This window comes from Dermacentor albipictus, chromosome 1 (genome assembly GCF_038994185.2).
Source record: "Dermacentor albipictus isolate Rhodes 1998 colony chromosome 1, USDA_Dalb.pri_finalv2, whole genome shotgun sequence".
In the NCBI taxonomy this organism is placed as follows: Eukaryota; Metazoa; Arthropoda; class Arachnida; order Ixodida; family Ixodidae; genus Dermacentor; species Dermacentor albipictus.
This window is the reverse complement of record NC_091821.1, coordinates 338564992-338691525: the sequence shown is the minus strand read 5'-3', so window position 1 is coordinate 338691525 and position 126534 is coordinate 338564992. Positions and strand designations below refer to the sequence as shown.

Below are 126534 nucleotides of genomic sequence, written 5' to 3'. Positions count from 1 at the left end.
TGTATGTTTTCAATCCGAACAAAAACAATGTTAATAATACTGGGTATCTTGCAGTACCCACCATAGCACACCACTTGGCTCGGAACGTCACGCTCCACTGTCATATAAACGTCGTAGTTTCTTTTCCTGCTTAGGAGAAGCAACCTGCGAACTCGCGACCTGTTGCTATAGCAACAGGTCGCGAATTACGATTTTTTCGCTGCAGCGTCCGGACTTGTAAGAACGCTCAGGTACCGAACATTTAGTGCTCGTTAAAAATCCCTAGTAGGTGACTGAAATTAACCCCGATACCCTTCACTGTGTCTTTCAACGTGAAGGGATTAGCATTAGCTCGTTGTATCATGCTTATATTATTAGTCATTTATTATGCTGTTCATCTTCATGGGGTAATACATTTGCCATTCACCTCGAACCACTTGAACGTCCTCAAAACCAGGCAATAAAATTAATTAATTTTAACTCATTCCATTGCCCTTCTTTACCTATCTATCAACATCGTCGCACCTTACCCATTCGACAGCTGTTCTGTCACAAGTTGTCTCTCATTACATTTCGTGTCTTTCATCGTGAAATATCATTAGACAGCCTTGCTTTGGTAACCGCATAAACAAAAGTAATATTAGGTTTTCAGAGCGTAATAACCTAAAATCAGATATAACCTCTTACCTAAAATGAGATCTAGCTGTAGAAAATTTACGCTTCGCTCCTATGATATTGCACTTTGGAATCGAATCCCTGTTAATATCACGTCATCTCTTTCATTGCAGTTTTTTAAACGCAGCATGAAAAAAAAATGCTGTCAGCAGAACCATCTTTCCATCTGTCATAAATACATTTTCATAATTATTACATTTTCTTTACATTGCATTTATTACTGTATTGTTAGGCTTCATATTTCTTGTAAAAGAAGTTCTATTCTTCATGGTTAGTAATCTGTAAAAAAGTGAAACTTTTCCCGCACATTATAGTATATTCTTCTTTATGAGTATTTATTATGGTATTACTTTAAACCACTATTTTAATGCCTTATCAGGCACGTACCCAGGATTTCTTTTCGGGGGGCGGGGGGGCAACCCAAGGTAACTTCTATGAAAATGAGGGGGCGGGAGTACTTTTACTAGTACAAATGTGAATAACGTCCACCATTCGGCATAAAAACGCGTAAACTCACAAAAGAGAAATGAAATAAAGTGTATTTTACAGGTACATTTGTGCGATACACCTCTCCTCTACTTGGCAAACAAGGAACTACGCCAAATGGATATGCGCAGGAAAGAAGCGCAGGAAGAACACTACCAAGAACAAGAAGCCAAAAGTGTAAAATAAAGATTACTTTAGTAGAATACAACTTAAAAAAAAAAACAGTTAGCAACCAAGGCACACAACCCGCGCAGAGTTGTGTTACTGCGCCAGCAAATCACAGACGCAAACAAATTCGTCGTCATGAGGCCTTTTCGAAATGGCGTCGTACTTGACACCTTTGCAGCGTCTGCTGTTCTTGAAGAGTCTTTTCATCTGCGGACGCAATGAGGTGTCCAACAGGCATGGACAAAGTGTATGGAGTCTGAGCATTTCCCTCTTCAAAAGTCTGCGGTGCCGTTCATTTCACTTCTGTAGCCGTTTTACTCATGAAACTTCAGTGCGAACTGAAGTGAAACTTGACAATAAATAGTAGCAGCAAAGCAAGCATGTTATTTCAGTTCAATAAAGAATTAGGCTTTGGCCATTCCATTATAATAGGCGAGGGAAAAGGAATAAAATTACGCAATAATAATTGTATTTTTGTGGTTACCGCCTTATTTGGGTAACAGGAAAAGTTTGAAGTACGAATTATTTGCAGCCTCGCGGAGGAACAGTGGCTGGCGGTTATGAGGGCGTGGGCGGGGCTTCACTGCAGACTTGATTTGTATCCTATTATAGTAACGTTTTTTTTAATTAGCTGTGGAAGAATTATGCAGGAATATACATTTGTGGAACAATCAGAGTTCTTTTGCATCCCTCGTTTATGCTCTACCAAGTGCCACAACTGACTCGTATTATTATTACGGAAGTTACGAAACGATACGTGGCTGCCAGTACCACACAACCGCGTAGGGCTCAGGACGCTGCGATTCTAGACGTACTGCGCCCAGCGCAGAAGTTTAGCAAAACACCTACATAAGCACAGCAGAGAAGTGGCTGCGTCAGACGGCTCGAATGATAACTGTAGAAGCGCCATTCAAAACGCACGGAATTGTTCTCCATTTCCTATTTCTGTTCTACTTCCTTTTCAACTAAAAAGATGTTGATCCATAAATATTTTCATAAACAACGGTTAAATTTGATATTTTTCGCTTTTCCTTCCTGTTTGGTTGTTGCCTTGGCTCTCTCCCTTAGTAGTTCGCCTAATTTCTCAACTCCTTGCGACTCTTGTTTCAAGTTGGCAATTTTGCACGAGAAGAGCTCTACAATTAGGGGAAAACCAGACGAGTCAAGGGGTGACAGTCATATTGCCTATGAGTTTAAGGGTTATTGCAGGGTTTGATGATGGATGCTGTCTCGCATTATTTTATTTTCCACCTTATCTAACCCATGTCATGGGTAATGGTTGCACTCGTGGAAATAATGAAGCAAAAGGAAAAGTTAAACGCAATTGGCGTTTTCTCTGGCCGCAACTCGTTCCACGTGCACACAGACCAGCTGACCACGAACCGAATACCTTTCCTGCTCCCTGGGTCAGTCTAAACAAACAAGGTTGAACTAACAAAGCAACAGTTGTGCGCGTGACCCTCGAAAAAACAATGACAACTGAATCCCTCTCGAGTTAATCGCGCGGGCACAGAATCTATGAGAAAACTGGCCTTCACACCCCAGGAGATGCCGATACAGCTATCGCCATCCAAAAGGAGTGAAAAAGGCAACAAAGTGTTGACCGCCGAATGGCTGTCCAGTTTCAACATTGATTTGGCGACGCTTTAGGAATGTGCGTGAGAAGTGGTGGCGTGGGCGGAGAGGGGGGTGGGGTGCGTCTTAATTTCGGGAGGGGGGGGAGCGCCCCCCCCCCCCTGGGTGCGTGCCCGTGCCTTATCTAATTGCTTTCTATTTATTATAACTTGTTCCCTACGGATTGTATTTCTTGACGCTTTCTTTTTTCACTCTGTTCTTGATGCTCTAATACTCTTATGTACCCACTAATAAGGGGAGGTCCCCATGACAGTTTTTCACTCTGGGACCTCCTCATGCTGTATATAATATGTAAGCCAGTTTTTTGTACATGCAATAACAAACAATAAACTTAAACTTGAACTTAACTTCAACTGTGCTGCCTCAGGACGAACGCGATCACGATCGGTCGATAAGCATCGTTAGTCAGGAACTCTCGTTACGCTTAGTGATTTGCTTGATTTCTTAGCGCTCTTACGCGGAAATACATATCGTATTCGCGCAAATATATCGCGAGCTCTTTTTTATCTCCTTTTTTTAGTTTCCGGTCTCACAACGTGCCTCAAGTTACGTTCGAGTTCATTACATGAATATAACTCGATTACTTTTTTTCTTGGGGGGGGGGGGGGGGGGGGCTTCAAACTGCAGAGAGCTACACCCCTAAGCAACACCACGATTGCTACCACGTAGGGAGCCATGTTCAAACTAACAAACATAATCGAACGCTGATTAGCGTGATTGAGTGTGCGTGTTCGATTGTGAAGTGATTTCCAGGCATGCCGGTCCATTAGCCTTAGTGGAATGGAAGGCGGAGTCCTTCATGCAAAGAGTGCCAAATATTATCCGCAGTGACAAACGAGTAAATTGTGCAGGCACTCGTTCTCTCACTGTATTTTGCGACGGCAAAAAACAGCAACGATGAACAAAGCGCCCTGCGGGCATCCACTTGTGTGCGTCGTTTCCAGGCAGCATCACTTTGCATTATAATACTTTCTTCTCTTTTTTTTTTTCTGGGAAGCCGAAAGTCTCGCCTCGCGTTATATTCGTGATTGCGTTACTTAAGTACAAATAAGGTAACTGAAGACCACAAATGCGTCGACAAGCTTTGAGGTTTATATTTCCGATTGGTTAGGCTTACAAATATAGCGGCGTGCGAATAGTGATTTTTGAGACTGAATTGAATAAGAATCGAATAGTAGCAGAAGCGAATCGAATCGAATGTGGAATAGGTTTCGAAGAGTTTTCGAATAATGGACAGCCGTTATCACAGTAATTATTAAACGTTGTTCACAGCCTAGAATTCTTAATGTTAGCAAGTTTACGTCATTACATAGTAGGTGATGAAGCATTGTTTATTAAAAATGATACAGGAGTTCTGAGAATTGTCTACAAATGCGAAAGCCTTCTTTGGATCGGTTGTTACTTTTTGATTTTGTTTCCCAAATTTTGTGGCCCACCCCCAAATGTAAGTTGAAAATTGAAAGTTGGCTCACCCACAAATATAAGCTGGCCCACTCCAAACTTTAGGGTTCGCCCACTCCCAAATTTCAAGTTGGCCCACCCCGAATTTCATTTGGCCAACCCTCCAAATGTAAGTTGGCCTACCCTGAAAGTTCAAGTTGGCCCACGCCCAACTTAAAAGTTAGCCCACCTCCAAATTCCAGTTGGCCCAACCCCAAATTTGAAGTTGGTCCAGCCCCAAATTTCAAGTCGGGCCGCCCCCTAAAAAGTTGGCCCACGCATAAACTGGGAAGTTTGGACGGGGACCCACCCCCAAATTCCAAGTTGGTCCAGCCCCAAATTTCAACTTTTCCTACCCCCAAATTTCAAGTTGGCCCAAACTCCCATAGGCTACTCCATGCATTTTCTATGGAGCCCTATATATCCCTATGGGTAAGGTGTCACGCTTTTCGCGTAACGGATGCGATTTTGCGAACAAAATTCTCTCTGATCAATTCTTTTTTTTTTCAATTGTTTCTTATAGCTTATAAAGCTACCAATTATCTACATCTACGCCATCATAACAATTAAATGTCCTAACTTCGCAAATTACGGATTCTTGTGCAGATACAAGGAATTGCACTTTTCGCGTGACAGACAGATTTTGCTGGGGTACTCGCCAAAAAGTGATTACGCATTAAAATGCAAATGGAGGATTAGGAGCAAACAAGTAGTTTCTTCGCGTGCACGTTACTCTTCAGAATGTGCGAATGATCGCTGTATGGCCTTTAACGTATGGCTACCCAAGAAACGTAGCCAGCCCCGCTACACAAGGTTTCATATGTTTAACGTCTATACTATCCCCGCGCGGGTGAAAATTTACCGTATGCTCCAATTTTATGTGTAAGTGGGCGCAGTGGACGTTTTGAAATATTCTAAAGATATTGGGAAAATATTTGCATTCACGAATAGTGCCCATTCAATTGATGGAATCGAATAGTGACTATTCCCTACGTTATTCGAAAGTTTCTAATGTTCGCACACCCCTACATATAACTAAAATGTTTGAGCGTTTTACGTCTTAGCTCGCGGTGCCATGCGCCTCTAGGTGGACAGTTACTCGCGACGTCCAATAGTAAGGATACAGGGTTTCCCGTTAAAGCAGCCTGCGCCCAACTGCACGCCTGCCGCGTGCACGCCTTCCGTTTTATAGGGACATCGATAGCGACAAATCTTGCGCTGACATGTCGTCAGTGGTAACTTGTCCTCTTTATTATAACCATACCATAGGTCCATCGCGCTATTCTTCTCTCTTAAAGTTGATAAAACACAGGTTAAACACTAAGTTATGTCAGCCCGTTACACGTTAGCAACGCAGTGGGAAACGAATATCTTAAGGTTCCTCGCAAACTTCGTTGTCCAGATTCACGGGTAACCTGTGCCGCATGAATAACATAACTCTGAGTAAACGAGTCAATAACTGACTCTGATACGCGACTGCAGGTGGGGCTAACCTCGCGTGATGACGCAGCTAAGCGTCGCTTAGCTGCGTCATCCGCGTCGATACTATCGTGATATTGCCTGTCTTCGGCGCGGCATCTTTCCTTAAGCATGTATTTCTCGTTTGTCCCGTTTACCCTGGCGGACGTATTCATCCTTATTGCACAAGATTATGTCTTCATAACCATTAGACACAGCGCGCACTAAAGAACACGGACGATGAATACACAAACACGAGCGCGAGGTTATGTCACCTGTATGGGGCAAATCGCCACAAGCAACCCGCAAAGTTATAACGTAGCTATTTTCACAGAACTGTCAGACCAAGAAAAGTTCTTCAGCGGGACTGTTGCTCGAAGCGCAGATGACTTTAGCTTTGCTCCAAATGTCATTGCCAGGCGAATTGGGAACGTGAATTCTTGAAGGGCTATAAGGCCAGATTAAATCGCCTAAACACGTTGGCTTTATTACCAATGACTGCGATAACAGCTCATTAGCAAAAATTTTCACTCTCTTTCAGAAGCCGTGGCCTTAGACGCCCATTGCAGTCATAAACAAAACAAACAAAAAAGAAGCTCGGGACTAACGGTTCGACGTGACGCGATTGTTCTGCTATGCCGCCTGCATTACGTAAGGCCCTACGACCGGCGGCGAAATCCGATTTCGTGTTTCGAAACGCTTTCTGTGGCGCCGCTCGTCCGATGTCGAGAGAAAACCGATTAAAATGTCATCTTCTCCAATTCAACGAGGCAAACAGTGAGGATTTTCCCTCAAATGACGTAACTCTGCCACGCGTGAAATCTAGCAATCGGCTTCCGTCGCTCTTGGTAGTCTGTTTGCTCTTAAGAGGCGTCACAGTGTTGTCTGAATCGGTGTTAGCATAACTATGGTACAACGACCCCAAGTGCTTTCTCCTCTTCTGCTTCGTCGGTTGTGAGAGTGTCGAAATTCGTGATTGACATGCGACTTCTAGAAACTTCAGACGCTGTGTGCTGAGTTCGAAATGTGAGCATTAAAAGTATTTATGTCGCCAGCGGGAAAAATTGCAGCTTTGTGGGCATTGACGTGGAAGATAATGCGAATTATGTCGCGGGCGGTTAACCGCGCTTCTTTCGTCATTGCATAACAGAAATGTACTATAGGCCCACGGTTAAATAAGTACGGGGCGTGTCCAATGCTCTCTTCTCGCCATTAATCCTCAGAGGAGAATGCCGAACTGCCCGTGTTCTCGGAGAGCCAGTGCAATGCGCTTGGACATGTTACATATCTAAACATCCCTTTTGAAATGCGAGACTTTCTTATAAGCGGTCTGGCGACAAACGTAACAGTTTTCTGAGCTATGGGAGGCTCACTCACCTTTAGTATCCTCTTGAATTAGTAACTCAACTGTACGACACACATTGGCAAACAAATATGCTAAAGGCTTTCTTTCTTTTCACTGCTTTGGAGAGCGGCGATAGTTCTCTCGTATTATAACTCACGATGCCAACAGTCCGTTCTAGAGAAGTGAACAACCAGGGCGCGCCAGTGCTAGGCCTGAGAGGCCTTGGTGTTTTTCGACTCGCATATAAGGTGCGATTAAGAGAGAGAATCGAAGTCAGACTTGTTTTCCTTATAAATGGAAGTTAGGCAGCTCAGATGTTAAAGTGGACTTCTATGTCGGTAACGCAAACAAAACAAAAAAAACACGTCGAACCTATAGACGCGATCGCTAAACAATATAATAAAGATACACCGACAAAGTGTTTGGACAAACACGTGAAAACGTCAGACATGCACGGGAGTCAGTGGGTATACATGCGTGTTTTATGATATGATCCCCTCGATTCAAACGTTTCGTACACGTCTCGCTGTTTTCCTTTTACTGGCATTGTGATTGTACACATACACGTGTTCACTTCCTTAGAGTCATTGTTCTCGACGATTTTCTCGTATATCGGGGGCGTAACAAACTGGACGTTCCACACAACGGGGCACTGTACACGGAGCACAACACGCAGCGATCGACGTCCACCATAACCACAACCGCGCCGACTGAGGCGCAGCTCCGGCAACAAATAAGTTCTGAGACAACTCGCCACCGGAATTCGGCGGATGTCCTTTGAATCAGTCCAGCCGGTAGAACCTGGCAGAACTTGTCGACAGAACTCGACTCCGACGCTTTGGTCTGTATCCGACATTGGCCGAGGTTCTTCGCTGCACCTTCGACCAATGCGGCAAACGGAAGTCGCTGGCCGAAGCTTGATGCCCGCTCCTTCTACCATTGTCGGTGACAGAAGTCAGTGACCTCAGCCTCGGCCACCCTTGCCGATGAAAATGGTTGGCTGAGCTCTCAGGTGATGTGCCTCAGGGCTGAGGCGAGTGCTTTGAAGGGTTAGCCAGACTTTCTGGAACAGCCTCCTCAATAAACTTATTAGAATTTGCTTGCCGAACTTAGCCCGGCTCATGAGCTCGGCGGTAGGAATGGTCGAGCCATAGCGTTGGCTGGCAGAACTCACTTGGTCCATCTTGCTACATATCGGGCCACAGGTTTTGGCCAACAGAGTAGGTGGAGCTTGCTGGCTGAATTCGCTTGGCTTTTACGTCAACACAGAGCCCGAGTCGTGAAGCGTAGCGTCAACCAAACCTGCTGGTAGAAGTTGTTTGTCTCAGCTTGGCGACCAAACGAAACATAAGCGTTGCGCCGTCGGGCTAGTGAAACTTGCCGACCGCGCTCATTTGACTTTTCGTTCGGCCAGACTCAATGGCAGAAATAGCCAAGTGAAGCTTCTGCCAACTTATAAAGCTTTGTTGGTCCAGCTTGCTAGCGAACAGGGCCGCCAACTACTAAGTTCAAATAAGCAGGTGATGATTGCTGGCAGAGCGCAGATGGCTTCACGTCCAGCTAAATACGGTGGCAGTAATTGCTCGCTGCAGCCTCGTTTAATTTCGGATGTCGGTACGTCTTGCTTGTCCCTGCTTGCTGACGAATCCAGCCACCAACTTTGGCAACCTCGCTGGTAAAACTTGCTAGCCAAGCCTAGGTGGCCTGGCTCTCGGTCGAGACTGTTGGTTGTTCCCGAGCGGCTGCCTGCTCGTCGGCGAACCGTGCGTTGGAAAAAAACCCGTCCACGACTAGCGGTTTCGTAAGGGCCACGCGTCAGATTGTGAATGAAACGCGCCAGATGGTACAAAGTGGGCAGACGGTGGGCGCTTAATCCTCCGCGATTTGATATTTCCCGTGAGCACACAACTTGGTGAAAACTGTCCAGGACGAGTCGCTCTGGCAGTGTTCTCTCACTCTAACGTGGCAGAATGTAAAATCGTGACACACGTTCAATGCAAAGCAAAAGAAATAAAAGATTTGGCCTCGTGGTAGGCTTGCGCGCGAGTAGCCCGCTATCGCGCTATATAACGTGCTGAACGATGAGATATGTGCGCAAAGGCGCTGGTGTCTACGACACTTCGGCCAGCAGTCTGCGTCTTCGCCGAACAGGTCGATGGAAAACATGGTCGCCGGACAAAGTACAACGCATGAATTATACAGTCGCCTTCGTTCACAGAGGTCCCACCTCAACCTGACATTTTGCGCGCGAAGGAGGCTACCCGCCGATAGCCACAGTCTTTCAAGCACTCACAGACCACTGCAGCGTGACAAGTTGCTGCGGACGCGAACGAAATTTCCGCAACCCAGACACCGGGGCGAAATTCCCAGCTCGCTTGTGTTTGATCTTCGCGGCGATTATGGCCATTGTGTCCCAGCACAGAATGTCTCAAGTACAGCGGCGTTGGACACAGCAAACACGTCCGCTCCCGCGCATGCACAAGCAGGACGACACAGCGCCCGGCGCCGAAGAAGCGTTCCCGCGCTGTACACCGTACCCTCCCGCACTCTCCGCACTCCGGCCCTGCACCAGCACGGCAGTGTTCAGCCCGACGTAGCAGTGCGACACGCACACCGAGCAGCACACGTGGGCGATGACTTGGCACATCTCAGCTGAAGGCCGTGCTGCGGTACCTGTGAGGGAAACAGTCATGATCAACTTCGTGCTATAGAGGAACGTTAACGGTTTAGCCCGACCGTTGCCAGCCTCATCTTTCTCAAAGTAAGAAAATTCCTCTTTCACGCATGATCAAGAGCTCGAGAACAAGGAAGCCTCAGCCGGAACCGTATAGCTGTCGGAAGCTCCGGGATGAGGCTTCGCGCGTTTATGGTCCACTGTTCAAGTGTACATCCATCTTACTGTAAGGATTACGAAGTGTGCCCAAATTGTTTGAACAGCATCAGCGAACGGCACATGAAAGTTGTATAGGCTATTTCAACTAATAACACGCTGTGCTTGCTTCTAAATAAGGAAGTCCCGTATATATGCGTGCACTAGGCTGTCCAACGCGCTCGCAATGTCTACGCAAGACTTGCGAACACCGATAGAGCGACCATCTCCTCTGGAACATCGCAATGAGTCAACAGTCACAGCTGGATAAATATTAAACATTGGATGAACAAAAATAAAAAAAAAATTGTCTCCAATCCACTCTGTGAAGGTGGCTCGACAGCGAAGCTGCAAGCGACATCTTGAACGAGTACTCATGGCGACGTAGGTTGAAATTATTCACGTGGCGACACTCACATGTAATTTACCTAATTATTAGCTTAAGACGTTTCGGGGGTCTGGGAGTTGGCTTGCGCCACTACTTCGTGCACGTATACTAAGAGTGGAACAGGGAGGAGGAAAAATCTCCGCGCCTCGTACGCACGCTGCTCTTCGGCAGTCCTCACTACAGGTGGCCTTCCCGTAGCACTATCACAACACAAACCTGTAGTTCGGCCAGTTCTTCTTTTACGTACGAAAGTGTAGTGACGTCACTCCCTGCTTCGTGTGCTATAGTCAAGCTGCCGTCGCCACGGCAGCTTGCGCAACAGTAGTTTTTACCGGGAAACGTATGCGGAGAACGCTACGCGCTTCGCATTGCATGTAGGCGCAGGAGCGCCTTGTCACCTATCATGTGATTCGGATGCTTGTTGTGAGCTTGTTCTTTATTGAAACGTATGCTGTTCTGTAGGTTGCATGCGTGATTCCAAAGAATGCATGCACCGTTCGCTTCACTTTGCTGAGTGCTTGTAGTCTCTGCCTTAAGGGGGTAGGGGCCATTGCATATGAGGGTATGAGCCACTGGTGATGACACTGTTCTGTCGATGTTGCGCCGCGAAGAAATTACGGCACCCTAGACACAGACAGCTTCGCTGTATAACAATTGGATTACCAGCACAGCGTTCGGGCGTATATCAGCACAGGCAATGCTACCAGTGAAATAAACGTACCGACAAGATACCAAGCTGGTCTCAGCCCTCAACAGCCGGTGCAGTCGAGGCCCGCATCTCGTCGGGCTCGCCGGAGAGTGCCGGAGGTGGGCGTCTGCTATCCGGAGCCTGCGTCGTTTTGCCAGCAGCGGTACAGCGATGCGTGCTTTACTCGGCGCTGCATATTTTAATCTCCAGCGGCGCATTCACGTAAAGGTCTTTAGAGAAGCAGGTGACACAAACACAGGAAAAAGCAGCACTACAAAGGCATTTAATTCTTCAACTGAAATGAAATTAACAAGTTGTTGGCACCCTGACACAGTCATACACCGCCGGCTATTTCTTTGTGTCAGTGTTTTCATTCGTACTGTCTGTTAAGCAGCAGCGTCGTTCTGTGCGGACTAATCGTGGTCTCCTCGTTTCCCTCAAAAACGGCTCTATTCTCAACACACATGGCGGCTGCGCAGCCGCCATTAACCGCCATGTTAACTCTCTGATTAGCTGCTGAGAGCTCACGTGCCTTGCAATTTGTGCCGGGAAACAAAAGTTTTGCAAAATGCAATTCTGCGTTTTCATCATGATGGCGAAACGTGACGTGAGCTGCAAATTTTATCAACTAATAAATTTTTCTGGTGCTTGGCATCTATATGGAGACGTCAGCGCTTCAAAAAGAAAGTGAGCGGCAGCGTGCGGAAGCCTGTGCAATGCATTTGTAATTTCGCGAATATGCGGTGGCGATCCAAGATAGCTGCCATGTCAGATTGCTGATTGGCTGAAGGAATATGCCGTGGGGACATTCACAGGAAGGGCCGTTTCGTAAACGTCAATTTGACGTTGCATGACGTTGCGCTGCAGGCCGCCATTGCAGATTTTCCGCGATAATTTATGGTGCGACGAGCCGCGCGCATTATGCTAATTAGCAGCCATACTATAGTGCCTAGAATATACTGGCTAGTGTGCCGTCCACCAGCTCTTTTCAATGGGCGAGCGTGGCGCCGCTTGCAATGAATGCCCACGATGGCCGGCAGAGGTCGCTGCCACACGGGTGGGTGCAGACTGCGTGTGTCGTCTGCTTCGCATATCAGTTTCGCAGCTGTTGCGTCGGTTTCTGTGTTTGCGTTTTCAGTGTTATAGCAGCGTTACGTGTTTGTCCTTGGTGTTGTCAAAGAGTGAGTCCGTGGCTGTTATGTTCGTGTGCCTGTCATTGCGAGATCTATGCGGCGGTGGTGAAAAAATGCCGAAGCTATAGAAACAGTGCGAGAAGAGGACCTGCTTTGTGCCGTTGCGTAGAAGCAGTTACCGCTCGAACAAAGGGCGTGTATCCTTGTTCACTCTACCATCTGATATGAAGCGGCAGCAGAATGGGCAAGAATGATCAGGAGAACGGACAGAAGGCCGGCACCAACTGCTGCGATTTGTGAAAAACATTTCGAAAACAGCATAGCACAAACAGCTCTATCACCGTGAATGACGTTGTCCACGAGATTCCCCGCGATAACACACGCCCACGGTGGAAGTATTCTTCCATCGTATGCTAAGCATTATGCTAAGCATTCAGCTTACTTTTCCTGAGTACCAGGGGAAAAAACAAGGAAAAAATGAGCAGTAGTGCTTTGATCTACTATACTGCAGGTTATGTTGCACGAAAGATCACTGCCCAAAATTCTTGACCACATCGTGCAGGCTTATTTTACGTAAGAAAAGCTGAAGCTAGTAACGACGCTGCTTCATTATTGTACTTCCCAAATTGACAATGGAGGCCTTGCTTGTCTATCTTAGCCAGACGTTGTCAACCGCTGTGAAGGCCGTGGAAGATGCTTTTAGTGTGTTCTTCAGCAAAAACAAGTTACCAGTAGCGAGTCTAGCTGATTTTTCAGGTCAGCTGCAGACAGCTGGCATTTTCCTAACTAGGGTGACCATCCAGAGCGTGAAAAACCAGCTTTGACAGCACTTGCAAAGTTCTTTATTTTCTTGAGGTTTTGGTTTTTTTTTTTGTAAAAGGCATCAACAAAGAGAGGGAAGCGCAAAGGCAACGGCAGAAGCTCCTTAAACTACGTCACTGCGCGATCTATTATCTTCATGTATGTGTACATTATTTCATCTAGGGCTGTTTTATATGCCTCCGTTTGACTGTTCTTACGCATGAATAAAATCTTTGATACGCTTAAATGAAAGATCTGTTTTCTATTTTTGTTCACGTATATCAAACATAAAAATAAATCTGCACGTATTTATTAGGTATTAAAAAATGTATAGTACACAGAACACCACGTGCAGTCCATTTTACAGGCATTTTTTTTTTGCTTGTTATCCTATCCTCAGGGTCCAATGGGAATTATGAGGAGATGGGTACATGGTTTACAAACAATCAAACAACATTCAAACCTATGAGGACAACAATAATAGGCAGAAATAGCAGCAAATAAAATAAAAAGAAAGAACAGACAAATTCAAGTCATTTCAAAAGATGATCGGTTACAGCGGTTTTGAATGGTTATGCATTATTATAACATCAATAGAACAGTAACGTAATCTTAGAATTCCTTTACTTTATTAGAATGAAAAATGTTACCTAAAACTTACCCTTAAAAATTAGGCTGCCATCATCGCTAGAATAAAAAAACAAGTGTCCTTAGCTATCGCCGAAGAGACATACGTACGAAGGCGATCGCTGTGTAAAGCCTACTCTCACCCTAATCCTCCTTCATCCACCTTAATTCTCCTTAATTAATACAGCTTAATCCCTCTAATTCAGCCTAATCCCTATTAATGCAATCACTATTATCAATAATTAAATTTGCTAATCATTTAGCATCTCTTATATACGGCTGGACATGCTTTGGTTCGTTTCTGGCCTTCCTTGGATCGTGTGATATGTTCTATACCTCGCAACATGGCCTTGGAAAATGGAGATCAATGCATTTGCCTTATAAATTACGTTTTCCAGCATAGAAACACATCAGGTTCCCACCTCGAAGCCCAGCTGAGCACACGCTTTTCATGCAAGCGACAAGCGCTAGAGAAGCCTGTTGTAATCAAAACAGGCACGTACCCAGGATTGTTTTTCGGGGGGGGGGGGGGGCCACCACCTCCATCATCATCATCATCATCGTCATCATCATGCCCAGCTACATTTTTTCCTCTTGGTGTCAATTAGAATATCGTCTATACCCGTTCGCTCTCTGATCCAAACCGCTCTTACTCTCTCTTACCGTTATGCCTAGCAATCTTCGTTCGATCGCTCTTTGCGCGGTCCTTAACTTGCTCTCAACTCTCTGCCCCATATGTCAGCACTGTCAAAATGCACTGATTGCACACCTTACTTTTCAATAATAATGGTAAGCTTCCAGTCAGGAGCTGGCAATATCTGCCGTATGCAATCCAACCTATTTTTATTCTTCTGTGAATTTCCTTCTCATGATCAGGGTTGCCTGTGATTAATTTGCCTAGGTAAACGTGCTCCTTCACAGTCTCTAGTGGCCGACTGACGATCCTGGTCTCTTGTTCCTTTGTTGTTGTTGTTGTTGTAGCCTTTGGCACGTGTGGCTCCTACCTACGATAGGGGATTGGCCAAGAAATGGGTGGATTATTCCAAAATAATATAGAGCATAAATTTCCTAATATATATGCGAATAGCATTGAATAGGGTTGAATTACCGGCTAAAATAATATCAGGAAGCTGCTGTTGAATGAGGAATAATTCATTTAAAGGTAATAAAAAATAGAACTTAGCAGGGCATTCGTTTAGATTCTGTAAGGAATGTTTGGACAGCGAAGCATGCATCCCTGTGGCTGAATCCCAAAGTGGACGCCCCGAACAAAAGAATTGCAGGTTCTGTCAAGTCCAGGCCAATTCTTCGAAAAGGTATCTCCAACAATCTTTTTCTTAACGCAGCAAAGCGGCGGCAAGATAGAAGACAGTGCTGTATCGTCTCCTCTTTCTCACGAAGAGAACAAAGGGGAGAGGGAACCAAACCCGACCTGTATAAATTGAAATTGAGGGAGGGAATGCGGCAGCGTAATTTGGTGAGGCATACCTCAAGCATCTTTGTGTAAGAAGATTCGCTATGCCAGGGAAATGCCAGGTGTTTATACTCTGGAGAAGCTGTCAAATGTGGGTTTCTGGGTTTCTGTGGGTTTCAAATGTGGTTTCTGTGAAATAGGAGTTTCTGTATCCTGTTCATTACTGTTTCTAAGTGAGGTATCGTGACTCCTCTTGGTACTGTATACAGGTCAGCTTAGAATTTTTCGGCTGCTTTTACTATATCTTCCAGATTGCTGATGATATTCCCATTTTTATCTTGTAGTGCATACATCATGGTTTGTCCTACGCCAGGTTTCTTTTTTACTGATTTCAGGCTGCGTTCATTTTTTACGGCTTCTTCAGTGTTTCTCATGTTATAGTTTCGAATATCAGTTATTTTCGCCTTGTTGATCAGTTTTGACAGTTCCGCGAATTGCGTAACGCTGTGCGGCCGCCAGTCCCATACAACCGCCTAGAGCGCAGGACTCTGCGATTCTACGTACTGCGCTCACCGCGAAAGGTTAGAAAAAGACCCACATAAGCACAGCAGAGAAGTGGCTACGTGAGGCGGTTCGACCGATAACTGTAGAAGCGTCATTAAAAACAAGTAATTGTTCTCCACTTCCGGCGGCGTTTTCTCTACTTTCTTTTTCAATAAAAAGATGTTGATCCATAAATAGTCTCATAAACAACGCTCAACTTTTTTATTATTCGCTTTTGCTTGCAGTTTGGTTGGTTGTTGCCTTGGCTCTCTCCCTTAGTATATCGCTTAATTTCTCAACTCCTTGCGATTTTTGTTTCCAGTTGCCAATGTTGCACGAAAGGTGCTATACAGTTAGGGAAAAACAGACGAGGTAACGGGCGGCAGTCATCTTGCTTATGGGTTTAAGGGTTATTGCAGGGTTTCATGATGGACGCTCTTTCACGTTATTTTATTTCCCACCTTATCTAACCCATATCACGTGTATATGGTTCCGGGCATCTGCCAGCGTCGCGGCCAGCCGTAACTCAAGAACATAATGAAGTAAAGGGAAAAGTTAAACGCAATTGGCGTTTTCTACGGCCGCAACTCGTTCCATGAGAGTACAGACCAGCTGAGTAACAGCCGCATCCCTCTCCTGGTCCCAGGATCAGCCTAAACAAAGAAGGTTGAACTAACAAAAGCAACAGCTATGCGCGTGACGGTTGAATAGATGGTGACAACTGAACGCATCGCGAGTTAATCGCGGGGGTGCGGAATCTATGAGAAAGCTGTCCTTCACATTACAAGAGGTGCCGATAACTACCGCCGTCTAAAAGGAGTGAAAAAGGCAGCATAATGCTGACCGATGAACAGCTGTCAAGTCTCAATATTGATCTGGTGGCGCTTTAGGAATGTGTGAGGAGTGGTGGCGTGGGTGGGGAGGGGGGGGGGGGGGGGTATGCCACTTGATATCGGGGGGGGCCCGGGCCCCCCCGGGCCCCCCCCTGGGTACGTGCCTGAATCAAAACAAACCCTGATTTATAAATCAGCTGCCCACATTTGAACTGTGCTGCTGCTACAGCTTAATAAAAACAAAAAGCGCAGCAGCCCGCTTGCCGATGCTGCGGAAACACGGCGGGCTACGAAGACCGGATTGTGCCGCGGCACCCACCTGCACTGCAGCGCCCCTAGCGGCAGCCGCCGGCATTCATTGCATTTGGTGCCACCCGGGAGGCCGCGGACGGCACACTAGCCAGTATATTCTAGGCACTATAGCCATACGCAATGGAGGCCGAGAGGAATGCGCATCGCCACAGTTTCCCCGTCGTTTGGCGCCAGGAAAATATTTTCTTCATAACGCGTGCTCATAGTATTTGCATCGCTCTCAGGTGGTGTTGGCATTTGTGTTTTGGGCCATCAATTTTTGAAAGAACGCACTTATGAGAAATAAAATTGGTTGAACGTAGCAAACGTCCTGCAACGTTGTCTACTTTTCACTGCTGCGTTTGTATTCTAATCAAGAATAATGGCTTCTTACACAACCAGAAGTTATGACAACGGCGTATTTTTAATTTATAAAAGTGAATGTACGTAAGGCGGCGCCTTGAAGTTTCCTCACGCGCTGCCAGTAACCGGCGAACTGAACAAGAGATGGCAGCGCCGACGCTTGCGTCGCGCAAGCGGATACCTCTGAAGCGCGCAACGCTATCGGTGATATTCGGCCGTTTCTCAGCTAGCAGAGTCGGGCTGAGTCACTTGCGTTTCGCGAGATAGCGATAACGTGGCCTAGAATGTGCGCTCATCATCACTACTAGGTCACGCATGTTGTCTCAAGGTAGAAAACAAGCGCGTTGGCGCCAACATACGATGACTCAGTCCGTTTACCGGGTACACGCATCCTAGCTTACGAAGCAGACGACGGCTTGTACGCAGCAGACGACGGAAGCGAGAAACGTTTTCGACGGAGTAATGGTAAGTTTTCAGCTAGCTTCTCTATTTTTTAAGGAGGAAGAAATCTGTTTTGCTTTACCAAGTACGTTAGGTTCGGTGTATTCATTTCATTTTCTTAGGCAAAACGTCATGTTTGTGTCACGTTACGAAAGCAAAACGGGGCCATCAGCGCCATTTTGCACATGTCGTGTCTACGTCAGGCATCGGAGAAAATGGCAGAATGTCCATAATAGAGCCTCAACAATAGGTGCAACTAATGTCATGTGTAATACTTTCTAGCCACAATCAATCTTCACGGTCTTACGGATAGTGCCAAGGAAAGCGAAAGGACAAAGCACGCATGTCTGAAATTTTAGAAAGATATTATTTCCAAATACATTATTTGGCAAAAATGTCGCCAAAAACGGCAGCGACATGGCCAGCTAGCGCATGCGCGATATGGTAGCTAAACTGGAAATCACGAATCTGAACATTGTGCGCATTTCTGAGAACTGTTTCTGAGGTGATGCCTTTCCGTTCATCTTACGCCAGCGCTGAGTAGAATTGACGCGCGAAGATCTCAACAATGAAAAGACACCCACAGATTAAGCAATATTGTGTCCCATGGGTCAACTTGCTGTCTAAGCTCATCTCGGACGACTCAGTTGCGGATATCAATTCTTTGGCAAAATTTGGGCGTGTCAGTTTTTTGCGTCAGCATTCGTGAATCTGTGTCCTGAATAAAATGGTTGAAGTTACGGCCCTTGTCATCCTTATGTTCCTATGCCCATGTGTTTGCCTTTTAGAGAGGTGAACATTTTCTTTAAAAAATTCCATGTAGGCCGATAACGATTTCTCGTAAAGTAAGGCATGCTAGTTACCAGGGGCTCCGGAGGGGGGCAGGCAGCCAGGCTTCCTCCACTGCATCACACACACGTTCTCTTGAGGCTCTCTAAGAAGGCATACGAAAAAGGGGGAAAATGAGAGAGGGAGGATAAACGGAATCAGTGCCCAAAGCATGCTACATTTTTTTTTTTCTGACGTAACTTGCCTCAACGTTCTTTTATTCGACTAAAACAAAATGACACCGACGCACGTCGTGCCACCGCCACATTGCGGTGTGATGCGCGCCGCCAGGACAGTCTTTCCATATCTATATATTTTTTACGTTAGCTGCTTTGTTATTCTGGTGTATCTTGACGTCTATTTTCTTGGCTGTAGCTTCGTTTTCATGGCAGTATCTCCTAGTGTAGTCCTTCAATCTTTCTTTCTCTTCACTTCTTTGGCCGCGGGAAGTTCGGCTGTCCACGACAGGTGAGCCAATTACGAAGACCGAGGCATATCCTCCTTCCTTTCTTCCCTTTATACAACAACGACATCATCATTTATTTACTCAGGGCCGCGGCACCCTGTAGTTAATCGAGTCGCATCGCGTATAGGATCAACCGACCAACCAACTCGGAGATAATTTGATGTAAACTCAAATTGCCGTCACAGATGCGATTAAGGGACAATCAAACTCCGGACGACCACGCGCACTGAGAAAGCTCGCCTATCACACATCCGAGTAAGCACAACTCTCAGACAAACCTGCCTCGGTGGCTTACTGGCTGTGACGTCCTGCCTCCGGGTGCGAGGTTATGGGCTCGATTCCTAGCACGCGTCCCGACAGAGGCGGAACACCACGCCAATGCGCGGGATTCACGTGCACGTTAAAGAAACCCAAGTGGTCACAGTTGCTCCAGAGTCATTCGGCACCATGGTTTCGTTTTACAACGCAAAGGCAGACACACAAAACAGACGGTACACGCCTATATTAATCCTGTGAGCCCCTTCGGGACGTAAAATCCTATCGGTCAAGATCGCCCGCAGATAAGCCGCATAACGTGACGACACCGAGATGCGGCGGGCCCAGCCGTTATATTTAGTGCAGGCAAGAGAGATTTAGGACCGGCTCTAATGGCACGCGGTCTTTCTCTGAAGACAAGGCTAGTACTGTAGGGGTTGGAGGACGGGACTTCGGGATGTAAGCCCACAAACTTGGGAGGGATTTATTCTACATTATGTACAAGGAGGTGAGCGTCAGGTAACAGACGTACTGTCATTACGGGCCGGCAGCAACTCGGACGCTGCGGCCCGCGGCAAGAAGTTCGAGAGAGGTGAATCAGGGAATCAGGGCATGTCCCAGCATGCTCAGGTCTCTCTGGAAGGCTTCTTATAAACCCTTCGAGCACTGCAAGTCACGTCAGGTTTGACCAATGGGAGAGTCCACTCCGATGACGCCACTTTCAGCCAATGGTAGGCGCCCGTGTCGTGGTGTCACACCTGGCGGCTTGCTGCAGTCTTGCCTCGCAGACTGGCAATGCACCTCGAACAATGAGAAGGGGAGGGCTGCACCTGCTTCATTGTTGGATGCCCACCTGCTAATCCCGGCGGCGCACGAACTTGTTGGCACGTAAACTTGTTGCCTTGAACTTGTTTGCTCGGCCGCTTCTCTGGAATGCGCTTTCCTGCTTTTGCATTCCTCAATTAGCTGTGCTGCAATCCGATGTGGTCTGGGGAACTCAAAGTGATCGCAGGCACCAGCTCCATATCTAACAGCTCGTCCTCGCCCCGGTTGTTCTGAATGGCCGGTGAAATCAATTCGCTGGCCATGAGGAACGCTGATAGAAGCTGCAGGGTACTGGGGTCGAGCCACGTTTGACGAACTTCGGGATCCTTGGCCCTGGAGAACAAACGTCAAACAAACAAAACAACACAGCGCTGCCCCACGTGTAAGCGCAGGCTCTTCGCCCCTGACTCGCCAGGCTATTACTGCGTCAAAATGAACCCTGATCTTTTAGTTCCCCAATTTTGACAACAGTTCCAACCACCCTTCCAAACAGCTATCCATTTCTCCTCGAATGCCGACAAGACCAGAGTACTATTGTTGTTGCAAAACAAAAGGGTCGTCGACGATGCAAACAACAAATGAAAACAGCCGAACATAACTTAAGTGGCCTAACTACACGAACAGCATGTTTCCAATCTATCGCAGTGGCGTACTTATCGCACGTAATGGTGCCACTGAACAATCTGGTCAACTTCACAAGTACGTAATCACAAGTGCACCAGCCTTGTGGTCACTAAACAGAACGCGTACTTGCATTGTAGGCAAACTTTTCATTCACGCTTACTCACGTTTCTTCCCTGAAAGTCCTACAGGACACGTGACATAAACGAACAGTTAAACTTGCGGGACTTACACACTCCGCAGAACTCTTAAAATAATGCGTCTTCTACTAACTCTTTCCACGCACGCTCACTAAAGAAGTCAGAATACGGCTGCCCTCCACACACACTAGCAACCCAGTCATAAAGTCTGCTTCCTTCCGTCCACACAGGACACGCGCTAATGGAACTAAGAACGCTTCTCCGTGCAAATCATGCACTCACTGAAAATCTACGCGCTTAACCTTACAAAATTCAAAAACACTTAAAAAGAAAGAAGGTTAAATAACACACACGCGCGTTACGATAGGCCTCTGAACGATAACCTTGACCTTCAGGTTACTCACACATAAAAAAAGCCTATCTACTTATTAATGAGCATCGAACGAAACACAAACAAAGCTCATACCTTACACCTTGAAAGAAATCTTAGTCTCAAATCGCGAAAACTTTCCGATGCTCAAAAATAAAAAACAACACACTTCATTTCTACGGAAGGGCTCTTGGCCTCCCTTTCCAAACGCTTACGTCTGACTCATACTCTGAGCCTAACCCGGGGTGGACGTGGTCTGAAAGCTACTCTGGCTGCCGAGAGACAACAAAAGGGCTGATTCACTATCAGCTCCCCCAAGACGTTACGGTCTCATGCCAATTTGCGTCCTCGCGCCCCGCTTTCAACACAAACTCGATTGACCGCGTCGCCACTCCCCACCTGGTCTCGTCCTGCCACCTTGCGTTTCTTCGAACTGCACGCTGAGCTATAAAAAGAACTACGGAACGACGAGGAGCTTAACTGCCCCGTGCCCTTTGTCCGCGTCCGCGCAGAACATTCTTCGCGGTCCCCCTTTGACCGGTGGCTCGACCATTTTGGATGCGTCAACGTCGTCCTTGACGACCGCACCTTTTTCCTCGCGCCCTGCCCTTTTGGGTTTCTCGCCATTTTTGGCGGCGCTACATTAATTACCGACTTTCGGTCTCTACCGCGCTTCTTTTTAAGGCGCTTTCTCTTTGCACTAGCCTTCATGTCGCCTTCTCGTGCCTCGTGCTGGCCGGTACACATTTCGTCGGCCCGGATCGGCCTCTTACCCGCATTGTCTGAGTGATTTACATTTAAATCTACTCTCTCTCTGCCTCGACTGGCGGACAGCTCAACCGACTCTGGCACAATGCAGCAGGCTTCACTCGAGTAAGACAACTCGCACTCTTGCGAACTGCCCTCTACTACATTGCCCAGCGCACGCTGTGAATCGGCACACAGCCCGTCGGTATCGATCGCTGTCTCACGCGCACAGTCCGAATGATTAACTGAATCATCCCTATCTAGGCCATCTAGACTGGCGGAGAGCCGCACCGATCCCTGAACAATGCAGTTGTTCTCTCGTGAGCTACGGAGCTCGCCACCCCGAGAACTATTCTCAACTGCATCATCCAGCTCGCACTTCACTTCTGCACGCACATCTGGCTTGACATGGGTGCACGCTTCTGTCTGGTCAGCAGTACCCCTTTCTTCGCTAGCAACCTCGCTAACCTTACCAGCGACGCACACGCTCGGTAACTGTGCCAATTTGTTCGCAGCTGGCCTAGCTGTCTCCACAGTCATCTGTTGGCACAGCACCTCGTCGCTCCCACTCTGGCCTTTAACGGCCTCTATTGCCACTAAGGCATCGTTAGCTGCTAGCCGTTTCCCTTCACTTATGAATCTACAGCCAATCTCACAGGCACTACTCTTTTCGTCGGCTTCTGGCGAAAATCTGCTAGATGCTTCTTCATTCTTTCGCTCTGTACTACCTACAGAATTCTCAGACAGCCGTTGTCTCTGTGCCAATAACTGATCACAATGCTGTATCTCTTTGATCAGTGCTGCCTTCTCTCTCTCATACTTTTCCTCTCGCTCACGTTCGCGTTCATTCTCACGTCCGTGACGCTGACACCTAAGAGTAAGTTCTTGAAGCTCCTGCTTCCGTTCATTCTCGCGTTCTTCACGCTGACGCTCACTCCTAAGCTCACGACGCTCTCGCAAACGTACACGACGCACACGCTCCCGTGGCTCCTGTATCACCTCCCAAGCAAGCTCAATGCTTTTCTCATCGTTGCCACTATCGTTAATCGCCTTTATGATAGCTGGCGTTTTCATCCGTTCGTCCGCCTCAACTCCCAAATCGTCGCACACCAACAACAAGTCTAACCTCGTCAACCTTCTAAGATCCATGGCAGCTGCCCCGTCAGGTGGTTAAAACTGTTTTCCTTAATTAATTTGTGCAAACACACAATGCAACAAACTGCCGATTCCCAGAACTATCAAAATTGAACACACAACCTTTGAGTCTGGTGAATCATAAGGAAAAAAACCACGCGCTCACTTACGGTTGCAGCACCCTGCCATCCGGTTCGTTCGTCCGCTGTTGCCGGTTCCTTCCGGACTCCCTGGGTCGAAGGCTCGCTCCTTCTTCGATACTCCCAGTCTCTTCGGACCTCTTTCGACGAAGGCTCTCTCTTCTTCGCTCTTCCCGGTTCTTTACGATCTCTCTCGACGAAGGTTGATTCGTAGCGCTGCCACCAGCTGAAGCGTTCGGAGGCGATCCCACCGCTGCCAACCAGATGTAGGGGTTGAAGGACGGACGTCGGGATGTAAGCCCACAAACTTGGGAGGGATTTATTCTACATTATGTACAAGGAGGTGAGCGTCAGGTAACAGACGTACTGTCATTACGGGCCGGCAGCAACTCGGACGCTGCGGCCCGCGGCAAGAAGTTCGAGAGAGGTGAATCAGGGAATCAGGGCATGTCCCAGCATGCTCAGGTCTCTCTGGAAGGCTTCTTATAAACCCTTCGAGCACTGCAAGTCACGTCAGGTTTGACCAATGGGAGAGTCCACTCCGATGACGCCACTTTCAGCCAATGGTAGGCGCCCGTGTCGTGGTGTCACACCTGGCGGCTTGCTGCAGTCTTGCCTCGCAGACTGGCAATGCACCTCGAACAATGAGAAGGGGAGGGCTGCACCTGCTTCATTGTTGGATGCCCACCTGCTAATCCCGGCGGCGCACGAACTTGTTGGCACGTAAACTTGTTGCCTTGAACTTGTTTGCTCGGCCGCTTCTCTGGAATGCGCTTTCCTGCTTTTGCATTCCTCAATTAGCTGTGCTGCAATCCGATGTGGTCTGGGGAACTCAAAGTGATCGCAGGCACCAGCTCCATATCTAACAGTACCTAGAGCCGATGCTTTCAAAAGCTCGTTAGCGAAGGCTACCGTTCAAAGAGGGCGAGTAGCGAGGAAGAAGCGGAGTGCTAATGTACTCGTCGAATCTTTTTTTTTTTTTGTCCCACTGTCGCTCTTTGGTCGTCGTAGCTCTTGCGCCATAATACTCTATTAATAAATACGTAATAAAATTTTTGTCTCGATGTACTCTGCGTCGCCACGCCGTCTGCAGTTAGGGACATTTATGTAAAAAGTTCGATGGCCTGCGCCATGTTCGCTGCTGGGCCGGTATTTTGCAGCGATGCCTTTTCCGATTCTATTCTTTTTCAGACTTTTCGCGCTTGGCCAGTGGTCAGAGTGACGGTCTGCCCACATTATCAACGGGATCGGGCGGCCGTGTGTGGTGGATGATAAGAATAGCATAGAATGAGGCATAAGGCATCGCTACAAAATAGCGGCCCTGGTCTGCTGCGCGGTCAAACTAGCGAGCTTGTGGAAGTAAATTCATAACGTGGTAGAGCACACAAAGCTGCATATAGTCGTCTCCGTTTCTGCGAGGGCGAGCAAAAATTTAATCGCACTTCGGTTCTCTGGTTGTCCGAAGCTTCCAGACTGGTAATTGTTCTCTTTATCACTCTGTCTCTCTCTCCTGTCACGGCTATTCGATTTCAAACACGCTAAGCCATCGTTAAGCATGCATCCACCTGGAGAAAAAAAAATCGGCACGCGATACCAGTCTGTAGAATTCTGCCATCAGCCATGTGATGCTTGAATACACCGGTTCTCGTCATGTCAGCGAAATAAGTGCGCAGCATTTGGCTTGGTCAGTGCCTGAAAGGCCAAACCACTAAAGAACGTTCAGTGCCGATGGCTTTCCATCAGCCGCGGAATAGCTCGTATGTCCACCTAGAGCGGGGGTTTTATTCTGGACATTGTCAAATTCAGTCATATTGTCATATTCTGTATAGTGGCGGTATTTTTAGTTATTCAGAGAGGCCCAGCGGGCCGTTACGGGATCTCTGATTGGCTCAAAACGCCGCCATTACCAAATTCGACTCAATAGAGAAATTCGACGACGTCTGGAATAGCACCCCGGGAAAGATTATACGGTACGCGCGGCAGGGGTCGATCATCCTCCCTCCCTCGCCCATTCCACACTTGCCGCTTATACTAAGGCATTTCCTCGTTGTTGTCCCTAACAAACGGAAACTATGAGCAGTAAACCTGGACGCGTTAAGCCAAATTTTATTTTGTCCTTGCCGAAATTAAGTTGAAAAAAGTCGAAGTTTCGTCCGAAAGGCGAAGCATCGATTGCGATAGCAAATTAGTGGACAGCTATGTATACGAAGTAAGGATAGTAGCACTACTGGCCATATAAACTTGTAAACATAGGCATACTGAATAAAGTGACAAGGATGGTGTCAAGCGCGCTCAAGCAAACATGAACACATCTCACTCGATGACCGCGGAAACTCGCTGTCAAAACGCTGGAGTGAGGAAGCGCGGCAGCAGCAGCGAGCGAATTGACCTTCGCGCTGCGTCTCGCGTCAACGCGAACGAAGCTGCGAAAACGCAGCGCGCGGCGGACTCTACCCGTCGGAGATAGATTTCGAGATACAGCGGCACGCGCAGTCGCACGCAGTCGTTCGGAGTAGAACGCGCTCCCCCTTCCCTCCCCTCACTCCGGAGCCTCGCGCGCGACGCAAGACGGCGCGCTTCCTCCGCGCTCTCCTCCCTTGCGTGGGCGAGATCGAGCCCCGATCACAGGCTCACCCTCGCGCGCTTTCACTCGCGCATACAGCACACGACGCGCGGCGAGGATGTTACCACACTTAGATTTATAAGGAACCTCACGGCGGCGCCGACGCCGACGGCCGTAACGCGCCTGGAGTGCCGCGTATAATTTCTATCGCAATGAAGCCTTTTACGGGAAGAGTGCGGATAACCTTCTTTAATTTGGCAGACACTATACTCACGGCGGTCGGGTGCGCAGGACGAGCCGCGCCAGGCTGGCGCCCTGCGCGAGCAGCGGCTGTGCCTCGGGCATCGGCGGCGGCGCCTTGGGCGGCAGCGTGGCAGCGTTGCCGGCGCCCGCCATGTTGGCGCCACCGCCGCAGCCGCCGCCGCCTCCGCCGGCGGGCCCCACGGGCGACGGCGGCGGCGCGCGCAGCGCGAGCGGCTTCCCGCCCGCGGTGGTCAGGTGGGGTGGCTCACCGGGCTTGGCCAGCTTGTAGCTTCGCTTGTGCAGCTTGGCCTCCAGCCGCGTCTTGTCGCGCTGGTAGTAGACGCCGGCGAAGATGAGCACGTTGAGCACGAGCAGCGAGCAGCCGACGGCGATGGTGACGCTGAGCGCGGTCGAGTAGCCGCCGCCGGACAGCGGTTCCCACAGGGGCCGGGCCGTCGACGCCGCCTCGGCGGGCCACGCGCCACTCTCGTTGCCCTGCGCGCGCCGACACCGCTGTCAGGTGGAGGCGAGCCTCGGGTCGTTTCCAGACGCTGACGGGGCGCCCCGTCACAGACGCGTGTCAGAGGCGGTCGCACCTCCTCCACAACGCCTCCCTACCACCACTTTCTCGGCTGCACCATATTCGCTATATCTTGGCTGGCTACAGAGTCGCCTAACCTCACGAGTAGCCACTCTGGATTCTCGGTCAAACATAAAGGAAAACAACGCTTGCTCATGTGACTCGGCGCTCTTAAGAAAAGTAAGGCATATGACATTGTTCCATTTTGTCTTTCACAGTCACCTCCGGTCTCCACCAGACACCAAATTGTGTGGGGGCAAAATATAGAGCGTCCCCATTCGCAGGACCAAGGTATAGTCATTCCCCCCTCTCTATTTTGTGCACGTCTACGTCCCCTGATGGTCAGGTTGCTTTTGATCAAAACGCCAGCCGAACGGTTCATTCATGTTCCCCTCACTTTGTCCTTACACAGACCCCTCAGCAACGAACTCGGCATAAACAGCACCCGGCTTTCGGAATCGCGACTCGTGCTTCCTTTGGCGATTGCGTCAGTGCAAAGGATTGTGCGGCATTCAGGAAAATACATGCGAGCCACGCGTAGCCGAGGTTTCGTTTTTGCCCCCCCACCCCGGCATGAGAAGTTCAGTGTATCATGTCCTGAGGAGCCCATGCGATACCAGCCGCGGGACGTGTCGCATCTCCTCCCGGCATTCCCGGAAGGGTCGTGATCGCTCAGGCAAATGGTAATGAAGTATATACGGACTCTTGCCATTCCTGAAACGATGCGCTGAGGCTGGCAGGCGCCATGCATGGCTTGATCTCCGTGCAGCCGCTAAACGCCCTCCAGCTTCTCTAACTCTCTCTTACCCATACATACGCTGCTTTAAGCGGGCGCTCAAACGCCTTCAATCGTATCATTCGCTCCTGTTATTATTATTATTATTATTATTATTATTATTATTATTATTATTATTATTATTATTATTATTATTATTATTATTATTTTCCCTAACCTCATCAATACTATTGAGCTGGTCAGATGAGAGGCTCGGTGCTGCACTTGTTGCGTGGGTAACTCTCGGTCATTCATAAGCTGGAGCACGACGCACTCTTTAGTTGTTTTATTTATTTATTTATTTATTTATTTATTTATTTATTTATTTACTCACTCACTCACTCACTCACTCACTCACTCACTCACTCACTCACTCACTCACTCACTCACTCACTCACTCACTCACTCACTCGCTCACTACTCTGCACCGCCCGCCATGTCGAGAAAACATACCAACGGCACCATATTACGACACGGATTTCTGTCGTTTACAGAAAAGATTTCTCGTTAAGTTTTTTTTTCTTCTGTCCTCGTCTGGGATATATATATATATATATATATATATCCTGTCGCGGAAGTCGGCGACAGCAACTCGCCTGCGATGCCTGCGGCACACCGGGCGCCGGCGACAGCGGGGCGGCGCTGCTGCTGCTGCTGGTGCTGCTGCTGCTGGGCGCCGTGGACGAGGACGAAGAGGACGAGGATGCGGGAGCGACGCCGTCCAGGGAACGCACGTGGCCGTCGTAGCTGAGCGGGTTGTCGTGGTCCTCGAGCAAGTGGTGCGCCTCGGGGGCACCCGGCCGGTGCAGCTGCGGTATCAGGTGCAGCCACAGCGAGAGCCGGTGTGCGTGGTAGTGGTCCTTCACCTTGGGCTTCAACCCTGAGCGAGGCGCAGACATAAAAGAAGAAGGTCATCACTCGGGACTTTGTCTACGCTCCGGAACTCAACTTTTTCGACGCCCTCGAATTCGTATGTCCGTCGCTGTGAATATATCAGCTGGGAATCGTGCGTGGACGTCAGAGCAATACCACGAGCGCGTTATGCGAGAGACGATATGGCGCACGTGTCATTTCAACGGCCAAAAAAGATCCCGTTACCAATGCGGGGCGCCAGCATGATTCATGTGCGAGAAGAATAAGCATTTCCAGAAGGAATGTGACCAGGTTTAAATGAGTGAACAGTGAGAAACATCATGCAACTTATGAGGCTCATTTAGTGACAACAGTTATAACAGCTTTTTTTTAAGCCATTCTTCGCGCGGCATATGGGTATCATCAAGGCTTGCGGCACAACGAGTACGAGTTGAGTTCACGCTAGCGAAGGTGCGTCTCTTACAAACAGAGCACTCTTACTTTGCGACCAGCAATTTTTCCACTAACATCACGCAAACGCGCCAAAAATATACAGTGGATTCAGTGTCTTAGGAAAGAACAACGTATTCGTTGTGTGCGTGCCACGATAATAAAAAGAAACCAGTAGTCTGAACATAAGCCACTAAGAGCAAGCTTTCCCTTACCGATGAGTAGGTACTTTTGATGCGCCGGTTCGTAAGGTGGCCAAGCAATGCGCTCGAAGCGCCCCTTCGCGTGCAGTTCGCTCCCGGTCAATCCACCGCCGTGTCCCGTGTAACTGGGGTCCCTGCAGAATAGAGAGCGGGTGGATCTAGCGTAAGAGGTTCGCATTTTGAGAGGTCTGTTAAAATCTGATAACCTCGAAAAACAAGTCGAGTTGCCATGTGGTGGTTTTTAAGGAACAGCAATGGAAAAAAAAAACGGGCAGAAACCATCTGCGATTTATTGTCCAAGTCAAGTAATAGCTTCCTGGGGGGTACTCTGCAAGTGTCCACCTGGAGGTCATGTCCTTTTCGTCTGCTGCTAAAGTGATGATTGGCTCGGAGATCCTGTCTCCTACTGACGCGCACCCCTGCCCAGCCAATCATCATTTTAGCAGCAGACGAAATGGGCATTTCCACCAGGTGGAAACTTGCGGAATTCCCCCAACTGGTAGATCAGCTGAAATACGCTGCTGGTTACGTTTATTGGTTAGCTCTATTAGTTAATGCTTCGAGGCTTGTGGGTCCTGAGATGTTTCACCGTCGCCAGAATCACTGGTATCGAGATCGGCCCACCAAGTCACCACTTTAGATTACGCTGCCTCAGAGATCGGTCCAACATACTCAATCATACAGGCGAACATGCAAAGCGAAGGGAACAGCCAAACAAAGCTACGCTTTAAAACTCGGTCGAAAGAAAAAGAAAACATCGGAAAGACCCGGTTGCGTTTGATATGTGGATCCTGTAAAGCAGCTGCGTTGCAGAACTTACGTGTTTTACAGGTAAACGCTCACATTGCTATATATAAGCGTTGTCTCTGTTGATCTCGCGCTTCGTTTCAAGGCTCTGTAAGTACTCCACTCCTGAAGGTTGTTGACCAGCGAGTTGGGTCATGCGCACGCAAAGGTAACTGATAACTCAAAGGGAAACTCATTACTTTTCGAAACGAGATCGGGATGCCTTAGATATAAGAAGGAAGAAGAAGCATGTGCTTGCTGCGGTAAAGCTAAAAAATTGTGGGGTTTTACGTGCCAAAACCACTTTCTGATTATGAGGCACGCCGTAGTGGGGGACTCCAGAAATTTCGACCACCTGGGGTTCTTTAACGTGCACCTAAATCTAAGTAAACGGGTGTTTTCGCATTTCGCCGCTTTCGAAATGCGGCCGCGCTGGCGGGGATTCGATCCCGCGACCTCGTGCTCAGCAGCCTAACACCATAGCCACTGAGCAACCACGGCGGGTTGCGGTAAAGCTAGGGAAACTATGGAGCATGTTTTATTAGAATGTGAAGACGTCTAACCAGCGGTCGATTTAGGCTCCACTGGCCTCCTTGAAGCCCTTGGGTTCAGCGGGAGCAGTGGTAAAGTAAACATGCCCGCAATAGACATTAGTAAGAGGCGATTGGAGGATTGGTGACAGAAAAGTAGGGAAACGACAAAAGATGGAGACGCACAAAAGCTCAGTTCGCAATAGGGGATCAGAAAATTCGGGTGTGGTAGTTCATACTGTTTTTCTTTCTCTTTTTTTATTGTTTAACCGAGGTAGGACATGAGGCAGTATAATAGCAAGAGCTTGGTGGCGCAACCAAGTTGCAAAGGTTGCAACCAAGTTGCAACCAAGTTGCAAAGGGGACGCTCATAACATCCATCCATACATCCATCCATACATCCATTCCATCCATCCAGTGGCACTTGGAATAAGCAGCCGCGACGCTTCATGCAAGATTCCTGTAAGACTATTCTCTCTCTTTCCGCGACTATACTTTATCATTGCTACCCGAATACCGAACGCAGGGCGTCTTTTACGTCGTTTATACGCAATGAGTTTGTGCATGCTCAGAAAGCTACTGGTGGGCTTGTTGGTTGGGTCGACATTATCGATTCAACGGCAGCGCACTTGATGAGACAAAGAAGGACATGACACACTAAGACACATACACACATACAGCGCTCGTGCGTGTGTATGTATCTTAATGTTTGTATTCGTCTCACCAAACGCGCTCCCGTTAGATCGATAATCGAATCGAGTTTGAACAGCTGAGCGTATTTGTTGATCCCATCTCTTTGACTTATTCCTTGGCGCAGAAATCGCTGAGATTGCGTCCTTTACATCTACGATTCCGTTTAATTATTTATCTTTCCACACACCGCCCCCTCCTTTACCCCGCACCCGGTCAAGTGCTTCTTTTCGCGCTTTGCTCTCATGCCAGACATACAATAGAAAAGTGGCAGACTTGCGCAAAACTTCGAGCAGAGGAGAGTCAGCAAGATGTTTACGCTGACGACGACGCACAAGGCACGCGCAACAGCTGCCACACCTGCTGCGAATGCGAGCCACCAGTACGACCTACTGCCAATTAAGGCCTGATGTGGGAATGTCCGGCCCACCAACTGCAGTGCGGAGAAAGTACGTTCGCCAGGAAGACATGCCGAGCTGCGAGGAGTGGATCAGAGCGGTGGGTGGTCTAATGCACCGTCGCGCAGCACTGGAGTCCATCCCCCTGGCTACTCCCAAGGAATCCGGGCTTTTACACCTGATGTAGACCCTACTCCGCGCATAGCGCCATGTACTCCCGACATACTTCTTCCCCTTCCACAATACTCGTACTAGGCTAAATATCAATCCAATAAATAAAACATATATTCAATCAACCAATATTTGTTCTTTAATGGTTGAAGTTAGACTCGAAGAGTGGGAGTATAGCAGCGCCGCATTTTCGTACAGCACCCGCTTTATCTGAATGTTATTGTTTTTAGAAAACTTAGATGCGAGGCTTCAAAATACAGTAGCTGGAAGTGAGTGTTTGTCCACGCCTACTTTGTTTATCTCGTTCCTCGTGTTCATTTCGGGACCATCAACTTTTTCAATGCAACTGAAGCGAGAGTTAGAAGCGAGAGTGGCGCGTCGTACCCGAACTTGACGAAGTTTGTCCAGAACACGACGGTGGCCTCGGCGAGCGCCTGCTCGGGCCGGCTGTAGTTGCGGCCAAAGTGTCCCAGGGCTGCGACGAGCGGCGCGCCGAACACGAAGGCCAGCTCCTCGCCGTGCACGCATCCGAGCCGGCTCGGGTAGTCCGACGAGAGCTCGGCCTGGTGCGCGAACACGTACAGGAAGGTGGGCGCGACACGGGACATCAGGCCCGCGGCGCGAACCAGCGGAGCCACCACGAGCGCGTCGCCCACGGCCTCGCCAGTGCTGTCCAGGATGTTGAGCGGGTGCTGCAGTGGCGAGGAGGCGATGCGGGAGTCGGCTCGCACAGGAAATAGCCGTGCGCGCAAATGCCCAGTTACGCGGTCCGAATGTACACGCGCTCACCTGGAAGGGCTTCGTCCAGTCCGTGTACTCGTTGACGATAGTCAGGAATATCTCCTGCTGGTGGAAGGAGAAGAGGTTGCGCACCAGCGTGCGCAGCAGCCGGTCCCGCCGGTCCGCCTCGATGCCGTACTTCTCCTCCGAGGCGCTCACAAAGAAGTACGACTCGAACCGCGACACGCCCATCATCAGCTCGAGGCGGCGGCCCGACGAGGCGAGGGACTCGGTCAGCTCCAGGGGCTCGGCGCGCAGCACGATGCCGTCCACCGTGGGGCCGAACGCGCTCAGGTGGTCGGGCACGGACAGCGGCACGCGCAGCAGGTCGCCCACGGGTCGCAGCCGCAGGCACTCGACGAGCCCTTCTTCTTCGGCCACGGGGCAGTCGAGGGCGCGGGCCACGTGACGCGCGTGCGCGTGCGCGTCCCGGGCCAGCGCCCACGGGCTGAGCGCCGAGCCGGACATCAGGAGGGCGCGGTGCACCAGCGACTGGGCCATGGGCGCCAACAGCAGCAGGTGCGCCATGGCGGCCCCAGTGCCGTGGCCGGCCAGCGTCACGTTGGCGGGGTCGCCGCCGAACTCGGCGATGTTGTCGCGGATCCAGTGCAGGGCCGCGATCTGGTCCAGCAGGCCGTTGTTGGCCCGTGCGCTGTTGCCCATCGCCGGAAGGAAGCCTGCGAGAGCGCGCGGAGCGTTGTTGTCGCTGTTTTTGTTCTCAACGTTGAATTGTTGTTCTCCTCGCTGTCGTTGTTCTTGAACGAGTGAAAGAAACGTGCGAACGTGGGCCTCTCTAGAGTTATCCCGAACTATAATAAAGCAACACGCCAAGTATGAAAACAAAGAAAAAAGATTGAAAGTCGTATGATAAGTGTTCAAACAATATGCGTAGTAACACATGCCTTAAGCGCTCACAGTTAGATCAATAAATGTGTCAGTAGCATGGGACAAACGACCGGCGCGACGTGTGTGACACATTGTTGTCACACACGTCATGTGACAGAGTGCGTGTACGCAGCGTACACGCACTTCTAACAAGGATGCAACAGGGTCTAACTGGTTAAACGATCATTGAGACCGCACCGACTCGTCGTTTTCATAACGTGGCTAAGAGGGGAAAAAAAACTGATTAATATTGGGACATTACAGAGACGAATGCGGAACACGCACATTGTTCGGCTCTTTGGCTATTATGTTAAGATGACGCCAAATGAAGTACACAAGCAGGATAGAAATGAGGGTCTTATGTTTTTCTTTGTCCTGAAACTGGATTTGTTCGCTAGACCGATCGATACAACGTTCCTTTATTCATTCCTTTAGTACAACGTTCCAGCCTTCCCTTCAAGAGAACATTAAGCAAAGAAGGCAATAGCATTAAGGTAATCCTATGTACAGTCATCTCACTGACCTCATTTCCTCAGAGTTCCACCACCGGAGGTAAGCAGTGGAACTTTTCCTTTTATGCGAAGCATATTACGAGAGCTCAACCCAGCTCCTCAGGCGCGGCGGTGTCGCCTTGAAACCACGTGACACCGTGACGTCACGACAGAGGAGAAGTGGCTTTGGCTCAACTCTTGCAAGACGGGCTGGGTGGGAATCGAACCAGGGTCTCCGGAGTGTGGGACGGAGACGCTACCACTGAGCCACGAGTACGATGCTTCAAAGCGGTACAAAAGCGCCTCTAGTGAATGCGGTGTTGCCTTAGAAACGAGCTGTTTCTAAGGCGTGCGTCTCTTGCTCAGGCGCACATTTTGTTGCCGCGCCGAACGCTGCGTTGCTCGACGCTCACCGCGTCCAATGCGGGGCGCGTAGTCGCTGCCCTGTAGCCCATTGTCTTACACCCCTTGGCGGGTCGACGGGAACGCTGTCGCGTTCCACTCTTGAAGGCGAAGCAGTAATGCATGAGTTGTTTCTTCGTCTAGCCGAACCAAATATAGCCAAGCAACAACAGTTCACCAGGCTAAACAGTGGTTCAACAACTAAAATAAAGGCTAGTATGCTTCGCATCCTGGGCTTAACCTTACCTAAGCCACAGCCATTTTTTTAGTTGTGTATATGGCACAGTCACAACCATTTCCCTTTTGAAGTTTGCAGGCACGTGGATAATGGTTAGCGGCAACATTCGCTTTATAATTGACAGAACTCTCTCATGGTGCGCTGACTGTCAGCAGAGCCACGTGCACAAAATGTTTTTCCCGGAAAAGTCGATGCAGCGGCAGAAAGCCACTAGATAGCCCTGGGGTGCCAACAGGGTCACCACCGTTCAGCTTTCAAGCGAAGCGCTGGAGAGGAATAGCGGTGTGAAGTGCTGCAGTGAGTTAGCTATAGTCTTTACTTTGAAATGAGGCGTCGGTGTCAGAAGCAGGCGCCGCAAAAATCTTGTGTCATCATTCGGTTGTCGACATTACTGTTTGTTTGTTTGTTTGTTTGTTTGTTTGTTTGTTTGTTTGTTTGTTTGTTTGTTTGCTTGCTTGCTTGCTTGCTTGCTTGCTTGCTTGCTTGCTTGCTTGCTTGTTTGTTTGTTTGTTTGTTTGTTTGCGAAGTGCCTTTAGAGGAACAAGGCTATGTGCTGTCGACAGGCGAGCATCTCAAATCTTATCCCCAACCCCGATGTGTGCTCCACTGACAGCCTCCGCACGCCCTCGCAGAAAATGAGAGTGTGCTTCACATTCCTGCGTCCCCACGACGCCGCTTTTTGTTGCCGTTGTTGTTGTGAGGTCAGGTCTCAGAATGTCTTTGTTTCTTTGTTTCTTTATTTTTAGCGATTTTCAAAGCACAATCGAAAGTAACACCATTTTCGCAAAACAAAGTTAACTACACTTTTCTCATACACCAACGTCAATGTTTTTTGCAGCACACAAATTATCGAGCAATTTTACCCATTTCTCAGTGTTCTGAATGTCGCGAAGGAAAGCCATGTTTCCAATCAGTCAAAGCGTACGTACGTGGTTTTGTCGTCGCTGCACAAGCAAGAACAAGAAATTCAGCACGCTCTTTCCTTTCATGAATGTATTTAAGACGCCCGCTAAGTTAGATAACAACGTCACTGATGCGACAGCGCAAATGCCTGCGTTAGAAAAGGAAAGCTACAAAAAATCATTTAAATACTGTTCTTACGTTGCCCTTAAATTGCCTCCGAGGTGAATAAGTTGCTGTGCCCCTCCAATTAACTGGAAATCGACGACGAAGTAGCTTTCCTTTAATTGCGTGCAATTAAAATACGATGCCAATCTGGGACAGAAACTCGTTCCTTTACGCAGTCGTTACGGCGAGCGCAGTCATCGGTATTTTCGTCTTGTTTTGTTTTGATCCTTAGCGACGCTTACTCCGAGCAGCTGGTATTTAACGACAACGCCGCCATTCTTCGTGTTCACGCGTCGGCTAGGCGCAACCGGTGCGTCGCTCACCGAGGATGCCCAGGCGGAAGTTGATGGTGACCACGACCACGTTTCCGAGCGAGGCCATAACGGTGCCGTCGTAAGGGTTGCCCGAGTTCCACTCGTACGACTCGCCGTGGATGAACATCAGCACCGGGAGTCGCACCGCGTCTCGGCCCACTGCATCAGGACATAAAGGAGAGAGTGAGAGTGAGTGAGTGAGTGAGTGAGTGAGTGAGTGAGTGAGTGAGTGAGTGAGTGAGTGAGTGAGTGAGTGAGTGAGTGATAGATAGATAGATAGATAGATAGATAGATAGATAGATAGATATATAGATAGATAGATAGATAGATAGATAGATAGATAGATAGATAGATAGATAGATAGATAGATAGATAGATAGATAGATAGATAGATAGATAGATAGATAGATAGATAGATAGATAGATAGATAGATAGATAGATAGATAGATAGATAGATAGATAGATAGATAGATAGATAGATAGATAGATAGATAGATAGATAGATAGATAGATAGATAGATAGATAGATAGATAGATAGATAGATAGATAGATAGTGAAAGTGAGCGGTGATTTATTTACAGAAAGGCATAAAAGATCGACCTGAGCTACATCGTGCTCTGGCCTACTGCTCTGAAACGGGAAAAGAGGGACGGGGAATGAAATGAGTGATTAGTGACGATAATGATGGAGGGAAGAAAGTGCACAACTCGACAAAGATGCGGCCTCTCCCTAGCCGCGCATCAAGGCCAGTGGCTAGCAGAAAAGGCTAGAGCTGCCCTTGTGACCAAAGCAGCACTGTGCGCGTTAGCCTAGGGACTCTAAACAAGGAAGTGGTCTGTTGTCGACTTGCGCAATCAGTAAGACCAGCTTCTGTCGTTGCCGCGCGTGCGCCGGAAAAAACACTGTGGCGGCTCGAGGTGGCGCTTGGGCCAGGAATCCACCAAGCTCATCGACGAGTACTTCCGGTAGTAGAAATTAAGGAAAAGGGGTGTATTTTGCATTAGTTACACTGGCTCCAGATGAGGAAGCCCACTCCACACAGGAGCATATTAAACGCCCGAGTTCACATCAGGACACGTCAGCCCCTCCTGTACCAAAGGTCTCCGCTTTTAACACCCTCCTCTTCCCTAGGCGACTAGACTAGATAATCTGATAACTGTATCGCTGCCAGTCACAATCGTTGAATCGGTTGCAATATTCTGCCCATGATATCGCACCGTTCCGCCGAACTATGCCTCTAATGTTAAATACGCCTCCGAATATTTAGCAAGCGCGTATACAAATCTGGCAATCTGAGGCCGAAGCCGTTACCACGGTAGCATTCGACGTTGGCCTTTTTCATCATTAGTTCAGGTTGCCAGGTGCTGGAAGAGGGGCCTTTTGTGAACCCGTCAACAGTCGGTGTCAACGTTGCGTCGACTTCTGGATAGGCGCTGATGGATGGGCGGGGTTGCCTCGTGGCAAACGTTTAATTAATGCCCTTGGCTGTGTTGAAACGTAACAACACGTGTGCAAGTGTTTTTGGTGCTCGAAAACGGTAAGAATTTGGACCACCAGTGTGATTGCAAGTTACAAAGGTGCGCATAAACGCCTGGTGAACGCGACACCAAAAAGAATCCGGTTAGCTATACCCGTTTGGTTTAGTTTTGAGCTTGTGCGGTATATACGGAGCTTCATTTTGTGAGAAGGCGAGTGTAATTCTCGACACGGCAGTGACAATATCGGTGCGCGCAATACCGACGCAGTCTTTACGTTCCCCGAGGTCCACCACGGGAGGTCTCAGAGGCACCGCGAGAGTTGAGCAAGAGGAACGTTCGTTCGGCGAGTCTTAAAGACGCCCGTGTCCGTATTATGCGCGGGCGCCTTTGCATTTCGTCCCCATCAAAGAGCTGCCGCCGTTGCAGGCGCAGCGGGAGCCGGGACGAAAATGAACCTGCGACCTCGCGTCATTAGCATAACGGAGGCGAGAGGGAGAGAGACGGCTTTTCCGAAATTGTCCTCTCCGTAGTGGATGGTGCCTAGATCGAAATGAACCGAAAACCATAAAAAAAAGGAAGAAGGAGGAGGAGAGAGCAGCGCGGCTGTCCGGCTACGCTCTGTAATTGTCTCTTGAGTCTTCGCACTAACTTTATCTTTCTTGCTTCCCATTCCGAGATCCGTTCCCAGTTAGCGCGACTGCTTCTCGATCAGACCCAGCCTTTCGGTGACGATGGCTTTCCTGCATACACCCTTGGGAGCAGTGAAGCCCTTTCTGCAGGAGCAGTAAGACGGGGGAAATGTGGCTTTTTATGTCGTTATTTTATCTTACTCTTCAACGAGTTCGAGGTGACTCGGCGGCCCTCGATCGAAGACAGGACCTTACGATCGGAGAGAGTTAAAACTGCGAAACTGGAGGAGAAGAGCAGACGGCGGTGAGACAAGAAGTAGATGTCTTGCGCAAGGCCTGGTTAGTTACAGTTAAGGCAAATAAACGGCGTCCGCTGACTCTGAAAGCAAACAAACGAGGGCATCGAGGACGGACCTGTACAACTGCGAAAGGAAAGAATATGTGAAATCTGAGAACACCAGAACCGTCACGACTGCTAGAAGAATGCCGTGTGAGGAAAGTGGATAACTGAGTGCAGAACGTGTTAGGCTGTGTCAGGCACGAATGGAGTGACTACTAAAACAGTTCGGAATTGGCAAGTAGCTCCGCACTAGAAACCACGACTCATTCGTGAACACCGAATGAATGAATTAATGATTGACCTCATTACAGTGAAGAATAAGTCGCGACCGAGACTGGAAGGGCATGTGTATCGGGGAATGGTAGAAAAGAGATGGTTTGGCAAGGGTTTCAGAAAGTTGCAGGAAATAAGAGGAGTTGTATCCTCCCCGACCTGTCTACAAGAATATTTGGCGCAGGTGTTCCTAACGACGTTTCGCCACCACTGAGAATGTTGATTCATGGTTTAAACATGTGCCGCAGGGCACGCTCTAACGCAAGATTTCTCTGTTTGGAAGCTGGACGCAGTTTTTGAAGCTAGACACGGTCGGACGGGAGTTCTACGCACGGTTTGCGCTCCTGATTGTGTGCGACTGCTCTTCGCGAGCGCACAGTGAAAAAAAAAATTAATAAACGCGAATAAGAGTTTTTTGTTTACAAGTTCAGGAAGTGATAAGCGATTTTTTTTAATTGTCGTTATGTGAAGACGTTTGTAACTTTATTATGTCGCCGGATACTCTTTGCTTCCTGATCAAGGAGTGTTGTAGTACACTCATATCGTATACGTGTACTCTTATGCGCTTATCCAAACATTCCAAAGGTTTCAAAGCTAGTAAAAACTTAGAGCGCTAAAAAAACCAAAGACGTAGAGAAAGAAACACACATCACACGCGTTCTCTGATGTGTGTTTCTTTCTCTGTCTTTCGTGTTTTTAGCATTCTAAGTTTTTATTAATATGCGTTACCAACTAGCCCACCTATCCATCCTGCAACAAAGCTAGCCCCAACTGGAAATACAAAACAGCGACCAAAGTAAAGACTGAATGCTAAAATGCCACAAATTAAAAGTCGTTTCCATTCCTGCACGGAAGTTTTGTTTACAGATCGAGATCTCTCACTAACTCTGTGCTCGTTACTCATGCCAAGACCATTCCCGATCAGACCATGTTCTTTGTGCCTAGCTGCCGAGGTCTTAAATTTAAGATGACGTTGGAAGCGCCGCGTACACGATCTGCCCTTTGAAGTAGGCAGCTCTGTCGTCTTTCGTCGGAAAAGCATAGTCGTGCCTTATCTTGGGGTGCGGTAAACAGTCACAACCTTCCTGTTCCAGCCAATGTTGTCGAGTGGCAAAATATTCTTCTGGCCACTGCTGGTGCGCACAAATGTATACAAAGAAGTAGATGCAAAATAACGCCGGAGTTTCCAGCCAAAATACAAAAGCGCCACTCTGCAGGCCAGCATAGCAGATAGCAGTGGAAAATTTTAGTGCGTCCGGTATTCCGGCAAGCGCGGGCGGTTTGGCGGATGAGCGGGAGCGTAAAAGTGAGCGGCCAGATTGGTGGCGCCAGCTGGTGGTGTAAAGCTGAGCCACACAAACACAGAGCCAAGTACTATATTCTGCTTAGCTGCTGATGTGAATTTTTGACAGCGGCGTAACTGTGTTCACAATTACGCCGCTGTCGTAAATTTGCACCCACAGCGAAGCAGAATATGGTAGGGTACTGCAATTTTAGCACTGTGTTTGTATGCTTGAGCTCTACGCCACCAGGCGGCTGCACCGCTCCGGCCACTCACGTTTGCGCCCCCGCCCATCCGGCAATCCGCCCAAACCAAACCCGTTTTTCGGAATAGCGGACAAGCTAAATGTCATCATTCAGTGTCGGCCGCATCCGCAGTAGTAGCTTCGCGGCTATAGACGTTGGGCTGCTATAAGCACGACATCGCGGGATCGAATCCAGGCCATGGCGGTGGCATTTAGATGGGGGCGAATGGCAAAAACGCCCGAGTTCCGCATTAGGGACACGTTAAAGAACCCCGGGCGGTCAAAGTTAATCGAGCCTCCATCACGGCGTGTCTCATAACCAGATCGTGATCTTGGCACATAAAGCCACATAATTTAGTTAATTGGTTGATTCCCATCTATGCCACTGCTGTCGACCACGTGGCAGCGAACAATGAAAGCACAATCGTTTGTACATACAGCCATGGTCATGGCCTATGAGATTTAGCGGCCAGACTGCACGCGCCAATGTATTTCGGAGGCCACGCTGTCGATCAATCAATCAATCGACATTTATTAGCGATACAAAAGCAGTGATACACTATTAGCACGCTGATCGAGCCGTTCAGATATACGTGGACCGTGCCCTCGAGGCAGCCTCATTTGAAGCCGTCTGCTCGGCTGGTAACTATCGTGTACTCTGCGCTCGTTCTGACACCAGATACCGTGAGCGCTTGCCAAGGAGCCCACAGTATCCGTTCGATATGCAGCTAATCTGTCCCGAACTATTGAGCGCATAAAGAATCGTGGCAGGTATTCGTGTTCAGCAGACGTACGCCCTTTAAACCCGAGACACCCTTTCAAACTAGTGAGACGCTGGAGTGGGTGCTCTAAGATCGCTCCGGTTCGAAACTGCGCCAGAGAATGAGCAGCAGACACTATGATGCATAGTCACACGTGACCTAGGGCACAAGCGTCGGCATGCATTATTAATGCCACCTGCAGCATTATATCTCCCATGAAGCAGAAAAGCCGGCGTTGTCCGCAACTAGCGGTAAAAAACAAACAAAACAATTGCAGCTTCGCCCGAAAAGCGAAACATCGATTGCCACAACAAATTAGTAGACGGCTATTAGAAGTAGGGTAGTATTTTCATCGGCCGTATAAACTTCTTTATTTTACTCATACTGGTGGCCTGTCGGCCGCTACAGGGTGGGTCAAAAGCAGCACATCAACAATTAGTACAATACATGAATGTTCCTATAATACATATAGCACCCGAAAAGAACACACACGCGTCAATAGCCGTATTTAGCCAATTAGTACAGTACATGAATAAGGCAGTACATGAATAGACGAACATAAGCGAACAAAAAAGATACATAAGCGAAATAGTCTGTCCATACTCCGATCAATAATACAAAACTATAAATGCAGTGTTAACAAACGAGCTCATACGCACCCCTGCCCCCGCCAAAAAAAAAAAAAAAAGAAAGGCAGTGAGCACGTTACGTTCCTGCATCTTTCAAGGATCTTTCATACTTTCATCTTTCATCTTTCATACTGAGGAGCGCCACGTCCCAATTCCTCTTTCTAGAACTGACGCGGCACGGAAGCTCCGCCTACTTGCTCGGCAGTGCACCGCGTCGCAATGGAATGAGCCACATTTAAGAAATCCGCGACTGTACTCACTTGATCCAACATTGTCTTCGAGCGCCATCACAGCTTCGCCGTAGAGACGCCACGCTTTTATATCGACTTTGGTTGGGCGTTGCCTTTACTAGAGCCTATGCCTTCCGCATAGGGATGACCGACACCCCAACCTGTGACTACTGCGGCCATGAAGAATCAATTGGCCATATTTTGTGCACCTGCCCGCAGTACAGTCCACAGAGGGCATGCCTTAGCCACGAACTTGACCAACTGGACGACCAACCGCTGTCCGAAAAAAGGATTCTGCAACATCGAAAGGACCTACCGTCACAGAAGAAGGCCGTGCAAGCGCTTTTGCGCTTTTTGCGATCTACCGGCCTGTGTGAACGACTTTAACTGGAACGCCTTTTGTGTGTGTGTCTCCATGTGTGCGCGTTCGCTTTTTTTTGCGTTTTCCTCTCTGTCATCTATCTAACCCCTATCACCCATCCCCAGTGTAGGGTAGCAAACCGGAGACTCATATCTGGTTAACCTCCCTGCCTTTCCTCTTCATTCTCTCTCTCTCTCTCTCTCAAGGCAGCTTTAAGTTTTTCTCAAATTGTTCTGCAGTGGTGCTTTCTCGTCTTAACACCGGTAATTCATTCCATTCTTTATTTGTTCTTGGAAAGAAGGACAATTCGTAAGCGTTAATGTGCATCTGAGGTATCTGAAAAATATTATATTTGCTTTTCCGTAGCGCTCTACCTTGTCGTGCTATGAATTACTGTTCGCCATTGATGCTGAATGTGTTTTCAGTGAGAAGAAAAAAGAACTGTAACCTAGCTATGCGCCTGCGTTCAGCGAGCGTGGGCAAGTTCAGCAAACCGAGCATTTCGGAGACAGAATCTGCGCGAGAGTAACGTGATAGAAGAAACCTTGCTGCTCGACCGTTGAGCTCTTTTCAGTCTCTGAATTAACCCTGACTGATAAGGGTCCCAGATTATGCTGGCATATTCTAGCGTGGGCCACACGTACGTTAAATAAGCTGTTAGTTTTACTGACTGTGAGGCTAACTGCAATTTCCGTCGCAAGAACCAAAGCTTCTTTTCCGTAGTTTCACATATTTTTATGACGTCGTTCAACCAGCTTAAATTTGCCGATATATGTGTGCCTAAGTATTTCAGCACGTCAACCGTAGTATGCACCAAAGAATTCACTGTGTAATCAAAATCGAAAATATGATTTATTTTATTGGTTATGCGTAATAAAACAGTTTTACTCTCATTTGTTTTCATTTTCCATTGGTCACATCATTTTTCTCTAACCCTAAAAGCGTCACTGAATAATTGCTGATCTTCTGTGCTATTAATTTCCTTGTATAATAAGCAATTATCGGCGAAAACTCACACCGTGATACCTTCGTCAATTGCAGAGGAAATGTCATTAATATATACTAAAAATAGTACAGAACCTAACACAGACCCCTGTGGGACACCAGACGTCACGTTCAACGGCTTTGATTTAATGTGTTCCACTTCTACGTATTGGGTTGTGCCCCAGAGATACGCGGTTATCCATTTTACTATTTTCGCGTTTATTTTCATATCAGTCAGTTTCATAATCAATTCTGCATGTAGCACTCTGTCGAATGCTTTCGACAGATGAAGACAGATGGCATCTATCTGTTTCTTATTGTTTAATGTGCTGGCAAGATCATGGATTGTTTCAAAAAGCAGTGTTGTTGTGGAAATGCGTTGTCGGAATCCTTGTTGGTTGGGAAAGAATGAGATCTCATTTTCGATGTACGTGTAAATTGACTTGGCTACAACATGTTCTAGGAGTTTGCACCAAACGCAGGTCAGCGATATTGGACGATAATTTCCAATTATCTGTCTATCTCCAGATTTGTGCATAGATATAACCTTTGCCGTAAGCCAGTCATCAGGGACTCGGTCTTCTGCAAGTAACGCGTCAAACATAATTTCTGCGCTTACCTACGCAGAAATGCGTTCGGTATGTCATCGGGGCCTACCGTTTTTTTGACGTCAATGTTTAGTAGAAGAACTACAATTCCCTCATACGAAACTTCAACGTCTGGAATCTCTTCCGAGCGAAGCAATGGAGAGAGTATGGATTCAATACTGGCTTGTGACGGAACAGAAAACACCGACTGAAAGAACTCGTTGTAAGAAGCAATCACTGCAGGATCAGTAACTACAGTGTCATCAACTATAATGCTATGTGACTCGTAAACATTGTAACTATGGGAACATTCGCTTTCTAACTAAACTATAACCTGCGCACAAGCAAACATGAACACATCTAATTCCATGACCGCGGGAACTCGCTGTCAAAGCGCTGGAATGAGGAAGCGCGGCAGCAGCAGCTAGTGAATTGACCTTTGGACTGCCTCTCGCTTCAACGTGAACCATCGCGAACTAAGCGGCGGGAGCACAGCGCCCACGAAGCTATGAGTGTGCGGCGCATCTAGACTATGAACTCATCGCAGGTTGTGTTCAAGATAGGGCCCGCGCGTCCGCGCCATACGCAGCAGCCACCGGAGTGGAACCCCCTCCCCCTTCCCTTTCTCCGGTGCCTTGCGCACGACGGAAGACGGCGCACTTCCTCCCCGCTTTCCTCCCTTTCGCGCGCGACCCCCCCCCCCCACCCTCCCACGCTTTCACCCGCACACGCAGCATACGGCGCGGCGACGACGTTATCGCCCTTGGACTTTATACGGACATCACGTCAACGGTGACAGCAGAAATGCGCCTGGAGTGTCCATATAATTTATATCACAATAAAATCATTATAATCAGTGACGTCATCAGCGTCTTGTATGTCAGTAGTAATACAGAATTAAAGTTATAACAAGTTAGAGTAAGACGACTTAAACTGCAGTAAAGTAAGTTAAGGTGAAGTAAAACGAAGGTTAATTAAATGGATTAAGGTGATTATATTGGATTAAGGTATATCATGGTTAGTACAAATTACAACAAGGTGGATTAATGTGGATTAAGGGTGGTACAATTCAGAGCAAGGTGGATTAAGGTGGACTAAAGTTGGTGCAAATTAGAGCAAGATGGATTAAGGTAGAGACATGAAGGACACGTGACAATGCGCGACGTCGCGTATCATAAACGTAACCAATAATTAAGTGAAGTCATTATGCTTTCGCATTCAAATTCGTAAGGACAGTTAGGTGACTGTCAGTTTTGCACATCTGCAATCTTAAAATGTTTGCACCATTTGATGCTTATCTTGTCCCACAACGATAATCGTCATCTTCCTTGCTTGCGCTTCCTAAAAAATGTGATCTCGTTGCTTTTCTGTAGAGTATGCTATGTCACGCTGATAAGGCACATGCCGTTCGTGACCTGGAAGTACCGGGCTCGCAGCGTTAAAGAAAGGAAACGCAAGCAAGGCAGATGACGATTATCGTTGTGGGACAAGATGCGCCCCAAAGGGTGCAAGCTTTTTTAAGAGTGTGAGTGGCTGACGCCAGCTGTACTTTTTGGTTCAATGCCAAAATGTTTTGAAGCAGTGTGTTTGCGTGCGTGTGGGGCTAAAACTGTGCGCTTGGATTTGCAAAAAAAAAAATGTGATGTGATGTGATACGCCTTCCTAAACGGAGCAGCTAAACAAAACAAAAAATACACGCGCTGAGAGTCGCAGCTCAACCGGAGTACACCGTGATTAAGCGCTGTAGTGGATCGCCTTCCTGCGTAAACTCCTCCGTATAAAGATAGACAGTGAAGGAAACGTTCAGGCAGCAGGTGGAGAGGGGGAGGTGGTGCTCGTGCATTCTATGACGCGGAACAGACGGCTAAATTCTAAATAAATAGCGCCAAAGAACCCTTTCCTCTCCTCTCGCTTTCAATCTATCACCGCGCTGGCTTCCCCCTCCGACTGGGCGCGGCGCCTGCGAGCGCATTGAGGACAAAGGCGGCTTACTCACGCCACATCCCGCGAATCGCGCAATACCGGTGTGCCGCGCAGTCACGGACGAGCTTTGGCGCGCACCGTCTTATCGGAGCAGACATCGCCGCGTAAAAGCGTCGCGACGAAAGCCAGGGAGAGTCGTCGTCAGGGGAAAGAATATATATATATATATATATATATATATATATATATATATATATATATATATATATATATATATATATATATATATATATATATATATATATATATAGAGAGAGAGAGAGAGAGAGAGAGAGAGCCATTAGAGGCAAATAAACAAAGAACGAAATAAAAATAAAAGGAGAAAATTCCATGATTGTATAGCTCGGCGCTGCGGGATTCATCGCCAGTCGCCCGAAGCGGCAAACGCGGTTCCTTGCGCAAGACAGACGAAAGCGCGCTCATGTGGCAGCATCCAAACTGCTCGGCGTCGTCCGCCGCCTACGATTCGCGCTCACCCGCGCGACGCCGACGTCACGATCGGCGGCCTCACTCGCCACACTGCACGAGAGAGAGGCACTGTCACTGCTGCTGAAGCGTGACATCGCAGGCTCGCGCTGACGTCCAGGCGAGTGACTCGGCGAGCGCGTTCACGAGAAAGAAGTCGTATACAGCGCGTCGAATGAATGCACAGGCCTCGTGCGCGCGGAGGTGTGTGCGCGTTGACCAACCGCCGCCTCCCCCCCCCCCTCTTGCTACCCCTTCCGCTCCCCGGTTCCACATCCGTCAGTCGGCTCCTCCTCCTCCTCCTCCACCTCCTCCTCTTAAGCACTACCCCGAAGGAGATGCGATGCTGCAGAGGAGGCGCACACCGTGTCGCGGAACCCCACGGGGCTCTTGGCCCCGCCTTCTTGGAAATACCGTTTCGCAGCGTACAGGTGTGGCGCAAACGACGCGACATGCCAGGGATGGGGAGAGAAGGTCGAGAAGACCGAGGGAAGAGGGAAATGGGGCGAGGGTAGAAATAGGCAAGCGGAATCGGAGAAGCGAGTGACACGCCTGCATCATTCGCGATGAACTGAGCAGCTGCGGCAAACAGTCTTACGATCGACTGGGCGGCCAAGACAGAGATGAGAATTTAATGAGGCGAAAGGCGGACAGGTTGGCTGGGCGAGCGCGTCTCTGCTTTACTATACCGCGCTGAGTTAAAGGGCAAAAGGTGGAGAGAAAAGAGCGTAGAGGAGGATGAGGAATGATGGCTAAGCATTTCAGCTGTCCGGTGCCGTGCTTTCGCAGTGACACACTGCTTATACCTATACACGCGCACAAAATGTATGCACGCTCTATATAAAACCGCAGATAATGTCTGCACGCTCTATATAAAACCGTATATATGCGAGAATTATCTGCATGTATTGCACGAGCGAGTGACAGCTGCGATGATAGTTTCAAAAAGCATACGCTATAGTGTACACGCAAACAACTGTGTATCCGAGCACTAGCGTGGCCAAGCTTTGTAATGAACTATGCACCTGCATCATCAAAATCTGGCCCACCTCAACAGTGGACAAATAATATGAGCAACCTAACATATTCCTTCCTCATGAGAAAGACACGCAGAGGCCCCTGTCTACGAGCCGTCTCAGGGTGCGACCGTGTAGAAAGCTTCTCCGTCCGGCAAGGAAGTAACGCAATAATTAGCAGGGCTCCGAGTCTCGATCGAATCGGCACACCTGCTATCGAAGTGTGCGGCCTGATGGGAGTTTCGCGGAGGGCAGGATTACAGAGCTTCGCTACTTCACGGCGCGGTCGATAAGGCTCCCCCGAGAGTCATATTACTCCTCGGTAGCGAAAGAGAGAGTTGGGAAATAATTCTCTTTCAGCAGCCCGCGTATGGCCTCTCATTCTTATTTTAGCATATTGCGTTGCCGCTCTTCCTTCGCGAAATTCGATACTTCCGAAGGGTCACCGACCCCTTTCGAATCATTTTCGTCCCCACCGAAGGCGTCACATAAGCGCGGTGCGGCAACGGTCAAAGACGCTTCTGGCACCGCACGTCATAAGAGAACGAACGTTTCAGCAGGCGCTGCGAGGGCGGCGCGGCTCTTCTGACAGAACAGCCCGCGTGATTTGCACACGCGCGCACACACACATACACGCGCACACATCCGCACGAATCCATCCTTCTTCAGGGGCCGCGCAAAAAATAGACTTCCTCCCCTCCGCTCTCCATCATCCTCCTCCTCCTGCTGCTCTCCGTTGCGACCGGATTAAGAGCAGCCTTGCTCTCCCTGCTCCGCGGCTTAGGCGAACGCCAAAACCGAGGCCGCTGTGCTCCCAACGCGTCACGTTCCGGCGCCCAACGCCTCCCCCCCCCCCCTTCCCCCACCGACAAGCCACAGCGACCGACATATGTACTACGCGCAGTCAGTGGAAATGTCAGTGAAGTTTTCTGCTGTTAGGACTTGCCACCGGGGATGCCGTGCGCTGCGATTTCGGGCTAAGCTCATTATTATCCCTTTCGGTTGCGAATTATGTGGCGACGTGGTGCTAGAATTCTGCCTTTGCACAATTCTGGTAATAAGAAGATGTTGACCAACTACCGACCGTTTTCCTTAACCTCTCGCTCTTGCAAACTATTAGAACATATAATTTATAAACATGTCATGGATTACCTAGAATCCAATAACATACTAAGTAATTGTCAGCATGGCTTTCGTCGTGGTGCTAGCACTGTAGCTTAACTGGTTGAACTCACGCATGACATTGCTAAAGCACTACACCTTGGTACACGGTTGACGCAATTTTCAATGATGTGCACAAAGCGTCCGACACTGTGGTTCACAGTAGATTACTATTTAAACTCAGCCTCATCCTACACTTGTAGACTAAATTGCCAATTTTCTCTCCGACCATCCCCGATATGTGCCACATTATAATACTTCCGACTCCCCTATTGATGTTTCCTCTGGCGTGCCCCCTGCAGGGTACACCACTCGGCCCACTTCTCTTTCTACTTTACATTTTTGACTTGCCACTACATATAACAACTACTCCCCTGAACTCCCCTGAAGGTGATATTTTTATAATGACGCATCCTCACACTTCTGCTCATGGTGTGACACTGAAAGTTGAGTATAAACTTCACCAAACCCGTTTTAATGACATTCTCTAGGTGTTTAACTTCTTCCGCTTTCTCTTACTCTTTCAATAACTACGTGCTACTAAAAGTACCCGAATATAGGTTCCTGGGACTTTTCTTGACTCAGAATTTATCTTTGAACAAGCATATTGAAGTAATATGCACTAAATCATTAAAAATTCTTAGCTATCTACAACGCACGCTTTGTGTGGCTCCTCAAGAAGCTAAACTGCTAAAGATACAAAACATAAATTCGCCGAATTTTTTGATACGCATCTATAGTTTGGAACCGTTTTCATAAAAACGATAGTAACAAGATTAAATATGTACAAAAGAAGGCTATTCGTTTCGTCTACTGTTGCTGCGATTATTCTTACCTCTTTAGTCTGAGCGCAACCTCTCTGGCAAGATTCGCCAGAAGGAATGTGTAAAGTGCCCGCACACCTTAAGTAACACTCTACGCTGAACCCGCTTAGATAAATACGTTAAGTTTTCCGAACCTTCCCGTACCACAAGCTCTCACAACCTTAATATTTTACAATTGCAACCCAGAACTGACATGTATATAGATTTTTCTCCCTCAACAATTTAACGTTGGAATGCATTACTATGTTAGGAAGAGTTGGGCGTATGAAAGGGCAAACGCATTAAATGCTTTGCCCGGATACGTTCGTTCTTTGACCCTGACCCATTTTAGAGCGCAGCTCTTAGGCGCCCGTTCCTACGGCGAGCGTCGGCGTTGTCCGACGGCGTCGGGGTAACCGAGCGAACGAGCGCCGCGAAGAATGAAAGCGAACGCGAAGCGCAGCAGGAGATGAAAGAAAGACGACAGCGCAGGAGGAGGGTGCAGCAAAACCATGAGGAGGAAAACGGAGGAGGAGAGGAGGGGGATGCGGCCGCATGCGCATATTTGCCGGCGGCCTAGGCATCCGAAGCCGCAGCCGAGTGGGCGATTTCATCCGTGCTTCCAAGGGGTGGGGGGGTGGGGGGCAGGGTGTTGTGAGGTAGGAAAGGATACGCTCGTCTGCGGCATCAGCTGCTGAGGTTAGTCCGCGGTACCAGCGTGTGTGACGGGGATTACTGCTCCTGCAAGGGTCAATGGCGAGCGACTGCGAGTGAGGCTCGATGTAACAACACCCTCAACAATTTAGCGTTGGAATGCATTGCTATGTTAGGAAGAGTTGGGCGTATAACAGGGCAAACACATTAAATGCTTTGCCCGGATATGTTCGTTCTTTGACCCTGACCCATTGGCGGTTGGTGGTTGGCGGGGGTCAGTGGTCTTTCGACGGAGGTCTGTGGTCGGCGGGGGTCATAAGTACATGTTCTTTCTTTCTTTCTTTCTTTCTTTCTTTCTTTCTTTCTTTCTTTCTTTCTTTCTTTCTTTCTTTCTTTCTTTCTTTCTTTCTTTCTTTCTTTCTTTCTTTCTTTCGTTCGTTCGTTCGTTCGTTCGTTCGTTCGTTCGTGCGCCTCGCTGACCCTGACGATTATCGTCAATGGCTTCTGGACATTTTTTTTTTTTCTTATTACACCAAAACTTGTTTCACCTACTCTTCCGGGATTGACGCGGCTTCTGCTGCTGTCTGCTGTTGCTTGGCCGATAGATATCACAGCGGATATCTTTGTGAATAGTTATGCGAAGGACTACACAGGGTGTCCCACGTAATTTGTGCTAAAGTTTAGAACTATGCGAGTGCCACGTAGCTGAACAGAACCAATGTAGTGTTGCTTGCCATCACTTGAAGCAAGTCGGACAATCTTTTGTATTTCGCCTAGTAGTATTTCATCAACTTCATTAAATATTATGTTAAGAGCAAAAGCGTAAATGAGAAAATTGTAGACCATCCTAAAAAAAATTCTGGATCCCGCTTTCTGGTGCTCAATACGTGCTACATAAAGCTTATGCCAAGCCTGAAAGAAACCCACGAAAGCCCGCGAAAAATGCCGCGCGACTAGTCGCGAAACACTTTTTCGTGCTTTGCGTGCTTTCTTGTTAACCTAACCGTTAACCAAACACCAGCCGACGCAAGAGAGAACTCTGACGTCAAGGTAAGCTTTCGTGTTCTTTCTGGCTTACCAAACTTCCACTCGCAGTAAGACTAAACTACTTTCTACTCAGAAGCATAACCTATAAATTTGCCTTGACGTCCCAGCAGACGGTTACGAATGCATTGTTGCTATTCTTACGGACGACAAACTTGCACAGGCGGCATTACCGAGCACTGACGAGTGTTCCCTGTTATCCTGTGTTGTGGACGGCAGTGATTGTGTGCATGCGCTCAGTTATTCTTTCTTTCCTTCCCTCTGCTTCCTTCTTATGTGCCTACGACGGACAACTTCAACAACGGACATTCACACATTGTAGTGGCTTTGCCGAATGTATGAGAATGGATGCTAAGAGCTGGCAAGATACGAATAGGCGTTTACACATGGACGACAAGTTCGCTGAGCCACTGCTGCAATTTCTGCCCGAGGAGGGCATCCATGCTTCTATTTAACCATCTATAGCCTCAGGGATTGCTTCATGGGAAAAAACGCGTACCACGTGTTCCACTTAACTAGGACCAAACTTCAGAAATCGAGTAGTGCTCCTCGGACGAATGAGTCCGATGGTATTTTGCTCGCAGTCGTCTTCAGTTACTCTGACTGATTTTACAAGTGCTTTATTTAACTAACTAGTTTAACGTAATTATGCAAAATTTTAGATATTCGTTTTAGTGTATAAGTCGTACTTCAAAAATTGTGGAGTGCCTTCAGAAGCACTCAATAAAGTTGTTTTTCATGACGTTATCTTTAACGTGGTCCTTTTCTCCAGGCTCTAAAAGAAGCGCGCGAAGTATGCAAAAAAAAATGAAGTAGCTGTGATTTTACGCGTCTGGACAGTAGAGCTCTCAATCGTGTTTCCAATGGACGAAGTTCGTGTGCATGTCGAAAGGAAGAAAAAAAAATGCGATCGACTACGGCGTCCAGCGTATACATCAGCAACTTCGTTGTGAAGATCGACATCCGGCACGGTCCTAAATGACAAGATATAGGCGGGCGCTGAACGTGGATGCGAACATCTCGCGATCTCATCTTCTTTTTATCTATTTTATTTATTTTTATGGCGAGCGTACGCGCAGGCTTCGTTCTTTAGAAACACAATTCAGAGAGCTGTCATGCAGACGTGCAAGAGCGCAGTTACGTCATTTTAATCATGCTTTGCGGGGTTTTCTCCAGAGCCCCCCTCCAAAAGAAAGAAAGAAAGAAAGAAAGAAAGAAAGAAAGAAAGAAAGAAAGAAAGAAAGAAAGAAAGAAAGAAAGAAAGAAAGAAAGAAACCACACGGTCAACTGAGGTGGGACGCAGCTACCGGACAGCCCTGAGCCACGGGATCGCCATGTATAGCAACACATCAGCAAAGGTTTCAAAGCGCTCTGAACGCAGCCCGCGGGGGTGTTTGAAGACATATTTAGAGCTTGCGCACGTACTAAGGCGCACAAAGTCGTAAATTCAAATGTAGCTCAGTAGACAGCATGTCACCACGCAGCATTTCGCAAAAGCATAGCAGAAGGTTATCGAGCTGTCGCGGTCGCCTTGGTTGCTCTGCGCACTGCACGCTGCTCTGGCCAGTTTGGTTTCTCCTGTGTTCGAGAAGAGGTTGGCGGCAGAGGCGCAAACAGCGTGACGTACGTCTCGACCCCCATCACACGTAAACAGTTTAATTTTACCAACGCCTCTAGCGCGCGATAGAACCGAGTTTCGCACCAGAGGCGTAAACATCCAAGACCGAGATCCGGCCTGCGTTGTGTATAACTTCCCGAGCGCTCGTAAGCAATCAGATTGCATAATGTTTCCTTAGTATAGAGTTTTCACTTGACGTCATGAACGCAGCTTCTCGCTATGTTAGTACCCTGACATGGCGGCCCCGATGACGTCAGTGCACCATTACATTACGCATTCAGTGTCTTGCTTTTTGAAGACGACCGTTTTTCAGCGGATTACCACTTATCGATTTGTCGCTCGGCGCAAGTCGCGTCTTACGTGTTCTCACGTTTCAGGCTTACCCAGATTTTCGGCGCGCTCGTACCCAATGCGAGCTCGTACTCGCTCGCTCGTATTTACTGCTCTATCAGCAAATGAGTTTTGTAGACACGGTCACCACTCAAGGAGTGTGCGCGGCGCAAAAAGTGGCAACCGCCACAGCTGCGCAATGCCGCAACCGGACGAGTCTGACCAATAGTGGCGGTATAGCAGGTATAGTTTGTAATATTCCTTGCTTTGCCGTACTAGGGAGAGGGGGGAGGGGGGGGGGCGATGGTCAATATGGGCACTAGGAACTTCCCCGATGGCAATGAGGTGGCGGCGACTTCGTGACGGACTGACGGCCGCTCGTACGCGGCCAGTCAAATCAGTTTCGAGCGTTGAGGTGTCGTCGCAGCAAAACAGAGCGTCTACACGGTCGTTTATGCACGCGCAGTCGAGCCTCATTAAACACGGAACAAGGAGAAAAGACAAGCCGAAACAGTGTGCGTTAGGAACGCGCTTGCCGTTCTAATGGGACGAGCTGTGCGACTCGGTGGAGGGCCAGCTCAAGAACCTCATTAAACACGGAACAAGGAGAAAAGACAAGCCGAAACAGTGTGCGTTAGGAACGCGCTTGCCGTTCTAATGGGACGAGCTGTGCGACTCGGTGGAGGGCCAGCTCAAGAACGGTAAAAGCTGGGGTCTCCTTAAGCACCTACTGCACGATGGCAACACCAAGCCCAACCAGAAGAGAGCTTTGGCGAAAGCTGTCCATTTGGCCACCGACTCGACTCCCGATGAGGCAGTCATGGAGCACCTCATAGACAAGTACCTGGCGGCCACGGACGATCCGGTGCCCCCCCAGTTTCCCGAGTACGAAGGGCGTGACGTACCATCTATGGACGAGGATTTCACTGTGGCTGAGGTCAAGCGAGTTCTCGCATCCCTCAACGGCAGATCTGCCCCTGGGCCCGACGGGATCACCAACAAAATGCTCAAGCATCTCGACGACGCCTCAATCGAGTTTCTTACGCGCAAGATGAATGATATCTGGTGCAGCGGCCTCATTCCCAAGAGCTGGAAAACAGCCTACACAGTACTCATACCGAAGCCAGGTAAAGCGCCGAGCATCGACAATCTAAGGCCCATCTCCCTGACGTCGTGTGTTGGAAAGATGGCCGAGCACGCCATGCTTAACCGCCTCACTGACCATCTCGAGTCTAACGAATGCTATACACACAACATGATTGGCTTTCGGTCGGGGCTTTCGACTCAGGACGCCATGAGACTGATCAAGCACCAAATCATTGACTCTACCTCCGCCGACACTAAGGCAATTCTCGGCTTGGATCTGGAAAAGGCTTTTGACAACATATCGCACGCCTTTATTCTCAAGAGCCTGACAGAGTGTAACGTCGGCAAACGGGCGTACAATTTCGTGCGATCTTTCCTTTCCTCAAGGTCCACTAGACTGAAGATTGACGAGTTTTTGACCCACGAAATCCAGCTTGGTCCAAAGGGAACACCTCAGGGGGCGGTGATCTCCCCGACGCTGTTCAACATCTCCCTGATCAACCTGTCGAGGGCCTTGAACAAAATCCCCAACATTAACCACACGATCTACGCGGATGACATCACCATCTGGTGCTCCAGTGGATGTGAAGGGCAGGTCGAGGGTGCTTTGCAAGAGGCCATCGATGTGACGGAGCGGTATCTAATCCCCACCGGGCTAAGGTGCTCGCCCGCTAAATCCGAGCTCTTGCTCTACAAGAAGAGGCCCAGAGGCGGTTCACACCGATCCTGGAAGCCAGCAGCAGAGAGCCACATTACATTATTCACCGGTAAGGGCTCCCCAGTACCGCGGGTAGACACTATCAGGGTCCTAGGAATGTTTATCGAGTCGAACGGGGCCAATGGAGCCGCCCTCAAACGCATTTGTTCCAAGACCGAAAGCGCCCTCGGCCTGATCCGAAGAATCGCCAATAGGTACTGCGGAATCAAGGAAGACAATCTGATCCGGATTATCCACGCCTTCGTGCTCTGCCACCTCGCTTATTCAGGGGCTATGCACAATTGGCTCGTATCGGAGCGCAACAAGATCAACGCCTTAATCAGAAGAGTCTTCAAGCTTGCCGTCGGCCTTCCCATGCGAACGCACACAAAAGACCTTCTCAATTTGGGAATTCACAACACGTTCGAAGAAATCGTTGAAGCCCAAGAATTTTCCCAGTTTGTCAGACTCTCCGGTACCCCAACGGGCCGAGCCATACTTGGCAAGCTGGGACGTAACCCCATGGTCGTCAGTCTCGACGCTGTGAAGCTGCCCAGCGACGTAAGGTCCAAAATTTACATACACCGGATGCCACGAAATATGCATCCCACCTACAACGAAGGACGAAGGCGAGCCAGGGGTAAAGCTCTGCTCGCCAGTGCCCGCTTGAACAAGGACCGAACATGCTTCGTAGACGCTGCTTCCTACGTTCAAGAAGAGGCCTTCTCCTCAGTGGTCATCGACTGTGATGCTAAAATCCTTAGCTGCGCTACCGTCCGCACTTCTAATTCCAGCGTTGCAGAGCAAGTTGCTATTGCTCTTGCATTGACGGACAGTGTACATGACACGATTTATTCGGATTCTAAGGCCGCTGTCAGGGCCTTTCAGATGGGAATGGTGGCTCCCCAGGCCCTACGTATCATCCAAAGTGCCAAAGACATGAAACATCACTCTTTGGCCTGGTTCCCTGCGCACATTGGGACCATTGAGGGTGCCTTGATCAACCCCAACGAGGAGGCGCACTCAGCTGCACGAGGTTTGACTGACCGTGCGCTGGGCAACGCGTCCTCTCCTGGGCGACCCGAGCCTCTCTGCTCGTACAACGAAATATGCAAATACAATTATCTGTCAAGAAGAGTCCTACCTGCGCCGCACTCCTCGCTGTGCAGGGCCCAGGCAGTCACTCTCAGACTACTGCAAACAAGCACTTACCCGAGCCCCGCAGCGCTACCCACAATGTACCCCGACCGGTTCCCAAGCCCGGATTGCCCTCTGTGTGGTGACTATGCGGACTTCGAGCATGTCCTGTGGGGCTGCGCCTCTGCCGGTCCTCCTTTCACTCAAGAGGAAATGAAGAAGCTGATTAGGGCCCAGGATCAGACCTCTCAAACCCTGGCAGTCCAGAGGGCTCGCGACAGGGCCGTCAGGTTCCACCTGATGGTCCCCGAGTGGGCCTAGCCAGGTGGCGTGGCGTTTGCTTACGTCTCTAGTGGACAAAATAAAGTTATTTCACTCACTCACTCACTCACTCACTCACGCGCTTGCCGTACAACTCGATCGCGCAGTGCGGGAAATGAACTCTGACGAGTACACGCGACGAAAACTGCCGCTGAATGAAAAGGTCTACCCCGTACGAGGGCAACTTTACACACGCGCGCGCACGCAAAGAGAGCTCGAGCGCGCGCAGACAGACGCGCAAGGGCACGTTCATTTATAGCCGCGCTTTTCCCGGCACGTAGTACGTCGCCGACTCCCCAACCACAACCACGACATCGCTCGCGCCCACGTCCTGATGAGTGACAGGGTGCTCTTGGGTTTACGACCCCAGAAAAGCCGGTTGCTAGCTCGGATCTCCCCGGCGGAGTTTTGAACCACCCGAAACTAGAAAAACGGCCTCGGCACCGGATGTGGAGACACGGGCGCTCACCTTTCCCACCGTGCATGCCTTTGCGCGCAAGAGTGCGCGTTTTTCTATTTGCGGCCACTCTGCTCCGCACAACGTGGCGAGTTAAACATATACTGGCTGCTAATTGGTCCAAATTACGTAGACGGTCAAGAACCCCCTACTTTCAGGTTCACTGTTATTACTGAAATGCCAAATTAGAAAGGATAAACAAAATCATGGGGGAAAGAAATGAAACGGAAAAGGCAGGTCGTTTTCCTTTTGCGTGAACGCCGTTCTGCATGCGTTAGGGAGATCGTTCGGGCCAATTGAAGGGAACAAACGAAAATAAAAGAGATCCTACCTTCGATACATCATTTCGCTGGCACGCCGCTCTAGATAAAGCACGAGTAACCGGATCCGTGGACGGCGGTACTCAAGCATGTAGCGAGAACTTGTGACGCTTTGTCCAAGTACAATGCGTTTGAAACGTTCTTGTGTTCCCGTGAATGTCCTTGCCGGAAGAAAATCATAAAAGGACAACAACTATAGAAACTATAGTGTCACTACCAACTATTAACTATAACGACGCTACCAACGCTTTACACTAGCAGTTAAGTAGAATACGGCTGGTCAGTGCAGTATTACGAATGGATTATCGCAGCTTTATTTTGACAATATACAACATTTTAAAATTTTTAATTATGGGGTTTTACGTGCCAAAACCCCTTAATGACTATGAGGCACGCCGTAGTGGAGGACTCCGGAAATTTCGATCACCTGGGGTTCTTTAACGTTCACCTAAATCTAAGCACACGGGTGTTTTCGCCCCCATCGAAATGCGGCCGCCGTGGCCGGAATTCGATCCCACGACCTCGTGCTCAGCAGCCCAACGCCATAGCCACTGAGCAACCACGGCGGGTTATATACAACATGTTCTCGATTGCTGGCTTCAGCACTGCGCAGAGAAAGGCGTCCTCCTTACAACGCATCAGCTGAAACCAGAATTTATTTTAAAGTCCGGCCCGGGGTATTAAGGGCTTATGAACATATTTGATCACGTGGTGCGCCGTAGAGGAGGAGGGGGGGGGGGGGGTCTACGAGTTATTTTTTGACCAACCGGGGTTCTTCAAGATGCACCTAGATCTGAGTTCACGGGCGTTTCTTGCATTTCGGCCACGTCGAGAACGCGGCCGCCGCCGCCGGTATCGCACCCGCGACCTCGAGGTGTGCACCCGCACCCGCACCCGCACCCGCACCCGCACTAGCTCCCTCTGCAGGTGTATCTAGAGCTACTGCATGGGCTCCCTAAAAGGAGCATATACAGTAACTCCAGGTATGAACAGGTCAGCTTCCAGGGCCCTGGCGGACATGGGATGGCCGTTTTACGCGAGGTTTGCGCCATAAATTAAGCCTCGACGAGCGGACATTCTAGTATCCAGTGGGCAGTTTCCGCCCTGTCTTGTTGAACGTCGGCTAGTGTACACACTGCAGTATTACCTTTTCTCTCTTTCTCTCTCTTTCTGTTTTTCTTTTTTTGCTCTCTGACGAAACTCTGCGTCACACGATGCCGCTACAAGTGTTGCTGCAGCAGTACACCTCTCCCGTAGTCCGAGCAGTAATAGTACGCTTATACGAACAAGCTGAAACCCGCTGCGCCTTCCCTTAGCGTTATCCTCACGTCTCATTGTGTACTCGAGTACATTGACAGAGCGCCATTTTCTTCCATACGGCTCGGAACTGGACGTAGCATTACTCAAGATTGAAAGTGTCCTCGAAGATGACCCGACTGGATAGGCGGCCCCAAGGTGTTTTCTCCTCGGGTGACTGGTACTAATGCAGTATACGAAATGAAACGCTTTCCGCATTTCATGCTCGATGCATGAGGATGATTCCTCGCGAAAGTAACCGCCAACTTCGCGGGAAGCTTTGTGTTGAGCCATGACAAGGCAATTCCGCCAATAAGTAATCATACGTTTCGCTTCTTCCGGCCGCTAATTTAAGAGAACTGAGTGAGTACTGCGCCAGAAGTGGCCCGGCAGAGTTGAACCCTTATGACTTTAGATTTCGGCAGCTTTTATACATTCTGACAAACATCATGTATCCCTCCATATATTTCATTTTGTAAACAGTATATAACCTATAGACAAGCTATACGGGCCGTGGAACAGGCTGTTCGATCGGCCAGGAGGAATAGGTCAGTTACCAGAAACGGACAGAGGCGAGGTGAAATGGCGATTTGGAAGTTGCCACATCCGGCTGTTTTAGCACTGCTTTGTGTCCCGCTATCTTTCTTCGAAAGGAAATGCGCTTTATCTCTCCTGGCTCTATTTTCGGGTCAAACCGCGCAGCCGGCGTCTCAATAGAAAAGAAAGAAAGAAAGAAAGAAAGAAAGAAAGAAAGAAAGAAAGAAAGAAAGAAAGAAAGAAAGAAAGAAAGAAAGAAAGAAAGAAAGAAAGAAAGAAAGAAAATGCAGCCCAGTTCATAACAGAGTAAAATCTGACTTTCGCAACAACCAGTAGATCGTTGCAGCAGTACTTTTCGTATAATTACTCGTCAAGGGGTGGCTCTTTGGGGACATTTGCAACAATGAACGCAGTCGTTCCCGCTATCGCTTGCATTAGTAACACCTGCACCGGCTATATATAAGCAGTTCTCCTCCTTGATTGCATTTCTTTCGCGCGTCTGAAAAAAAGAACCGTTAAGTGCGTTCGATTATCGCTAGTTTACAGTGCAGAAGCGCGCCATATACAGATTGCGATAGAGAAATACGTGTTTTCTTTTTTTTTTTTCGTCAAGTAAACTCGTGAAATAAAAAGAGAAAGCGGAAAGTTATGAACGTCAGGGCCGACTCGCGCTATTTATAGCCTCCCCAAGGTGCTCCCGCCAAATGTCCGCCTGCAACGCGGGTATTAGGGCTGCTTCGTACACGGCGCGTTGCCTTGCGCAAGCACCAAGAACGTGCGCGCCCGTCTTTGCGATCTGCGCGTCAGGACGGAGCTGCGCAACCATTATATATATATATATATATATATATATATATATATATATATATATATATATATATATATATATATATATATATATATATATATATATATATTATTTCAAATGAGAGTCGAGCAACTCTTGCTATATGCGAATGGTACTCGACCCGGTATAACGAAAATTCGATGTTTTTTATCTTACAATCCTTCGTGGCCCGATCATGCGTTACTGCTATGCGATTCCGAGCTGAGCCACGTCGGACGAAGTGCGATGTAAGTGGTGTCTCCATGTTCACGCATGCCGGATCGTATGTCGTGGCTACGGGGTTTAAACCAACGTTACTAAGCTAGTCTAGTAACGTTGGTTTAAACATCCCATATATGCGCACAAACCTGTGCAAGTGGTGGCTCTGCCACGACCGATTCGAGCATCCGCTGTTAAGCTCGGGGCGGAGGGAGGTGTAGCCCACGGCGACCGCTATGACTTCTTGTAGATGAATTCCTCCCTCTCTCGCTGCAAAGCAATCTAAGCCATGATAACATCGATATTTCTGCAGTCAGTCCCCCATGTCAAAAGTGAATAATTATTTATTCTCCGTTGTAGGAGTCATTGTTGACTAAGCGTTATGTAACGATGCCCTGCAGCGTCGAAAAAGGGACAAGTAATGTGGTGCAAACTCTCAAACTGAAAAATAAAAAAAGAAAAAAGAAAACAGCTCCTAACACAACCGCGTGGTACGAAATCACAGAATGCAGCGGTCAATCGACGCAAAATACAATACACCATCTCTCTAAACAAATACAACTTTCTGCCACAGATGAGCGTTCACTGAGCTAACGCATCAAGTTTTTTTTCTTTTTCCCCCCGCTATAATGCGCATCAACCCAACTGAGGTTGCTTAATTCTTTAGACCTTTCGTGGAGTGTTATGTTGAGTTAGACAAGTTGTAAGTTTTCTTTCGTTCATAAAATCCTATAATGTTACTGAGGCCTTATCTGGTGTCTCATATTCAGTGCAAGTAGTGTATGATGTTGAAAGTAATTATTGCTAGCGAATGCAGTTCTTTTGTCCTACCCTAACCAGGCAACCTGTGATGACCTAACACTTGTGGTTGAGAACATAAGCCGTCCGTCGACCAAACGAGCAGATGAAAAATGGCATTAGATTCATCGAAATACATGTAAAAAAAACTTTAGACTGCTTATTTACTCTCTCAAGTATTTCTTCTTACGATAATGACGATTCTAAGGATAACCGATCGGTTCCAACAATTTTCCGGTGGTGGTGTGTTGCAGCTGCAGGCGGGTTGAGTCTAGGTCTGCAATTGCTCCACCTCAGCGTTTGTTTCATTGCCACTGGGGTACAAGAATTACCGTGTTTGTGCACCCTCATTCGCAGTATAAGTATGACGTCTGAGAAGTGAGTGATATCCTCATTGGCGTTATTCTCCTACCAGCTTCGTTTCATTAGGACTGGGCAGAAGTTGTGTCCTTTCTGGTGGCAGTTTCCAGTCAGCTGTTTCACTCCTGTTTTTTTTTCCTTTGCAATTAGTTTTACGTTACTAAAGCAAGTAATTGATGTTAATAACGTGCCGCACGTGTAGGTTCCAGGCCCAAATCGACGTCCGGAGACGACGAGACTCAAATATTACAAATGACTGGCAAAATAGTGCGGCAGTGGCGGCGCATTATCTATTTTTTTAAATATTGTTTTAACGTATTTGCTGTATCATACTTGCTCACGGTCTCAGTGAAAATATACGCGCAATCATCCAGCAGTTCTCTCGTACGATTACTTGAATTCACGAAACGGTCTTGGCAGCATTTTAGACCTCGTTAACTGACCTGCATCGTCCAGTTGCACGACGCGAGCATCAATCAATCAATCAATCAATCAATCAATCAATCAATCAATCAATCAATCAATCAATCAATCAATCAATCAATCAATCAATCAATGATGTGCTCTATAGTAGTAAATTGAGCAGCGCCGCTGCCCAGTAGAAGAGCGACACCGTAAAGGATGACCAATATGTTGTCACTCCGTGGCCTTTACGAGTAAAGCTATTTTGGTTTTGCGCGCCATCACGTTGGCATATTGACATCACCGCTGTACTTCCTACCGCCCTTTCAGCCCTATTCGCGACATGTCAGTCTCGATGCAAAGAGGCAGTGATCGAACAATGCACGTCGCCTCCCGCCATTGATTGCGGTCGACCTTACGTAAACAAAAACCCCGCCGCCCATTTTTTTTCGTGACAGCGGCGATATCTGAGACTTTACCCTCCTCCCTGCTCTCTAGAAAAATGCCCTTTCCACCTACGCAACTGCGGCTAAAATTCGTGGATGCGTTGGTTTCGCTAGATACTAACAAACGTAGCTTCTTGCTTCCGACTTTCTAGATTGGTAGTAAAGCGTAACGCAAATGAACGACGTACAGAGAGCGACGTGCGCTACATTGCCAAAATGCCCGCGCCTTTCTTTATTAAAGGGCAAACGTCAAACCACATTATGAAGAACATTGAGGAGGACGGCGGCTCCGCAGAGGCCGTCAGTATACTTGGCGCTAAAATATCTAGAGATATTGATTCGTGATGTTCAATGTCCCAAAGCAGCAACGGGATTGTGAGAGACGCCGGAGTAGAGCTCTCCGAAATATTCTCCATCACCCGAGGTTCTTTAACGTGCGCCTAAACCTAAGCGAGCATTTTTTTTTTTTTCATTTCGCTCCCATCGAAACGTGGCCGCTTCAGCCAGGAACAAAACCAGTGGTGCCGTGCTCCCCATCAGACGAAATAAGCGTTTAACCGGCACGATTCCTAAATTACTTCGCACCATCGAAGCGCTTCTTGTTTTCAACTGAAAGAACAAGCACCTAGCTTTAGCACGCATTTCGTATTGGGGCATTACCGCGTAGCGTTCGGCACTCGTCGACCCAGCCAGAGGTTCGTCGTCTCAGCGCTGCTTGTGCGAAAAAAAGCGACGACGCGGCGTCCAGGCCGACGACGCGGCAGTTCAGCGAGCCGCGGCACGAGCGGCGCCTGCACCGGGCCCGGGGCTGCGCGTTAAGACTGTCGCGCATGTAATCAGTGTCGGGAGTCCGGCGCGAGAACAAAAGCGCGACACGGCACGACCCCCGTCCGCGGGTCGAGGAGCAAAAGAAGGAAGCGCGCCTTATCCCACCGGGCGTCACTCGCTTAGCCAGGCGTCACCCGGCCGGCAAGAGACAGCGCGCTCGGTCCATCCGAGCGAGCGAGCAAGCACGAGTCGGGAGAGAGGAAGCAGGCGGCGGCCATCTGGCGTCGGCGTTAACTGCGTGTTTGGCGGTTCTCGGACTATATGTGCCTCGGCAATCCCCTTTTTTTTTCCTTTTCTCCCCGTCTTTCTTATTCCACCGTAACCCTCCCTCCTCCTGTCGTCGCGGAACGCCTGGTCCGAGCAGCATCGCGTCCGACCAACTCTTGCTCGCTGGACCCTTTTCTGTTTTAATTTTTCTTTCTCACGTTTATTGCTTTCTTTCTTCCTTTGAGGTCTGCTGTATTTGATCTCCCTCTTGCGCGTGCATCCACTGACGCGTGCATCGTGTTAACGCAGCTTGGGGTGCGGTGCATCGCCCGACGCCTCCGCGTATACGCAATCGGGCGAGCGTTCAGCAGCGCGCCAGGAGGCCGCGCTCTTGTTGCTGCGACTGCGTCCATCGCGGACAGCTGAGCATGTGCTTCGAGGGAGCCCAAGGCTGGGTTGGGCAAGAGTCTTCTTATTCGACCTTGCTGCGAAGATGTGTAAGAGCGGTGCGTTCTGTATGTTCTTGTACTTATAAAAAAAATCGCCCGCAGCGTATACTCGACTTGGCGAAACGAAACAAAAGTAAGAAAGGAACCGTTAGACGCCAGAATTCGTTTTTCTTCTTGCTCCTCTCTCTCTCTCTCTCTCTCTCTCTCTTTATTTTATTTTTCCACCAGTGGAGGCTCGCCAACCTTTAGAGTTCCTGCTTTTGAACGCCTCCCTACCTTCCTCGTTTTCTTTATTTTTCTCTTTCTTTCTTTTTTTTTAACTACTGTGCAAGTTAAACAGGGTGCGCCTGTTTGGTGGTTGTAAATCTTGCTGTAGAACTATTTAAATTACAAGGTGAGGTTAAAGTTGTTAAGCGCTCGTTATTTTCGAACAGTTCTGAGTCGACACCACGAAATAGTGTTTCCATGATACCGGTCAGTACTTACCATCCTCGCAGTTCTGCTGTCTCATATTTAACGTCTTGTCTTGCAGAGAACTGCGCCTTCCTCTAAATTCAATAACTTAAATGAAACGCAAGTTTGTAACATGGCTTCGCCATACTACAAGGTAGCCTTACAGAAAAGCTTCCAAATGTTTCCACGCAACAGCAGCAGGCGCGGGCAAAAATTGGAAAGGAAAAAAATATTGGGCGACTGTACTTGTACATGTCGTATACTCATAAGCCATCGTGTATCCTGAGAATTGTGCTCAGTCACTACCAAGCTCCGAGGTACTGAGCTTGGTTTTATTTTAACGCATGGTACACGAGGAAATGTAACATAAGTGGTAGGGTGTGATTGATGGGAAAGAAGCTGAGTCATGGCAGCTGGACTGGCCCCCATCACCCCCTCCCTCCTCTCCTCCCGCCAAAAAAGAAACAAAGAAAAATCACAGGCAGCAGAAAGCAACAGTACATAAGCAAACGCACATGTGGTCTTACACAACGAATAGAATAAATAATACTTTTAAGCAATACGAAATCCCACGAGATGTTTGTAAATTGCACAGTCAGCACACAATGTTAAATAACGCTGTTTTAAGCATAACACATAATTTTACAGCGATACTGCGTATTAATAGGATTCTATTTATTTGCCGCGTCCGTGCGATGACAATAAAAATGGTGAGCGTGGGCAGATCCCGGAGATACTGAAATACCAGGCAGACCCGTGGCAGAGGTGAAGCCCGCTTCAAGCACTCCGCCAATAATAATAATAATAATAATAATAATAATAATAATAATAATAATAATAATAATAATAATAATAATAATAATAATAATAATAATAATAATAATAATAATAATAATAATAATAATAATAATAATAAATTAGAATGCATTGTTTCAAGTCGATGGGTATACTGGAATCGTTTGTGAACAGCATGGCGGTGGCGGTGGCGGTGGTGGTGGTGGTGGTGGTGGTGGTGGTGGTGGTGGTGGTGGTGGTGGTGGTGGTGTTGGTGGTGGTGGTGGTGGTGGTGGTGGTGGTGGTGGTGGTGTGCTGCAGCTTCGCTGGTCATTGATCGACCTTCACAGAGTGGAATGGCTTCTCAATTTTTTTTAGTTGTTGATTTCTACTTGCTAAGTGCATTTGAAAGAGAGCGACGAAGATCTTGAAGACCATAATTTGCTCGAGGACATGCAACTTCCCAAATCTGTTGTATGTCGATTAGGGCGACAATTATTCATTGGCGTTAATAAAGGGAAAGTGAGACATCCACCCAATCGTAGCAATTGCTACAGAGGAAACCAATACGGGTTCCCCCAAAGAAAAGCCTCGCAGCTGAAGGAAAATTTGTCCTTCAACTGCGAGGATTTTCTTTGGAGGAACCCGTATGGGTTTCCTTCGTAGCAATTGCCACGATTGGGTGGATGTCTCATTTTCCCTTCAATTAATTTCTTCTCTCCACCTTGCGGGTTTCCGCAGAACTAGTACGCAGAACTAGAACTTTACTTCGTGTTGTTGATAAGTTCGACTTCGCCCTGCCACCTGCTAGCCGCCTGGTTAGCTCAGGTGGTAAAGCGGCCGCCCCAGTAAGGCGGTGGTCCCGGGTCCGTGTCCTGGACCAGGACGAATTTTCCTTCAACTGCGAGGCTTTTCTTTGGAAGAACCCGCGTGGGTCTCCTTTATAGCAATTGCTAGGAATGGGTGGATGTCTCCTTTTCCTTTTAATTAATTACTTCTCTTCACCTTGCGAGTAGTACGTCAAACATTCATTAGCGTTGGTGAACAAATTTGCACGCAGACTGCAAAGTCACACAATCCGCAACCTTCTTATGCCGAAAGGGTTCTCGACTGTGGCTCTTCCATAAAATATTTTACTTAATCTCATACTTAGGAAAGAATTGCTTCATCGGCCATCGTATGTATCATCTCGCATTGATCATTTCCAAAAAGTTGGTGTACCCCTTTGTCGCACAAACATTATTTACTCAGACTCACTTATACCAAGAACCTCGGAAATGCTTTCTGCGGAGGAGCGGTCATTAAGCACTTGCAGGTGAGTACAAGGGAAACCTTGGAGAGGAACATTAACTATGGTAGGATCTAACCCCATTACTAGAGGAAATCTACCGAACACATACTGCTCTAGCAGACACTTCGACCACCGCAATCGGCTACATGCGGCCTTGCGACATCTGTGACGGTTGCGACAACACCCCAGGCGCCATCAGACAGCGCTCGGGCAATCGATTCATCAAAATACGCGTTCCCACTGATTATCGGCAGTGACCTCGGGAAACCGGGTTCGCCGGGAATAACAAAGCCGTCGTACGACGCACCATCGTTCGCAGTTGCACCGTCAGCCGTACGCACCGATAATTCCGCCTAGAGAGCACCGAGACCTCTGTTTGCGGGGTGCTGCGAATATTGTCTCGATAGCCCGAGGGAAAAGAGCGAATACCAGCCGAGAAGCGTTGCCACTTGAGGTGACTGCAGTGTTGACTGAGAGTGAGCGAACGGATAAACGAAAGGACGAGTGAGTGAGTGAGTGAGTGAGTGAGTGAGTGAGTGAGTGAGTGAGTGAGTGAGTGAGTGAGTGAGTGAGTGAGTGAGTGAGTGAGTGAGGGAGGGAGGGAGGGAGGGAGGGAGGGAGGGAGGGAGGGAGGGAGGGAGGGAGGGAGGGAGTGAGCGAGCGAGCGAGCGAGCAATGAAATATGAAAATGGGTGAATAAATAGGAGATCGATCTAGCGCGCAATTGGGCAGAGGTTGAGTGAGTTAACGAGTGAATAAGTGAACAAATGTGGAGGTTAACGTGTGTGCCAGTAGGTGTGTGAACGAATGGTCGACTCAGCAAGAACATAGGTGGGCGGGCAAATGAGTGAGTAACAAAACAAGTGGGTGATTGAGTGAATGGCTGGGTGAGGCAAGTAGGCAGGTAGGTGGGCGAACGAGGTAAGGAGCGAGTGAGCGAAAGGGTGAACAAAAAGGTGGCCGGTATAGAAGGGTCAGTGGGTTAGTGAGCGCATAGGTGATTCTGCGAGACTGCACGAAAACGGACGAGTGAGTGAGTGAGTGAGTGAGTGAGTGAGTGAGTGAGTGAGTGAGTGAGTGAGTGAGTGAGTGAGTGAGTGAGTGAGTGAGTGAGTGAGTGAGTGAGTGAGTGAGTGAGTGAAAGAGGCAGGGAGGGAGGGAGGGAGGGAGGGAGGGAGGGAGGGAGGGAGAAAGCGAGCGAGCGAGCGACCAAAAGAAAAGATGGAACGAGAGAGCAAGAGTGCTGGCTAGAGAGAGACTTTTCTGCGTTGGCAAAGTTGGCGTTTCCGTGCAAGATAAAGTGACGACCATAATCGTGTGAGAAAGCAGCACGAACGGCAGGTAATGCTTTCGCGCACGCGAGGAAACACACTACGCTATCAAAGTCGGTCACGCGAGCCCAACGACCTCGGGAAACGGTAGACCGCCCTCGGCACGTTCCTTGCTGAAGAAGTGCCGCCGGGCCGTGTGCCTGTGAAAGCTCGTTTAGCTCGTTTCTACACGCTGAGGCGAGAACATTTCTTCGCTTCAGCTCGCAGAAATATCCTCCTTTTTCCGCTGCGATGACAAATACTTATTCTATCGCTTTCGTCCCATTAAAGCGAAACACGGGTGCTTGCAGGTGTGTTCATACAAGCGCCTGGGATCAAACATGCAGTGTCACTCACAGCGTCTAACCACGTACGGGCAAGCTGGAAATACCCGCAGACATTTCTCACCTATACGAAAAGTCTTCACGAGAAACGCGGCAAAACACCAAGTTAAGAAGGGTATCAAGCTCAGTTTCTCCAATGTTTCCCACCTGATGTTTGCGAGAAGTATTCAAGAAGCCACTAGATCACGATGGACGATGGGGTAAAGATTAATGAGGAAAATGGCATCAACGTGCGCTCGATTGATGACATTGTCTTGTTCAACAGCGCTGCAGATAACTTACAGCAAATGGTCGGTGATTTGAACCGACAATATCAGGGGAAGTTATGTTAGAGCTAGTGGGGGAAACACTTACGCAACTTTCAAATGCCTGGCAAGGGAACAACAGTTCGCCATAGGCAGTCAACGTCTTGAAGCTGAGCAGGAACGCGTCTATCTAGGCCGAACAGTAACAGGGGACCCAGATGATGAGAATGAAATCTACTTGACGAATAAAAATGGTTTGGAACGCATGCGACAAGCCCTCCCAATTCATGAACGCCAGCTTACCGTTGTTCTGGAAAATAAAATTACATGCAGAATCAGTGCATTGACCAGTAAAAATCTATGAGGCTTGACTACAAAACATAACAAAGAAGCTTACGAAGAAAACTGGGACCGTTCAGCAAGCCATGTAACGGAGGATGATTAACGTACAGTTTATGGACAGGAAGACTGTTATTAGCGTTAGGGAGCAAATGCAGGTAGACAATATTCTAGTTGTGATTAAGAGGGGGTAGAGCTGTGCAGGACATGTGATGGAATTGAGCTGGTAACGGGAGGTTTATTCCAATTAAAAAACGGGTGTGAAAGGAAGGAAAGCGCAGTCGATGATGGTAGAGGATAAGGTGATGTGATGGGATCAGCACGTTTGCAGACAATTGGATGCAATGGGCTGACTCAAGGGAGTAGGTATAATTGAGGATCGCTGGTATAGGTGCGTTTGTCACAACCATGGAAATAAAAAGGGCTGAACTAAGGTGATGATAATTATCATCACGTTGTCAGTTTGATGAATACGGCTGATCAGTAAAAAAAAAAAAGGTCGTCCTCGTTTATTTTGCAGGACGTTTGAGCGCACTGTCATAGCGGCGCGCTAGTCCGCTGCTGTGGCGAAATCTTTTGGCATTATATGAAGCTTAAGTATCAGAATGCAATCAAATGGATTCGATGTTATCGACGACGTGTCAAAGCTCCCGGATTGAATGTTATCACGTTATAACAGACACATAATAACAAGAATAAATAAAGAGGCTGACATTGCTGAAAGAGCTGGGCTTGTCTTGCCTGGCTCAAGGCCTAGCAACTACTCCGGGTATTAGTCTGAGATTATCGTTAATTATTTCTAGCTTAATAAGTTACTAACTCAAAGGCAAAAATATACAAACAGTGGTGCAAGGCACGTGCAATGAACTATGCGCCTGTATTATCCGCATAAGTGACTTTGCTGTTGCTTAAAAGTCTGGTTAACGTTAGCTATGTATGTGCGGCACCGTGACACAAGCGTAAGCGCTGAACGCAGATTGAGGAAGGCGTATGCAAATCGCGGAAGGTGCGCGAACGACAACAGTGTAGTGCGCGATGCTTGGGTTTGCTGGATAAAGTTGCGACGGAAGTACACGAGGCACGGTTCTAATGCTGTCAAGCGTAATGACAGCCTCCAAAGTTTGTTCCCTGAGCTGCACTCCCTTCTAGTAAAGGGCACCAAACAAACAAACAAACAAAAAGAAGCCTCTGTGGCTCAATCACTAGGACGCTTCGCGTTGATAGCAAGAGGTCGCGAGCTTGTTCCACGCTCAGTGCAGTGTTTTCTTTATTATCCTATAACGGCTGATCAGTACTCCGACGCAAGAGAATCATTAGGCGCGCGAAACTAGCCGTTTAGCAACTGTCGGTGCTAAAACGTTAATTGCGCCAAAAGCAACAAATCACCTGAGCGAGAAGTTGATCGATTGGTTATACCTGTCAATATCGGGGACGTATACACATAGCGGCAATTTTACTAATGGAGGCTAAAAGAAGAATGCATATTCGCCGGATATAGCGACAACATACAAAAGCAGCGGTAGGGCCCATGGTACGTTTAGGTTCGTGAACGATGTAAAGTTAAATACTTGATTGATTAACTAGATAACGAATGAATAATTTGTCCTAAATGGGCCGCTGTGGTTGTCTGAGAATTAATTTGAATAACTTGGGGTTGTTTAGAGTACGCTTATATCGAAGTACGGGGAGAACTTTCTGCATGCTGCTGCTCACCTCGGAGTGCGGCCGCCGTGGCAGGCATAGCCGGACCCGCCACCTCACGGTCAGCAGCGCAACGATACCTCCACCGAGTCACCGCGACTGATAGCACGCTAGATAAGACACGTGCTTGCGTTAGCGGTAACGTAATCAGGGAGCACGTACACATCCTGATGCGGGAAAGAACGCAAATTACGTACACGGCGTCCGCGCACGCACGAAGTTGTTTCGGCGAAGAGCCTAGGACCATGCTCATATCGGGCTGGTGCAACGCGGCAGCAGCCATATTTTCCGGCTGTGATCGGGCTTTCTGATGCGTGCGTGCGTCTGTTTGCACTATCTGCAGTAACGGGAGCAACGCGTCTCGAAACGTAAACGCCGAGACATTACGAAAATACCTGCGCCAGCAAAAAAAATAAAATAAAAGTCATTATGAAGCCGCGGCGCAATTAAGGCGAAACCGCCGCACAAATTGGATTCTGTTCGCCACATAACAGCGGAATCAAGGCGTCTTATTGTTGACTGCGCGGTGTGTATGCGTTGCGTGTGTGCAATGAGGGGGAGGGGGGGAGGGGGGTGCGCACGTGCAGGATCCCCCGCATACGCGTGGATTGATCTGTGGTGGTTAACGAAGGCAAATGTTACAGTATATGTGCCATACTGTCGGGCCCTGTTTAGGGAAAAGAAACAAAATAACAAGCGGGACAACGAAAGGGCCCGCACGACGCAAAACCGTGTCTCGGACACGTTAATTCTCAAACGTTCCTCTAATCACTTCCGGGTTGAAAAATCAATCTCGCCGGTGAAGAACTTCTAATAACCTCGACTAATAACCTTCCTTTGCATACACTTACGCGTCATTTGCGCCCAAAAGAAAGATGCTGCGCCGACAAATTCGCAAGAAGGCGAAATTCGCGGACAACTCGATCACCGGCAACACCGGGGCTAGACGTATAGGGGCACCCGCGCTGGCTTAACGCCTATACTGCCGACAAATTCGCCGGCGCAGTCTTGAAAAATTAATCAACTAGAAATTAGGAAACTACGCTGTTGGCTGATTAACAAGCCCCGTTCGGAGTACACATTCTTTCAAGTTCAGTGGCACAGAAAATGAGCGTTAGTTAAGCACGTCCAGGTTAGCGGCAACAGTTATGGAAGCAACCGACGCATAACCTGCAGTTGCACCTGGCACGCATTCTTATTTTTCAACGCAACGCATGGGTGCGGCGGAAATGAAGGTATGCGGTTAAGAGAGGAACGAACTCAGAAGCACTTAAACGAGGCGAGAAATATGCAAAGTACGTGTTTGCAATTAGGAGATGAGAATCTCTGCACGTGAAGTTATAGGTATTCGACGAATTCGACGAAATCAAGGCAGTTGTATATTGAAGAGGAAGCGAGATTGTAAGAAGAGTGTGGCAGCAAACTCCAAGAAGCTCATTACGAAATGGCGAAGTGGCGGGACAAAGTGAGCGTTCAATTGAATCAGAGACACCACAGTAAAACTGCAGCAAAACGAGCCAGAACAAACTGAACTACTTTTGACTCATAGAAGCTATAACAAAAATCAAAACTGAGAAATGCGGGTACTGTAGCGCTTAAGGCGAAGGACGCAGAAAAGTGTGTGTGGGGGAGGAGGGGGAGGGGAGGTTGTCGCCTATAAAGCTCGGTGGTACCTGCGTCGAATCACCTAGACCCATCCAAAGCTACGCTCTCTATACAAAACAAAAAGAGCCGAAAAGCACACTTGTGTTCTAGGAGGGAAGGAAACAAAACAAGAGGTGAAAGGCAGAGAGGTTAACCAGGTTAAGTGTCCGGTTGGCTACTCTGCGCAGGGGGATGTGGTAAGAGGCAGAAAAGATAAGCGAACAAGAGAAGATTAAAAGAAAAAAAAAGGAACGCAAGAGTTCGCACATCATATAGTTTTCAATGAGTCACGCTTCTTTTAAAAACGCGCGCTAGCGTTTGCAAAGTAGTTCGGGCCGACGTCGGCTGGGACCAGGGTCCAAGAATTCTGGCTTCCGTAAGGGGACAGTTGTCAACCTTAGCAGCACGCTTGTGTTATCGGATTACTCCATACCTTCCTGGGAGCGTCGCAAAACGTGTTGAGTCGTAAAGGTATGGAACTGCCCTTGTTCTTTGCTGCATTAATATTGAGCCGGTTCGCCTTGAAACGTTATCTATAGGAATGCTTTTAACTGCATTCGAGTGTGTATCTTCGAAGTCGTGCTTGGCTGACGAGACGACGCGGCGCGCGAACTCCGCAGCCATCGATGTCGTCCGCCGGGCGGCACCCATAATTAGTCTTAATTAATCAAAATCTCAAATATCATAATTAGTTGAGAAGTGTCAATGAGGAAATTGTAGAGTGACATGAAAAACTCCCGGTACAGCTTTCTGTTGCTCAGTACGTGCTACATAAAAGTGTGTTTCCGAGCATGAAAGAAGCTCGCAAATGAATGCAAAATTGCCGTGCGACTGGCCGCTCGGGGCACCTCGCGTGTATTCGCGGGCTTCTTTCACGCTCGGAAAAACACTTTTATGCGGCACGTATTGAACAACAGAAAGCTGTACCGGGAGTTTTTCATGTCGCTCGACAATTTTCAAACTAATTATAACATTTGAATTCTTGATAAATAATTAGGATTAACCATGTAATTAGATAATCTAATTAAATAATCTTAGTATCTCCAAGCGACGGCAAACAACATTAGCTTGGTTCTGTCCAGCTACCTGGCATTCGCATATTTTTAAAGTTTGGTGAAAGTTACGCGGGACAACCTGCACATCGTCAATGCAACTCAAAAGCAGAGGCTGATGGTCAACCCAGTGCCTTGCTAAGCTCGCGACGGCGCACCCGTGACCATTTGCTACTGAGCGACATGTCTACACATCTGGCGCAAGGCAGTAACCGGAGTTTTTCATAATGCCAAGATTACCCTCAAACACTCTGAAAGAGTTGGACAGATAACGAGCAGCGACAGCAAAGACTGCTTTAACCCTGCCGCATATGGCGCCGAACTGAGCGCGTATATGTGTCTACCCACCTCCACGTGCACTATACGTTTCCTTAATCATCAACGACGCCCAATGACCACCGCGACAGGCATGGCTTTAGCTGCATCAGGTAACACGCGCGGTATATTCAAGCACGCCGGAACCTTCAACGCCTTCTTCGAATCTAATGCACTCGACAGCGAAGGGGCGAGCTCTCGATGTCAAAATTGACGCCAACTCTTGACGTAAGCTGGAACATAATGTTGACCGGAACGACCAGTAGCCTTGCGACATACGCGAGTCAACTCCCCCCCCCCCCCCCTCCTCAAAGAAAAGGAAAGCGGCCTGCATACTGCTGTGGATTTGAGCTCGAGTGGAAGACGAGCCACTCGCTTCAGTATGCACGCAACCTATGCGACGCCTACACGTGCCGCATCGTCGCTGCGCAAGCGCTCGGCCATATATACGTCCCGTCCCGCAGTATATAGCCTTGCGAAACTCACATATTTGAATTATTTGCGCGCTTATCCGAAGGCACATCAAGCAACGCAGTGCGAATGCGACGTGGGCCCTTGCGTCAGCCGTGCTGGGGTGATCACAGAGCCGGCCGGTGCATCCACTGCATGGACGCGGCCTGTTAATCACTGCGCATCGCAGAGCCCGTCACAGTCGCAAGGTCAGTCCGCCGCGCGTCCTGTTGAAAGGCCTCGCGTCCTTTGCCAGAAAGTTTATACCTGTTATTTATCAAAAGCAGCTCTCTGCGTTGCACCCTCGCGAATGTCCGTTGATGCTCGAACGCGAACCTGTTAGCTTTCAACGTTTCGTACAGAGACAGCCTGTATGCGAACGGGGCCCTTCGCCGCATTCGAGTACGCGCGTTATTCAAATTCGGCGACCGAATCGCCCGTGCAAATTAATGCGATGCGAAGGCCGAGCGCCTGAACTTTGCCAAGTACGGCCCGGCGCTCTCTGCTGGAATGCACACGAATGGGCTAGTGTATACAGCCAAATGATCAACGTGGTTCTCAAAGCGTACACGGCAATAGGTTCGTAGCATTTGTAGTAGTCGCTGTACGAGTCTTGTGTGTACAGCGACTACTACAAGCGACTGTACACACAAGACTCGCTGTACGAGTCTTGTGTGTACAGAGGAGGAAGAGGAAGACGACGCTGTTCGCTCTGTTGTCACCTCAGCTCTGTAATTTTTGCATAGGTTTTGCTATTCATTAAGTGAGTTATTTATATCCTTGGAAGACGGCCGCATCTTTAAGGAGGTACTGTCCCTATGGGAAGGGTACGGCTACTCCGGCGCCGGCATCTTTAAAGGGACAGCGCCATCAGAAGGAAGCCAGCGTGGCGGAGGCGGCCATGGCCTCGCAAGGTGTGGAGCTGCCAGACATCAGGGACGATAAGCAGTCCAGTGCGTCATCATCGGTCAGTGGGGACGACACAACTATCGTCGACCCTGACGAGCAAGTGGCTGATATGGCGGAAGTGGACAGCGACGGCTTCAAGGTGGTGAGTCATCGGAAGCAAAGAACGGTCGGAATCCCAGTGGTAGTTTTGCCAACAGAGAAAGGTGTTGATTTGAGAGAGCGGAACCCTATCAGGCTCTTTGAAGCCATTAAGGTACTGCTGGGATCTGCCCCGATTCGCAGCCCCTTCACATCGCAAGGCGCGCTTTATTTAGATATCGCAACGGAAGAGCAAGTTGACATTCTGCTCCGGTGCTCTCAGATTGGGGACATAAAAGTTAATGCCCGGCTGCCCCACTCCTACATGACTAACACATGTGTTATTAGGGGAGTACCAGTGTGGTATTCGGAAAGCGACCTTCTTGACTACTTGAAACCGCAAGGGGTTCTGCACGTGAAACGTCTCATGCGCCGGGTAGAGACTCAAGAAAAAGAATGGGCAGCGAAACCTACTAACTCTGTTGTGATAACGTTTGCTCCTAACACCGAGCGCCCCGAAAAAATTGACCTCGGTTTTACCAAGCATGCAGTCAAAGAATTCGTTGAACCTCCTCCCCGATGCTTTAGGTGCCAACGCTTTGGGCATGTAGCTAAAGTTCGCACCAAAGATCAACGTTGCAAACGATGCAGTGGCGCCCACGATTACAAAGCCTGCAAGGCAGATTTTGCTTGCGCTAATTGTGGTGGCGACCATCCAGCGAGTTTTGGTGGCTGCCCCTTCCGTGTAAGCGCCTTACACCGCCGAGTGTCCTTCATTAGTGGTCCCAAACCACAACCTACTGAGAAGCGGATACCTGGAAGTGACGAGTTCCCGGCGTTAGATTCGGAAGTTGAGTTCCCTGCGTTAGAGTTGGACGTTCGTAGCGTGGTAACCAGCAACGTCAGAGAGCGACCTGAGCCTAGCAAAACGGCAAAGTCCTCTGTGGGTGAGTCGGTTGTTCGATCTGCTGCAGCAAAAAGTGTCCAAGTTTCTCAGCGACCAGACTTGACAGCCAGACAGCCGGACAAGTTTCACAGCCAGACTCGACAACATGGAGGACATTCCCTCGCCTCAAAAGAGATGAAGACACCAGCTGAAGTGGACAAGAGTGGGTCCAAGTCCGCAACCTTTGTTGAAGTTGTGAGGAAGTGCGTGCAGCAAAATAAGGAGCTCAAAAATCAGGAACTGTCCGACCTTCTGCGAGTTTTGTTTGAAGTCCTGCGTTCATATGTTCAAGTGATGCAGACTGGCACCCTGAAGAACTTTCTACAGCTCGTTCTTTCCTTTGAGCCCATGATTACCACCTTCGCAGCGACCTTCACCTTATAATATGGCTAGTCTTCTTCAACCTCGTGCAACAAAAAATCACCGAAAAGTGCCATTTATTATGCAATGGAACTGCGCTGGGATTATAAGTCGATTAGCAGAACTTAAATTATTTCTGAAAGATACGTGCGTTCCAGTTTTAGCCCTCTCGGAGGCTGGCCTACCAAGCGGGAGATCTTTAACTGGATATGTCGCCCATAAGAATTGCAGCATAAAGTCATTTCCCGCGGGAAGCGCTGCCCTTTACATACGAAGAGAGATTCCTCATGTGGCTTTGAACGTCACCGATCTTTGCACCGATAGTATTGAGGTAGCGGCTGTGCGGATACGTCTTGGCTTCCGAACTCTTTCTATTGCATCCGTATACGTGTCTCCGCGGAAGAAGGTAGCAATGGACTTGTTTCTGCAGCAGCTTTGTGACCGTTGCCCGGCGCCCCGAATTATCTGCGGGGACTTCAACGCCCATCACTCTCTCTGGGGTGACAGGAACACAGATACCCGCGGACGCAAACTTGTAGAAGTTATCGATAGTTTGGACTTGTGCGTGGCCAATGACGGAAGTCCCACTTTCTTCCGGCCTCCAGCCTCAGCCACATCAATAGACCTAACCTTGCATTCATCTGACGTCCGCGTGAAGTGGTCAACTGCACCTGACCGCATGGGAAGTGATCACTATCCAATTTTTGTGTTTACTGCCGACTTCCATTTGCACGACTCTAAAATTAGCCATGTTGTTAATTAGGACAAATACAGGGAGCAACTTGCATGTGTTTCTGGTGATGTGATTGACAAAATGATTTCTGGTAAGATGGCTGCTACCACAGCGGTCAAGTTGCCTACTCATTTTCCGACTCCGGATTTAAAACTCAGGAACCTTTGCGCAGCGCGCAGAAGGGCGGAGCGACAACTGATGCGGAAGAAGGACGACAGATCCTTGAAGACGACCTTCAATAGGCTTAACTCTGCCATTCGACGCCACACGAACAAGCTCTGTAGGTCGCAGTGGGCGTCCTTCTGCGCTAGCTTGACGGTTTTCTCACCGATGACGAGGATTTGGCGAGTCATTGGCAGTCTTGCTGGTGATTCTCGTCCTAGTAAACCTTTTGAAGCGCTTGCACTGCGCAAGCAGAAACCTCTCGTGTGCTTGGCAGAGGAATTTGCAGATGCATTTGTAAGTGCAAGTTCAGGAATTCCTCCCTGCACTCCACCTGCAACATCTACGTCTGTGATGGACGCCCCGTTTACACTTCGAGAGCTACAGACAGCACTCAGCGGCCTGCGGCGTCGATGTGCACCAGGTCCTGACGGCATCACCAACCAGATGATGCAGAACCTACCTCTGGAACACCGAAAGATGCTTCTAAGCTATCTCAATCGAGTGTGGGAGACTGGCGACGTTCCTCCTTCATGGAAAGTGGCTCGCGTTGTCCCAGTGCTGAAGCCCGGCAAAGAAATGACAGACTTGGCCTCGTATCGTCCTGTATCGACGTCGTGCGTGGCTAAGCTTATGGAGAAGCTGGCAAGTAAGCGTTTATCTTGGTGGCTCGAAGATAGAAGGGCTCTGCCAACATGCATGACTGGATTCCGAACAGGTTTAAGCGCGCAAGACAGCGTCTTGGACTTGATAAGCCATATTGAACATCATAGAGCTTTCAGCCTTTCAACACTAGTTATTTTCCTAGACGTATCAAAGGCTTATGATACCATCCTTCAGAGCTCAATACTAAATAGTTTGCAGGCCATGGGCGTACAGGGTTATCTTCTGCGCTTCATTCACTCATTTATCAGTGATCGGAAAATTCAAGTGCGGTTAGGAAGTACCACAAGCACCGAAAGGGTGGTATCGCGAGGTGTACCTCAAGGAAGTGTTCTTTCCCCAACGCTCTTTAACGTTGCAATGGCTGGTCTTCCCGCTGAAGTGCAAAAACATTGCAGGCATGTCCATATGTCGATATACGCGGACGACATCTGTCTTTGGTTAACCGGATATCAACACAAGCGTTTAGCTCTGATAGCTCGACAGGCATTACTTTCAGTTCAAAATTACCTTCAAGGTGTGGGGTTGACTCTCTCGGTGGAAAAATCTGGCTTCATAATGTTTCCAGGTAGAGGAAGAAGGCATGCGCGGCTGAAGATAGACCTTAATCAATCTTGTCTTCGACAATTTAAACACAAGCGCTTTTTGGGCGTCATTATCGACTACCGCCTACAGTGGCGACGAGCTGTGGACTCGGTTGTGACATCGATATCTTCGCGTCTCAATGTAATCCGTAGAGTTGCAAGTGAGCAATGGGGAAATCACCCTTCTTCAATGATCAGGTTGCACGATGCACTAGTGACGAGTCGAATAATGTATCAGCTCCCTTTAATTTCCCCATCGATATCACAGCTGGAACGACTTGAGGTTCTGCACAGAAAGGGCCTAAGAAGGGCTCTTGGCGTTCCACAGACTGCTCCTAACAATGCAGTACTTTATGAATCTCTATCGAGACCTCTTAGCTTAGTCGCTTCACAGAGGTTATTGATGCAAATTGGCCGCCTCAAACAGACGGCAGCTGGCCGAGCCCTTCTACAGCGCCTTCGAAAGAGATCCGAGTCCCGAGCGTACTTGGCCCTTAATACTCTTGGTTACCTGGGTCTTGACGCTAGAGGTCGAATTAAGAGGGCGAAACCACCTTGGTCTTTCGCGAGCCTCGATAGTTCGTTGGCAGTTCCTCACGTTCGTGCTAAGCGGAGTTCTCCTTTGGCAGCAACGCGTTCGCTCGTACTGGAACATCTTGAAACGGAATATGCACGTCACCTTCAAATTTTTACTGATGGCTCTGTGGACAAGGTCAGAGGATCTAGTGCAGCTGCTTTTCACATTCCCTCTTTGAACTTTGATTGGTCCGTTCGCTTCACTGCAGTCGTGTCCTCCACAACGGCCGAAAGCGTTGCCATTGAGGCAGCTCTCAAAAAGCTACGGTTTTGTACGCCTCAACCTGTGGTCATTCTTACAGATTCGAAATCCGCCCTTCAAAGGTTAGAGCATGGATTCCCAACTGATGCCTTATCTCTAAGCTCCCTACGTTCGGTGCAAAATCTCAGTGTCAAAGGCTTCTCCATACGATTCCAATGGGTGCCATCACACATAGGTATCATAGGCAACGAGATGGCGGACAGCCTCGCCCATAGAGCGCTGTCTGGGAATCCTTCGAGAAAAGTGCCTCAAGAAGACGGGAGACTCTTCAGAGAAGCGGTGTCGTGCTACTTCAGTTCTTTGTGGAGCTCACCTCACAAGCCATGTGTGATCAAGGGTCTCCAAAGAAACCAAGCAACCTTACTGCTACGCATTCGCACGGGCTCTGCTCGTACCCCTGCGTGGATGTTTAAGACTGGCCTGGCGTTATCACCATTATGTTCAACGTGTGGTGTGTGTGGTGACATTGAACATTACCTAATGTGCTGTACTGTGTATAACGCGGAAAGGAGGGTGTTATTCGGGTCTCTCAAGAACACAGGACTTCCTCACAGTTCGCTTCAGGACATAGTTTTCCCGCGCGGGAACCGGTTGTGTAGGAAGGAGGTCTCTCGCCTTCTGTTAAATTACCTACAGGACACGGATTTGGCTTCAACATGGTGAACTGAGGAGTGAACATTTGTAATTGGGAGGTCTGTGTCGGATTACGGGATTTAATTATTTTAAGTGTCGCTACGGTGGAGCAATTGCCGGCAGCAACTGCAAGGCTAGTCCCACCAGTAGCCTACAACAACTCAACTCAACTCAACTCAACAACTCTTGTGTGTACAAGATGACATTTTAGCCACACATTTAAGCGAGATCTTTCCAGACTTACGTGAAGTTCCTGAGACAGAGTCACCGCGAAAAATTATCTGAGAAGAAACCAAATGATGTTTAAAAAAAAAAACGTGCTAACGTGATTAGCTGGCGCCGCGTATACTTCTCGTCCTACGAGAATGAATCCGACGCTGGTATACGGGTGGTCACTTACTTGCATAGTTATGAATCGTGCTATAGTGTTTATTTTCATCTCCAGCCTTTCTCTTATTTTAGCGTTCTATTGCTTCCTGTTCTTGTTTAGTGTTCTCTTCTATTGTGTTGGTTCAGCTACGATTTTGGTATAACGCACTCTTCGATAGCCAAAGTCGCCATACTGTCGCGGTTAATGAACCGCGACGGCTGTTGCCATGAGGATGCGCTTGGCACGCAAGAAAAAAACATAAAACAAGAAACACGCGTGCGAACGCCACCCGGAAGTTTCAACGCATCGGCTTTTCCCAAACCGGCTTCCTCCGCTTAACGCCAATGCTGTTGAGGCTCCAAGGCTGTTGAGCACGAGGTCGCGGGATCGAATCCCGACCACGGCGACCGCATTTCGATGGGGGCGAAATGCGAAAACAACCCTGTACAGTGAAAGCTCGTTAATTCGAACTTCAATAATTCGAATTCATGGATAATTCGAACTGTACGATTTGGTCCGGCCAAGCTCCATAGAAGTCTATGTATAAAAAAGTCCATTAATTCGAACGCGAGAAGGTTCCCTCACGGATAATTCGAACTACGCTCGTCTGGCACACGGCCAGAGAAACGCGCCTACTGCCTACACACAAGGCTGTATTGCCTCCGAAACGGAGAGAACGGCGAGAGAAGGCAAAATCGGACAAAAATCTAACCGACGCCGGGTCAGCCAGAAGGCAACGGCGGCTGCCGCCTCTCCGTTCTACGTAACCTCGGAGACTTCTTGCCCGTTGCGAATCTCGGAGGCTTTGCAAATCTTGTACAGCTGCTAATGTTGTGCGGAGATGGCACGGCAAGCTCCAAAACACAGCGAATCAAGCACGTCGCCGCTGCGCTTGCAATCAAGAACGAACGAATCAGGGCCTTCGCCACCTTCACATGTTCAGCGTCTTTGTCTCGGCAGTCTTCATCGGTTGTGCACCTCTGTTTTCAACTTAGGAGGTATCGGCCGTCGCGATTCATTGGGATGGTGTTAAGCCTCGGCTAACGTTCCTTTCGGTGGACATCGGTGGTGTGGCACAGTCGGACCCAGAGCTTCGACTTGAAGATGGCGTGTGCCCGCGGCACACGCCATCACTTTCTGACACGCCAAATTTCTGACATGCCAAATCGCAGTGTACTGTTGCCCTCCTTCACTTTCGTTAGTTCGAACTTCCGTTAGTTCGAACTTTCATTAATTCGAACTGAAGCGGCTTCCCCTTGCGGTTCGAATTAACGAGCTTTTACTCTTATTTAGATTTAGGTGCACGTTAAGGAACGCCAGGTGGTCGAAATTTCCGGAATCCTCCACTACGGCGTGCCTCATAATCAGAAAGTGGTTTTGGAACGTAAAACCCCATAATTTAATTTTAATTTTAACGCCAATCAGCGCGTACTGAAAGCGACATCCCCCAAAAGGCGTTCGATCGAAAACAAGGACCCTGTCTGCCACCGCGATCTTTCATTCGTGGACTGAACGATGAGCAGGTCACTTCCGCCACAATAAAAAAAAAGAAAAGAAAGAAAAGCCAGGCTTCCAAAAGTTTCGAGTTACGATCGATTATTTCGAAACACGAATCAATCCGCGAAATTATCACTCTTTCTTTTTTTTCACTCTTCCTCGCTTTCTATACGTACCCACTTGTACTCACCTGGCCCGTGTATACCGTACAACCGGGCGCCGTACCACCCCGTTCATCCCCAGCATAAGTTACGCCTGTCTCTCTCTCTCGCTGCCACAGCCAACTACACGGAAACGATATACGGACCGCGCGTCAGGATCTGGTCGGTCAGCGGAAGGAGGCGGCAGCAACGAAACTGGCCAAGTACCACAAAGATAAGAGAGCGGCGACTCTCGAACCATCGAGCGCGTGTGCACCCGTCTCCCGCCGTGCGCCGAATCGTGGATCATTCGCTCGCTGGCGCACGCGCACGGCTCAAATTGCGCGGCGCTGAGACGTTGCAGTCCACTATTTGGCGCTCAGGGGCCTTAATCGATTTCGAACCCCGCTGAGAGAGAGAGCGAGGGAAGACAAAAAGGAAAAGAAAGAAAGAAAGAAAGAGTAAAAAGAGAAGTAGCTGCTGACTGATATGGAGTGGGCAGCCGAGCCGCTCTTCGCTTCCCCGAGACCGCTTTGCGGAAAATGACTGCTCCGCCTGCCTCCGCCAGTGGCCCTATGGTCTGCTCTCTCTCTCTCTCCCCCTGACTTTCTGTCTCGTTCCTTTCTTTTTTCCCCCCGGACGGATTTCTGACAGCCACACCTGCGTTATCGCTCACTTCAGCTTCGCCGTGGTTATGGCGCTGAGCCGCGCCGCCCGCGCAACTGCACCTATCCGAAGTGAGAAGCACTCCGCGCGCACACACACACGCAGCCTCTCATTCGCCTCTTCTCAAAGCGGATAAAAATTGTGAGGAAGGAGGGGAGTTGAGAAGGAGAGTCCAAAGAAAAGACGTATACGGACAGAGTGTTTTTTTTTTTTACACCTTGCTGGCTTCCCGACTCGTTCGGGGCGCCCGGAGAGGTGAGAACTCCGCGGAGGAAACAGGCCACGGCTTGGCCTTTTGCTTGATTGTTTAGCAGCTTTTAGACATGCCCCGTTGCCTTCCTTCCTTCCAGTTGCGTCGCTTTCCCCGTCTGCTTTAGTTGAGTCGTTCGATTTTGTTGTTATAATCCGCTGCGAAGCTGTCCTTTTCTCCGGTTCCGTGCCGCGTTTCGTTCCATTCGTTTGTTGGCTCGTTTCGGAACGAGTAAGAGCTCGTCAAGACCGCGCGACTGTTAAAGACGTCGCCGTTAAATTAAGCAAAGGGGCTGCGTGACTCTGGCTCAGCTGCTTTTTTGCAGCAAGTAGGCGTACACAGAATTCTTCCAGCCTTTCTCGCTAATGAATGAGTGACCCACTAAATTAGTTTCATTCATTCATTCATTCATTCATTCATTCATTCATTCATTCATTCATTCATTCATTCATTCATTCATTCGTTCATTCATTCGTTCGTTCGTTCGTTCATTCGTTCGTTCGTTCGTTAATTCGTTCCTTCATTCCTTCGTTCGTTTGTTCGTCTTATACTTTATCTTAATAAAGAGGCATAGAGTACAAGGGCAAATGAGTCAAAAGAGCCGTATGCTAGGCGTGTTGGTAATCCATAATTGAGAATACAGCGCGAAATTATACTATACGAAAATGAAGACAGGGCGTACAAAGTGTGCCCGGGAAAATAAGTGCACCATACGATATTCGATTTGAGCCATCGTGGTTGTTTATCGGCTACTATACTAGAATTCCGATGTGTGCGAAATAAAAAAAAAGAAGAAACAAACGTTCGTGTATCGTGTATTCATTGCACGTTAAAGAACCCCACGTTGTCGAAACCACTCCGGAGTCGCCCGCGACGGCGTGGCTCAATATCAGATCGTGGTTTTGGCTCGTAAAATCCCCAGAATTTTTTTTTATTATTATTATTCGATCTGAGAGCCACCGTAAAGATAGTCTGAGATTTTCAAGAGAGAGAGAATGAAGAGGAAAGGCAGGGAGGTTAACCAGATATGAGTCTCCGGTTTGCTACCCTACACTGGGGATGGGGGATAGGGTTAGAAAGATGGCAGAGGAAAACGCTAAAAAAAAAAGGACGCATTTTGTGTGTGTGCCTCCATAACTTGAGAAGTACCGAACGCAGTATAGGGTCTTACTCAAAAAAGTCGAAAGTCGCATGGAACTGCACCCAGCGCAGTCCGAGATGAGAAGGCGCGGTGGGTGAGCAGCGATGACGAAGCACACGAGCTCGGCATCGAGTTGCGGGCGCCGCTCCCTTTTAGAGCCCACCGACTGTCCGTGCCTCGCTTGAGCTTCGATTTCGACCGCGATGACAACCACGAACGTCGAGCCTATCGCTCATCAAGAAAGGTCAATCCAAATAGGTCGCGAAGCTTCGGCCGAAAAGCGGTTCAGTACGAATTGTCACCGACATCAGACAGGGGGATTATGGGAGCAGCGATTGAAGCGCGACTATGTTTGGAGGGAACAAACATCGGTAAAGAAAAAAAGCGTTTTTTTTTTTATTCAAGCGATACACTGTTAGATTCATTCAACGAAAACAAAATTCCTGGTCAATTTTATATATTCGTGACGAGTTTAAAAAATACAAGTTCATCTAATTTTATTATTATTAGTAAACACATTTCTTTTCATCACCCATTCATATATCCTCGTTGGCATTGTCTAAGTTTCCTGCCGGGCTTCTATAGTAGTTGGTTAGTTTTCTTCACAAATGCTACTGAATTTCTATCTGTACATTTTTGTAAGAGGCAGCCGCTCATGTGTTGTTGTTCCTATACTAGAAGTAGTTGCGATCGTGTATTTTATGTGATTATGGAAATTGAACAACTTGTAAGTGGGAGTTAAAGATTTTTATAGACGGCGACGTGCCTTAAGCGCAGGATTTTGTATTCCCGCGATATATTTGCTTTTACATGTTATGTGATTTCTCTGCTGAGCGTTTGTTTTCAGCGCAGCGACTTCAGAAGCGTACACTGAACTTCAGAAGCGGCAACTGGCTTACTGCATTTGCGATTGATTCATCTGCGTCGACGATAACGTGTTCGTCGCTGTTTTTCTTATTTGTTTTCTGTACCTGATGTCATTGCTGTCAGGGAATATGTGACTATAAAATGCTGCAAAGCCCGCCTGCTGGCACATCCTCCGAGTGGAGGAATGCTCCACAAGCTACCAAAATTTTGTGCACAGAAAATTCGAAATTGGCCTCACCAAATGTCAGGGCAGGATATCGCGCGCTTACTTCGGACAACTGTTTGGGCTAACGACTTCACACGTGAGATTATTATTATTATTTTTTATTGAAGTGAATGTTAGGAGAGGTTGGCGCCTTTATGGTGGCACCGGCTATACTCCTTGTCACTTGGCAAACTTCATTATTATTATTATTATTATTATTATTATTATTATTATTATTATTATTATTATTATTATTATTATTATTATTATTATTACTAAAAATACAAATACTTAGGAGTCATAATTACATCAGATTTGAAATGGAATGACCACATAACGTACACCGTAAATAAGGCAATGAAACAACTTGGATATTTAAGAAGAACCCTTAGTAAATCCTCCACAGAAATTAGACTACTCGCGTACAAAACTTTCATTAGATCAATTCTAGAATATGCAGCAATCGTTTGGGATCCACACACAAAGTGCAATATTACCAAACTTGAAAATTTCCAACGCAAATGCGTCAGGTTCATATATAATTGTTATATTTGGAAAAAATCCCCATCAGCCCTTTTGCAAACAGCCAATTTAGAGACCCTACAGGTAAGACGACACCAGGACAAACTAAAAATGTTCTACTTAATTTACCATAACCAACTTGGAATAAATAAAAATGCATATTTTCATTCAATTACCCAGCGACAAACCCGTTCCTTCCATTCAAAGAAGGTGAGCGAGTTCTTGTGCAGAACAAATACATTCAAAGCCTCATTTTTCCCGAGCACAATTCGTACATAATAATAATAATAATAATAATAATAATAATAATAATAATAATAATAATAATAATAATAATAATAATAATAACCTTTATTCATAGAAACAAGTGGTACAAAGTGCCAAGGCATTAGGAAAAAAGTTGCTACAGAAGCAACTTGACTGGTCCTAATAACCAGAAGGTCCAAAAGGCAGCAGACAGCAAGGAGCGAGAAAAAAAAAGAGAAGAAAATGAAAGGAAAAGAGGAACAACGAAAATGGAGAAAGGAAAGAGTAATGGCATGTAGTACATAGATCTCACTTAAACAATTCGCTTCACACATGAAACAGCTCAGGAAAAACAAACAATATGGATATATAGATACACAAAACTCTTAAGAAAAACATTAGGTACATGGTTAAACCCAATTAATTCTTGGGGCAATAGAAATTATACAGGTCTCTGCCAGAACAATTTCGTACATCGATGGACGCAGATCTGAGATTATTCAGGAGAGTGGGGAGAGTGTAACAAGTCATTTGGTTACCGTAGGTTGAACGCACATGCGGCACATGCCAGTATTCCGGGGACCTGGTGTTATAACATGGGATGTTGTGTTTTAATCTAGCCAGAGATGAAACAAGGCTTAAGTTCTGTTTGGTTTCATTTAGGTATCCATGGAATAACCTACCTGCCAATGTGGTTGAGTGTTCGACGGTGTCTTCTTTCTTGAGCGCATTCCGCAATAGCTAACGATACTTCACATTGTCGTGGCATATTGTTTGTACTCCGCTTTGTATGGCTCATGTGGGTTCTTCTCATGCCGTACTTGCTCGACCAAATGTACATTGTATTCCTACATGCTGTATTGTTATGTACCCCACTCCTGCCTAAAGCCTGACATTCAGGCTGGCAGTATTTAATAAATAAATAAATAAATAAATAAATAAATAAATTATTATTATTATTATTATTATTATTATTATTATTATTATTATTATTATTATTATTATTATTATTATTATTATTATTATTATTATTATTATTATTATTATTATTATTATTATTATTATTATTATTATTATTATTCGCATATGCTGTGCTTTCCCTGATGATCCATACTTTTTATTTCTCTTCTTTTATAACTCATCCTCCCTTTTTTTCCTCCCCCAGCTCAGGGTACCAAACCGAATATGGCATTCAGACTGGGATACATAGCGCAAAAAAAAAATTACACAGGGACAAGCAGAACACAGGACGAGCGCTAACTCAGCACGGAAAATCTTGCACAACCTTCTGCCATGGTTAAAAGACGGAGGGAACCCCCCAAGCATAGCCAGAATTGCAGGAGGTAAAATCCTGGACCGAACGCAGAACGAGAGGGCACGAGCTTGAACCTCGGCATAGGCCGCACGAGTAACCAAAGAACAAAGATCAGGAGGAACAGCAATCTGAATGGCAATCTGAGTAACTTCCCGGCCTTTCCCTTCTCTCTCTCTCTCTCTCTCTCTCTCTCTCTGCGTGTGCAAGAGCCGCCGCGGTAGTTACGGGACGTTACATTGCCCTATTTAATAAAACTATATACAGTACATCAAACCAGAAAGCTTCCCAACGTTTCCGACATCGTTCAATAATTGGATCAGTCGAAAGAATAACGGTGTACATATATAACAAGCAAAAGGAGCACTGACACCACAAGGATAATGTGAAATGATGTGAACGAATTAACTGATGGCATAATCGAAGATGAGCAATTACAGCGCATAAATGCAGTCACTGGTGTATATATCCTGTTCGAAATGTCAGCAGTAATAGAACATGCCGACCAGCGGGAGAGCCAAGTCGCGGGAACTCTGATGCAGCCTTAATCACGCCGCACGTGGGCACCAAAATAGACTTTGTCATGGAAGCTAAGACAAGCAAAAAAGAAAAAAAAAGAAAAAAAGATTAAAAAAAACGTGTCGCTTTCATAATGGTCGAGCGATCGGCATCGTTTGCGCAGGTTGTCACTTAACGATCCCCAAACATTTTCTCCCAACTTTTCTGCGCACACCTGCCTGTGTGGCGGTCGATCCGCGAGACAAATGGGCGCCTGGTCATATTCATCCTTGCGCGCATTGACTGTGCACCAGCGTCTTACTTGCGTATACACAGTCGGTTCGCCTAAACGTCATGCGAGGGCTCATTACGGCTCAAGCCCAATGACGGATAAAATATGCGTCATCTGTATGTCATTACGTCATCAAATGCGCAAACGAAGACTATGACAGCAGCCTGGAAAATAAAGTCCATGCTGTTTCTAAATGAAAGAGAAAGTTGTCATCCGCCCGAACGTAGCATGAAGCTACAAAAGAATCTTTCTGAAGAAACCCGCGTGGGTTTCTTTTGTCGCTTCTTGCTGCATTCGGGTGGATGACAAATTTTTTTTTCCTTTCCTGAACCTGTCTGAAACAGGCCCCTCAGAAGTGATTCTGCAGAACTTATTTGTCATATGCTATTTCTATCAGCTTTTTATTTTTCTTTAGAACAGGAAGGTTACCTAGGCGACGTATCTACTACACCTAAATCTCTCCCCAGCAACCTATGCACAACCTCCCTACCTTTCCTTTATCATTTGCTCTCTCTCTCTATGCACAACAAAACACAGATGGGAGCTCGTTCAGCACAAACTCGAACCACTGACAGTGGCCGCACGCGATGTATACTATGCGGCTGCGAAGAGAAGAACGTCGGCCGCCTTTATTGTGCCGCTGTCATCGATTTGACTTGCAAAGACAATCACTCTCAAGCGCGTTGGCACGATCGACTCTATACGATCGTCTACTAGGCTTGCAGACGCTGCTTGTACACCGACTTCACTTCGCCCCCCCCCCTCCCGCTAGACACACAATGCGATGAAGGCGCGTTTGTACTTTTGTGAGGACGAATGGCGGCTCTTCGGCTCTTGCGAACGCACGGTCCGCCGCCAGTGCTCTCGTTCACCGCATCTTACCTATACCTGTATCTCACATATATTTCCATTACCCTGCTCTCCTGGCTCATCGTAGGCTAGCCAACCAGACGCTATATATATGTATTATAGAAGCAGGCAAACATGACAGCTAGAAATGCGCGTGCACACGTTTTGACACCGTACCGACCAAAAGTGATAGAGACAAATGTGTACGTAAAATAAGAATGAGCGGCGACGAAACGCGCGAGGAGTTGGCACACTAGACGGGTAAAAAGGAGAACATGCGCCACAACGTGGCGCACACTTTTGTGTGCACGTGCATTTATAGCTGTCGTGTTTCCCTACTTCTGTCTTTTACTCGTGTCTTGACATTTGACTGTGTCGGTGCCACGTGCCCATAGAGCTTCCCCCTCGCGTCCCCCCTTTTACGCGTGCGATTCATGCAGTTTGCATGCGTACATACATACATACATACATACATACATACATACATACATACATACATACATACATACATACATACATACATACATACATACATACATACATACATACATACATACATACATACATACATACATACATACATACATACATACATACATACATACATACATACATACATACATACATACATACATACATACATACATACATACATACATACATACATACATACGAGCTTTTATCCATTCGCTTTCATGATATGATGTTTATGGTTTATGATACGTGCAATGATAAATAGTTGTTATTTTATATATCACCACCGTTGCATGTGTGTATCCCTACGACGAAGGCAGGTACCGAGAGGCCGTAACGTCTGTCCCGTTATCTTTCTTACCTGCTGCTATTCTTTCAACCATACACATATATATATATATATATATATATATATATATATATATATATGTGTGTGTGTGTGTGTGTGTGTGTGTGTGTGTGTGTGTGTGTGTGTGTGTGTGTGTGTGTGTGTGTGTGTGTGTGTGTGTGTGTATATATATCGTAAGAAGCCAACAAACACGGACACCAACGATAGCATAAGGGAAATTACATGCACTTACTAACTGAATGAACGAAATAATAAATTATTGAAAATTTTAATTTTCACAATGTTTCCTTTCTTTAGCTTCATCAATAAATACAAGTAACTTCCCCGATGCTGTCGCTGGTGTCTTGGTTTGTTGGCTTCTTATGATATAATTAATAAAAAATGCGCCCCTCGGTTTGCTTTCATTGCAGTTTTACGAACGGTGTTAGTACACTTTGTAGCATCTAACGCAACGTTGCCACATGTTGGCCAGACCTGGCCCTTGCGCCATTAAATCCTACACATCATCACCTGTCACAGCGGACCTTTTAAAGAGGTAGCACAGTTCGCAGCTGGTGCACTTGACGACTAAGAATGCGCGAAGAATGCATGTACAGTTAACATGTGCAAGCCGTCCTCCGCTATTATACAGTGCCACGTCTATACCCATAATCGGCGTGCACAGGACTATAGACACCGGAAAACGCTACTCAAATTCATACTAAATAGAGGCCTTGCAGCCTACATATATCACACTTGCTTAAAAGAAATGCCAACATGCGCTAGGCGCAGTTTGTTTTCGCAACTGGAAGCAGGAGAGCAACCGAAGAAACGATATGGCCGAGCGAAAAGAAACAAAAAAAAGTATATCGATCGTTTTTTCATCCATTCACCGCTTCCTGTGCTGGGAAAACAAAGTGCGCGGAAATTGCGTCGCCCGCGGGTAGCTCAATCAAGCTGTCGAGCGAAAGACGTAGTTTTCCACGAACGTCCCCATTTCGCGAGTGACCAGGGAGGCACCGAAGAGTTATGTGTAATGATCCTGGGAGCAAATTAGTAAACTTACGACACTGCAGAAACTGACGTCGACAAACTGCATGCGCTATCCATCAGCGCAACTTTAGACACGCAGAAGCGTGCATTCAAAATTGTTTGCCACGATCGTCCCATTGAAATGCAGATTCCTTAATAATAAAAAAATAAAAAATAAATGAGAGTGCCGACGTGACGATGAGTGGCACTACTTTCAAGCCATCAAACGACTTCACACTACATCGCTATAGTGCGAAGCATTATTCAGTGATATGAGTAGTTAGACTATATAAGCTTCATGACCGTGGTAGTTGGAGAAGTATGGGAGAGGCCTTTGCCCTGCAGTGGGCGTAACCATGATGATGATGGTAAGCTTCACAGAGTACTAGGTAAGATTTATGACTGGCATTCGCCTTTTCAAATCCTCAAGGTTATAGTGCTTTCGAAAGGACGCAGTTTAACCGAACATGCTAAGAAGTGACAGCTATAGCTAATGAATCACAACGTGAAGTTGGTTGTACAGCATCCGGTTATATATATTTTTTTTTAAGTGCTGGTTACCCGCCGCGGAGGATCAGTGGCTACAGCGTTGTGCATGCTGCGCGTGAGGTCGCGAGTTCGACTACCGGCCACAGCGGCCAAATTCCTATGCAGGCGCAATGCAAAAAACGCTCGAGTGTACCGCGCTTTGTGCGCATGTTACAGAAGCGCAGGTGGGCAAAATTATTCTGGAACCCTCAGCCACGGTGTCCCCCTTAACACACTGATAAGTTTCTGGACGCTATAAACCACACAGTTCGATTCAAATAATGTGGTTTTTGCTTCGACATTAATTCAAGTGCCATGTTTTCTACCGCTGGCGCGGTGGCATGGCGACGTTGATCATTCGGGGAGGGCGACTACAACTACGGCCTATATACGTGCGGCTGGAAAATCCTCGCAACAGACTACTACTGTGGTAAGCCACCCTGCGCGATTCCTGCGAAGTCCTTATGGAGAGGCTATAACAACAGCATTAACTCAGTTCACACTCGCGAAGCGTTCCTTCAAGACTGCACTTTCATTAATTTGGCAAAAGAAATGGTGACTACTAGTGGTGCAAATTAAAAAAAGTTGTTCAATATTGTAAATTTTATTCACAATACGCAGCGTCGCTTATATACTTCATTGTGACGTTACAAATTTAAAAACATTTGTCGCGATTTCAGATCGTTCTGTTCTTCTTTTCCTTTTAGGGGGGGGGGGGGGGGGGGGGAGGTGCGTCAGAGAACATCTCACAGCTGGTTAAGTTGCGTGCTTGGCTCATCACGGGATGTACGCTTCAAGTTAAATGTGACGCCGCCACCATGTCTTTCGTTTTTCCATCTTTCCAAGGCTTTAGCTCGCGAGAACACTGGCCTTTGCGATTCGCCGGGTTTAACCGTTCCAAAAATTGAACAATGGCGCTGTCAAAGACGCCTTAGTGAATTCCGGATTAATTTCGACCGCCTTCAGTTCTGTAACGCACACCTAAGTCTAAGTGCACACGCATCTATCTATCTATCTATCTATCTATCTATCTATCTATCTATCTATCTATCTATCTATCTATCTATCTATCTATCTATCTATCTATCTATCTATCTATCTATCTATCTATCTATCTATCTATCTATCTATCTATCTATCTATCTATCTATCTATCTATCTATCTATCTATCTATCTATCTATCTATCTATGTATCTATCTATCTATCTATCTATCTATCTATCTATCTATCTAATCTCATTTCGCTTCGTATCTAACTAAGGCTGCCGCGGTCGGGAATCGAGCCCCCGACCTAGTGCCCAGCGGCTGAACGGCATGGCCCCCAAGCCATGGTGACGGGTCTCTTTCGGTGTCACTCCGAACGTGCTCCACCGAGGAGCGCGAAAGCGTGTATGCTATACGCGGGGCATGCTGTTACCGCCGCCTAAATGAGTCGCCAGCGCTCCATTGTTTTCAGCGTGGAAAAAGCTCGCCCCGTCCCGCAGCTACGAGCAATCGCAGCACGAAGCGCTGGTTTCGTGTGCAGTATACACGGTTGCAGGCACGCAGGTGTATATACCGCACGTGTGTGTGTGCGGTCGACCGCGCACTCTAGTCGTCTCGCGGCTCCGAGTTTTAACGCTGGGCGCCGACCGGCTTTCACGCGCGCGCGATGTCATTAAAGATTAAACACGCGCACATGCCTTCGGGCTGCGCGAAACTTATGCACGAATATCCCTAAAGAGCAAAAATATATTGCGAAAGTTTGGATAGCTGCCGTTTTCGCGAAACATTCGGCTCTTTAGTAAAATGGAACGAGAGAGCTATATGAGACAAAAGAATAAGGTATTAAGTTTCTTTCCTTTTTTGAGAACAAGCCATCGTGAGAAATTTCACGGTGGAATTATCCGATAAATACGCGAATTGCGGCGGCTTCAGCAAAAAAAGAAAAAAAGTCAGACTGAACTTATACGCAGACTGAACTTAGCAAGCAAGTTGCCTTATTATAAGGTAACTTTGCAAGCAAGAGCGCTGCCTTATATTATAACGCCTGAGAAAGCACGAAAATAAAACATTAACGTAAGTCTGCAGATTGCAATTAGCTGATCAGCGGCCGCGAGTGCCACTGGCTTTATTATTATTTTTTTTAATACAGCGTGGTTTCGTTATATTGCGATTGCTACTGAGTCGTTTCTCCGACCCGTATTCGACTGACTGGAGGCTGCTCAAATGCAACACCACGAGTTTCAGTGACAGGAAAAAGAAGCGCATTTTCTCGGACAGCAATCACTCATTATCGAGTTTTAGCATGCGCGCGTAAGCATCTCTGCGTGCCGGCAAGCGGTTCACAATTGGTGAGTTACACACACGCAAAAAAAAAGTGAAATTTTTTTCATATTTTACTGGACGTACGTTTTCCTGGTCTTCGGTCTCATTTTGGTCGAAGTGACTGCACACGCTTTGTCCCTTTGTGTAGTCCCTGTACGAGAGACTAAACCTTTTCTAATTTTGTTTTTATATTTCTTTTTGCATTCCTTTGTAATAAGTTCGACCTGCATTTTCTTCCTTTTGGCTGCTCTTGTTTGTATGTTATGCTCCTACTGGCACACAATATTCTCTGCCGTTACTTCAGTCTTTGCGGCCTGTCGTCTTGCTGTTTCTTTCCCCTCTTTCCCCTCTTTGGTTTCCTTCTCCTTCAATTTCAACTTCGAGTTGTTTTTCTACCCACTCCTTCCCAAAGGGTACGCAGGCACTCTGACCCTCTCGGTGGCAGTTTTCAGCCTGCTCCCTCCCCGTTTCTTTTCCTGCCCATTGTATATGTGTTTCCATATGTTTTATTATTATTATTATTATTATTATTATTATTATTATTATTATTATTATTATTATTATTATTATTATTGTTATTGTTGTTGTTGTTATACTCCCTCGTGTTCGACGCGTTGCAAGATGAACGAACACCAACTAACCTAATTTCTCGCTACGCAAATATAGGATGGATGGATGCTATGTGCATCTCCTTTGGAACGGGCCGGTGGGTTGCGCCACCGACCTCTTGTTATTATATTCCCTAATGTCCTACCTATCTTTAAAAAAGGGAAACCACGAAGAATTCCCATCCCCAAACTTTTTAAACCCCTATTAGAAAATTTGTCTTTGTGCGCCTCCTTTGTTTGTCGTTTCCCTACTTCCGCCAATCTTCCGATCGCCTCTTACATCCCTATTGCGGACATGTTCGCTTTCCCCCTGCTCTCACTGAACCCAAGGGCTTCAAGGAGGCCAGTGATTCCTAAATCGACCGATGGGCAGATATCTTCACATTCTAATAAGACATGCTCCATCGTTTCCCTAGCTTTACCGCAGAAAGCAAATGCTTCTTCTTCCTTGTTGCCTCTTTTTTTCTAAGTGCGTGTTCTAAGGCATCCTGATCTCGCTTCGAAAAGTAAAGAGCTTCCCCTTGAGTTACCATAAATTGTTTCTTTCCAGATTTCGTTTTTTCCTCTTAAGTAGTTGCTCATAGCAGGTTTCTTTTCCACTGCCGCCACCCATGAGATTATATCAGCCTCTCTGACTTTCCGCTTGACTTTCTTTGTTGCCATGTTGCCCACTATACCGGTCGCATACTTGCTGGTAAGCTTCCTAGTTCTTTTCCTCCACTGGCGATCAGTGTTCTTCCTGTACAAACGTCTGAACACTCTCCCAGCCCATTTACTTTCTTCCATATTCCTCAGTCGTTCTTCATAATCAATTTTTCTCTACGCTTCCCTCACTTCAAAATTTGTCCAGCCCATATCACCCTGCACAACTTCATTTGTAGTCTTCCCATGAGCGCCCAATGGGAGGCGTCCCACTGACCTTTGCTTGCCATTGATTGTACCCCTGATTTCAAGCAAACGACCACATTTCCAAATGTAAGTCCTGGAACCATTACGCCTTTCCACATACCCCGGAGCATCTCGTACTTATTTTATCCACACATCGTTCTGTGTTTCATTATGGCCGCATTTCTCTTCCCCTTTGCTGTTATTGTTTTTTCCTGTGGTTCTATATATCTATTGTCTTCTTTTATCCATATACCAAGGTATTTCTATTCTTTTAACGGAGGTATTTCTTGTCCCTTTATTGACGTTGCCTGTCTACTATTTTCACTGAATACCATACCACCTGATTTTTTAACGTTAAATTTGAGACCTAAGTTCTCGCCTTCCTGTCCACAGATATTAGCCAGACGTTGCACACCGCTTCGCTTGTTAGCTAGCAACACAATCTCGTGCTTGTAAAACAAACCTGGAAGCTGCTGTTCTATTACTGTACCCGCATGTTTGTATGAGAGATTAAACCCGATATTACTTCTTTCTAGCGCCCTCTCCATCCTCACCATGTGCATCATAAACAGCAGCGGAAACAGAGGGCACCCCTGTCTCAGTCCCTTGTCGACATCAACTTGTGCCTCGCTCCTCATCCTTTCCCACTCAACGCGGACTGTATGCTCTACGTGATTCTAGCTCAAAAGTTGTATACAGTTGTTGCCTATGCCTTTCCCTTCCAGAATATCCCACAATATGTTGCGGTTTACGTTGTCATAGGCTTCGGTAACGTCTAGAAAAGCCACATATAGCGGTCAGCTTTCTTCTCTGGATATTTCAATACACTGAGTAAGGACAAATAAGTTATGATCCAGATGCCTAGCGATTCTGAAGCTATTCCTAAGTTCTCCCAATATGTAATTATTCTCTGCCCATGCTTTCAGCTTTAATTTAATCGCCTACATTGCTAACATGTATACTACCGATGTAATGGTCAACAGCCTATATGAGTGAATTCTATCTTTTCCCCTTTACCTTTATAAATTAAATTAATTCTACTTTATCGCTAACTGTCTGGTATTCGCCTATTTTTTCAGGTTTTTTTCTACTGCTTTTAACAGAGCCTCCTTACTTTTTGTTCCTAGTTCATTAATCAGCCTAAGAGGAACCTTGTCTAGCCCTGTGGGTGTGCGCTTAGGAATTTTCTCTTCGGCGTTCTTCCAGTTGAAATCTGTCAGAACCAGCTCCTCTTCCATCTGGTTCCCTTTCACGTGCCTTTCTTTAGTCAAATACAACCTCGTCATTGCCTTGAAAAGATTCGGCTGTTACTTTCTCGATGTAATACCACGTCTCCTTCCACTTTGTTTCCATATTCGTCTAGGATATGATGTTGCATTGTTCCAGACTTACTGCCTAATAAGTTTATGTCGTTGCAAAATATTCTAGGTACGGCCTTCTTTTTCTTCCGTATTTCTGACAGCCAACGTTCTCTTTCACCTTTTGCCTTTGCTTGAACGAGTACTTGTACCATAAATTCTTTCTCCCGGTATATTTCTCACTTTCTGGCTACTTCCTCACGCGGCAACTGCGCTTTTTTGCCTGTCTGTGCTCTCATGATATTTTCTGTCGTTCGGCGATCGCTTCTCGTATTTCCCAGTCCCACCAGCTTTTCGATTTCTTTTTTCCGTTCCAACGAGCCACGTTGCTTCTCTTTCCATACTTCTGTCGTAATTGCACTTAGAAGCTCACTATATTCCCGCTCTTGGTTTGGCCATTTGCCAAGCTCTGTCTCGAATAAGACTGACCCAACAACAGCGCCACTTATTGGCCGGAGTTTGCGCTACATTCTCGTGAAAATTACTTGAAACCGTAAACTTGGAACATTGCGGCGATGTGAGCGACGCTCTCTGTTTCGTGACGCGTGTGCTAATTAACGGCTAAAGACAGCAAGCTTACGAGATATATGTGCCCATCTCGATAAGCTGGAGCACGTCGCACGACAGCGTTAATACACGCATAGTGTAAGCAGTGTATTAAAGGAATAAATAGGTGCGTGCGTCACTACGTTAGGAGCCGGTGCTGTATACGTACGGCTTTAATGCCGAACGAGGCCTTCGTCTCGGGAACCAGCGTTCCACCACGGCGGCAAAGCGTGCATATAGGCATGAATAAAAAACTAACCTGTTCGGGGAATATACGGTGCGATTAAGGGAGGTCTGTAATATCGATCGACGGCGTTGCATAGTCAAGACGCGCGCTTATTAGCTGCTTAATGAGAAGACATTGAGGCCAACCGGGAGGGAAGCAACGGGTCGGTTAAACTATATACCACGTGTTTTGCTCCGCTAACCTCAGAAGGCAAAGCCTGCAGCTACGTCGAAGCTGGTTCGTTTAAACCGGGCGCGGACGGGATAGGATCTTCTCAGATACAGCAACCGGATTGTCCCCGTGAAAAGTACAACCTCTTCCTAGATTACGGCATGTTTTTGTCTCTCTCTCTCTCGCTCTCTCTTCCGGAAGGAAACATCCGTGACGGAAGTTTAACTTGTCGGGTCAAACTAAGGAGATTGCTCGGAGCTTTTCAGCGTTCTGACCCAACTATCATCGCCCTACACCGTTCCCCCGAGTAGCAAGAAAGATAATGACATAGGGGGGGGGGGGGGGTTATTTTCTGGCTGTTCACCCGGTTCTCGGGCCGCCCTGGCCAACCTTATCTAGAAGACCGTAACTGCAACAGGGCGAGAGACCCGTTTCACAAATCCTATAGCAGTAATCTCTCTGTTCCCATTTTACTTCGGGCTGCACCCCACGTTCCTTTCTCTTCCAAATCGCTTTGTTTTGTTTTTGCTTTCTCTCTATGTTTCTTATGGGCGATAGCTATTGAGGGCTTTCGGCTCGATCGAATGTGTCTGAAGTCGCCTCGTCGATGTCTGTTCTAACACTTCGTTCTTTATTTACTGCAGCTCTTCGGCACATTACATGGAAGATATTGTGATCGACGGCAGACCAACAAGGGACGCTCCAGCCTCGAGCCAATGTTTCGACAATGGGTCATGTCTGCTTCGATGACAAGTTATCTTGTCGAAATGTTTGCTCAGTGCTGACGCATCCCTTGTTCGCCCACTATCGATCACTTCAAGCTTCCATCTGCCTGTGAACCCTTTGTCTCGATCGGTCTCCGTCACGCTCTTTGACGTGTCTGTTGCAGCAACTGCGATGCCACCGGTGTCCGGGGGGCCTATAGTGGTGCAACACGGCTGTTGAAATCAGCGCTGCGTCCGCGTACTATTTACGCAGCACTCGTCAAAAACAATTAGTCAGCCTCCCCCCCCCCCTCCCCGAGTAATTAAGAGCGATACACTCGTGGACTGAGTATTGTACGTGTCCTTTTATTAAATTCGCCTGATTCGCGACGCATGCGCAGAGCGTGTTGGGTGAGCCCCGTTAAAGGCAGGAAGCTGACCCTCCATATGCGTCCCAAAACCTTGCATAGTCATCTATATAGTCGTTAGATTGTTGCGTCTTTAAGTGGTGTTTGTGACAAAGGATAGTGTATACATGAAACCTCTGTTCTACACACTGCTGAGACAAGGAAAAGAAAAGAGAAACCACGATTCACATACAGCTAGTTTTTCTGGGGTTGTGCGAGGTATATCATTGTTACTGCAACCCGCACCCTGGAGCTCCGCAATTTCTTTAGAACTTCTGCATTGAGTTCGCCGGCTATTATGTGCTTGAGATTTTCAGCACGCTGCAATCGTTCATAGATATAAAGCATCCGCGTAACGTCGCTTACGGAGGGCCGAAGTTCTTGGTTTGATGACTCAGAAGGGTTTGGGTGCGAGCTAGTTGGTACGGATCATTCATATTTAAAACAGCGCCAAAAACACGGTTTGATGATCGCGCCAAAGCCTCCGCGTTTATACGTCAATTCGACGTCCCAAATTTCGGAGTTTTCTTTCTTTTCTTTTAGGGGGGGGGGGGGGGGGGGGGGGGGTTGCGTGCAGCGAAAGTTATTGAAATTTTCTGGGTTGAGTCTTTCGTTTCCTTGGAATGCAATGCAGCTATTGTTTATACGATTAACAATTAAGTGTATAAGCAGAAGTAGACGCTGCCAAAATCAATGACAACGTGGAAAGCAGCTACGAGAACTTTAAGTTGGTGTCGTCACCCAACTTTCATTTTCGCGCCTGTTCTGGCTTACCAAGCCTCGTGCCGCGATAATCGTGGTGATTTTGATGATAAGCCGGAGGCGCTAGCCTAACTTATCGCCTGGCATATTACTCCAGGTACTGGGTGATAATTATGACATACACAGCAATCACCCACAGACACACGCAGACAGCACACATACCCAAAGATACGCATGTAGACACTAAAGCTGGTAACACAGTTTCATTAAGGCGAGCGTAACTTGGAAACACCAGCAGCGCTTTCGCAATGCGCAACGCACAGGCGGTTGCTTTTCCAAGGCGCCTACAGTGTTCCGCAGTTACAAGCTTCGGTCACGCTGAAAGTCTACTGCTGCCTTCAGAGATTGTCTTTATGACAGGCAGCGGTTGCAGTCGCAAAGTACACAATGCAAGTTCTCAGGAGTGCACTTTGACTACACAGCGTGAACTAATATTCCCATTTAGTGGCTCCTAAATCGCGGCTTCTCCTAAAATTGAGGACAACACAACGAGCTATGGAAAGAAGAATGATGTGTGTAACGTTAAGGGGTGTGATAAGAAGAGAGCAGATTGGGTGAGGGAACAAATGCGAGTTAATGACATCTTAGTTTAAATCAAGAAAAAGAAATGGGCATGGGCAGGGCATGTAATGAGGAGGGAAGATAACCGATGGTCATTAAGGGTTACGGAATGGATTCCAAGAGAAGGGAAGCGTAGCAGGATGCGGCAGAAAGCTAGGTGGACGGATGAGATTAAGAAGTTTGCAGGGACAACATGGCCACAATTAGCACATGACCGGGGAAGTTGGAGAACTATGGGAGAGGCCTTTTCCCTGCAGTGGGCGTAGCCGTCATGATGATGATGATGATGATGATGATGATGATGAAAGATCGTATCCGTACGGGCAATCTGCATTCAGCTGTCGTCACGCCTGAGTGCGCCGGTTCTCCTCACACCGCCGAAGCTACGCAGCACTGGTCCAGGCCAATCCTTGGCAGGAATCGCCACCAGGGAACACCTGGCGCTTACGGCCCTTGCGCGGAATAATTCAGGTGTCCGCCTTGCGCGAGGCATTAAATGGGGTCCGAGGCAGGAAGTGTTGGCAAACACCATTTAGCAGCACAGCTTTTGTGGGATGATGGTCTTGCTTTTTTCTAACGTGTTTTCCAGCATATAATGTTCTCGCGCGCTTAAGCTCTGAAACCGGCCGAAGCAGCGGGCCGTACAACAGCTACTGGAAGCAGTACAGAAGTCGCATCATTAGGAACACAGTAGTTGCGGCTTGTGGAAGAGTGAAGGCAGGACGGAACGTATAAGAAAGCAAGGAAGAGAAGAAGCGAGGACAGAAATAAAGAAGGAAGCAAGCGAGGGAGGAAAGGGTGCATGGCGGTACGACACACACACAAAAAAAGCGTCGTGTGCTAGAAAGCGCCGTTGTGTTTCTTCTCTCAAACTAGCGTGCATTCAAGACTGCACGTACTGAACAAGCGTCCACGGCTGCTGACGTCTCGCGATCATTCTTCATGTATTTATAACGGCGTACAAATGCCGCGATGGGGCGCTGTCGTGACTCTACGCAATTAATCGTTTTAGCACCAATCGAGTACCAAGAGAAGCGTACATGAGCGAATTCAGGGCGCTTGATGCGGAAAAAAAATGAAATCCAGAGAGAGAGAGAGAGAGAGAAAGAAAGAAAGATGGAACACATATAGGTGTGTGGCATAGAAGACAAAACGAGGCAGAATTATCGACTCGAGCATAGCGGCACAATTATAATCGAACGCCTCGGGGGACGTGGCTGTCCAGGGGTGTGTTGCTGGCCTTCGCTCACCTATTCCACTAAACGCTTTTCGTTTTCTAGTAATACCACCTTAACGAGCGGAAGGCTCTCGACGAACGCGCCATGAAGCGAAACACACCGCCTGTTTCAGCGAAGGTTCAGTTATCTTCAAAGCGGTGCTTTGATGCTCTTTTTTTCTTTAAGGGGCGAAGAAGGGCGCTATTAAAGGCGGTGGACGTCAGTAGATGTGTTCTAATCAATTATTAACTGATGATAATACCTAACTGACTAGGGCACTTCCGGTTAATTAGATTAAAGGAGATGCTGATATTGCGGAAGTGTAAAGGGAGGAGGAGTGTTGGCTGCAGGGCATGCATATAGCATAGCAAGACTTGCCCACATGATGATGATGTTGATGTATTGGCATCCCTTCTGAAAATGGGCGGTGACAAATAGCCACCTATAGCCCGCTTGAGTCAATCAGGTATGATATACATACTTTTTCATTCTGGCATTCTTGTATACATCTTTTTTATATTCTCCCTCTTTCTTAAAGCTTCCTTACTTTGTACCGCTACCTATGACGGGAAATTGATCCACCCGAGCAACTCCTTTCGGGAAAGGTTAAAAAACAACAACAAAAAACAAAAATATACGCGTGCGTTCAGTGTGTCGTCATTAGCGTGGTACGAATGAACAAGATGACGCGTGTAGCGCGGCGTAACAGGACGCAAGCCCGCATGCGGCTTCCGAGCCGTGCAGCACGTGATACTGCACCAAACAGTGCTTGAGGCGTGTCCGGTTACAGGGCGATTTGAAACTCGTAGCAGCAGTCTAGAGATTTTCGCCCCCAAAATACGCCACGAAATACATTGGTGTCTCACATAGTTTTTGTTCCGCAGCACGCAAGGAAGGCAGGCGTTGTGGAGAAAAAAAAAAGGAAAATAAGAAGTAAGAAACAGTGGAATACCAAACAAATGCATCTCCGCACGTTTGGGGAGGAATGCCTCATAAGTGTAATCTCAGCATTCAAATTAGGTAGACTTGCCTTCAGCCATGACCTGCTTCAAATGCGCAATTTAATCACACTTCCCAAGTAATGAATTGAAAAGTGAATCTTCGTAAACTGATTAGCTAATCAATGATTATCGTACGCCTATTGATGTCTGCCGCCACTGATAATGAGTAGGCGAAAAACTGGCTTTATATTCACCACTATTTCAGGAAAACCAATTCATCCTCTTTGAGTCATGTTACAGTAAAATGTGCGAAGACCCGTAATCCGCAGACGTGGTTTTAATACTTCGGGGTAGAGAGAGAGAGAAAGAGAGAGAATAAACTTTATGCAAAATAGAGCGCGAGCATAGGTAGCTCCTGCGCTCTGCAATGGGTGGTCTCCTCAGTCCGGGAGTCCAGCGGCCTTAGCTGCCAGTCTCGCTCGGTTGACCAGGTTGAGCAGGTCCGTCAAGTCGGAGCTGGACGGCGCTGCCACCCATTGCCATGTGGTGGGTGCGTTATTGGTGCGAGGTCTGGCGCGCTTTCTCAATACCATACCATGTGGTAACGCGCGGCGCATTGATCAATACCTTGGGACGTTTTAGACATAAGCAGTTTCCAATACTTCGGGGTGCTTAGAGCTCAGCGGACCACTGACGTTCACTGCTTAGTAAAAGAAAGAAAGAAAGAAAACGCCGATGATGAAACATATATCAGTGAATATTGTCACGTAGCAGTGAATTAGTAGCAAAGTAGCATCTAAATACAACTCACAACGATATAAAAACCATATGATGGCCTTTCGCAGCGTTTAAAACACTCTATTACGTCACATATTCACCTTGTGTTCTTTTTCCACAGCAACCAATTCCCTATGTGCGTCCTTGCGCCGAGTCAGAAATTTAGCTCTGTGGCTCTTACCTCAACGCCGCTTGTTATCGACTATACAGTGACATATGACACCAGTGTGGCTTGCAGTTGTTCTTCTCCTTGTTCATTACTCGCGTGCGGCATGCGGTGAGCGCTGTATCCTACTTTTCAGTGCCCTCGACCCGCGAAACAAAACCAACGCGTGACCGTAGCTAGAAGCGCTGCCGAGAAGGCGCAAAGGCCGAACTAATTTTCCCTGTCCATTTAAAGTAGGTCATTCCCGTTCACCTCGACGGACGAGCTTTATCGGTGGCTCAAAATTGATCCGAGGGCGGCAGGCGAGCGGGAGAGGGGGCGGGGGGAGGGGGGGGGGGGCTGCGTGCGTAGTCTGGGCCTCGGCACGGACGGACACGAGTCTGAACTCTCGCGAATTCCACGCGGGAGTGGGATGCGATGTATGGGGCGTTACGCGGGCGCTTCTGCCGCCGGAAGTTTCCTCGATCGCTATAGGACGCGACGTGGAAGCGAGCGAAGGAGCGGAAGGAAAGGGTGGGGGGGGGGGGGGGGAGTTAGAATTCACTTCCTCGGCGTGTCCTCTCTTTCCGGGACATGCTCGCGATGGCGCAGGAGTTTCCGTGACACGCGTCACAAATGCAAAACGCGAGCGATGTGAAAGGAACATCACCGCTGGGAAGCGCGTTGTATTTCGAAGCCGCAACTGCGCGCATGCGATCGACGCATCCGAATTCCGGAGAGACGTTGCGAAAGACAAGATATATACAGGACCGCCCCAGGGTGCACCTCCGGTTGAAGTTTCGTCTCGCGGTGTATCAGCGGTTGGCCTAATGGGCTAACCGCGTTATTCAACGCCAGGCGTCACGCGAGCACCAAACAATCACGAGTTAAAACTGAAGTTCGCACATACGCGAAGCTGTGCGAACACGCACCCTTGGTCATAATAGAAAAAAAAATGGTGATATCGAAGCTGACCGCGGTTATTCCTGGCGCAAGGAAATACATCACAGAAGAATGAATATACGCGTGCAGCAGAGCTATTTTGTCGAACTAAAGGTGCCCGATTGCACGCATTGAGGCGAAGTCCAAACATTACCGCACTGCCGGTGCAAATGGACAAGCAAATGACAGTTAATGATCTTTTTTTTTTCTGTGATAAATATACGGTGTGGCCTACCTTCCTTCATTGTGTGACCGTTCGACTATGATGTGGTTTCCAGCGTGTTTTCTTTTTCTGTTGGACGCCTCATTGAGCGTGATTCTTCCGAATGCGTCTTTTATTTGTGTCTTAATGTTGTTGTTGTTGTTGTTGTTGTTGTTGTTGTTGTTGTTGTTGTTGTTGTTGTTGTTGTTGTTGTTGTTGTTGTTGTTGTTGTTGTTGTTTCTCAGAAAAACTTCAATTGCTAGTGTGACTCTGCCGTGCATCTACATTCTTCAAAAGTCTTGTGTTTTCGCGCTGCACGTCATCATCATCGTCATCTCAGGTTTAAGGGTGCACGTTCAATGCAGGACCCAAGTGTCTCTCAATTTCTTACAGTCACATTTGTTCCACGCAAGCCCTCTAAAGTACGTAATTAGTTAAATAACTAATAATTAAATACGAATGGCCACTGAGCAGCCACGAGGAAGGATGAATTAAAGCAGCGCAGTAGCACCAAACACAGCCATGGACGTTGAACTTTTAATTAAGAGGATTGTTTTACATTGAGTCAATATCGAATCCACAACCATTTCTACGTTCGATAATATGCATTTCAGCTTAGTATTTGAGTAGGCACTGCCTTCGCATCTAAGTCATCTTTCCAGCATATCTCTCTCACACGCGTTGACTGGTGCGGAAAATGCGCGCCTGCAGTATACATGCATAAATTCAGGCAAAGCTTATCTATAAATCTATCCTTCTGTCTGTCTGTCTGTCTGTCTGTCTGTCTGTCTGTCTGTCTGTCTGTCTGTCTGTCTGTCTGTCTGTCTGTCTGTCTGTCTGTCTGTCTGTCTGTCTGTATGTCCGTCCATCTATCTGTTTGTCCATGTCCGTCCGTCTGTCTGTCTGTCTGTCTGTCTGTCTGTCTGTCTGTCTGTCTGTCTGTCTGCCTGTCTGTCTGTCTGTCTGTCTGTCTGTCTGTCTGTCTGTCTGTCTGTCTGTCTGCCTGTCTGTCTGTCTGTCTGTCTGTCTGTCCGTTTCTGTCTGTATGTCCGTTTCTGTCTGTATGTCCGTCCATCTATCTGTTTGTCCGTGTCTGTCTGTATGTCCGTCTGTCCGTCCGTCTGTCTGTGTGTCCGTGTCCGTCTCTCTGTCCGTGTCTGTCTCTATATCCGTCTGCATGTCCGTCTGTCTGTCTGTATGCCTGTCTGTATATCCGTCTCTATGTCTGTCTGTCTGTCTGTCTGTCTGTCTGTCTGTCTGTCTGTCTGTCTGTCTGTCTGTCTGTCTGTCTGTCTGTCTGCCTGTCTGTCCGTCCGTCTGCATGTCCGTCTGTCTGTCTGTCTGTATGTCTGTCTGTGTCTGTCTGTGTCTGTCTGTATATCCGTTTCTGTCTGTCTGTCTGTCTGTCTGTCTGTCTGTCTGTCTGTCTGTCTGTCTGTCTGTCTGTCTGTCTGTCTGTCTGTGTCTGTCTGTATGTCCGTCCGTCTGTCTGTCTGTCCGTGTCCGTCTCTCTGTCCGGGTCTGTCTGTATGTCCGTCTGCATGTCTGTCTGTCTGTGTATGTCTGTATATCCGTCTGTATGTCTGTCTGTCTGTCTGTCTGTCTGTCTGTCTGTCTGTCTGTCTGTCTGTCTGTCTGTCTGTCTGTCTGTCTGTCTGTCTGTCTGTCTGTCTGTCTGTCTGTCTGTCTGTCTGTCTGTCCGTGCCTGTTTGTCCGTGTCTGTCTGTCTGTCCGTGTCTGTTTGTCCGTGTCTGTTTGTCTATCTGTCTGTCCGTCCGTCCGTCCGTCCGTCCGTCCGTCCGTCTGTCTGTCTGTCTGTCTGACACTTCTGCCATTGCCATTTTTATCATCCCACTGCCTCTGTGTCGGCTACGCTAGGAGGTGGATATTGCGACTACATTTTTGTGTTTACTATTTGACGCTCTAGCAGGTCACCCTCATCGGTTTCTTTTCACTTGTTCGTTAAGCTCTCTGCGTCATTGTCTGCTTCCCCTTCGCTACTACATTCTTTGGACAGGTCCGGTTTAAGGCGGGATACTGGAACTCATACACTTGCATACAGTTGCAGACATCCGAGATGACCATTTACCCTAATCACTCATGGCATTGCAGCGCCACATGTGCCACGGATGTCGCATAATATGACCCAGCAACAGTTGCTGCAACGCGTGCAGTACGACCTAAAACCCTTTAGGCAAAAGTGAACCTACGAGCGGCGTATGGATCACCTTGTAGATCGATCCTACGATAAGAACGGTTTATACTAGCTAGGCAAGCCCCAAATACTATTACGACAAGCGATATCACTTTCCTTATGTACAGTCATAAAAGTGCAGTCTATTGGTGGAGAAGTGCGACATCTATTTATCTTCGAGTTACCCTTCAAAGAAATGGTTGCGGCGTTTTATGTCACGCGCTATAAGTCTCTAACGTGAATCTCATGCTCGTTCTCTAAACGGTTAACGTGGAACTTGCGCAAAGCGGACAGTATACAAAGAGCCCGAATGGCTTTAGCGCTTACAACAGCTACTAAGTTCGCCGTTGAAGAATGAATACCGCCTCTTACACTGTGTCTTAACGCTGTCTCCGTTTACGACGGTGTAATTTACTGAGCATGCGAAACACTCTTTCGCGGCGCAAACAAAACGCCCAAGCGCACCGCAGACAGGAAACGAGTAAGGGGAGCCCCCGTTTCAATCCGAAGAATGGGCGCCCTCATCTCGGCACCCATCGATCGTTCGATAAATAAAAGCAGCGGGAAGAGGAAGGACCCGTCGACAATTATACGAGTCCCACTCGCGTCGCGTATTGCCCCGCATTCGATTAGCAGTGGCTTCTATTTCGAACACACTTCAGCGCTCGCCCCCCCCCCCCCCCCTTCAGCGCGTATTTCTTTTTAATCAGCGCCAGGAGGACGAGCGACTTGCGCGGCTCATGCAAATGAGGCGCGGAAAGGCAGCGTTCGAACGAAGCTTCGGCGGCGCTTATACGGATTCCGTGCCGCGCACGGCCTGAACCCGGTCGGGACCGGCGGCAGAACAAAAAGGACTCCCCCCCGCCTCTTCTTTCCGCGCAACGCCCCCCACGCCTTGTTTGTTCAGCTCTTTTCTCGCATTGTCCTCGGCAGAGCAATCGCGGTTTACCAGCGCCCGACTTTGAGCGCAGTTAGACTGGCGGAGGCTAGTCGATACGCGAAACGACTCCACGGAGTCGAGATGGTATACGCCAGCCTGCAAGAAAATCTCGCAACGCCGTAACAGCGAAGAATGGGTGGATGGCAAAAAGCCAGTGTCGACGAAGCCTGCGGGCTTTTCGAGGCAGTTTCTGTTCCTCTTCTCTCGCTCTCTCGTCCACTCTTTCTGATTTATATTCCGTTTAAGGTGCTTTGCTGCTGTAACAGCTTTCAAAATATCGCTCTTGTCGACTCCTCGCTACGGAATCGGGTATATTTTTCTTTAAAGTATGAGCGCTTACTGCGTGTTTCTCTGGGTACTCTCTTCCAATACCTCCGTCAATCGCAGATGCGGGAGGGAGTCATCGGTTTTGCTTTGTTCTTATGTTTATTTTTCTGACGATAAGAAAGAAGAGGGATGAGGTGCTCTTGCATTGATTTGTCTCCTCGATTTCTGAACGACGTCAACCAGAAAAGCGCCAGGCCTTACGGAAAGGCAATCAGCGCGCGGGAGTGTCTGCTTCCCTTGGGTTTCTGATCTTGTTGGTGCGTTCTCTTACGCCTCGCGCTCTGGTGCCTGCTTTCCTATCTCCCAATGCAGGGAATCCTAATCAACCTCACAACTTTTCCTTCGCTCCCTTTCTCTTTATTCCTTCTCGTTGAAAAGGTAGCAATGTCAATGTGCTTTCATCTTTGGAACCCTCGCTGGTCAATCCTAAGGTGTGCCGGTGTCAAGTGCCGCTGCACTTTTAAAGGGCAAATTGTTTGACGCCAAAAACGTTGTTCCTCGAACGAAGCCGACCTCTAATGTACTAATAATGCATGCATGCCTGACAAGAAGCACGAATTCACACTCGTTTGCAACGACGAAGCTAGCTGGGATCAGAGCTATTAAGAGGCAGTGAGATTGTTCGCTCTTAGCCGGCCTGCTGCACCAGACGGCCTCTAAGCACTACACTGAGCTAACAGCCTAGTACGTCCGATATTTGGCGTAGATATATCATTCCGCTCAGTGCACCATCTCAGCAGCCAATCAAGTCGTTAGAATCACATATCTTCACCGTGTCGGTCACGAACACAGCGAACGACATTAGACATCCTGGACATTGTTAATTATAAAGTTGTACTCGTGAAACTTGTTCTGAGGTCGGCCGGCTTACACAAGGCAGTTGGAAGGCGCGCGCGAGACTCTCTCTCTCTCTCTCTCTCTCTCTCTCTCTCTCTCTCTCTCTCTCTCTCTCTCTCACACACACACACACACACACACACACACACACACACACACACACACACACACACACACACACACACACACACACACACACACATACACATACACACATGTGGAAGAGTAAGACCGAGGACAAATTACTGGTGAAAAGCACCCCCGGGAATGGACTCGTGTAAAACCGTATAGAACGGGCCAAACGGCACGTTCTGGACAAAGGATGGTTCGACACCAGAGGGTCCAGACCGTGACACTGAGTAAAACAATCCCTTGTCAAACTACAGCAGTGTGAGCCCCGCGCTAGAGTAATGACGTATCTATCAGACGAAAGCGTACAAAGAGAACGTGATTTTTGTCAGATATTACAGAGCTTCCGAAATACCGTTTTTCTTTCTTTTTCACAAAATACCAGCAGAATTAGGAGCACATTGCCGTCTCATACCCGAGCAGCCGCATGCTCGCGTCGCCGCGCGAACTACTTCCGTGAAGCTGAACGTGCGACATTTTGACCCTGTCTCCTTTTCCTTTCCAAATCCCATCTTTTCCAGCAATGATCACTCTACCGCTACTATTACAGTTTTACAAGAGCTACGCAATATCACTGCTTAGCTGAACGCCTTGAGCACACATAAGCACTCGTACTTCACGTTCCTGGGCACTGATAAAAGAAGCGAAGCCGAAACAAGCCGACCGACCTAGCTAGTGCTACGCGCCGCGAGCCAGCGTCTCTTTTCATGCGACCCCGTTTCTCTGCGGGTGCGCGGAGTGGGAGATCCATCTGCCCGTCACCTCAACGGAGCGCGCGCGCGGGGGTCGGTGGCGCGCAACCGAGAGAGGAAAGCCAGGAAGAAAAGGGACGGCTGGCGTCTACGTACAGCAGCATGCGGGCGCAACACACACTATAAAACTGACCGATGGCCGGCGTGTAGATGTTGAGGTAGAGGCAGTCCTCGCTGTGCCGCTGCAGGTGCGGCAGCAGGCGGCGCAGGTACTCGAGCCTGCCCAGGGGCATGCGCTTGACGGCCTCGCTCTCGGAGCCGATGTCGGGCAGCCGCTGCGGGCACACGGGCGCCAGGCGGTCGGCCATGCGCACGCCGCTCCAGTGGGCCGGCGACACCGGGGGCATGAAGCGCATGGCCCCCGTCGGAGGTGCCGCGTACGGCACGCCCAGGAACACCTCGACGGGCTGAAGTTGCTGGTGCTGCTGCTGGCGGGAGGACTGCTGGCCCTGCTGCTGCGTCCCGGGCGGCGCGGGCGGCACGGGCGTCTCGATGTAGCCCTTGAGCGCGCCGTACTTGGTCGTCACCGTGCGCGAGCTGAGGCGCGTGAACTCGGCCCCGGCGGCCAGCGCGAGCAGGAGCACACACAAGGCGGCCGGCCGCCAGCCACCCGTCGTCGCCGCCGTCTTCATCGCGCGCGAAACACGAAGACCAAACTTGCGATGCTGCCGCCCGCCATCACGGTTGTCGCCGTCGTCGTCGACGACCACGATCGCCGCAGCCTGGGAACCATGGCCGCTTGATGCTGCTGCTTGCAGCCTCCGCGGTCGTCGCTGCTGCTGCTACCAGCCGGCGCCAGGAGGCGCCCGACCCGCTTTTTTTTTTTTTTTCGGTAGGTAGCAGCGCGCCTGCGCGGTCCATCGAGCGGTCTCGGTCGTCGCCGCCGGCGCGCACACCCACGGTCGCCCCTCCGAGCCGCGGCTCGTTCGCCCCTCTGCTGCTGCTGCTGCCGGTGTTTTCACAACACGGGAGGGTAGGGAGGGCGCAGAGAAGGGGAGGGGATGACGGCGCTGCATGCTGGGAGGAGACGTCTTCACTGAGGAAAGCGGAATCCTCGGCGCTGTCGGGGCCGAGATGGACGAGGCGAGCGGAAGGGTGAAAGGAGGACGGGAGATAACCAGGTGCGCCGGGGATGCAGCAAACGCGCCGCCGGCTTTGCCGCGCGGCGTCCAGTATATCCTCGCCAGTATATCCTTCAGCGTCCCCAGGCGTAGCCCGAGACCGATCTCGAGATCACTTCTCTATCAAGAGCCTAACTTATTACATCAATGACCTCAGGCTGTTCTTTTTGCTTTTCTGTTCAGCCTAAACAACTTGCGGACCGTCGCATTCATAAGGCTGAGGTAAAGACTAAATTAAGATAACGGAATAGTGGAAAAACGGACCCTTACCAAATTATTCGAGATGTCCTCTAGTTGAGTCATTTCTTTACGGTCTGAAACATATACGCTCACCATACCACCAATTTCGCGTTTATGTGATTCGACACTTGCAGTAATAAAGTGCAGCAGATAACACACTGAGTGACGCTGCGAATAACCCACTGTTCCTCAGCATGATCAGCGACCCCCTTCTACATGCTGCACGGCTGTTAGGACGTATTTAATTCTCTACATTGATGTTGCCACCAATAAAGCTGACCACAGCGCCACCCACGACTACAGCGCGCTATTGCGCTGGCCGATGTTGCAACCATAGCGCTCTTGCAGAGGACTACTTACAGCTCTGTGAGAAGAACAAGTAGAGGCGTGATTGAAACAAGAAAAATTGCTTGTTCCTGCCATGTGTCGCAAGCGGCGCAGCGGCTGGCCGACAGCACACGTGTACCATTGCTTCTGCGATGTGCACATGGATTGTGGAAAAAAGTCCTTTATCATGGGTCGAAGGGCTTGACCGTAGTCGTGTTCTAATGATCAAACAAATGATCACGCGGTTTTAATCCGCAAACGAACAGCCCATAAAAGCGAGTATTATCGCTGAACAAACTGACTGCCGTATTTTATCCTGAAACAAAAAAAAACGAAAATGCTCAATTGGCACAGCCGTTAAAATAAATGCCACTGTTCTGAACGCCACTCCGTGCCCACGATGCAAGTGTACCATTCGTATATTAAACTGTTAAGTGGACTTTTCTCCTTTCTACTTCTTTATTTTTTTTTTATTTCGCTATACGTTGCCCTCTATGCACGCAAAATCTTCAAAAATCAGCTGACAATCACCGTGGACTGCTGGCAACACAGCTCAACTTCACAGCTCAGCTTCAACATCACTCAGCTCGCTTGAGTGATTTTTTGAGTGCCGAGTTATGCAGAGATCCAAACTGATGAAAGCGGTTTTCCGTCCGTAGTCGTGCAAAGAAAGAAAGAAATCCCATAATGAGCTCTGTTAAGCTCTCTTACCCCGTCCTTAACAGCATTGACACGTCTTTTGCTATCCTTTGCACTGACGGACTGAACTGTGAGTTGTATTGAATTCCATTGTTTCTGTGCCTTGCATGAAAGCCCATTTTCTACGCAAAACGGTTTGTACTGCGCGCACGTCACAATGCGCATCAGAACCAGAATTTCAGTTCACCCGGCCGCGTATAGAGCAGTCTGCGAGTTTCTTAATTAGGCACTGCCTTTCCATGTCGTTAGTACGAAGGTGCGTCGATGGTGGAATGCAACATGCTCATACATAATACGCTGCGTCATAAATTAGTAACTTTTTCGCATCGGCGGTACTCGCAACATTGCTTCGCTAATGCGCGCACTTCGCGCATTACTGAAAGTGTGCCAGTCTGTTCTACAGCAGAAAGAGAGAGAAAGAGAGATCACGGGTTTTGAAGAAACGTTCCAGCTGCAGGTTTAGTACATGAACGAAGATAAAACAAGCTCAACCGCAGTCCCAGGCTGTGCATTGCAGCACTCCGTTTGTATCTGGATCCCTTTCTCTTTATTTTTTTTCCCCCCCGCGACGCACACTAAACCATCGCAAAGCGCTATACAGCTCATCTAAAGCTGCAACCTGCCAAGCCCCTTCTACCCGTTATCAGTGCCTTAATGCTGTCTATTAGTGTATAATTTCTCTGCGAGGACGCTTGTGCAAAGGCCGCGGAGGAAGATAGACAGGAGCGCCGACTTGCCTATCTCGCAATCCATTTGGCGCGTCCAACTAATGCTCTGGCGACGCGATGCACTTAGCTTTCTACTTCACACGCTCACTCCGTAATCCGTGCCTTTGTAACGTGCTCTCTCCCTCTCCCTTCCTTTATTTTTTTTTTCCAGTGATCTTTTAGCGCGAAATGTGCACGCCGTCCTGCAACTAACAACGCGCCAGAACGAACGGTCTACGTGGGCCAATCAGACCGTGAACACATAACGAAAACTGAAGGAGGTCGCGTGAAACGCGAGTCATGAAATGACGTCAGCTCGTTATTTTGCAGCTGAAAAAATGCGCCGAGAGCTCGGCTTATTGTCCGCATCGCTAGAGGCCGCAGACACAGACCTGTGTACCTGTTGGAAGCGGTATCATCGAGTTACTGTCTAGGCAGCACTAAATTTTAACGTCGCCTATGCGTTTCTTCGCGAATCTCGAATAGAAAGGACAACAATTGTACTGCGCTATCTGGAGAGTCAACACTCCTGTCTATCGTACTCCATGGAAAAAAGCTTATTCCTTAATCTAAAGCACTTGTTCGAAAAGTTTCCAGATTATCTTCAAGTTTTCACGGATGCATCTGTACACAACGACGGTCAAGGCGCCTCTGCAGCTTTTTACTGCCCTTCAACAGAAGTACGACGTATCTTTCAAGTACCTCATCCAACTTCGTCAACAACTGCGGAACTAGCAGCGATTAATGTTGCACTGAAATACGTGCAAGAGGAGTTAATTACATCGAAGGTTGTCATCTTTGCGGACTCCCGTGCTGCCCTTAGCAGGTTACAATGCAGTGAGCTTGATTGTCCACTTGTGCGCAGCATTAATGACTCTGCGAGCAAAATTACATCACGTGGGGTATGTCTCGTTGCTCAATGGATACCTTCACACGTAGGAATCGCCGGAAATGAAGAGGCTGATCGGCTCGCTTCAAGTTGCGTTCATAACAACTGTGACTGCCCAGAAATTACGTGCAAGCTTGATGACGCTCGTCTGCTGATTCGTCGCCACCTACTCAAGCAACATCCAGATCAGCGCGTCGCAAATGGAACGTTCCCACCCCGTGTTCGTGGTCGAGGCTTGCCTCGTCGCGCTAGAGCACAACTGCTCAAGCTGAGGGTTGGTTGCGTGAACGTGCACGAACGTTTATACAGACAAGGGCGTGCGGTAAGTCCATTGTGTACGTCTTGTGGCTGTTACGAGACACTTCAGCACCTTATACTTGAGTGTCCCGCTTTCAGTGCGCAGCGCATGTCACTAGTGAGAAACTATCATCTCCTTGGCCTGCGGTGTGCGACACTCAAGGAATGTTTATACCCCAGTGGCTGTGCATCTAAACGTGATCAGGCCCATCGCGCCCTACTAACCTTTATAGACCTAACTAACTTAGGTTCACGTTTGTAGCATGAACATTCGACATTCAGTTGTAGCGTGACCTTTAGTGACCGGCCCTACTGTGTATGATCAGTACTGTACCCTAACGCTTCTTCCTTCGAAGATGGGAGGTGGCGGGTTCAAACACCTTGTAGTGTATATTGTGAACCGGTGATTACGTGCAGGTAATTACGTGAAACGGTGATTACGTGCAGCTTCACTTGGCGTCTCATCGTGGAGAACACAATCAGCCGCATAGCGAACTAGCCATGGACGTGGTTGATAATTGTGGAGGCTGTTCGACGCGGCGTCACTTTAACTCCGGCTGCAGAGTTCTACTTTATTCTTTAGATTTGTCCTGTTGCAGTGTTCTACTTTGGTCTTTAGATTTGTCCTGCTGCTCTCCTTTCCTTTTTCCTCCCCTCCTTCCTATCTTCCATTTCTGTGTTGCTGTCGCCTCCCTTCAGAAGAGTAGGCAGGCGTTGTGCCCCTTCCGGTGGCAGTTGCCAGCCTGCTCCTCGCTTTCCCTTTCCTGTTACCTGTGTATATGTGTATATGTGTGCAAAACAAATAATAATAATAAAAAAATGGCTGTGGCTTAGGTAAGGTTAAGCCCAGGATGCGAAGCATACTAGCCTTTATTTTAGTTGTTGAACCACTGTTTAGCCTGGTGAACTGCTGTTGCTTGGCTATATTTGGTTCGGCTAGACGAAGAAACAACTCATGCATTACTTCTTCGCCTTCAAGAGTGGAACGCGACAGCGTTCCCGTCGACCCGCCAAGGGGTGTAAGACAATGGGCTACAGGGCAGCGACTACGCGCCCCGCATTGGACGCGGTGAGCGTCGAGCAAAGCAGCGTTCGGCGCGGCAACGAAATGTGCGCCTGAGCAAGAGACGCACGCCTTAGAAACAGCGCGTTTCTAAGGCAACACCGCATTCACTAGAGGCGCTTTTGTACCGCGTTGAAGCGTTGTACTCGTGGCTCAGTGGTAGCGTCTCCGTCCCACACTCCGGAGACCCTGGTTCGATTCCCACCCAGCCCGTCTTGCAAGAGTTGAGCCAAAGCCACTTCTCCTCTGTCGTGACGTCACGGTGTCACGTGATTTCATGGTCACCGCCGCGCCTGAGGAGCTGGGTTGAGCCCTCGTAATATGCTTCGCATAATAATAATTTCGCACTACATGGTTATGCCGTGACAAAGCCAGACAATCATCAACTTGGTGTTATATTGTGTTGAGGCCCATCGTACAAGCAAAGCGGGCTACTTAAAAGTTGACGTATGAAGGGAAGTTAAAAAATGTTAAAACTAGCACGTTTCTTGAAGTAATCGCCACTTTTTTTGGCACGTGGCTCAGATCCGATGGCGTGTGCAGGCTGTTTGTTCGCTAACTTAAAGCAGGTTTTCTTCTTAACACTGTTGTATTGTGGCGAAGACGGCGGTCACTCGGTCACGTATGGGCGCGCGTACGTGCGTGCATGTCATCGCTAATATGCGCAACATACGGTAACGCTTTCCTTTAATTTGCATTCGTTGCTTCCTTCCTGTTCCCATCGCAGTACGTTGTTTGACATTCATGCATATGCACATACGAGCATGTATGTCTGGCCATGACGGCTAAGGGCAGAGATGGTAAATGCATTATATAGCTTACCGAAAATCGATTGATTGATTGATTGATTGATTGATTGATTGATTGATTGATTGATTGATTGATTGATTGATTGATTGATTGATTGATTGATTGATTGATTGATTGATTTCCATCAAAGTCATTCCTTTCGGGCAGTTGTATTATTTTCTAATGCCCGTAATTAAACCAAACATTTTCAGACTTTGCTTTGAATATGATCAACAGCATCATTGCACGGAAATACTAGGATGTAAGACAATCTAGCCGTCAAAAGATACCTGGCCGAAGGTGTAGAAAGAGAGAGAAAACATTTATTTGGACCATCGAGGTCGTTGCTCTTAAGGCCGAGTGGGTGGTGTCCTCATTCCAGGACTCCACTGGCCATGGCTGCTCGACATACTTGCTGGACGAAAGCTTGTTCTCCCGCCAGGGTATCGCCGGTCAGCTGTACCTCCCACCACTCAAAAGACGTGCTAGGCGTCTTTAAGTGTTGATGTTTGCCCCCGCACCCGCACGAGATGTAAAGAATGCAGGGTGTGTGTCGCCGCACCAGGGGCAGATGCCGCGATATGTTTGTGAGTACATTTTGCTGTATCTGTGTAGGTTTGGGAATATATAACCCATGATCGGAAGGACAGAAAACGAAAGGCCAGCAAAGGCAGCCTTAGCCAAACTATCCGCCAATCTGCCTCGCTGGGCTACAGAGCTCAGCCGTTACGCTAAACATCCTTCCAATCCTTCCAAGAGGTGTTCTGCCCACCGTAAAGTGATATGCGATATCTTGGTGCTCTACCTATCAATAAGCGAAACAGTTAACTTAATCCAGACACCTACACCACAGGAGTTGCCTATTGCATAGATATACCGGTGCGGCAGGTATTTCAGAACAATGTTACGCCTACACGCAAACAGGCACAGATACCGGTTACAGATAACTTATGACTATTTAACGCTGTGTACAGGTGGTCACGCATGCAATGAATGTCATCATTCGATGAAACCGCCGACAGCAGCAATCTCAGACTCCACACGCTGCCGAAACCGACCGCAGGCTGTGATGAGGTGTGTCTTCGGAACATTCGCCATCGCATCAACAATAACACTCACGAGAGCCTCAAAGGTGTTGTGTGGCTGCCTACTGGACTCCCTCTCAACTACACCTCATACGTAGAAGTCCACTGACTTGAGATCTGGGGAGCTGGGAGGCCCTGGATTGCTGCTGTAGCAGCAATCCAGGGCATCACAACCGTGTTCAGTACCTCAGCGTAAGCTACAGCCTTAACTCTGGCATCTTGGAGAAAAAGATGTGGAAGTATCACGTCTGCTTCCCTGCTCACGACACCCAGGACCATCACTGATGTTGGAAATATTCAGTTGGGTCAGGAGACGCTTAGCTTTGGTCAGGCGGTTCTCCTTGGTTTTCTCAAACAAGGACTGTCCTCTCCGCATAGCATAAGACTTGTAGCGAAGGTCCTCAAGACCCACAAGTCTGACAGTGGCCTCGTCAACCTCCACCTCCTTGGCAAGGGCTCTTTTCGATTTACGAGGGTCTTCATCAATGATACCTTGGACGCGACTAATGAATCTGGGTGTCCTAAGAGTGTCAGAACGCTGACAATGTCGTTTCCTTTGTGAAACAGCGTCCACATCATCCATGGCAGCCTGCTGTTCTTTCCCAACTTTGAACACAAATGATTGGGCACCCTTAAAGAATGTTGCGATCTCTGAATCAGGAGGTCCTGCAGCCAAGGACACAATAACTGCATGCCTCTTCATTTGCTCTGTTAGCTAAAGTTCAGCCACGTTACCTGCAACAAAAAAGTATTTGCAGCCATTATGTACCTAGAGGACGGGGGTCACGAAATGTGTGTTCTCAAATACCCGCCGCACCCTGTATGTATACCTATTATGCGAAGCATATTACGAGAGCTCAACCCAGCTCCTCAGGCGCGGCGGTGTCGCCTTGAAACCACGTGACACCGTGACGTCACGACAGAGGAGAAGTGGCTTTGGCTCAACTCTTGCAAGACGGGCTGGGTGGGAATCGAACCAGGGTCTCCGGAGTGTGGGACGGAGACGCTACCACTGAGCCACGAGTATTTTTTTTCCGCCTTTTTTATTTCTTTTTTTTTCATAGCAGGTACCATGCACGGAAGCTTCCTTTCTTCACAGCTTTTCTAACACACACACACACACATACACTGCGAATTGCACATCTATATGAGTATTCATCTTTGCTGCAGGCGCTTCTGCCACACCTGCCATCGCTTGCTAAGCTCATCTTCGCCGCCCAGCAGCGAACTTGTATACGCAAAAGCATCACAAAAGTGCGTCCACGCAGGTTTTGCGTTTTCTAGTGCTAGGACGTAATCAGTTCGGGATCTCCAAATTGCATACAAACCTAGCAATAACAGGGTTTCAGCACTGTTGTTATTTTTGTCATCTTCCAGTGTCAGATATTTTACGTTATCCCAATTTGGGTATATCTGCACGTCAAACACAATTCGTATGTTGTGCCAAAATAGTACTGCATTTGTACAAAACAAAAATACGTGCTGCAACGATTCTGGATAGGGACAGAGAGGGCAGTCCGTTGACCACGGCACGAAGAAACCCTTGTTACGCAGCCATGTTTTTACAGGTAGAACTTCGACATGTAACCTAACATAGAAATCCTTAATCGCTGTTTTTACAGGATATTTTGGTAGACGCTTGAAAACGTCAGACTCCAGCTGGCTTCCAACTCGAGACCGATATAGGGGTGGTGGGAATAGCATATCTATAGTGTTCCAGTACAGACTCTTCCGTTTTACATTTTTTAGATACTCTTGAGAAAAACGCTGCTCGAAGAAGCGAGCTGCCTGCTCCACCTCCCTGTAGAATTTTAGGGTGCGGGCTCGTGGTACTCCTTGGGCACCTTCGATCCACTCGCTTAAGTACCCCCCTCCTAATTGTTTGAAAGAATGACGTATAATATGATGGGTTTGGTTTTTGAAAAAAAGGTACCTGTGAACTTTGAGTTTTACCTCTACGTTTACCAGCCCTAGGCCTCCTTTTGCCTTACTTAAGAATAAGTTACTGCGCCTCATGCGCTCAAACCGCGACTCCCAAATATATGTTGCGCAAAATCTATGCACTCGATTCACCTGAGCCGGCAAACAGGGCATCACCTGCGCTGAGTACCATATAGCTGGAAAGAACACAGTGTTACACACAAAAGCTCTGTTCATAAGCGGGACCGTTCTCCCATGCCACTGTTGCACTTTTGCCGCGAGGGTACCACTTCGAATTGTATTTTGTCCATTCTGTAGGTTGGCAGGGTGCATGGCTAGGTGCCTGGGACTTAAAACCAACCACCTTCCTAGAGGTGAAGTGGACGTCTGAAATCATCAGCTACCTCGGTGTGTGTTTTAATACCACTGAGCCACGAGTACGATGCTTCAAAGCGGTACAAAAGCGCCTCTAGTGAATGCGGTGTTGCCTTAGAAACTAGCTGTTTCTAAGGCGTGCGTCTCTTGCTCAGGCGCACATTTCGTTGCCGCGCCGAACGCTGCTTTGCTCGACGCTCACCGCGTCCAATGCGGGGCGCATAGTCGCTGCCCTGTAGCCCATTGTCTTACACCCCTTGGCGGGTCGACGGGAACGCTGTCGCGTTCCACTCTTGAAGGCGAAGCAGTAATGCATGAGTTGTTTCTTCGTCTAGCCGAACCAAATATAGCCAAGCAACAGCAGTTCACCAGGCTAAACAGTGGTTCAACAACTAAAATAAAGGCTACTATGCTTCGCATCCTGGGCTTAACCTTACCTAAGCCACAGCCATTTTTTTGTCATTAAGTTAATGAACATTTCTGTCTCTCTCTCTCTCTCTACACACAAACACACACACACACACACACACACACAAATATATATATATATATATATATATATATATATATATATATATATATATATATATATATATCGACCATACAGCTGCAGCTGAGCCATCTCAGGGCCTTGAAACCACTCCGAGCAGCGACCCAAAGGACGCGATCATAGCCGCACTCGCTGCTGCTCTCCGCGCCCTGCTGGACCGATGCCAAAACATCGACGGCAATATGCGCCAAATGTGTGTCGCGGCTCTCGGCGCACAGAAAGCTCTGCTTCAACACAAGTAAGTGCGGCTTGAGTTCCACACACGCCGAGGCTGTCGCTTGTGCAGCCAACTTAAGAGCGCGACTCGGCGCCCCGCATTCGTTTCTTCTACTTTGTTTTTTTGCCCCCTTCTTCTGGTCTTTTTCTCCTTCATCTTTTTCACCCTACACCCCCTTCCTCGTGCAGTGCTGTTGAGGTGAGCTCGCCTGAGAGTCAGTTACGGTACTGCACTTATCTGTTCCCTTTTCTTAGACATCACAATGATCCTTGCTGAACGTATACCTGCAAATTACGCCGATGCATTAAATATAAAGTCCTTACGGTATTCGAATAACCAGACGTAGCAAGAGAGGAGCACAGTGGTAATGAATTTGTGATCATTACCGCTGTTGTCATGGAAAAGCGCTGCTTCTGCAAGGCTAGAATTAAGACTAAGAAGTCCACTAGGGATATCAGAGTGAAGTCTGGATGTCGAACAGAGAGAGACCAATCTAGAAACGATTAATCTTGGCGCCGCGTGATTTCGGTATTACTACTTTGAATTCTTTGTCCTTTCAATAACCATCGATGTCGTCTGCTCATCTTTGCCTTGTAATTCATGACACAAACACAATAATCATGTTGTGACCTTCATTTTTTTTACAATATACGAAGTTGGTGCAACTTGGTGCAACTTCGTGCCTAAAAGCATTATAAAAACAACACGATCGTTGTCATGCTTGCGTAACTAATTTTTGAGCAAATGCTGTAAGTAACTCACGCAATTTAAACTACGCCTACACATCATTTGTAGCATGTCCCCTAGTCCCGTCAAACATTAACTAGGTGCCATATCCGTTTACTTACGGCACAGAGAAAACCTTCTACGCGCATTGTATGAACGTCTGAGCATTTGGTGAAAGCGAGTTCAATACGGTAAATATCTGCACAGACCGTAATTACCCATAAGCGTAAGCTTTGTTTGCACATTATCCATAGCATGAACCCCTACCCCGCCCCTCCCCCTTTCCCTATTTCTATCAAAATGTGAACTTGGTGCCACATTCAGTTCTCCCAGGACACCGGACAAACAACGTACGTGCTTCGTATCAGATTTCTAAAGAGAAAGGATTGCTCGCGGTTGCATAAGGAATTCGCGATCCTCAAACAAATGGCGCGGGACAATTCAATACATCGAGAGGCTGCTGCCGCTGTTCGACGACGTCGGCATCGACACCGAAAACGTTCACGAAATACCGCAGCTGCAGATAGTGACACGCCATCTTCCGTCACAAAGATTGCCGCATCAACGCATAGTACCACCAATGCAGATACAAGGAAAGCAAACAAAGCGGAAAGACTCGCCCGACCTGAAGAGTGGCCTGAGCTACCGAGGGCACAAGGCCCTGCTAAGTTACCTCAAAACGTACCGACCTCGACGGCTTCGGCGACTGTTGAAGCGACGCTGGCTGATGATCTCCAGGCCATCAACATTCTGTGGTAGCTCATGAATGCCATTCGAGTTATACTTCACAAGATGAAATCTTCGTCTGCGCATAGCACGCGACAAGTGCTGGACACTTTGAGTTCAGTACTTGCAGCTCTTGGTTGAAATCGTGGCTCTCCAGAAGCCATCGTTTCGTGACAAAGTTCGGAACGCGTCCATATTTCAGTGGAACGCCAAAGCACTTAAGTCACGCACGTCGGACTTTCGACTGTCTGTGTCCATGAATAATTTTCCCATCATCGTCATCGGCGAGCCCCTATCAGCTAACATCAGACTATCTGGGTATGAGTGTTTAATGTCCGCCACCCACGAAGATCGCAGCAATATCGCCGTTTTCATACGACGTGATCTTACGTATGTCCATCATCCAGTGCCACCTGACCAAGACAACCGGTACGTATGTCTGACAGTGAAGAAAGGCAAGCTCACTTTCACAGCATAGTTGGAGCCTACATATCACCCTCAAGTCGGCTTGACTTGAGGGTCAGCGAATCAGCGAAGTCGGCGAATCACGACAGCGACTCCGCAGCTTTTGGTGATGACTGGAGGTTTTAATCCCTACCACTATCTCTGGGGAAGTTCTAAGATAAACTCGAGGGGCAGAAGATTAGTCGTTTGCCTCCGAACAAGAACTGGGCTTGTTAAATGATTCAAGCCCCACCTTTCTGCGTGGAATTGTCTAGTGTATCTGCCTGGACCTCACCTTTGTTTCACGCTCCTTCAGTAGAAAGGTCAAGTGGCTTCCGGATATTGAAACGCGGGAAAGTGACCACATACCCACTTATCTTAGGATTGAAGGATTGACGGGCTCCAAGTTAGCCGGCGTCACTCAATGTATCGACTGACCGATCTTCAAATCAATTGTCGAAGTTGGCTGTCATGATGACTTGTCCTCTAGCCTAGCGGACATCATAAAGGGCGCCCTAGAGGCTGCCACGCATTCGCTTCCGAGAATGTCTACAGGCACCGAATACCACATTGAGCTGTAGAAGCTTCGTGCAATTTGTCGCCCTGCAGAGCGAAGACTTGAGGCTGGCCAAAAGAACTCAAAAGAAAATTCAGTGTCGCATGGACAAACTTGCATCGCAAAAATGGATCTCATTCTGCAAGTCTTTGGATCTACGAAAACCTTTATCTCACATATGGGGAACTGTTCGTGGTCTCCGCGGAACCCCTCAGCCGCTCCACCCTTTCGAGACTTTGGCCCTTCACCAACAATGCAGAGAGATTGACGTCGCCGACGATTTCTGCAGGAGGATTGCTGGCGAAAATAGATCCGCTGGAATGTCGACGCTCGACCACTCACCGATTCCACGCGACCCCCGCATGGGCAGTCTTTTCATCATGGATGAACTCGAAGCTGTACTTGCCTTGTGCAAACCTTCATCATCACCAGGACCCGACGGTATAACCTGCCATGCCCTATGTAATCTTGGCGAAGAGGCTCGTAAAGTGCTGCTGCTCTTGTTCAACAGCTCTTGGCAGAGAGGTACGGTTCCCCAGGAATGGAAGACCAGTCGCCTAATTGCACTGCTCAAGCCTGGCAAGTCACCTGTAAACATTGCACCATACCGACCAAATGCCTTTACCAGTTCCATCGGAAAACTAATAGAGAAGATGGTTATAGCACGGCTAGAATGGTATCTCGAACATTACCAAGTGTATCCAGATGCAATGGCCGGTTTCAGGCATGGCCGTTCTTCCATAGACAACATTATCGACTTGGTGATGTACGTCGAACACCAGATGTCCGGCAAAAAATTATCTGCTGCCCTGTTTGTGTATGTTAAAGCAGCATACGATAACGTCACGCACGAAGTGATTTTCAACGCGTTAGAGGAAGTAGGACTTGGTGGCAAGGTCTATTTCTGGATTCGTAGCTATCTACATGAGAGTTCTTTTTTCATACTTACCGAGGATGGCCCAACCTCCCAGCATTACAGTAATCATGGGGTGCCTCAGGGCGGAGTACTGAGCCCAACGCTCTTCAATCTAACACTCATTGGACTCGCCGACATCCTTCCATTTACCGTTAGGCTGTCCATCTATGCCGACGATATTTGTATATCGACGTCAGGTGTGACGCGACTGCAGCTTCGCGCGCGGCTTCAGAAGGCAGCCACTTTAACATCATCCTACGTTCGAGAACAAGGACTTCATATATCAATTGAAAAGTGTGCAGTGGTGGCAATTACCAGGAAACCAATCTCTCCGCACGTGATAGCCGTCGACGTACAGCTGATCTCATACAGCACAAGTCACAGATTTTGGGGGGTGGTGATTGACAGAAATCTCTCCTGGACCCCTCATGTGAATTATGTGAGAAAACGCCTGACAGGAATTTGCCATATGTATAAGTTCCTAGCAGGGAAAACCTGGGGAGTGCCAATACAATCTATGTTGCAACTGTACAGGTTACTCTTTACCGGATTCCTGCCATGCAGCCTACCGGTCATCTCCAATACCTGCAGAACTAAGCTTAAGATAATCCAAAGCATCCAAGCCCAAGCCCTCAGGATATGACTTGGTCTACCGCGGAGTGAGTCAACGACTGGAGTTATTGCAGTCGCTCAAGATTACACCATTAGAACGCAAATTACCATTGAAATAATGCGTGTGCACATGAGACACTTCGCTCTGACCCCTACCTACCACCTCGCAAGTCTCCCAGTAGAAAGGCCCCACACAACATTCAGTGGACTGTCTTCGCGCACCGTGCCTTCTTGAGGTCAGGTTACGCACCTGCGACAAGACCTTCGATTCCTGCATGGTGTGTGAGCCGTACTCAAGTAAACCTTACAATCCCAGGGCTTCCGAAAAAGTCGGACTTGCCGTCATCAACATTCAAGCAACTTACTTCACTTCTATTGTACGAGAAATACAGCGACTGCACACACGTCTATACTGATGGATCAACTACATCAACCAGTTCCGGTGGCGCTGTAGTTGTACCAGCACTATGAATAACCCAGCGTTTCAAGACTTCCCATATCACTTCTACAGCTGCAAGGCTCGCGGCTCTCCGCGACGCGCTTCATGTGATAAATGCTGAAAGTCCTCGAAAATGGGCAGTCTTCTGCGATTCAACGCCGGCCATGCAATGTATGCAGTCGTTTCTCCGACATGGTACTCACGATGCGCTACCGTGCGAAATCGTGGAACTTGTCCATCACTTGAGAGTAAAATGCCATGATATGTCTTTTCAATGGATACCAGGTCATTGCGGTATCATTGGAAATGATGACGCAGATAAGGCAGCTCGGACGCCAAACGAAGGAGACCTCTGCGTGCCCATTCATCTATCAAGGACAGACGCTGCGAGACAACTTCGCATTCTAGCACGCACACTCTCCTAAGCAAAGTGGAATACCGCACATACAAGGCGCACAAGACTGCACAGACTAAACCCTTCACTGTAACTCAGGCCTTCGGCCGGACTGCTCCGACGCGAAGCGTCCCGTCTGCGTCGGTTGTGGCTGGGGGTTGCCTTCGCGAAAGCTTACTCAGCCCTAATTGGAATGGCTGATAGTTGTCCATGTGATGTTTGCGTATGCGAGGCGAACATTGAACCCTTATTGTTCTGCTGTCCTCAATTTCAAGCACGCAGACAATGTTTGTCCAACACATTGAGGAAATTAGATGATCGTCCTCTGAGTGAACAGACAGTACTAGAGCACCGTCACCTTCTATTATCGGCTCGGAAGGCAGTGAAGGCACTTTTGTGCTTTCTCAGAACGTCTGATTTGCACGAGTGGCTTTGACCCAAGTACCGTCCGTACACGTCTCTATACCCTTCACTCTCTTCCCTTTCTCTCTTCCCCAGCGTAGGGTAACCAGACTTCTGACTGGTTAACACCCTGCCTGTCTTCTCTCTCTCACTCTCTCTCTCTCTCCATAAATAGAAAACAAACGAATACTTCGTAATAATTTTAAAGCCTCTAATTAAGCTACAAAAGTTACACTGTCTAAACACATCATCAACAACGCTCATCCATACTCTTTAACTATAAAGTCCCTACCTCATATGGTTTTCCAGGACAGTAACGCAACCTTGTCTATACATTTCATGTAGCGCCTTCTATACCGGGGGAAAAAATCGTGTCCACAAATTCTCGTTTCGCCCCTAATTAAACTATGCACTTCAAGCTTAGCCCTCACATGAAGCCTAATATGCTCCCCTATTCCCTCAAAAATAAATTCGGTGCATCATTTAGTTCATTTAGACCATGAAAAAACGTATATGACGTTTTCTAGAGTTTGTAATTACGCAGAAAGCGTCGCTGTAAAACAAAAGCGTCTATCCTAAGCTGACGCACGCTGCAGACGACGCAACCCTACTATGTATGCACTCGAAATAGCGAAAGAGTCAGCCTTTAACTATAACAGAGCGTATCGAAAGGGGCCGCAGTGGGCCAAATGAAGGAAACAAAAAATAACCTAATCAACTAATAATTTGGCAAGAAAACCACCTTCAGTGGGATATTGTTATAGTTTAATTCTACGCATCATACCCTCGATGGCCAAGAATGATTACGTCCGCTATAGATTTACTAAGAGTCGCACGGCTGAAACAAAATGGTAAACTAAATTAACGTGCAACTTCAATATTACAGCTCTGCTGAAAAGCAAACGTCGAGAGAAATTCTAAATAACGGGTTAGGGCAAAGGAAATAAGAAAGAAAACCGACGAAAAAAATGAACCGCGAAGCTTGTACTGCAAAAAAAAAATTGAAAACAAAACAAAACAAATTTAGCACGGTAAATTTTGCACCGAAGAGCAATCATTCCGGTGGCTGAACCCGAGAGTCGACGTTCCCGAAAAACCGGGAACAGGAATTGTCAGGTCATGGCCTGGTCTGCGAAGGCAAGTTCCAGCATTTCTTTTTTTTTTTTCTCTAAGGCGGTAATGTGTAGCGGAAAACCGCGAGCTAGTATAGGAGCCATTGGCTGACAGATAACTTCTCAAAGACACTGCAATTGCATCGTTTAAAATGACCGTACTTTTTATTTCCTTTTTTTTTGTCTCGTTATTCCTTGCAGCAAATCCTCCAAACGCACGAATGAATGAATTCCATTTAAGTAAGAATCGTTCCCCGACCTTCGCGGGAAGATGCGTGGGAGAGGTAGAGCGGGGCAAACTCTACCGTCGCCACAAAAGGCGAGAGGAGTCATCAATTTCTCATCTTCATTACAGAAAAAAAAAAAGCGCACAGAGGAGGGTACCGGGCTTCGTCTGTGTAGTGTTAAGGCCATTGGAGGTTTTCGAGGGCCTCGCTTCACTGTCTGCCAGACAAATATATATATACATATATTGGAATGCATCATGTAACCGCACAAAAACAAGGGACAAACAAGGAACACACAGGAGAGGCGCGGAAGGAAGGAACACACAGGAAGGAACAGGAAGGAACACACAGGACAAAGAAGGAACACACAGGAAAGGCGTGTTCCTTCTTTGTCCCTTGTTTTTGTGCGGTTACATGATGCATTCGAATAACGACCACCAACTAGCCCGCATATCCCTGTTATATATACATATATAACACCAGCTATTGGTGAAGCGAATGGAAGCATAGGAAAGTTATCCGGTTTTCTTTCTTTTTTTTTGTGTGTGTGTGTGACGTGTGAAAAATGATAAAGTAAAGGGAAATAAAAGTGTACAAAAAAAGCAACTTGCAGCCAGTATAGGAACCGAACCCACAACCTTTGCATTACTATGCACTACGCGTGCGATGAACTGCAAATTGGGCCACGGCGGCGGCTGTCGCGATGTCCGCAATCTTGGGTATTTATGAAGGTTCGCTAGCCGGCGCGACAAATACCCAACATTGTGGACGTTGGAACAGCCGCCGCCGTACAGAACAATTGGCAGTGCATATACCTGCCAACACGCCGGAATGTTTTCGTAAAAGAAAGTTTACTACTTTCGGCTCGTTCAACGATGCTACGAACGTTGCACCATGTTTCTACGAAAAATAAATGAATTCTTTTTGGGAAAAACGTTTAAAGGTGTTGATAGATGAGAGACACAAGATATGGAAAAAGAATGCATGCAAAACGAAAAGGAGTCTTGTGGCGCACGCGCATTCTTCTTGGGGCAGTCAAAGACGCCGCATATTGGTGCATGGGGCAGTTGCTTTGAGCAAACATACTTGTTGCAGTTCCCGAAGCAGGAGAGATTGTCAACACCATAGTCGCTGAAGACTGTCAGCGCGGTGTAAAAGACAATGTGTTCCTTGTCAGTATCTATAGCTCCTAGTTTGGTGCCGCTTGCCTGCGATCGGGTCTTAAGTTAAATTAATTATAAAGCGCGTATACGTATGGGCGAGCAGAAAAGATGTGTGCTCTGGGCAGAACACGTGCCACTTCCTCCTCCTTCCAAGCCTCAAACTGCGCTTGTGGGATTTCTCACGAATTTTAATAATCACTGGCGTGAGGTACGGTAGCGCATCGCACGCGTAATGCCAAGGTTGTGGGATCGGCTCCCACCGGCGGCGAGTTGGTTATTCGACTACTTTAATTTCCCTTTATCATTTCAACGGTTCAATGTTTAAAAAAAACGCACACAAATAAGTTCCCTTATGGTTTCCTTCGCTCCATTATTTGTTGGCTTCTTATGGCCGTAATTAAAAAAACCGGGCCCCTTGATTCACCTACTCGTTAATTATCGCGGAAGTTTTGCCGCGGTCACAGCGTCGGTGCCATGGCTCGCCGAACAGCTGGGCGACCGTCTGCGCCAGAGTATATGCTGAGCAAGCTGGAGAGCACTCGAGTTTCGCAGAGGTGCGTTGCAGTATTAAACGAGAACGCTGTAAAAACGTCCGTCACACCGAAATGTGATGGAGTAAGCAGGACCTTCTGACCCCCGAGTGATTCGGCGAGCTCGGGGTCGGGAGCAAGAACGCCTATAGCGCGCACCGCGGCCCTAACGCTTAAACATTCGCGTTGCATACTTCGTAAGCGATGCGTGAATGTTTCAATCTAATTTCGTACGAATTCTTT

General features: G+C 48.0%; 2 protein-coding genes across 5 annotated transcripts; both read right to left on the bottom strand.

Moving 5' to 3' along the window:
- Nucleotides 1-7568: 7568 nt before the first annotated feature.
- On the bottom strand, nucleotides 7569-108669 carry LOC135902020 (neuroligin-4, X-linked-like). Of its 4 annotated transcripts, XM_065431937.2 has the most exons (10): nucleotides 107899-108669; nucleotides 35532-35681; nucleotides 32134-32801; nucleotides 31729-32036; nucleotides 28782-28903; nucleotides 27861-28144; nucleotides 25941-26404; nucleotides 18441-18511; nucleotides 11165-11272; nucleotides 9818-9859 (listed from the first exon to the last, which is right to left on the bottom strand). In XM_065431937.2, the coding sequence occupies exons 1-9, from the start codon at nucleotides 108395-108397 to the stop codon at nucleotides 11262-11264; spliced, it is 2577 nt and encodes an 858-aa protein (XP_065288009.1). In that variant the 5' UTR covers nucleotides 108398-108669; the 3' UTR covers nucleotides 9818-9859; nucleotides 11165-11261. The 4 variants fall into 4 exon arrangements, with proteins under 4 accessions (XP_070387831.1, XP_065288009.1, XP_070387830.1 ...); XM_070531730.1 differs by lacking the exon at nucleotides 25941-26404 and having other exon boundaries at nucleotides 7569-9859; XM_070531729.1 differs by lacking the exon at nucleotides 18441-18511 and having other exon boundaries at nucleotides 26179-26404.
- A 7251-nt stretch (nucleotides 108670-115920) lies between these two features.
- Nucleotides 115921-117204, bottom strand: LOC135899482 (uncharacterized). Its single transcript, XM_065429094.2, has one exon. The coding sequence runs from the start codon at nucleotides 117137-117139 to the stop codon at nucleotides 116138-116140; it is 1002 nt and encodes a 333-aa protein (XP_065285166.1). The 5' UTR covers nucleotides 117140-117204; the 3' UTR covers nucleotides 115921-116137.
- Nucleotides 117205-126534: the final 9330 nt, after the last annotated feature.

Bases quoted from the DNA above. Each gene is read 5' to 3' on its own strand.
- LOC135902020 (XM_065431937.2), bottom strand. From the start codon at position 108,397: ATGAAGACGGCGGCGACGACGGGTGGCTGGCGGCCGGCCGCCTTGTGT. The intron at 28,904-31,728 runs GTACGACGCGCC...TCTATTCTGCAG, and splicing joins ACAAACTTCGTCAAGTTCGG to GGACCCCAGTTACACGGGAC. The intron at 28,145-28,781 runs GTAAGGGAAAGC...CGCCTCGCTCAG, and splicing joins TCAAAAGTACCTACTCATCG to GGTTGAAGCCCAAGGTGAAG.
- LOC135899482 (XM_065429094.2), bottom strand. From the start codon at position 117,139: ATGAACAGAGCTTTTGTGTGTAACACTGTGTTCTTTCCAGCTATATGG.